Genomic DNA, 144179 nt, shown 5'->3' on the forward strand with positions numbered 1-144179 from the left:
TCCTCCAGACATCCACCAAACATCCTCCAGACACCCTCCAGACATCCACCAGACATCCACCAGACATCCACCAAAAACTCTCCAGACATCTTCCAAACATCCTCCAGACACCCTCCAGACATCCACCAAACACCCTCCAGACACCCTCCAGACATCCACCAGACATCCACCAAACATCCTCCAGACATCCTCCAGACATCCACCAAACACCCTCCAGACATCCACCAGACATCCACCAAAAACTCTCCAGACATCTTCCAAACATCCTCCAGACACCCTCCAGACATCCTCCACACATCCTCCAGACACCCTCCAAACTCTCCCCTCTAACTCCAGAGTAAGAATGATGAAATGAGAGATCGAGTTTTCAACAGTTTTTAGACTCTACATCAAATCTTTGGTCGTGTCCACACTCTCATTCATCCTGTCTGTCATAAAAGTTGACCAAACAAGAACATTCTGTCAAACCTGTATAACTTTCATGAAACAAAAGGAGATGTTCTTCTCATTCACCATTAGTACTGCACAATTAATCAGAACAATAATCAATGTTATAATTATGGATTCACTATTTGTGAAAAGTGTCATTTACAGATTTACATGCATCAAAACTTTCTATTAATATGTTTGTTTGCAGTAGTTGAGTTTATAATCAATCAGATGTCTGTTGAGGAATTTAAAGGTGTGCTGAAACATCACCTGACATGAAAGAGAGTTTTAGAGTCAGAGCGAATAGTACCAGCAGTATTTCAATGATTTTGGATTCTGTCTCACCGCGTGTCCCATTAATGCTCACAGTGTAGAACAAAACTAACAGTGATGCAACACTTGATTTACAGTAAGAGACCGCTTCAGTGATGTTCTAGCATGTTCTTCATGGAACTGGATGGGATGAACAGATATTGAAATGTTATTTTCTGCATTTTTGTGCAAGATGAGAATAGAAGATGTGTTCATGTTAAATGTTGTGTTATATTGGTATTTTATAAGAGTGTCTGTTGTGCTGGAGGTTTAGGGGTTAATATTGTGGGGAATAATGGCACTTGTTAAGGATTGACTTTTAAACTTATGTTTGATTTGAGTTTAGCTCAATAAGCAGCTGCTGGTAAATTGACAGTGCGACAGATTAACTGTATTTACACGTGTGTGACAAACTAATGATTAATAAATCAAAGATGTACCAACATGAGAAAATTTATTAAAACCTTAATAAACTGAGTTTGACAAACCTCATGAAGCGGATAAAACTACCAAAGTACATTAATTTATAATAATGCAACTAAATTATGCTAAATTTTGTGTTAAAAACTTTCTCTAATTCAATTAAGGAAGTGTAATGACTTCATTTTCTGAGTGGAATGAGGGTGAACAAATACTTAAACTATCCCTTTAATTTTCACCAAAAAAATAATCATTTTGATTATTTTTGATGATATTGCACAATTAATCGTTTGTTCTATTCTATTATAATCTATTAAAGGAATACTTAACCTAAAAATAAAAAAATTCTCTCATCATTTACTCATCCTCATGTCATCCCAGACATGTTTGACTTTCTTTCTTCTGCTGTGCACAAATTAAGATTTTTAGAAGAATATTTCAGCTCTGTTGGTCCATATAATGCAAGTGAATGGTTGCCAGAACGTTGAAGCTTAAAAAAAAATCACATAAAGGAAGTATAAAAGTAATCCATAAGACCAGTGGTTTAATCCATGTCTTCTGAAGAGATATGATAGGTGTGGGTAAGAAAAGGATAAATATGTATGTTTGTTTAACTATAATTCTCGTCCATGCCCAGTATATGTAAAAAAAAATTAAAATCACCAAAAACAAAAGAAGAATGTAAAAGTGTAAGTGGAGTAAAAAGGACATGAATATTGATCAGTTTCTCACCTACACCAAACATATCGCTTCTGAAAATCTGGATTAACCACTGGAGTTTTATGGATTACTTATTAGAGATTAATGGTGTCTTTGTTTGCTTTTGACGTTTCATTTTTGGGCAATTAACATGCATTACATGCTCTAACAAATGTTTATGCCCCAGGAAAACTCATGTAACTCCATGTAAAGAATCAGACAAGTCGGGCAGATCCATTTGCAACAATGTTTTTAATGGGCAGACTTCAAGGAAACGTAACTTCTCATCAATGAGCAAACACAGGGGAAAGGTCCAGTCTGATGCCCGGGGAAGGGTTAAACTCAGGCGAAGGAGTCCGGCTGGATCCGAGATCGGCAGTCGGCGACAGAGAGGCGTGAAACAGGCTTGGTTCGGGGCAGGCGGCGAGATATCAGAGTCCGGTAGCAGGCACGGGTCGTTAGGCAGGCTGCAGACAGGCAGAAAGGTTAGTAACAGGCTGGGATCGGAACAATAGAATCACTCAGAAAACACTCAGACATGCAACATGGGGTGAAACAATACTTCGCACTGGAGCTGAGTTAACGAGGCAGATATAGTCTCAGGGCGAGAGTTTAATGCGGGACAGCTGGGCAGCAATCAAAGCTTAATGATCAATACTGTGCTGAAGCATGAGGCACTTAGTATTCAGGGGAGAGAGCGTGAGAGTGCGTGGAGTTGGCAGAGCTGGGTGCCGTAACAGAGCCCCCCTCCTGCGAGCGTCTCCTGGTGCGAGGGAACTGATGACGGCGAGGTCTGCCTCGAGGTCGAGGAGCCGGTCTATCAGGGTGATTGCGGTGAAAGTCTTGAGTGAGGGACGGGTCTAGTATATCCCTGGCGTGGACCCAGGAACGTTCCTCTGGCCCAAAGCCCTCCCAATCAACGAGGTATTGAAGATGCCCGCCGCGACGTCTAGAGTCCAGCAGACGATGCACTTGGTAGGTCTCTTCGCCCTCTACCTGGATAGGTCGGGTAGCCGTCTCCTCTGAGTCCTCTCTGCGCCCTACAGATTGGGCGGGCTGGTTTGAGCAGGGAGACGTGGAACGTGGGTGAGACGCGCATGTGTCTGGGCAGGTCAAGACGAAACGACACAGGAGTGATTTCACGGACGATCTTGAATGGACCCAAGAATCTCGGACTTAGCTTTTTGCAGGGCAGCCGGAGGCGTAGGTCTCGTGTGGATAGCCACACCCATTTGCCGGGTTGGTAAACAGGTCCTGCCCTGCGGTGCCTGTCTGCCCTCTCCTTGCCGCGTCTTATCGCACGCTGGAGGTGAGTGTGGGCCAAGTTCCAGGTCCTCTCACTCCGCCGGAGCCAATCATCCACGGCAGGGACGCTGGTGGGCTCAACTGACCAGGGGAACAGTGGGGGCTGGAACCCGAGGACGCACTGAAAAGGGGTCATCCCGGTAGAGTGCTTGCGGATGGAGTTCTGGGCATATTCGGCCCACATCAAGAAACGATGCCTATCCCCCTGCTGACGATGGCAGTAGGAGCGGAGGAAGCGGGAAATCTCCTGGTTGAGGCGCTCCACTTGTCCGTTGGCCTGGGGGTGGTACCCCGATGTGAGACTCACGTTGATCTGTAGTCTCCCACAGAAGGCATTCCAGACGCGGGAAGTGAACTGGGGTCCCCTGTCAGACACAATGTCCTCTGGTAACCCGTGAGAACCGAAAGACATAGTTACACAGATGTTCCGCCGTCTGCAGAGCGGTGGGTAGCCTGGGGAGCCGGGATGAGTCGGCATGCCTTAGAGAAGCGGTCGATGGCGGTGAGAATGGTTGTGTAGCCCTCGGAGGGAGGCAGATCCGTGATGAAGTCCACCGCGATGTGGGACCAAGGCCGTTGGGGAACAGGCAGGGGTTGAAGGAGGCCCGCGGGTAGCAGCCGAGAGGACTTCTGGGTGTTACAGACTCTACAGAGGCGAATGGATTCGCTTCGGCGTCTCGAGTGAGCGTGGGCCACCAGTACCGGTTCTGAAGGAGCTGGGTCGTGGCCGTGATTCCGGGTGCCCGGAACAGGGAAGAGCGTGCACGTGGCTCATCACTTTGTCGCGGAGGGTTTCTGGTACAAAGATCCTCCCAGTGGGGCAGTCCGAGGGAATTTCGAGGTCAGCGTTGGCCTGAGCGCACTTTCGGTCTCGAGGTCCCATTGAACTGGTCGGAGGACGAGAGCTGGGTTGATAATGGGTTCTGGGGTCAGGACCTCCGTTTCGGAGTCGAACAGGCGAGACAGAGAATCAGCCTTGGTGTTCTTCGAACGGGACGGTAACTCACTGTGAAGTGGAACCGGAAAAGAAAAGAGACCACCGGGCTTGGCGTGCGTTCAGTCTCTTGGCTGTACGCAGGTACTCCAGATTCTTGTGATCTGTATACACGGAGAATGAGTGAGTCGCTCCCTCAAGCCAATGGCGCCACTCCTCGAACGCTGACTTCATCGCTAACAACTCGCGGTCCCCAACGTCATAGTTCCTCTCTGCTGAACTCAACTTCCTGGAGTAGAAGGCGCAGGGATACAGCTTGGGAGGGTGTCTGGCTGTGCGAAGAAGCTCTAGAGCGGCCGGTACCAGCGGTAGTGGGTAACGAAACTTAACGGTACATTCGTTCAGGGCTCTGTAGTCGATGCAGGGTCGCAGTCCTCCATCTTTTTTCTTGACGAAGAAGAACCCGGCTGACAGAGGGAAGTGGAGGGACGGATGAACCCCTTTGCGAGCTCCTCCTCCACGTATTTCCGCATGGCCTCGGTCTCAGGTTGGGACAGTGAGAAGATGCGGCCTCTGGGTGGTGTGTTATTGGGTACGAGGTCTATGGCGCAGTCGTATTCCCGATGGGGCGGTAGCTTGGTGGCTTTGATCTTGCTGAAGACCTCGGCTAGATCGTGGTATCACGGTGGGTAGGCGAGATAGCACGGCGTCGTCTCGGGGTTCGGTAATGCCTTGGACCTTTAAGGGTTTGACGACAGACAGACACCTCGAAAAGCATCTCTCTCCCCAGCTGATTATCTGCCCGGTAGTCCACTCCAACTGAGGGTTGTGCTTCCTTAGCCAGGGTAAGCCCAGGATGACCGGCGTGTGGGGAGCTTGGAGAACGTAGAACTGGACCTCCTCATGATGGAGCTGGCCGGTACGCATGCGAAGCGCCTGGGTCATGTGCGTGATGCGCCCTGTGCCGAGTGGACGTCCGTCGACAGCCTCTACTGACAGCGGAGGTGTGCAAGGAATGAGGGCTACATCGTGAACCTGGGCAAAAACTTTAGACATGAAATTACCGGCTGCCCCGGAGTCAACTATGGCGACGGCATTGACAGGTTGCCCCTTTATAGTGAATTCAGAGGCACTGACACACAGGTGAGAGGATTTAAACAGTCAAGGGTTAGACTCACCGTGGTTCTGTCCTTGTGTGCAGGTCACAGAGGGCAGTGTAGACGGAAATGACCGGAACCCCCGCAGTACAGACACAGGTTCAGGGACCGGCGGCGCTCCCTCTCCTCCTCGGAGATGTGTGAGGCGTTGATCTGCATAGGCTCGTAGGTCTCAGCAGACAAGTTAGAAGCACGTGGTGCGGGGCTGACGCGCATGGCACTCGTGGGACGGAGACTGGGACGTCGTGAGCGCATCAGGTTGTCCAGCTGGATGGTGAGGTGAACAAACTGATCCAAATTCTTTCCTTCGTCGCGACAGGCCAGCTCCGCTTGCAAATCGTGTCGGAGACCCCTTCGGAAGACCACCTTGAGAGCGTTCTCCGTCCAATTGGTTTGGGCTGCTAGCGTCCGAAATTTGAGGGCGTACTCTGAGGCGGGCGATCTCCCCTGTGAGAGTTCCAAGAGAAGATCCTCGGCTCCCTTTCCCTCCTTGGCATGCTCGAACACAGCTTGGAAACGTTCCAGAAATTCTCCGTAGGAAGAGAAGGCGGACCCATCTGGTTTCCAAACCGCGGTGATCCACTCCAACGCGCGACCGGTGAGTAGCATGCACACGAAGGCGATTTTGCTGGCATCAGTGGCGTGCAGGGCCGTCTGCTGGGCGAGATACAAAGAGCATTGAAGAATAAAGCCTCTGCATTTACCTGGGTCACCCTCATACCTCTCAGGGCGCGCGAGGTGCGGGTTGGAGCTCGCCGTGTGCGGCTGGTCTAGTGAGAGAGGCGGCGCGGTGAATGTTGGAGCGGCCGTGGGTGCCGCGATGGATTTCTGCAGGGCTCGTACCGCTGAGACCAATTCCTCTGTGAGTGTGGTCAGGCGGGATAACTGGTGATGATGGGCGGCCAGCTGAGAGGCTTGGTTGGTGACAGCGGCCGACAGAGCAGTCATTGTCGCTGGATCCTCGTTCGGCGAAGTATTCTGTAAAGAATCAGACAAGTCGGGCAGATCCATTTGCAACAATGTTTTTAATGGGCAGACTTCAAGGAAACGTAACTTCTCATCAATGAGCAAACACAGGGGAAAGGTCCAGTCTGATGCCCGGGGAAGGGTTAAACTCAGGCGAAGGAGTCCGGCTGGATCCGAGATCGGCAGTCGGCGACAGAGAGGCGTGAAACAGGCTTGGTTCAGGGCAGGCGGCGAGATATCAGAGTCCGGTAGCAGGCACGGGTCGTTAGGCAGGCTGCAGACAGGCAGAAAGGTTAGTAACAGGCTGGGATCGGAACAATAGAATCACTCAGAAAACGCTCAGACATGCAACATGGGGTGAAACAATACTTCGCACTGGAGCTGAGTTAACGAGGCAGATATAGTCTCAGGGCGAGAGTTTAATGCGGGACAGCTGGGCAGCAATCAAAGCTTAATGATCAATACTGTGCTGAAGCATGAGGCACTTAGTATTCAGGGGAGAGAGCGCGAGAGTGCGTGGAGTTGGCAGAGCTGGGCGCCGTAACACTCCACTCCCCTTTGCACTGATTACATACTGTTGATCCATTATATCACAAAAAATGATTTTGAGTAAATAATTTAGTTGATTATTAATGTCACGTTTATGTGTTTTGTTCATGTCTTTTATTTTCTAGTTTAGTTCCTGTTTCATGCCATGTGTTCCCTGGTCATGTGGTTCCTGTTTCCCTCCATGTTCATGTGTCTTGTTTTCATTGGTTCATTGTCTGATTACTTTGTTATTACAAATAACAAAGGTTGGCTTTAATGAGGTCACCCTCAAAGACTGTTTCCATTTCGGATTGAGTGAGCCAATCTCATCTTGATGCCTGGCGGTCACAGTCCCTTCAATCTGGCTCAATATATCGACCTCGCCTCGCAGATCATTGATTCCACTTTCACTGTGGGGGAGGCGTATGCCGAGCTAGAGTTCCATGATATGCGAGCCAGAGTTCCACGTCATGGCCGCCAAGCCAGAGTTCCAAGTCATGGCCACCGAGCCCGCGTCCCTCGTCATGGCCGCCGATCCAGAGTTCCACGACATGCGAGCCACGTCATGGTTGACGAGCCAGCGTCCCACATCATGGCCGACGAGCCAACACCCACGCCTGCCACGGCCAATGAGGCAATGCCCGCACTTGCCACGGCCAACACGTTCACGACCACTGAGGTCTTTTCCCAGTCATCCAGGACCCTTAGTATCGAGCCTCCCACAGCTCCACCTTCCACGACTTTGGTGTGGCGGGGCTGAGTGATGCTTGGCAGAGTGAGGATGGGAGACAGGTGTAGAGAACAGGTGGAACTCATTCTCCAATCATTTCCCCCCGCCTCACTCTGCCCAGAGTCGCTCAGCCCCGCACCTATCGCCACAAATTTAAATTTAATTTTACTTGTTATTATGTTTACTGTTTCATGGTCATTGAATATATATATAGTTGCACTAAGCTGGACTTTCATGTCATTATAAAAATCTGAACCTGTCTTATGTTTATTACTGTCATCTACTGTATGTTTTTGTCTTGTTGTTTTTCTTCATTTTTTGTTTTGTCTCATTCTTTTATCTCTCAACATCAGGCGTGACACCCAAAATATCACCTGTGATAGGAATCATTAAGTGATCAGACATTCAGACTTCACAGCAAAGGGGTTGAGCTATCTGAAGTCTTTAGATTCAGTGTTGTAGTTGAGACCAGCTCATCTTATCAGCAGGTAGTCCCTACCTATTTAATGCTGGTACATGCCACCAGGGTAAGCGTCACTGCTAGTACCGCCCTGTTGCGTATTGCCCCTTTCCGTCTAAATCCGGGTTAGTGCCAAATCTGATCGGTTTTGCTGCTCTTTGCAGGCTGTTTATTCCCCCCAGTTCATCTCGTACCACACACATATTTGCGATTTATGCTGCTGTGATTATGCTTTGAGCAACCGTATGTCCTATGGGTTCCCCATAGATTGGTTGGCTTTTCCTGAGGTTGTTCTCTCTATTTGGGCTGTGGGGTTGAGCACTTATCAGAAGACGCTATTTTTACTACGGCGATATGTTTGTTTTCTTTGTTTTTCCTTTTTTTCTTCTCACCAATGCTGGTGTTAAATGTGCTATATGTATATTTTTTACTGTACTTAATCATAAAATGACCATAATATGTCATTACAGAATTAGGAAACATGTTAAGTTGAAATACTGGCTTCTCCGATAACAATGCTACAGCCAGTATTTTCTACTTTGAAGTTTCCATTCTGGGCCGGAATTTCTGTTTATGTTTTGGCCTGTTTGTTCCCGCCCACTCACCAATAGTATTTAGACATTGCCGGGTTGCCAGATTTTAACAAGTTTTCAGGGAAACAACACTGCGGCTGCAGCCATGGAAGCCAGCAAATTAACTGGATGAGAGATAACGGATTCCACCTGACCTAAAAAGCCTCACATTCGTCTAAAAGTCACCATGACCAGAGGCGTAGTAAAACATGTATATATAATGGAGATGCCTTTGGAAGATGGCGACATCTTAAAACCCAGAAATCCTTTAAAACGGATGCTGAGTTGGCTAATTTGCATGTCAACATTCTGGCAACCCACATGATCTTAGAGTCTGAAGCTTGGTTCTATGTGTGGTTAATTGTGTATCCAGTGGCTAACTGTTTGTTTCTTTTCAGGAGCTGAATGCTCCCGGGGTAGGGAGGCTAGCTGACCCCATCCTCTGGTGGTGGTGTTTCCTTTCACTGAGAGCCATGTTGTGCTGCCTGCATCCATTTTCTTACTTGGTGTGTGGAGTGGGAGCATGCATTTCGGTGAGTGGTGTGGTTTCAGGGGATTAATTAAGCTTCAAATGCCTGCCCCACTACTTGTAAGCCTCAGCCCTGGGATGTTTATTCTTTATTTTTTTGTGTGTGATTTTGTTATTGTAGATTGTAAGCTTTTGCTTTGCTCGTCTGAGTAACATCTGACCAACCATTCAACCAAAAGTTTTTAAATCGATTTATTACTTGGCTATTTCAATAAAAATACGTTTTGTAATGGTACCCATGTCTCTTTGTCTTCTTTGATAACAAACTTGTATGCCATTTCTTTTGTGTTACTATTTCCCTGAGGAAGTTCCAGGGTGGTGTAGCTGGTTGATTCTCCAATTTTACTGCTTCTTAACTCTTTGTCTCCTCTGCAATTTGCCACATTATAACACACTCTCAAAGGGTTGTCGTAAGGATTCATAAGACTTTTCTAAATTTGTCTAATTCGTATGACTGCACTGAATTAGTTTGACCTCCACTACAGCCAATTACATCGCTGGACATTGTTTTCATCTAATAGGTGACAATTACTTACTTCTGTCACACATAACAGTTTCCTGTCATGTTTACACACTCTACTGATTGGTTAGGTGTAGATAAGGTGTTTGAGTAAGGGCATAATATTAATAAGCATGTTCTTGACACCTCACACACGGAACTCGCACTTACTAATTACACATACAGGCATTTGCTTGTGAGGAAATCATATTTATTTATTTTTTTTTTATTTATAAACATATCTTTATTACGAGGATTAACCCCTTGAGATGAAGCATCTCGTTTTCGAGGGGGTCCTCCAATACATCAAAGCAAAAAAAGAACCAAAACAGCAGAGCAAATATCACGGTCAAAAACCGCACAACAAAACACAACAACACACACACACCAGCTCACAATGCTCAACCCCACCCTACCCAACACGATCCCTATAGATAACATGATAGAGAAACAACCACATGACTAGCATTGCACAAGGTCAAGGACTAAGAGTAATACAAAAATAAAAAAAAAAATAAATAAATAAATTGAGGATAAAAATAACAATTATAATAAATAAATGAATAAAAATGAAGACATAAAAATTAGAATTAATAAACACATGACCAATGAAGCCCATGGTCAAACAAACAAAACTAGAAACAAAGACAAATATTCCGAAGATATTCCCCGAGAGCCCTTCGAAACGCTGTAAGTGAAGTTAAAGAACGGATAAAAAGAGGAAGATTGTTCCAATCATATGAATTCAAACAAAATCGTACAAAGTCATATGAAATAACCAACTCGTAAAATATGTAAAATATTTTGTGAGATCGAATTGCACTAGTATTTCTAAAAAACAAATTTCAAAGTTACCTCTCAAAAAAAAAGTAGGCCTAGTCTTGTTTCAAATCATTTTAGGTAAATCCACTTCACCCAATGAGTATCTGTTTTGTAAAATATCCCATTGGGGTTTTACTGAGTGAGATTAGCCAGTTAGACAGCAGCTTGAACGAATCGTACTGAATAGCGAAGTGATTCAGAACTTTTAACCCATTTTGCTAAAAAGACTTAATAGAATGATTTATTCGTGAACTGGGTTTCACTAGTTCTGATTCTATGCAGCTGACATCATAATCACTGATATTCAGTCAGTCAGAGAAATGTTTGTCAGGGAAGTCAAAGATTTTACAGTACTTTTTTAAAAAGGGACTCGACTCGACCATACAGCAATGCTGAGATATTGTGAAATAATTATTAAGAAATCATGCAGTATTCAATTGATTAGATACATTGTATTTATAGAAAACCAACATCTAATATTTCCAAGCTTCTGTGTACAAATGTTCAAGAAAATAACAGCTGGAAATCCCACAAACTCATCCCACAGACATCGGATCTTCCCCAAATTTGTGTCAGATCATCCTGAGACACTGTTGGCCAAATGTAATCAAAAGCTTTTTGAGAGACCAATCCATATTTTTACAAAGCATCAATAATTTCAGCAGCGAGGATGCTAAACAGGATGTGAGGCCAAATTTTGGCCACGCTTTGTCCTACTGAAACAAAATGTTGTATTCTTCCTTAAGATCTGATCTGAAGGTCAATAAATGTCAAAAATGTCTATTTTTGTGCCGACAAAAACTTTTGAACCGTTTGTCCTAAAATCATGAGGTTGATGTTGACTTCAATGACACTACTTTTTTTTTTTCATTTTTGCCTCTCTGCCATTTTTTATTTTAATATAAAGTGATGTATCTTTTGAATGCTTTGTAATATTGGAAAAAAAAAAATGTGTATAGTATGCAAAATCATGTCCTCAGGGTAGCAGTTTGGAGATGGTGCCACATAGTGGTAAAACATTTTAATAAAAAAAAAAAAAAATTTGAAATGAGGTTCATTTGTTCGTGCAACATTTAAAATGCTTCCAAGTAGTGGCAGCAAATTACAACAACTGTAAATTATGTGCAGTTTGTGGGTGAAGAGTTTCCTCTTTTCCTCTCCTGCTTATATGAACCTGAAGTATCACACTTCGAATAATAAATTTTTTTTAAATAAAAATAAAATAACAGGAACAAAAAACATGAAAACTATAAGTTGGTGATTTTCCAAATTTTCAAAAGTTTCACAAAGCTTAAAAAATACTAGCCTTTTTTATTTATTTATTTAGTTAGTTAGTTACTTTTGATACTTCACAAGGGAGCAGTATCCAAAATAACCAAATCTATTAATAAAACAAAAGCCCTTTTTTTTGCCAATGTGTGAAGAGCTTGTTACGCAACTTAAAAAATGAGCCCTTCCCGGACTTCCAAGGTTGCCTATTAAAGTCTGTAGACTGATTTTCATGTGAAAGGAGCGGGTCACTTTTGCCGAAATCCAAATCCAAAGGATGTGACGTTTATGCTCCCCGGTACTTCTCTTCCACTATTCAACAGCGACAACAAACTGCAACACTAGGTAATGTTTTCTTAGAGATGAATCCAGTAAACGTCCGGCTCCCAGCACAACAGCGACTCTTACACAACTCTGAGTAAGCTAAGAAAAAAAACATTTATCTACTGAATCCCATCTGGTTAAGCAGGAACGTGATTGTGTTTGAGTGAAAACTAGAGTGAACATCGGCAGGGCATTTGATTCCTGGATGGACCTTCGTTGGGTTTTGGGGATCAAAACCCTGAATTGGCATTTTTCTTATTGGACAGGTAAACTTGCCATAAGGATTGATCTGTGTCATTTTAGCTAACTTGATCATGCCTGCTAACACTGATGAATTGCAAGCAACCTTGATGTGTAACTTTCAAATAATCTAAACAATCTTCCCTTTATGCAAAAATTCAGGTTAATGTCAATGTTAATCAGTAATTATTCAGCAAGGTAAACTACAATAACACATGAAATGAATGCTAGACAATGTTCAAGATAATGCAAAAAGCTCCATTCATTAGTGTAACGTAACTTGATTATACAGGAAATATATAAATTCTATTATTATAAAAACAAAAGCGCATCGATATATAAAAATGAATCACATCAATATTGAACTGTGTCAACATATTTATAATGTACAATCTATTTTATAAACAGCTACTGTCATCATCCACCAGATTTAGCTAACAGCTATTGATAAAGCTGGCTAGCTAGCTAACGCTAACATAGGCTATCGTATAAATGCAGTCAATGTGTCATACTGTCACATATTCCCTGTTGTCTTTTGTTTTTGTGCTTTTATGTTGAAGTTTAGTTTAGTTCCTGTTTCCTGTTAGGTTTTTGTAGTCCTTTGTAGTTTCATTTTATGATTGGTTCTCCCCTGATTATTTCTCATTCCCTTGTTGTTTACCCAGGTGTTCCTCATTCCCTTGTTTGTTCCCTTGTGTATTTAAGCCCTTAGTTTCCCTGTTTCTTGCATGTTTTGTTATGCTCTGTGCTAGGTTTCCTGTGTTTTTCTTGTTTTAATAAAGCTGCACTTAGATCCTCATTCTTTGCCTACCTTGTCACACATACAAAGAAAAGTATAAATATTAGGACAAAAATCATATTCTTGTTTTCCTGTAAAAAAATATCTAAAAATAGAATAGATTAAAGACTAATTAGATTAATATTGTTTTAGAAACAATTATTACATTTTACAGCATGCATTCTGTAATCTGTAGTGGAATACATTTCAAAAGTCAAGTCAAGTGGTTTTTATTGTTGTTTCAACCATATACAGTTACTACAGTACACAGCGAAACTAGACAGCGTTCCTCTAGGATAATGGTGCTATATAAAAACAACATAGGACAAACACAGAACCACATGAGACTACACAACTAAATAAAATACCTATATAAAATACCTATATACCTATACCTATATAAAGTGCACGTGCAAACATGTGCAAAAAGTACGGGACAATACAAGAAATTTCTGACAATGAACAGGACAATAGGCACAGTGAGAGACAGTGCAGCGCCGACCAGTACACAGTAGTGCAAAAAGATGACAGTTTCTAAAAACGAAAACATAACATACTATAAGATAGTGTTCTATGCACATAGCAGTTATTGAGGTAGCAGACAGTTATAAAGTGACAGTAATTAAAGTGCAACTCAGGACGTGTGTGTGTGTGTGTGTGTGTGTGTGTGTGTGTGTGTGTGTGTGTGTGTGTGTGTGTGAAACCAGTCTCTGAGTATTGAGGAGTCTGATGGCTTGGGGGAAGCAGCTGTTACACAGTCTGGCCATGAGGGCCCGAATGCTTCGGTACCTCTTGCCAGACGGGAGGAGGGTAAAGAGTTTGTGTGAGGGGTGTGTGGGGTCATCCACAATGCTGGTTGCTTTGCGGATGCAGTGTTTTTTGTAAATGTCTTTGATGGAGGGAAGAGAGACCCCGATGATCTTTTCAGCTGTCCTCTCTATCCTCTGCATGGCTTTGCGGTCCGATACGGTGCAAGTCCCAAACCAGACAGTGATGCAGCTGCTCAGGATGCTCTCAATAGTCCCTCTATAGAATGTAGTGAGGATGGGGGATGGGAGATGTGCTTTTCTCAGCCTTCGAAGAAAGTAGAGACGCTGCTGGGCTTTCTTGGTGATAGAGCTGGTGTTGAGGGACCAGGTGAGGTTCTCCACCAGGTGAACACCAAGGAATTTGGTGCTCTTGACGATCTCCACAGAGAAGCTGTCGATGTTCAGCGGAGAGTGTTCACCTTGTGTTCTCCTAAAGTGAACAACCATCTCTTTTGTTTTGTCGACATTCAGGGACAGGTTGTTGGCTCTACACCAGTCCGTTAGCCGCTGCACCTCCTCTCTGTATGCTGACTCGTCGTTCTTGCTGATGAGACCCTCCACGGTCATGTCGTCGGCGAACTTGACGATGTGGTTCAAGCTGTGCATTGCTGCACAGTCGTGAGTCAGCAGAGTGAACAGCAGTGGACTGAGCACACAGCCCTGATGCTGTTCCCGATCCGGACTGACTGAGGTCTCCCAGTCAGGAAGTCCAGGATCCAGTTGCAGAGGGAGGTGTCCAGGCCCAGCAGGTTCAGCTTTCCAATCAGGTGCTTAGGAATTATCGTGTTGAATGCTGGGTTGTCTATGTTTAGGTGGGTGAGGGCCAGATGGAGGGTTGTGGCGATGGCGTCGTCCGTTGAACGGTTTGGACGATACGCAAACTGCAGTGGGTCTAGTGAGGGGGCAGCTGGGTCTTAATGTGCCTCATGACGAGCCTCTCAAAGCACTTCATGATGATTGGTGTGAGTGCGACGGGACGGTAGTCATTGAGGCAGGACACTGAAGACTTCTTTGGCATGGGGATGATGGTGGTGGCCTTGAAGCACGTTGGAACGACGGCGCTGCTCAAAGAGATGTTGAAGATGTCGGTAAGAACATCTGCTAGCTGGTCTGCACATCCTCTGGGCACTCTGCCAGTAATGTTGTCTGGTCCAGCAGCCTTCCGTGGGTTGACTGTACGTATAGTTTTCCTCTCATCCGCCGTGGTAAGACAGAGCACCTGGTCATTGGGAGGAGGTGTGGTCTTCCTCGCCACCACGTCGTTCTGCACTTCAAACCGAGCGTAGAAGTCATTCAGTGCATCTGGAAGGGAGGCATCTTTGTCACAGGCAACTGATGTTGTCCTGTAGTTGGTGATGGCCTGGATGCCCTGCCACATGCGCTGCGTGTCACCGCTGTCCTGGAAGTGACTGTGGATTCTCTGTGCGTGTTCGCACTTTGCCTCTCTGATCGCCAGGGACAGTTTGGCCCTAGCTGTTCTTAGGGCTGCCTTATCGCCTGCTGTGAAGGCGGAGTCTCGGGTCCTCAGCAGTGTACGCACCTCTGCAGTCATCCACGACTTCTGGTTGGAGCTGTGGTGATGGTCTTGGAGAAAGGGATGAGAAGCTGATGTAGCTGGTCACTGATGCTGTGTATTCCTCCAAGTTGGTAGAATCGCCATCTGTTGCAGCCTCCCTGAACATGTGCCAGTGTAAGCCCGTTTATCGGTCCAATGGCGGTCTCCAATAATACGGGTGAAAGTCTCTGCGCGTTACTGTCTTTCCTTGTACGCAACACAACAAGATTAAATGAAATACATTTTCTCTTATGTATTATCTCGTTATTTCATCTGACTCCAATAATGAAAAAGGTTTTTAATGATATCTGAGCATCATTAAAAGCGAACGAATGTTTGATTATTCTTTTAACTCCTTTAATTATATTTTACCCGTTTAGATTAAGAAACTATGTCACTTTGAGGTCCTCGCGTGTTTTCCTCTACACCGCGGGTCTCACGATCACAAGCGGCCAGTATTGGATCATCAAACATAGGTAATTGCTATATACCTGAGATCGGTCACGTTCAAGTTCACACAATCAAAGATACTTCAGTATAGCCCCATGGAATTGCATACACTTGAATGTAACTTAACGTTTTCTTCAGTAGAGGTCACGGCCACTATTACAGATGTAAGTTGACCAACATAACTTCTCTTATAATAGCTTTGGATTGGCCATGCGTGGTTTCCCACATACACTTATCTGGAGACACATCAAATTAAAACACCCGAATTTAGATTGGTCAAGCAGCGTTTGCTGTTCTAAACGGAAATTTCCTTTTTGTCTTTGCAAACCAAGTACACTTGAATTGATGCCAAATATTAGTCGTCACTAATCTGACGCAGACTTGCGATAACATACGAATCGTTTAATCTGTTTGGGAAACACAATGTCAGAATCAGTCAGAATAAAATCAAATGTTGACAATTTATTGATCAGGTAACATAATCAATTCATCAATTCCAATTAGACAGTGATAAGTCAAAGTTAGACATTTTATAAAAACATAAGAAATTCGAATTGCAATCACCTGATATAAATTACACACAGTAAACTGTGCGGGATTGTCTGATTACAGAGAACCATGAGCAATGTGTCACATCTCCTTAAATACCCAGATAATTCAATATGCCTACCGAATGGTGGTGTCTGTCATTATAATTAGATTTTGGTCCCCTGTTGAGGGGGTTCCTGTAGATTTACATACAGGAGGTATGGAGGATCTGGGGGAGGGCACACCTTTAAGGGGCACACCACAGTTCTCATATTTTATTACTTCTTTTTGCTTTTCATTATGACTGAGAGGATGAGAGCAGTTTACCAGGCGCACTGAGAGATTTGAAATGATACCAAACATGTTATAGTTACTTTTTTGTACACACTTCACATTGCATAGGTTTTTAGTGAGCTTTAAGTGAGGAGGAGAAGTGAGATGAAGAGACTTTAGAAGGGAGGTGTTAGCTGCACAGTTTGTTGCATCTCGGATGTTGCTGTTACATATGCAAGAGAGAGTTCAGAAGTTAATTCTCATGAGAGCCTTTTGTTTTCTCGAGGAGTAGCCCAGACTCACTGGCACCCGCCTTACACCAGTCAGTACACTCAAAACAGTCCTGAAGAGCAGAGATGGCTCTTGCTGGCCAGGTTTTCACCTGCTTCTGAAGTGGTTTTGTGCGTCTAACGTGCGGTCTGTATGCTGGAATTAACATAACAGAGATGTGGTCTGAGTAGCCGAGGTGGGGGCGGGGCTCCGCCCGGTACGCGCCTGGGATGTTTGTGTAAACAAGATCAAGCGCGTTCGCAGACTCTGACCTCCGAGCGAGCCTTCCATGACTCTGCCCTCTGAGAGAGCCTTCCATTGCCCACTCTCCCAGAGGCTCCTTCTTCAGCGGATACGACCGCTTCTTTATTCCCTAAACCTCCTGTGGCTCCGCCCACTCCACCTCTGGCTCCTTCTCCAGAAACACAAATCCCTGCTCTGCCTGCTCCATCTCCAGCTCCTCCTCCTTAGTCTCAAGTCCCTACTCCTAATGTGGCCCCACCTGCTCCACATTCAGTTCTGCCTCCAGAGACGCAACTCCCCACCCCAACTGTGGCTCCACCCGCTGTGGCTCTGCCCCTGACCTCCTGCCAGTTCCATCCTGGTGTCCTGATCCTCCACCAGTTCCTAGAGCCACCTCCAAACTGCTGGACCCCTCTACCTTCCTGGAGCCACCTCCCAAACCACCACTCCCTTCTGGGAGGCTCCTCCCTGGTATCCTGACTGTCCAACAACTCCTCCTTGGCCTCATAATCATCCTCCAGATCCTTCCTGGTCTGCTTGGCCCTGCCCTCCTTTCCATCCATCATTCGGCACCAGAAGTCACCCTTTAAGGGGTGGGGGGGTGGGGGGGTTCTGTCACGCTCTCCCCAGTCTCTGTCTGTCACTCCCACCACAAAACTACATTACCCAGAAGCATCTCCCCGGACTTCTAATCACCAGCACCTGCACACAGTTACCACAGTAATCAAGGACAGCTCAAAAACCTGCCACAGCCACACAATCATAGTCTAGTCTCCCTTAGGAACACACAGACCTCAATGCTCTTAAACATCAGTATCATCCTTCTTCGTGCTCTCATCATTAGTGTTACTCTGAACCAGCCATGTCCATTTATCATTTCTCTTAACTATAATTTAAATAATGTTCCCACATCTGGGTTCACCATCCATCTGTGTTGTCTTCCTAACACTGATAGGCTAATTGGAGTCAAATGGAGGTGTACCTGTGGATGTATTTTAAGGCCTACCTTCAAACTTAATGCCTCTTTGCTTTACATTGTGGGAAAATTTGTGGACCTCCACAAGTCTTGTTCATCCTTGGGAGGGATTTCCAAATGCCTAAAGGTTAAGGTAAGGACCACACAGCCATCATACAGCTCAGGAATGAGACACATTCTGTCTCAAAGAGATGAATGTAGTTCTGCAAATCAATCTCAGAACAACAGCAAAGTACCTTCTGAAGATGTTGAAGGAAACAGGTAGACACGTATCTATATCCACAGTAAAACAAGTCCTATATTGTCATAACCTGAAAGGCTACTCAGCAAGGAAAAAGCCAATGCTCAAAAAACAACCATAAAAAGCCAAACTACAGAATACAAGTGCACATAAGGACAAAGATCTTTCTTTTTGGTGAAATTTCCTCTGGTCTGATGAAACAAAAATGTAACTTTTTGGCCATAATGACCATCATAATGTTTGGAGGAAAAAGGGTGAGGCTTGCAAGCCAAAGAACACCATCCCAACCGTTAAGCATGGGGGTGGCAGCATCATGTTGTGTGGGTGCTTTGCTGCAGGAGGCACTTCATAAAATTGATTGCATCTCGAGAAAGGAAATTTATGTAGATATAGTGAAGCAACATCTCAAGACATTAGCCACATGTCATGGGATTATTCAGCACCAGTTTGTTTTGTGTGTATTCCCTCATGTCGTTATGGGTGTGGCGTTATTTAAACAGCAGCGTTGCTCAGCAATGATTATTTCCAGCCGCTGCCTGATTAATGCGACATCTGCACGCTATCTCCTTTCCCCTTTATAAGCAGCCCTTTGTGTGAGTTGTGTTTGTTGGATCGTTCTCGTGTGTTGTGCTTTGTCTCTCTCATGCTCACGCTCTTTTCTTGTTTTTAGTTGGATTTACCTTTACCTGTTTTTCCTGTGCTCCAGTCATATAGCTCTCTCAGAACCCTCTAAATTTGGTCATCTTTGCCTTTATCATCCCACCTCACTGCAGACATTGCCTGCAAAACTTCATCGTCATCTTCATCATCATTGCAATTTGGATTACTCTTGCTGCTGGATTGTCTGCTGTGTTTAACCACTCTATATTCCATTAAATATAATTTGAACTGTTACCTACATCTGGGTCCTCTATTTATCATAACATAACGATCCGACCAACATCACGGACCCAGCAGGACTCGCCAAGGTCCAGCAGTTCCTCTCTCGTCAGGATTCCCATCTCACTCAGCAAATCAAATCAAATCACTTTATTGTCACACTACCATGTACACAAGTGCAACAGTAGGTGAAATTCTTGTGTGCAGTTCCGAGCAACATAGCAGTCATGACAGTGACGAGACATATACCAATTACAGTAAACAACATACATACACAACATAATTTACATATCAAATGTACACATACTTACACAACACAATAATTATATACAATGTACAGTAAACAATACACACAATATAGAATACACAATCTACAATACAATAAGTAAAGAGTATATATATATATATATATATATATATATATATATACACAGTCAGGTCCATAAATATTGGGACATCGACACAATTCTAATCTTTTTGGCTCTATACACCACCACAATGGATTTGAAATTAAACGAACAAGATGTGCTTTAACTGCAGACTTTCAGCTTTAATTTGAGGGTATTTACATCCAAATCAGGTGAACGGTGTAGGAATTACAACAGTTTGTATATGTGCCTCCCACTTTTTAAGGGACCAAAAGTAATGGGACAATTGGCTGCTCAGCTGTTCCATGGCCAGGTGTGTGTTATTTCCTCATTATCCCATTTACAAGGAGCAGATAAAAGGTCCAGACAAAAGGTTCATTTCAAGTGTGCTATTTGCATTTGGAATCTGTTGCTGTCAACTCTCAATATGAGATCCAAAGAGCTGTCACTATCAGTGAAGCAAGCCATCATTAGGCTGAAAAATCAAAACAAACCCATCAGAGAGATAGCAAAAACATTAGGTGTGGCCAAATCAACTGTTTGGAACATTCTTAAAAAGAAAGAATGCAACGGTGAGCTCAGCAACACCAAAAGACCTGGAAGACCACAGAAAACAACTGTGGTGGATGATGGAAGAATTCTTTCTCTGGTGAAGAAAACACCCTTCACAACAGTTGGCCAGATCAAGAACACTCTCCAGGAGGTAGGTGTATGTGTGTCAAAGTCAACAATCAAGAGAAGACTTCACCAGAGTGAATACAGAGGGTTCACCAAAAGATGTAAACCATTGGTGAGCCTCAAAAACAGGAAGGCCAGATTAGAGTTTGCCAAACAACATCTAAAAAAGCCTTCACAGTTCTGGAACAACATCCTATGGACAGATGAGACAAAGATCAACTTGTACCAGAGTGATGGGAAGAGAAGAGTATTGAGAAGGAAAGGAACTGCTCATGATCCAAAGCATACCACCTCATCAGTGAAGCATGGTGGTGGTAGTGTCATGGCGTGGGCATGTATGGCTGCCAATGGAACTGGTTCTCTTGTATTTATTGATAATGTGACTGCTGACAAAAGCAGCAGGATGAATTCTGAAGTGTTTCGGGCAATATTATCTGCTCATATTCAGCCAAATGCTTCAGAAATCATTGGACGGGGCTTCACGGTACATATGGACAATGACCCGAAGCATACTGCGAAAGCAACCAAAGAGTTTTTTAAGGGAAAGAAGTGGCATGTTATGCAATGGCCAAGTCAATAACCGATTGAGCATGCATTTCACTTGCTGAAGACAAAACTGAAGAGAAAATGCCCCAAGAACAAGCAGGAACTGAAGACAGTTGCAGTAGATGCCTGGCAGAGCATCACCAGGGATGAAATCCGCGTCTGGTGATGTCTATGCGTTCCAGACTTCAGGCTGTAATTGACTGCAAAGGATTTGCAGCCAAGTATTAAAAAGTGAAAGTTTGATTTATGATTGTTAATCTGTCCCATTACTTTTGGTCCCTTAAAAAGTGGGAGGCACATATACAAACTGTTGTAATTCCTACACCGTTCACCTGATTTGGATGTAAATACCCTCAAATTAAAGCTGAAAGTCTGCAGTTAAAGCACATCTCACACATGTGTGTATAGGGAATACAGGAGTGGGCTGAGAACACAGCCCTGCAGAGCTCCAGTGTTGAGGGTTAGTGATGAGGAGATGTTGCTGCCCATTCTAACTACCTGACGTCTGCCTGACAGGAAATCCAGGATCCAGCTGCACAGCGAGCTGTTTAAGCCCAGAGCCCGGAGTTTCTCATCAAGCTTGGAGGGCACTATGGTGTTGAATGTTGAGCTGTAGTCTACAAACAGCATTCTCACATATGTGTTCCTTTTTTCCAGATGGGAGAGAGCAGTGTGTAGTGTAGATGCAATGGCATCATCAGTGGAGCAGTTGTTGCGGTAGACAAACTGCAATGGGTCCAAAGAGGGGGGCAGCACAGAGCAGATGTAATCTCTGATTAACTTCTCAAAGCATTTGCTGATGATGGGGGTCAGAGCAACAGGACGCCAGTCATTTAAGTAAGTGATTATGGCTTGCTTCAGTACAGGCACAATGGTTGATGTTTTGAAGCATGTGGGGACTACAGACAGGGAGAGGGACAGATTGAAAATGTCTGTAAAAACACCAGCAAGTTGATTCGCGCACGCTATGATGACGCGGCCCGGAATGCCGCCTGGACCCGCGGCTTTACGGATGTTCAACCGTCGGAAGGATCGGGTTACATCCACAACAGACACGGAGAGTGAACCAACCTCTGTAGCGTCAGCCGCGAATACTCTCTCCGCGAGGGCGGTGTTATTGTCCTCAAAACGAGCATAAAATGTATTAAGTTCGTCCGGGAGAGATGCAGCAGTGTTCATGGTGGAGTCTTTATTCCGTTTGTAGTCTGTGATGGTGTTAATTCCCTGCCACATATTTCTAGAGTCAGTGGTGTTGAACTGACCTTCAAGTTTGTGCCTGTACTGGCATTTGGCTGCACTGATAGTGTTACAGAGGGCATAACTGGCTTGTTTACACTCCTCCATGTTAGAAGAATTAAAAGTGGTGGTCCCACTTTGAATGCCGCGCGAACATCGCCGTTAACCCATGGTTTCTGGTTGGGGTATATCCGTATTGTTTTGGTCGGAACAACATCCTCTACGCACTTCCTGATGAAACACGTTACGCTGTCAGCGTAAACCTCGATGTCGTCATCAGAGGCGGACCGGAACATCTCCAAGTCCGCATGATCAAAACAGTCTTGTAGCGCAGAGTCTGATTGGTCCGACCAGCACTGGATTGTTCTGAGGGTGGGTGCTTCGAAGAGTGGTCCGATTTGCCAAATGGGGGGCGGGGGAGGGATTTTGTAGCCATCCCGGGACAGTAACAATGATCTAAAACCCGGTCCCCTCGTGTGTTGAAGTTTATGTGTTGGTGGTATTTTTGAGCGATTGTTTTAAAATTGGCTTTGTTAAAGTCCCCGGTAACAATGAACGCGGCCTCAGGTTGCGCGGTTTCCTGCTCACTTATGCTCCCATACAGTTCCATGAGTGCCCAGTCTGTGTCGGCTTGTGGGGGGATGTACACAGCTGTGATGATAACCACTGTGAATTCCCTCGGTAGCCAGAATGGTCGACACAGAAGCATGAGATATTCCAGATCAGGAGAGCAGAAAGACTTGATGAAATGTATGTTCCTCTGATCACACCATGATTTGTTGATCATAACACATACACCACCACCTCTGCCTTTACCTGAGAGGTCTTTCGCTCTGTCCGCTCCGTGCGCGGAGAAGCCTGTGATTTCAATGGCCGAGTCTGGAATCTACGCAGACATCCAGGTTTCTGTAAGACAGATAGTACAGCAATCTCTCGTCTCTCGTTGGAAAGAGATCTCTCAGCTCGCAGAGCTTGTTGTCCAGAGACTGAACATTTGCCAGTAGTATACTGGGTAGCGGGGGTCGATTTGCACGACGTCTAACTCTGATGAGAACGCCGGCTCCTTTTCCCCTTTTCCTTCTGCGTTTCCGCGGCCGAGCAGCCCAGACAAAGGGCTCCGCCGGCGTGTTTGTAAACAGCGGGTCGGCATTGAGGAATTTGAAGTCCGGTTTTCAAAGGTGTGATTGTTGAACCAATGTCCAAAAGTGTTTGTCTGTCGTAAAAAATAAGGCAGACAACATCCAAGACAAAAAAACAAAGAACTGTAAACAAAACAAACAATAAACCGCAGTGTCGTATCGGAGCTCGCAACGCAGCAGCCACACTCGGCACCATCTTGAGTCCTTCCGCAAGAGAAGTTCATGAGATCCACCAGGTGAGCCATCAAAGTTTTTCACCAAAGTCTGTCATCTCAAGATAAGTCCCCTGCACCCACACCGCCACTGCCACCACCGCTGAAGTCAGCACCACCCACTGCTTCACAATCTGAGCCTCGGATCAACCCTTCAGCATTCTATTTGGGTAAGCCTAACTATTGCAGAGCTTTTTTTTATCCCAGTGCTCTCTGTTTTTTTCCTTACAGCCGTCTGCATTTCCCACCGAGCAATCAAAGGTGGCTTATGTTATTTCATAGCTGACTGGTCGGGCATGTCTGTGGGAGACAGCAGTGTGGGAACAGAAACATCCATGTGGCTCCTCGTTCCAGTCCTTCACTGAGGAACTCCAGAAGGTCTTCGACCATGCAGAGCATTAGCAGAGAGGCAGCACGTGCTCTAGCCAAGTATTCCATCAAGTTTCAAACACTAGCTGCTAGTTGTAACTGGAACGAGGAGGCACAGTGGGACTTATTCCTGCATGGGTTGGCTGACAGCATCAAGGATGAGATCTATGCTCTAGATCTACCAAAGACTCTTGATTGACTGGTTGATCTTGCTATTCGAGTGGACAAACGTCAATCCCTCTTCTTGGAGTCAGCAACTTACGTGGGTGGAGTACGCACACAACTCTTTGCCAGTTTCATCCATGGGCCCATCTCCGTTTTAGACTAGTTTAGGTTACCAGCCACCTCTATTTCCAGCACTGGAACCCGAAGTTATGGTCCCCTCTGCCCATGCATTTTTACAGTCTTTTACGGTTAGTCAAGTCAAGTCAAGTCAATTTTATTTGTATAGCGCCTTTCACAACACACATCGTTTCAAAGCAGCTTTACAGAATATCAGCATTAACAGATGATAAAACTGTAATGTCTATAAAGTCGATTAATCATCATTGTGTAATTTCGATAAAATACGATTTTTAATAGTGTTTAAAAATAATTAAATGATAATTGTATTAATAACCCCAGTGAGCAAGCTGTAGGCGACTGTGGCAAGGAACACAAAACTCCATAAAATGTTGATTAATGGAGAAAAATAACCTTGGGAGAAACCAGACTCACTGTGGGGGCCAGTTCCCCTCTGGCTAACATTATGAATGTAATGTAAATATTATGTATAGGTAAAATCATGGTTTAAAATTATTAAACTAAGTGTTAAGGGTCAGTGATTAAACATCGATTGTGTTTGAACTGTAAGATTAATGACCAAAGTCTTTGAAGTCCATCTTGATTAATTGCAGAAGTTCACATAGATGCAATTGTCCTTGTTAATTGGCTGATGAAGGCTTTTGTTGGCAATAGTTAGTCTAAGCATTTCATTTCAAGATCGTAGTCCATAAATAGACCGAGGTGATGCAGGTTGGAGTTGGCATCATTTCATCCTCTGAAGTCCGTCATAATAGATTGAAGTGATGTTTGGCTGGCACCGGCTGCATTTAGTCATCATCATTCTGCGACATGTAGCAGTGGAGTCCAACACGAAGCAGGAATGGAGCTGGATCAGCCGGTTCTGGTGACCTCAGGATAGGAGTCCCGAGGTTGAGACAGGGAAACAGATAAAAAGATGTAAGCGTAGATGCCATTTAATTTATTGCAGAGTAAGAGATCATGCTCAATGTTTCTGGTTTCTGGTTCCGGCAGACCCAACTAAAGCAGCCTAATTGTGGGTTGGAGGATAAATTAGGTGTATGCCTGGCTAAATAGATGAGTCTTTAGTCTAGTCTTAAACTGAGAGAGTGTGTCTGCATCTCGAACAGTGTTTGGGAGACTATTACATAGTTTAGGAGCCAAATATGAAAAGGATCTTCCTCATTTAGTGGATTTTGATATTCTAGGAACTATTAATAGGCCAGAATTTTGCGATCTTAATGAACGTGTTGGAATATAGCGTGGTAGAAGATCACTTAAGTACTGCGGAGCTAGACCATTCAAAGCTTTGTACGTAGTTAACAGAATTTTAAAATCAATACGGAATTTAACAGGTAGCCAATGTAACGATGATAAAATGGGGCTAATATGATCATATTTCTTGGTTCTCGTCAGCATTCTGGCTGCTGCATTTTGAACCAATTGAAGTTTATTTATTGATCTTGCTGGACATCCTCCCAGTAATGCATTACAATAATCTAGTCTTGAGGTCATGAACGCATGAATTAGTTTTTCGGCATCAGCAACCGAGAGCATATGCCTTAATTTAGCAATATTTCTTAGGTGGAAGAACGCTGTTCTACAAACAAAGGACAGATTGGTATCAAATATAACACCTAAGTTCTTCGCTGTTGAAGATGATGTAACAGTACATCCATCTAGAGTCAAATTATATTTTAGTGGCTTATTTTTAGAGTTTGTTGGTCCAATAATTAGAACCTCTGTTTTGTCAGAATTGAGTAGAAGGAAATTTCTGGCCATCCAATCTTTTATTTCATTAATACACTCTGTTAATTTTGAGAATTGTGAAATCTCATCAGGTTTTGAAGAAATATAAAGTTGTGTATCGTCAGCATAGCAGTGGAAACTTATTCCACGATTCCTGATAATATCTCCCAGGGAAGCATATACATGGAGAAAAGCAGAGGCCCTAAAACTGATCCCTGTGGCACTCCATATTTTACTTTTGTTTGGTTTGACAATTCCTCATTTACATAGACAAAGTGGTAGCGGTCTGCTAAATATGACCTAAACCATGCTAATGCCACTCCACAAATTCCAACATAATTCTCTAGCCTATTCAAGAGAATGTCGTGATCTATCGTGTCGAATGCAGCACTAAGATCTAAAAGCACTAGAAGAGAAATGCAGCCGCGATCAGATGATAAGAGCAAGTCATTTGTAACTCTGATAAGTGCAGTCTCTGTACTGTGATGAGGCCTAAATCCTGATTGAAATTCTTCATATATACTATTTCTCTGTAGAAATGAACATATTTGGGAGGATACTACCTTTTCTAGTATTTTTGACATAAACGGGAGATTTGAAATCGGTCTATAATTAGCAAGTTCTCGAGGATTAAGTTGTGGCTTCTTAATTAGCGGTTTGATAATTGCCATTTTAAAGTTTCTTGGGACATGTCCTAAGCATAGCGAGGAGTTAATGATATTAAGAAGAGGTTCTGATATAACAGGAGATACCTCTTTTAAGAGCTTAGTTGGTATAGGATCTAACAAACAAGTTGTGGCTTTTGATGTTTCGATAAGTTTTGTTAGCTCTTCATGACCTATGATAGCGAAGGATTGAAGTTGCACATGAGGGAAATTATTCGACACTGTTTTCTGAGGTGCTATGACAGATGATTGCATAATTCCAATTTTATTTCTGATTATTTCAATTTTATCTGTGAAGAAATTCATGAAGTCATTACTCATGAGCTGTGACATAATATCTGGTTCGGTTGAGGCTTTATTCCTAACCAATTTAGCCACAGTACTGAATAAACATCTAGGATTGTTGTGGTTATTTTCTATGAGTTTACTAAAATATGCTGACCTGGCAGCTTTGAGTGCGTGTTTGTAGCTACAGACACTATCCTTCCATGCACCCTGAAATACTTCTAATTTTGTATTTTTCCACATGCGCTCCATTTTCCGAGCTGCTCTCTTGAGAGCATGAGTGTGATCATTGTACCATGGTGCAGGGCTTATTTCTTTAATTTTCTTTAATCGAAGTGGGGCGACAACATCAAGGGTGCTAGAGAAGACTGCATTTAAATGTTTTGTTATTTCATCAAGTTCTTCTGGGCTTTGGGGTTTATTGAGTATATGAGATAGATCTGGAAGAGTATTAGTGAAGCTATCTTTAGTGGTCGAAAGAATAGTTCTACCTGAACGATAGCGTGGTGTAGATTGAGTAACATTAGCTGATTGCAGCATGCAAGAGAGGAGGTAATGATCCGAGATGTCATCGCTCTGCTGCAGAATTTCTATATTATCAACATCAACTCCATATGAAAGAATTAAATCTAGCATATGATTATGGCGATTAGTTGGTCCTGTTACATTTTGTCTGACTCCAAGAGAGTTGAGAATATCGATAAATGCTAATCCCAATGTATCATTTTCATTATCTATGTGAATGTTGAAGTCACCAACAATTAAGGCTCTATCTACAGTAACTACAAGATCTGATAAAAAATTTGCAAATTCACTAAGGAAATCTGAATAAGGCCGGGTGATCTATACACTGTAGCAAGGGTAAAGGACGACAGAGAATTTTTATTTATATTTGTATTTGACGGTGTCACCTTAAGCATTATTAGTTCAAAAGACTTACATTTATATCCTGTCCTCTGAGTAACACCAAAAACTTCACTGTAAATTGTAGCAACACCTCCTCCTCGACCCTTCAGACGAGGCTCATGTTTATAACAATAACCTGGGGGAGTAGATTCATTTAAACTTATATATTCATCCGGTTTAAGCCAGGTTTCAGTCAAACAGAGCGCATCCAATCTATGATCTGTAATCATTTCATTGACAATTAGTGCTTTTGTAGAAAGAGATCTAATGTTTAGTAGCCCTATTTTTATATGATGTACATTTTTAATTTGTTTGTTTTGTTCAAGTTTGACCTTAATCAAATTTTTTCTAAATGATTTAGTGAGGGTATTGTGTTTGGTAGTTCGGGGAACAGACACAGTCTCTATGAGATATCTAGGTGATACAGTCTCTACGTATGTGTTGTAGTTTATGTGACCTGTGTGACGTCTCAAGGCAGCTAGCAGACGTTCGGATTAACCAGTTTGTCTGCTTCCTGACCTGGGCCCCATTTAGTCAATTAATATCATTATTAAGTCTATGAGCCAAATTACTAGAGAGGAGAGCGGCACCTTCCCTGGAGGGATGGAGTCCGTCTCTCTTTAGCAGGTCAGGTCTACCCCAAAAACTTTTCCAATTGTCTATAAATCCTATTTTATTCTGCAGACACCACTTAGACATCCAGCCATTCAGTGACACTAATCTACTATAAACCTCGTCACCACGACGAGCAGGGAGGGGACCAGAGCATATTACAGTGTCTGACATCGTTTTTGCAAATTTGCACACCTCTTTAACATTATCTTTAGTGATCTCCGACTGGCGAAGCCGGACATCGTTAGTGCCGACATGGATAACAATTTTAGAAAATCTACGTTTAGCATTAGCCAGCACTTGTAAATTTGATTTGATGTCAGACGCTCTGGCCCCCGAAATGCAATTAACAATAGTGGCTGGAGTCTCTATTTCCACGTTCCTTACAATAGAATCACCGATAACAAGGGCTCTTTCAATATGATTCTCAGTGGGTGTATCACTGAGTGGGGAGAATTTATTGGAAACCCTAACAGGAGCGGGAGAGTGGTGTCTCTTTGCTGAACGAGTATGCCGCCGAGACGTCACCCAAATGCCCTGCTGCGGGGGTTCTAGAGCCGGAACAAAAGTGTGTGTGTTGCTCTCTGTACTGCCCGCATCCGAAACAGTATCTAACGGCTTCTCTTTCTCACTGACCTCTACTAGCGTTCGGATGCGAGTCTCTAACTCATTAACCTTCTCCGTCAGCCTGACTAATTCCTTACATTTATCACAAGTGAATCCCTCACTGCTGACGGAGGAGGCTATTTTAAACATGTGACATGCAATGCATGAACAAATAACATGAGCCGATGCCATGACTTACCGCAAATTGTTCGTTGTTCCTGAGCGGTGAGGGTTTTGAGATTGATTTGAATCCCTCACAAAATGGTTTGTTGTTGGTGGTGGTTGTTCTGATAAGCGGTGCTTTGAGATCGATGCAATTATCTGTGTACCGCAGAGAAGAAAAAACGGGTGCGCGCTGAAAAAATGCACGCAGTTTAACCGCGATAAAAATAGAACGCGGATACAGGTGGAATATGCGCGCAGTTGAATCCCGATAAGAGAATAATACGGGAAGACCCGATGCGTGCTTAAAAATGGCAGATGTTTAAGGATTAAAGGCTACAAACACAGACTCTAGCTAGGTGTCAGCAGCAACCGATAAAATACACGCAGATGAAACGGGAGAAAAAGCGGAAGAATCTGAAACGCGGAAAAATGACAAAGGATATAACTATGAACGACGCGGTAAAATGACAAAGGATATAACTATGAACGACGCGGTAAAATGACAAAGGATATAACTATGAACGATGCGGTAAAATGACAAAGGATATAACTATGAACGATGACTATAACGTTGAACGTATGAGAATAAGCAGTGCTAAGCAGGCCACAAACAAACTCTCGTGCAGCGTGCGTGCGTGCTGTGCCGTCAGAAACAGGAAGTCCAATGACGTCCTAGATGGTTAGAATTACAGATTTTTTTACAGTCTGGTTTAATTACTTTTTATAATCTACACTGTTAATATTTAAATCCTGTCATTACAAAGATTTAACAATATCTTCCAAACGTTGATCAGACAATTTTTGATCTCAGTGGCTCTCAAATTAAATGGTGGAAGAGCAAGATATCAGCAAATTCAGACATTTGATTGATCTGATGGAGGAAAGCCATGAATGAAATTAAATTCAAAATAGTTCAATGAAAAAGTTTTATGGAGATAATATAGGCTTTTCATAATATCACATGATCCAAATGTGCCCAACTAGGGAAACACATTTCTACAATAATATATAGTACTTTAGACTACTATCTGGGTAGCTTACATGTTTATTGGCCATAAAGTTAATTTAAAGTGTGTTGTAAAGTACAATTCTGAATTTAAGTGAAGACAGTAGTCTGTAGCATAATTTCTTAAATTGATCATTTTATAAAACATGTCTGTGTGGGAAACCAGAAATCAGACAGACAAGTTTAACTCTCTCTCTTCACAGAGACTCACACGTTCACCAGAGGAGCTCATTCACACTCACTGCAGTTTCACTTCAAGTCTTTTCTACAGACCAGCGTTTCAAAAAACAGCCAGAACCCGATTAATGAAATATTTCTGTCGTAGTCATTGTACAATTGTGATGTTTTATGAGCTGTTTATCTGAAACTGTGAAGAAAATGTTGGCCGTGACTTTCTGTTTGTGCTTTTGGAGTCTGTTTGGTAAGTTATAAATCTGTTTTTATGTCTTTTAGTACAGCGTGATAAACTACAACTAATGACAGCATTTACTTGTCTTTAACATGATCAATCAGTCAATACTACTGTCTATGATTTGAGACAGTTTCAGTTGATTTCAAGTGTTCAGTGAGGTTCAGGTCTGGACTTTGTGCTGTTTACTGGAATTACTGGAATAGATAAAGCTGTAAATTACAAGAGGGTGTTCACATACTTTTGATCATATAGTGCATTTACTGAAATCATGAATGACACAGACAGAACACCAAATACCTTCATCAAACTCATTGTGTGAAAATGTCTCATTATACATTCAAATGAAAGAGTTGTGTTGCATGGATGAATTGTTCAATGATATGAAATGATTTCCAGTGTCTCTCTTAGTAACTGTCTCTGTTTGTTCTGCAGGTGTGTTTGGTGTTGAGACAGATGTTTCAGTGTCAGTGATGGAGGGAGATTCGGTCACTCTAAAGAATGATGATACTCAAATACTGAGAGATGATCTGATCATGTGGAAGTTTGGACAAATCCTCATTGCTGAAATCAACAGAAATAATAAGATCAAGTTATTTGAGAAGGCTGCTGATGGGAGATACAGAGGCAGAATACAGCTGGATAATCAGACTGGATCTCTCATCATCACAAACATCAGAACTACAGACTCTGGACAATATAAATTAACCACCACCAGCAAAGAGACCCGACTGAAAATATTCACTCTTACTGTCTATGGTGAGTAGAGAAAACTTGCCCTGTTTGATATACATGCATCTTTTCACACATTAATCACCGTCATAATTATTGAGAATATTATGAAATGGTATGATTTGAACTTTGTGATCTGTAATCCACTATTAATGACATTTGTTTCTCAACATTTTAATTACAGTTTAAAACTATTGAACTCATATAAAACAACCCTCATATCGTCTGTATATTTTCCAGCTCTTCTGCCGGTTCCTGTCATCACTTCGGACTTTTCACTGAATTCTTCATCATCTGAAAGTTCATCTAAATGTGTGTTGGTGTGTTCAGTGGTGAATGTGACACAGGCGACTCTCTCCTGGTACAAAGGAAACAGTTTATTGTCCTCCATCAGTGTGTCTGATCTCAACAGAAGTCTCTCTCTACATCTGGAGTGTGTCGATGATTCTTACAGCTGTGTGATCAACAATCCCATCAGAAATCAGACTAAACATCTCAACATTAATGAAGTCTGTCAGCCGTGTTCAGGTACATCAGCGCTAATATTAATGTTTATATACTGAGCTGATATCTGTTGGTCATAATTATGTACTATATGTCTGTAGTGATATTAAAGCACATTTGACAATTAAATTTTCTTTATCCCCTCGATATTCTTTTATTTATATATACATTATATATATATATATATATATATATATATATATATATATATATATCCAAACAGATAAGTGAAGATAATTTAAGGCCAATAATTGGTTACCATTCCATTAATAAATTTTTCTATCTTTTTTTTTGTATTTTGTTTGACATGAAATTTATGTAATTATATAATGTAGTCTCTCAATTAATTTGAGCCTATAAAAATGTATGCATGTTAATTATTGAACAAATAAAAAAGACATGTCATATGAAGTACCCGTAAACTGAACTGATCTCGCGGTCTCTGTTCATCTAATACAGATAAAGATGTATCTCTGATAGTGCTGATTTCTGTGGCTGCTGGAACTCTGTTGTTTGTCATTGCAGTCGTGATCTTCTGCATCTGCAGGAAATGTAGAAAAACAGATCAAGAGGGCAAGTGTAACATACTGCTAATATATCTGTAAAGGAACAGCTTTATTCTTTTAATACTGTATTTATGACATATATTTGATCATATGTTTTAATGTCATTACAGTCCAGACTCGTGAAGAAGAGATAAATTATGCTGATCCAGCGTTCTATAAAAGAAAAGCACAGAAATCAGTAAGATCTTTACAGCAGTGTGTGTGTGTGTGTGTGTGTGTGTGTGTGTATGTGTGTGTGTGTGTGTGAGCGTGTATTTATCACTTTGTGGGGACCAAATGTCCCCATAAGGATAGTAAAACCCGAAATTTTTGACCTTGTGGGGACATTTTGTCGGTCCCCATGAGGAAAACAGCTTATAAATCATACTAAATTATGTTTTTTGAAAATGTAAAAATGCAGAAAGTTTTCTGTGAGGGTTAGGTTTAGGGGTAGGGTTAGGTTTAGGGGATAGAATATAAAGTTTGTACAGTATAAAAACCATTATGTCTATGGAAAGTCCCCATAAAACATGGAAACACAACAAGAGTGAGTGAGTGAGTGAGTGTGTGTGTGTGTGTGTGTGTGTGTGTGTGTGTGTCTGTGTGTGTGGGCTTGTTTATGTGGTTTATGAGAACATTTTTTTAGGTTACAAATTAGTAATTACAAGGGTATTATGCTATAAATGTGGTTTATGAGGACATTTCTATTGTCCCCATAATTCAAATCGCTTAAAAATCATACTAAACAATGTTTTATTGAAAATGTAAAAATGCAGAAAGTTTTTTGTGAGGGTTAGGTTTAGGGGTAGGGTTAGGGTATAGAATCTATAGTTTGTACAGAATAAAAATCATTATGTCTATGGAGAGTCCTCATAAAGATAGCTGCACCAACATGTGTGTGTGTGTGTGTGTGTGTGTGTGTGTGTGTGTGTGTGTGTGTGTGTGTGTGTGTGTGTGTGTGTGTGTGTGTGCAGATGTTTAATATTCTATAATGAACTTATAATTCTCATGACTGTGACTCAAATATATGATGAAAGATCAACAGCATAAATAATCTACACAAGCACATTTAAGCACAAGGAACAATTATAATTATATCACTTACAGTAACACAAAAGAGCCGCTCGACTCGTGGTTCACTGTTGTTTTATATCAGCATTTGATGTCTTCATCTGAAAATCAGAGAGAACATTTGAAATATACAGTGTGTCATACATACAGTATCAAAACTACAAACCGTTCCATTACAGATGAAATAGTTGTGTGTTACAGCAAATAAATGTTTATAATGTATTTGGCTCTTAAATGCACCTTGATATCATTAGAGATACTGTAGAATAAATGATCTGGAATCAGTCTGAATGAAACATGATTATGGAAACAGTTATTACAAAAAACTCAAAAATATATATTATGGTTCAGTGTTCTTCTGCTATAATAAACACTGTTCACAGAAAATGAAGCATTTAGGAACTGAAAGTGACAAAAATACTGCAGATATTTCTGTTGATTTCAGGTTGTGAGAGAGAACATGTGAGGAACAACCGAAACAGACCAGTCGATTAGAAATGTATCTTTAAAATTGCACAATGACAGTCAAACCTGCTTATATGACTTGAGACAATATCCCATTATATGTGAATGTCCCATTATATGTGTTTGTCCCATTATATGTGTATGTCCCATTATATGTGTATGTCCCATTTGTTAGGGGTATAACAGTTATAACCCGGATCAGATATGAAGAAAGAAAACCAGGAGTCAGAAGTTCAATCAAAGAATCCAAAATTTACTGAAGAATAGTTTGCAGTGAAATTGGTACAGCCAGCGGCAAAGTCTCACGAGGAGATCGAAAGCTAACTCATACCTTACACAAAATTTTACATCAATTATACCATTTGCAAGGACGTATATTCTATTATTTAACTCCTGATTGGCTAACAGAGCATAAAGTCACAACATATAGATTGCTATAGCACATCAACATTAATCAGCGCAATTGTCGTCCTGGGGCCCGAGATTTACGTCTGAAGTGACCTCGCAGATGATCGCGGGCGTCTTCGAGTCGGCCTGGTGTGCCTCCCTAGGTTCAAAACCTGGGTAGAAGGTCAATACGCACACACAAAACACTGACGAACGACAGCTCTTCTCTGGGCACAAGTCAGCCAGAGCACACATTATCAGGCCATTTGAACCAAAACAAGAGAGATAAAATTTTCACTCCTCAGGCAGAGGAGAGGGTGAAAAATAACATACATTGCTTCCCTAAAGAAATAATAATAGAAAATCACACTTCTACTATTCAGGTAGTATTGCATAGGACTTTAAACCATATACTTAATCATAGAAAAGTAACAATCAAACGCAGACCATATGTTTAACATTCTCCCTGCCCCCTCTCATCACAGCTAAGCTTATCCCCAAAGGACCTTCAGACTACGGGCAGGACAGAGAGAGAGACTCTCTGGAATGTTCCTTAAAAGACACTAGTTAACATTCCAACACACATATGATTCAAAGTATATTTCAGTTATGCATAAGAAAATAGAATTGATTATGTGATCATGCATATAGTTAATTCATCACTTTATTAAAGAAGTTAAGCAACAGAATACAGATAGATATTGATATAAAAGGATATATATATGTATTGATATATCTGAAGAGACAAGGGATTTCAACCCTCACCCTTCACATTATATGTGTATGTCTTATTATATGTATTTGTCCCATTATATGTGTACGTCCCATTATATATGTATGTCCCATTATATGTGTATGTCTCATTATATGTGTGTGTCCCATTATATGTGTGTGTCCCATTATATGTGTATGTCCCATTATATGTGTATGTCCCATTATATGTGAATGTCCCATTATATGTGTATGTCCTATTATATGTATTTGTCCCATTATATGTGTATGTCCCATTATATATGTATGTCCCATTATATGTGTATGTCCCATTATATGTGTGTGTCCCATTATATGTGAATGTCCCATTATATGTGAATGTCCCATTATATGTGTATGTCCCATTACATGTGTATATCCCATTACATGTGTATATCCCATTATATGTGTATGTCCCATTATATGTGTGTATCTCATTATATGTGTGTGTCCCATTATATGTGTATGTCCCATTATATGTGTGTATCTCATTATATGTGTGTGTCCCATTATATGTGTATGTCCTATTATATGCGTATGTCCCATTATATGTGTATATGTCATTATATGTGTGTGTCCCATTATATGTGTATATCCCATTATATGTGTATGTCCTATTATATGTGTATGTCCCATTATATGTGTATATCTCATTATATGTGTATGTTCCATTATATATGTATGTCCTATTATATGTGTATGTCCCATTATATGTGTATGTCCCATTATATGCGTATGTCCCATTATATGCGTATGTCCCATTATATGTCTATGTCCCATTATATGTCTATGTCCCATTATATGTATATGTCCCATTATATGCGTATGTCCTATTATATGCGTGTGTCCCATTATATGCGTATGTCCTATTATATGCGTGTGTCCCATTATATGCGTATGTACTATTATATGCGTATGTCCCATTATATGTGTATGTCCTATTATATATGTATGTCCCATTATATGTATATGTCCCATTATATGTGTACGTCCCATTATATGTGTACATCCCATTATATGTGTATGTCCCATTATATATATGTCCCATTATATGTGTATGTCCTATTATATGTATTTGTCCCATTATATGTGTATGTCCCATTATATATGTATGTCCCATTATATGTGTATGTCCCATTATATGTGAATGTCCCATTATATGTGTATATCCCATTATATGTGTACATCCCATTATATGTGTATATCTCATTATATGTGTGTGTCCCTTTATATGTGTATGTCCCATTATATGTGTTTATCTCATTATATGTGTGTGTCCCATTATATGTGCATGTCCCATTATATGTGTATATCCCATTATATGTGTATGTCCCATTATATGTGTGTGTCCCATTATATGTGTATGTCCCATTATATGTGAACGTCCCATTATATGTGTATATCCCATTATATGTGTACATCCCATTATATGTGTATATCTCATTATATGTGTGTGTCCCTTTATATGTGTATGTCCCATTATATGTGTTTATCTCATTATACAGTGAGGAAAATAAGTATTTGAACACCCTGCTATTTTGCAAGTTCTCCCACTTGGAAATCATGGAGGGGTCTGAAATTGTCATCGTAGGTGCATGTCCACTGTGAGAGACATAATCTAAAAAACAAAATCCAGAAATCACAATGTATGATTTTTTAACTATTTATTTGTATGATACAGCTGCAAATAAGTATTTGAACACCTGTCTATCAGCTAGAATTCTGACCCTCAAAGACCTGTTAGTCTGCCTTTAAAATGTCCACCTCCACTCCATTTATTATCCTAAATTAGATGCACCTGTTTGAGGTCGTTAGCTGCATAAAGACACCTGTCCACCCCATACAATCAGTAAGAATCCAACTACTAACATGGCCAAGACCAAAGAGCTGTCCAAAGACACTAGAGACAAAATTGTACACCTCCACAAGGCTGGAAAGGGCTACAGGGAAATTGCCAAGCAGCTTGGTGAAAAAAGGTCCACTGTTGGAGCAATCATTAGAAAATGGAAGAAGCTAAACATGACTGTCAATCTCCCTCGGACTGGGGCTCCATGCAAGATCTCACCTCGTGGGGTCTCAATGATCCTAAGAAAGGTGAGAAATCAGCCCAGAACTACACGGGAGGAGCTGGTCAATGACCTGAAAAGAGCTGGGACCACCGTTTCCAAGGTTACTGTTGGTAATACACTAAGACGTCATGGTTTGAAATCATGCATGGCACGGAAGGTTCCCCTGCTTAAACCAGCACATGTCAAGGCCCGTCTTAAGTTTGCCAATGACCATTTGGATGATCCAGAGGAGTCATGGGAGAAAGTCATGTGGTCAGATGAGACCAAAATAGAACTTTTTGGTCATAATTCCACTAACCGTGTTTGGAGGAAGAAGAATGATGAGTACCATCCCAAGAACACCATCCCTACTGTGAAGCATGGGGGTGGTAGCATCATGCTTTGGGGGTGTTTTTCTGCACATGGGACAGGGCTGACTGCACTGTATTAAGGAGAGGATGACCGGGGCCATGTATTGCGAGATTTTGGGGAACAACCTCCTTCCCTCAGTTAGAGCATTGAAGATGGGTCGAGGCTGGGTCTTCCAACATGACAATGACCCGAAGCACACAGCCAGGATAACCAAGGAGTGGCTCTGTAAGAGGCAAATCAAGGTTCTGGCGTGGCCTAGCCAGTCTCCAGACCTAAACCCAATAGAGAATCTTTGGAGGGAGCTCAAACTCTGTGTTTCTCAGCGACAGCCCAGAAACCTGACTGATCTAGAGAAGATCTGTGTGGAGGAGTGGGCCAAAATCCCTCCTGCAGTGTGTGCAAACGTTTGACCTCTGTAATTGCAAACAAAGGCTAATGTACCAAATATTAACATTGATTTTCTCAGGTGTTCAAATACTTATTTGCAGCTGTATCATACAAATAAATAGTTAAAAAATCATACGTTGTGATTTCTGGATTTTGTTTTTAGATTATGTGTCTCACAGTGGACATGCACCTACGATGACAATTTCAGACCCCTCCATGATTTCTAAGTGGGAGAACTTGCAAAATAGCAGGGTGTTCAAATACTTATTTTCCTCACTGTATGTGTGTGTCCCATTATATGTGCATGTCCCATTATATGTGTATATCCCATTATATGTGTATGTCCCATTATATGTGTGTGTCCCATTATATGTGAATGTCCCATTATATGTGAATGTCCCATTATATGTGTATGTCCCATTACATGTGTATATCCCATTACATGTGTATATCCCATTATATGTGTATGTCCCATTATATGTGTGTATCTCATTATATGTGTGTGTCCCATTATATGTGTATGTCCCATTATATGTGTGTATCTCATTATATGTGTGTCCCATTATATGTGTATGTCCCATTATATGTGTATGTCCTATTATATGCGTATGTCCCATTATATGTGTATATGTCATTATATGTGTGTGTCCCATTATATGTGTATGTCCCATTATATGTGTATGTCCTATTATATGTATTTGTCCCATTATATGTGTATGTCCCATTATATATGTATGTCCCATTATATGTATATGTCCCATTATATGTGTACGTCCCATTATATGTGTACATCCCATTATATGTGTATGTCCCATTATATATATGTCCCATTATATGTGTATGTCCTATTATATGTATTTGTCCCATTATATGTGTATGTCCCATTATATGTGAATGTCCCATTATATGTGTATATCCCATTATATGTGTACATCCCATTATATGTGTATATCTCATTATATGTGTGTGTCCCTTTATATGTGTATGTCCCATTATATGTGTTTATCTCATTATATGTGTGTGTCCCATTATATGTGCATGTCCCATTATATGTGTATATCCCATTATATGTGTATGTCCCATTATATGTGTGTGTCCCATTATATGTGTGTGTCCCATTATATGTGTATGTCCCATTATATGTGAATGTCCCATTATATGTGTATATCCCATTATATGTGTACATCCCATTATATGTGTATATCTCATTATATGTGTGTGTCCCTTTATATGTGTATGTCCCATTATATGTGTTTATCTCATTATATGTGTGTGTCCCATTATATGTGCATGTCCCATTATATGTGTATATCCCATTATATGTGTATGTCCCATTATATGTGTGTGTCCCATTATATGTGAATGTCCCATTATATGTGAATGTCCCATTATATGTGTATGTCCCATTACATGTGTATATCCCATTACATGTGTATATCCCATTATATGTGTATGTCCCATTATATGTGTGTATCTCATTATATGTGTGTGTCCCATTATATGTGTATGTCCCATTATATGTGTGTATCTCATTATATGTGTGTGTCCCATTATATGTGTATGTCCCATTATATGTGTATGTCCTATTATATGCGTATGTCCCATTATATGTGTATATGTCATTATATGTGTGTGTCCCATTATATGTGTATATCCCATTATATGTGTATGTCCTATTATATGTGTATGTCCCATTATATGTGTATATCTCATTATATGTGTATGTTCCATTATATATGTATGTCCTATTATATGTGTATGTCCCATTATATGTGTATGTCCCATTATATACGTATGTCCCATTATATGCGTATGTCCCATTATATGTCTATGTCCCATTATATGTCTATGTCCCATTATATGTATATGTCCCATTATATGCGTATGTCCTATTATATGCGTGTGTCCCATTATATGCGTATGTACTATTATATGCGTATGTCCCATTATATGTGTATGTCCCATTATATGTGTATGTCCTATTATATGTATTTGTCCCATTATATGTGTATGTCCCATTATATATGTATGTCCCATTATATGTATATGTCCCATTATATGTGTACGTCCCATTATATGTGTACATCCCATTATATGTGTATGTCCCATTATATATATGTCCCATTATATGTGTATGTCCTATTATATGTATTTGTCCCATTATATGTGTATGTCCCATTATATATGTATGTCCCATTATATGTATATATCCCATTATATGTGTACATCCCATTATATGTGTATATCTCATTATATGTGTGTGTCCCTTTATATGTGTATGTCCCATTATATGTGTTTATCTCATTATATGTGTGTGTCCCATTATATGTGCATGTCCCATTATATGTGAATGTCCCTTTATATGTATGTGTCCCATTATATGTGTGTGTCCCATTATATGTGTATATCCCATTATATGGTCCCATTATATGTGTGGGTCCCATTATATGTGTATATCCCATTATATGTGTGTGTCCCATTATATGTGTATGTCCCATTCAATACTATATAGAAGATTTCAAAGTGTATTTGCCTCGCAGTAGGACAAGATCAGTGATTAGTTTATGGTAAATCTGTTCTTGAAATGAAATCTTCCACATCTGTGTTTGTTTTCTTTCAGAAAGTGAAAGAGGAGGATGATGTGGTGTACGCAGGTGTCGCCGTGAGACGTTGATCAAACTCTCTGAGGTTCAGTTTCTTCATAAATGATGATCTAAACACAGTAACTATCCCTGCTGAAAACACCAGACTATGATGTGTTTAGAACAATAAACTTCTGTTATCATGTACTCATCCTCATGTTGTTCCAAATCTAAATGACTTTCTTCAGTGGAACATAAAAGGAGAATGCTGCAAATATAGAATATCAGCCTCAGTCACCATTCACTTCCATTAAATGAGAAAAAGATGCATTGAAAGTGAATGGTGACTGAGTAAATAATGACAGAAGTTTTATTTTTGGGTGAAATAACCCTTAAATACAATACATTCAAATTACCTTCATATCAAACCAGCACTGTACAGTATAAACCAGCTTAGACCAGTATGGGAATTCATGCTGGTCTATGCTGAACTTTTAAACATGGATGAATCTGTTCAGTTGTTTTTGTGTGTTTTGTGCCACATCGAGGCTGTTTACAAATGTTATTAAGATTCATTTTCAGTGATCTGATCACATGATTAGCCGAGACGCATTCCTGTTTCAACCTTGTATAAACGTGTCTCAAATGTGTCTCCTGTGATCACTTGTGATTGTATTTGTAGGGGAGGGTCTGATTTAATGACATGCATCAATCACTGTCAGCGTGTTACAGCATGACATTAAAGTACTTTAAGTAGTTTAAAAATTGTATACTTTTACTTGAGTACATTTTAATGGCTGTAACTGTTTCAATTAAACAAAAATTGTTTGCTAGTTTCCTGTCCTGATTTTATTTTTACCTCTCAATGTGATTAGCTATGAGAGGCTCGTGACTCCCTTCAAATCAAATCACGTGTAAAAAACTTGAACCGCAGCTGTAGATCTGGCACCAGCTGCTATTAATCATGGATGTGGAGGATGCTTGAAGCCGGGACCATAGCATAGTTTTTCTCTATTGTTGTGGGCCCCCCCTGGACCTGTTGGCCCCTTGAATTGTTAAACATTTCACCCCTCTAGTAACGACCCTGCTTCAAGCAGCAGTACAACACCTGATCATCCATAACCGCACCTAAAAGACCTTTTCGCAGTGAGTAAGCCCAGCTGATGATCGTGTCATGCGAGTTTAACTTGCTCAAGTCAGATATCAGCATTAATTCTACCTCTAATTTGAAGAAACTAGGTACATTTCCTATTTCTGATTAATATTCTCTGTATCTATAATATACCCCTGTAAATATTGTACTATTGTGAATGTAGTAATGGAAAGGAGGCGAGAACTGGCTTGACAACATAAAAAAAATAGTTTAATGAAGAACTGAAACAAAAAGACAAACACACACATGACGGCCAGCTGCCAGTAAACGATCTCTCTCTCTCGCACCACCATCCGCAGTCGGCCTTTATCCCTCTCGGAGGCTTGATTAGCCTGATAAGGGGCCGGTTGTGTAGAATCAGGACCCGGCCAGCCCTTCGCCCTGTCATATTTATCTATCACGGAGATTATTGGGCTGCTGTGAGAGATTTATACAATGATAATTAGGTTATAGGGCTGGGAGATAAAGATCTTGATATTTATCTGGGGATAAAATCCTCCATATTGATGATAAATGTATTCTTATATAATAATTATAATAGAGTAATTTTCTATATTTAGCCTATCTTCTACATCTAGACCACGAGTGCTCATTACGTTAATTGTGATGGCAATAACTTTAGTAGCTTTAAAATATAAATGTAATGTAATAAAACTTTTTACATTTTGTATTAATACCGACCCCTAATGTAGAGAGTGTGTTCATTTTTATAATAAATTACCACTGAAGTAGAGATGATAATATAATTTATATTAATGCTCAGCCTTTATCAATTTTTTCTAATGCCTGATAGAAACTTATCAACATTATAGAGCCATATTTCAGGCAGAATATTTCCATCATCAGCCACAAACACACTTAAGAAAATTGTGCATCATGCATTAGAATGAGAACATTACTATTTCTGGGCTTAAAAGATACAAGAATTAATCAATGTGGAACAATATATCTCAAAAGTAATCCAATCTGGCCCCATGTACTACTTAAAGCCCGATGTGGCCCCTGTTGTCATGGTTAGGGTTTGGGGAAGGAAAAAGGACATAAAAGCAGATGAATAGCTTTTAATTACAAAGAATGTGGAGTAACTTATTGGCGTTTCCAATGCCGGCCGGAGACGGCTGATCTGACAAACCGCTGGAAGGAATTGGTGTGTTTGTGTGCATTGTGGAAGTCTGGAGCACTCCGAAGAGAGTCAGTTAAAGCTGGTGTGGTGCGAAGCCCAGACAAATCTCCCAAGACACGGGCAGATGTCGAGGAAACCTCCTCTAATGTACTGGGCACCAATTGGTGAGAGTGACCACAAGCAGGCAGGTAACTGCACCTCTATAGACAGGCAATCAACAGACAAACCAGCATGCTCCAACTACAAAAGAGAAACGATAGACATGACAGCAAACAGTGAACATATCAGTGAACAATAAACTGGAAAAGAAAGAAGGGAAACACAAGGAATAAATAGGGAGTGCAATTAAAGGAGAGCAGGTGGAACGGGCATGTAATTCATCACCATGATCAATGTCTCCCCGGGACTGATCAGCGTTCCCATGGAAAAGGAACCGGAACCAGAACCGTGACACCTGTACCAATCAACTTTGACCAGGGGTGGGGTTTATGCTCTACACCCCCTCTATTGTGCGGGACGTGACATGCCAACTGCCAAGTGACTGTCTTTTTCTGCTTTTTAGTTGTTTTTGCATTGTTTTAAACAATATTTTATGCATAACAATAACTTGCTCTGTCAGCATTAAGGGAAATTTAGACCCTACACATAAATTGATTTTAATGTAATTGTTTCATACATTACGATTTAAAATGGTGATCAGTGTATTGAAAATAACTTTCATCTTTTCATCTCTGTAATCACATCGGCCTTTTATTTTTTAGAATCAGATTCAGGTTTTTTTTCTTAGATAAGTGAAGTATTTTAAAAGTTGTCAGTCAAAAATAAAATTGTTGGAGGATACATATATTTTTCATTATTTCTTGCATACAGAAAAGGGAATGTAAATTATGATATGTGTCATGTCTAGATTATGGCCATGTGTTATGAGCGTGTGGAATGCAGGAGAAGGCAGACGGGTGGTTTGGATCCAAATGCGGTTTTATTAAATGACAATAGAAAGAACACAAACACTGGAACAAATAAAAGGTCCACGATGGGAAAAGTAAACGCAATCACAAAATAACACACGGGTGAACACAAGTTAACAAACATCCGGTCGAGGCTACAGGCGCTGGCTCAGGGACGGTCGAGGCTACAGGCGCTGGCTCAGGGACGGTCGAGGCTACAGGCGCTGGCTCACTGACCGTGGTAGGCGTAGACGCTGGCTCGCTGACCGTGGCAGGCGTAGGCGCTGGCTCGCTGACCGTGGCAGGCGTAGGCTCCGGCTCGCTGACCGTGGCAGGCGTAGGCTCCGGCTCGCTGACCGTGGCAGGCGTAGGCTCCGGCTCGCAGACCGGGGCAGGCGTAGGCTCCGGCTCGCAGACCGGGGCAGGCGTGGGCTCTGGCTCGCAGACCGGGGCAGGCGTGGGCTCTGGCTCACAGACCGGGGCAGGCGTGGGCTCTGGCTCACAGACCGGGGCAGGTGTGGGCTCTGGCTCGCAGACCGCGGCTGGCGTGGGCCGGGAGGCGGAAGCCCGTCTTCTCCTCCTCCTCCGGGCAGACGAAGTTGACCGCGCTGGCTCATGGAAAGCGACTGGTATGGGGGTGAGCTCGCTGACAGATGGGGCTGGCGTGACAGGAAGCGCCATGGGCGACTGGAGAGTGACCACTGTGGGAGGAGAGGTAGGGTCCTCCTCAGCGACGCCCACCGTGAGTGGTGAGCCGCACACCAGTAAAGTCTCCTCCAGGATTTCCTGTAGAGTCCAGCTGCGCATCGACGGTGGCAAACACTCTCTCAGCGATGCGTTCAAATTGTCCACGAAAAAGACCACCAGGGCTGAGTCTGGGAAGTCCGAGACGTGCGCCAGCTCAAGGAAGTCCTGGATGTGGTCTTCAACCGGTCGGTCCCCTTGCTTCAAGCAAAGCAGCTGGTAGTTGGCCTGTTGGACCGCTGGATCCATTTGGGTCGGATGCAGGAGAAGGCAGACGGGTGGTTTGGATCCAAATGCGGTTTTATTAAATGACAATAGAAAGAACACAAACACTGGAACAAATAAAAGGTCCACGATGGGAAAAGTAAGCTCAAACACAAACTAACACCCGGGTGAAAAGAACACAAACACTGGAACAAATAAAAGGTCCACGATGGGAAAAGTAAACGCAAACACAAAATAACACACGGGTGAACACAAGTTGACAAACATCCACAAAGGGCAAGGAAACCTCGGACGAATACGAATAAACATCAGGAGCATGAACAGCAAACATGAAACGATAACGATCGACAACGGAGAGGGGAAACAACAGGGTTTAAATAGACAGACACGAAGATGACAAAATAACAAACAGGTGCGGACAATAACACAGTGCAGGCAGTGATGAGGGCCGGGAAACATGGGAAGTGTAGTTTCTACAAGGACAGTGAAACACGGGGCGGACAACAAGGAAAATGTGACATGGAACGTGATCAGTGACGAGTGAAACAGAAAACACGGGGCAGACAACAAGGGATCGTAACACTATGTTTGTTTTCTGGTCTTTTATTTTGAAAAGATTTGTTCCCGTTTCCTGGTCATGTGATGTCCTGTTTTCCCTCCATGTTTATGTGCCTTGTTTTCATTGGTTCTTTGTCTTGTTATTGGTTCTTTCATGTAATTGGTTTATGGTTTATGCTTATTGTCTTGTTAGCTTGTTTAGAGGTTCTGTTTGTTCATTGGCTTATGTTTCCCCATGTCCATGTATTTAATCCCTCATGTTGCCATTGTCCAGTATTGTTTATTGTAACCGAGTTCAAGTCAGGTTTATAGTCAAGTCAAGTCAAGTCAAATTTCAAGTTTATATTTAGTTCAGTTTATGGTTTAGGTTCATGGTCTAGTTTCAAATTTACATCTAGTTTAGTTTATGTATCATGTTTATGTTCACATGTATAGTTAGGGTTTTTGGTTTTGCATGTGTTCAAATAAAACTGCACTTGGGGTCATCACACTTCGTCTTCGTCTGCTCCTGTGTCCTGCCAGTAACAATACGATACAGAATACTCAACCAACAACAATGAACCCAGCAGTTCAGCTCCTCAGCCTACAGCAGGGGTATCGTCCATGGAGGATTTCTGCAATCTGGCCAGCAAGGTGGGCTTTAATGAGGTCGCCCTCAAGAAACATTTTCGGGTAGGACTCAATGAGCCCATCTCTGGCCCAATATATTCTATTCAATTCAATTCAATTTTACTTGTATAGCGCTTTTCACAACACCCATCGTTTCAAAGCAGCTTTACAGAAGATCGGGCATTACCAGACGATAAAACTATGTCTATAATGTCGATGAATCTTCATTGTGTAATCAGCTAAAATACGATTGTTAGTCGTGTTTAAAAATAAGTAATTAAATAATAATTGTATTAATAACCCCAGTGATCAGCTGAAAGTGACTGTGGCAAGGAACACAAAACTCCATAAGATGTTGATAAATGGAGAAAATTACCTTGGGAGAAACCAGACAGGTCTTTTCCCAGTCATCCAGGACTCCTAGTTTCGAGCCTCCCATGGCTCAGCCTTCCATGACTTTGCCCCAGGCCATGCCACAGCCATGCCATAGCCACGCCAGAGTCAGCCCCAGGCCATGTCACAGCCACGCCAGAGTCAGCCCCAGGCCATGTCACAGCCACGCCAGAGTCAGCCCCAGGCCATGCCAGAGTCAGCCCCAGGCCATGTCACAGCCACGCCAGAGTCAGCCCCAGGCCATGCCATGCCAGAGTCAGCCCCAGGCCATGCCACGTCTCAGACTGCTCCACGCTATGTCACAAGCAAGCCTCCGCTCACCGGTCCAGGCCCGCCTCCGCTCACCTCTGCTCCATGGTCCAGCACTCATGCCTGTTACGTCAAGTTGCCACAGCCCAACCCCCCACCCCCCCGCCCTCCTGTTCCCTCTTGAACATTGTGTTTAGAGGGGAGATATGTCATGTCTAGATGTGTTTTTGGTCATATTTAAAAAAAATATATATTTGTAAAAGATATGTTCCTGTTTCCTGGTGAAGTCCTGTTTTCCCTCCATGTTTATGTGTCTTGTTATTGGTTCTTTCATGTAATTGGTTTATGCTTATTGTCTTGTTATCTTGTTTAGAGTTCTGTTTGTTCATTGGCTTATGTTTCCCCATGTCCATGTATTTAAGCCCTCATGTTGCCATTGAGTATTGTTTATTGTAACTGAGTTCAAGTCATGTCATGTCAGGTTTATAGTCAAGTTTCAAGTTTATGTGTAGTATATGTTTCAATTTCATAGACTAGTTTTAAGTTAACGTTTACTTTATGTGTCAAGCTCATGTTTATATTCACATATATATTTAGGGTTTTTGGTTTTGCACGTCTTCAAATAAAACTGCAACGAATTACTGCTCCTACATTCTGGCCCCATGATTATTACAAAAATATAAATACAAAAACATTTAATAATCATCAAAACTTTACATTATCTTAACATCAATGATAAAATACATACATTATGCTACTCATTTGTACAATATTACATTTTTTTTTTTTTTTTTTTTTTTTTACAGAATTATAACAAATTTGTACGTGTGTATGCAAGCATGGGTATTGAAATGTCAGTGTATGTAAAAAATGTCTATGTATCCTTAAAACTAAATCCAACTAATCTGTTCATAGGTCGGTCATTAATTCCATGTCAATATGTCATTGTGTCTGTATGTCACTGAGTGCTCTCAAAAGTCAACAATCAATTCTCTTTGGCTTTGTTACGGAAAAATTCAGTATTATTATATTTATTTGTTTCCAAACTGTTAATTTCATTTAATCATGTGTTTCTGTGAGGGCGTCCAGCAGCTGAAGCAGGACAGGAAAGAACAAACGTAATAAAACCAGATGGGCCAGGAAGATAGACACCTACAGCCCGAGAAGTGACCTTTTCAGGAGAATACAGGGGGTCGTTTAATAATAAAATGAAGTCCCATGCCCCCCTCCTGAGAGAAGCAGGAGATAATTTAGGTCGTAAATGAAGGCCTTTTTGGCTTCTCAGGGAAAAGAACAGTTTGACCTGCCCTGGGGGGGTAGAAACCATCCCAAACCAGTTAAAGTAATGGGATATCTAGAAACTGGGTGGGAGGGGTTACAATGTCGGAGAACTGTATAAAATATCTATGTTATGTTGAGTCTAACAGGCATTCTGTTTCGAAACTGGGTAGCTGCGGTTTGTGAAAAGAATCCTCAGAAGAATAAACCTTTTCTCTTTATTACAATTTGCCTCCTGAAAGTTTTCTTACACTTTTGATGCTGTTTTTATTAACCTCTGAAAATTGCTATTACAATTGGTGTCAGAAGTGTCGGATCCCGTGCGGAATCTTCTTCTCCTGGTCCTGAGAACGGATTTGACGGAAGTGCACAACCCCGGTGGCACCAGGCGGCCGGTCTCATACCTCGACAGTTTGAGATAGATCTCAACAGGTTAAGGGAGAGAGAGCCAATACCCGCATTCAGGACCAAGGGAAGAACTCCCACCAGGATCAAAAAGAATCCACGGCAATTACAGAAAAGCATCTCTGGGTAAGAAACGGCAAATTGTTTCATTGATGTTAAGTGTAATTTGATAATTGTGAGTGAACGTGAACCATATTGGCTGAATTTGTCTTTTTGGTACGAGCAGAGAAAGTTTTGAATAAAACTAACTCTTAGGTGGGCGGAAGTACCACAGTCGCTCGTTAAGCGGACGGAAGAGCCGCAGTGGACGGAAGCGCCACACAGTGAACGGAAGAGTCACACAGTGAACGGAAGAGTCACGACTGATTAATTGGTTTATTCAAAATCTTTAACTGTAACCTGAGAAAGTCTCGTTAAAATGGACGGAAGAGCCTTTAACCTGATTAATTAGGTGAACCAGAATCAAATGAAAAAATTAAAAGTTGAACAAATATCAATCGAGCACTGGAAAGCGCTCACGGAAAATGTTTTGAGTAAACCATAATTAACAGAGCATATTTGCTAAAACCCGGCCGATTTTGGGTAAAGAAAGTCGGATCTGTCGAAGACGTTTGACAGATTAGTAGGACGCGCGTCAAAAGTAAAAATCCAAGAAAGGAGATTCAGCCAAGATGGGGTCACCTAACAGTAAATTAGACCATTTTTACACACCTATTTTCTGTCAAATGAGAAATAATTATGGGGGTAAATGTATGGTTGACATAAAAAAAACTGATCAAATATCACGGTTTCCCCGAGGCGGGAACCTTGAGTAAGATAAGACTTAATGTCGTAAAAGAATCAATAGAAAAGAACGAGGAAATACAGAATGGTTGCTGCGTGTATGTTAAAGATGTATGCAAGGGATGTGAACAAACTATAGATTGTTGGATTGAGGAAGCCGACAGAAGAGAACGAAAGCAAACGATGAATGAATTGTGCAAAGGAATGAATGAGGATGTGTGTATAAAAAAACAAATGGCTCCACCAGAGCATCATGCTACTAATAAACCGTGTGTTTGTGTTTTTCCAAAATGTAACCGAGATTGTCTCGGCGCCGCCGGCATAAAACCATCACTACCCTGTGGCGGAGCTGAAAGCCCTGAAACTGGACCACGATCTCGACTGCTCTCCGATCCAAAGACCAGCACAAGTAGCAGCACGATATGCACAAGCGCAAGAATTCCCACGAGCACCATCACCGCCAGTACAACAGGTGGCGGTAGAATCCTCAGCGCCCGCTGCCATAGGCAGCGAAGAAGAACAGGAAGTTTTCGGGGACACGTTTGAAATGGTTCCCAGCACAACTGATTCAGAAAGACCAAGCACCAGCGGGCCGAGAGTGACAAGATCAAAGACGATTAAAAGTGGAAAGATCAGCGTCACAACTTTGAAAGTTACCGCTCCGAAAGACACAGTTTTCGAACATAACAGCCCCATTGGTCGAAGTTGCGGGACCGGAAGGGCCAATGCTGGTCTTTAGAGCTTGGACAGTGGCTGATATGAAAGCATCTGCCGGACCCACAGAACGCGGGCGACAGATTTGCGAAAGAACTGTTTTTTTACTGTGCCAAGAGTTCAGCCCGACTTCACAAGAACTGAGACGGACGCTGGGTGTGAAAATGGGTCCAGCAAACTGGCATAAGGAGAGTAGGACAGAGAGAGAGGGTCTGGTTCGGGGCGATCAGTGGCTGACCACAATACAGGGAAGTGACTATTTATTACTAACACGCAAACACAACACAAACACATACACTGATTTACTTTCTGCTATCTGCAATGAAGAATCTGCTTGCAAATCTTTGTGTGTTTTGAGCAATGTTGTGAATGATGAAATTTTGAGCAGTGTTTCCGATGAATGTTTGAAAATGTACAAAAGCACAGGGTTTTTCTCAAATGCCAAAATACCCAATGATAGTCGAGGGAGTAATAATTAACTTTCTGGTCGATTCAGGAGCTTCAATTAGCACTTTACGACCATGTGACTTGCCATGTGTGCCGAAAATGACAGGAAAAGTGTATGAAAGCACTTCGGCTTCGGGCCATATGATCTCTGAACAATTCACCGAGCCCTTAGAGTGTGAGACGGAGGGAGGTCGAACACTGAAACACGAGTTTCTCTGGTCGGCCAATTGTCCCGCGCCTCTAATGGCCAGAGATTTATATATGTTATAAATTATATATGTTATTAATTATATATTATATATGTTCTAAATTTGAGCCACAGTGGGCTTACGAATGGCAGATAAAAGATGTTGATTGGGCAGAGATGATTTTGAAATTGGCTAAAGATCGAATAACACCAGTCAACACAGAGTTTATGACTCCTGATAGAATGCATTGTACGTCACATGTCGTAAACGAGCGTGATAAACAACATGAAGAAACCTGGTTTAGTGGAGTGAAGAATGAAAGTGTGAAATTTGACAAGATTTTCTGGACAGAAAATGTGTGTGCGTTGTATGCGTGTTTGAATGAAAAACAATTGCAGTGTTATTTAATGGCAGGACACAGTGTTCCTCATTTATCTGTGCCCAAGAGCACGAATAAGCAGTGGGCAGAATTGGGGTTCTTTTTGTGAATGACTGTTTGCAGGCTACAGACTGGGTTAAAATTGACAGACATAGCACAGAGCAAAAGTGTTGGAGCATTTAAATCAAACTGTGATTTTAATGTGCAGGTTTTGAGAACTGTAACCGCTATTGTGAACAATGGTGTGACAGCACAGGGGGATATTTCTGCTTCAGAAATTGATATTTCTTTGGCACAAATATCACCGAAATTGTGGGCAAAAAACAAATATGATGTGGGGCTTATAAAAGGATGTGAGCCAGTGGTAATCATATTAATTTGTGCCAAAGATAAAATTACCTGCATTTCTGACACTGTGACTCTCCTGAAGCATTTGGAGCAGGAGGGGCACAGAGTCAGTCTTTCAAAGCTGCAGTTTGTGAAACAGGAAGTGACATTCCTGGGGCATGTTATCAAACCTAATAGCAAAGCACTGTCTGAGAAACGGGTGCGGGCCATAAAAGAGGTGCCAAAACCAGTTACAAAGAAACAAATGCTGTCATTCTTGGGGATGTGCGCTTACTGCCGTACGTTCATTCCTAATTATGCCATTTTTGAACAGCCCTTGCGAGCCCTAACGACAGGGAAAGGGCTGAGGTCATGTGACAGACTTGTTTGGACAAGTGAGGCTGAGAAAGCGTTTGATAACATGAAAGTGCAATTGGCTATGGCTCCAACGTTAGGCCTTCCTGTCATAAACCGCCCGTTTGTACAGATGGTCGATGAAAAGAATAATTTTATGACTTCTGTTCTCTTGCAGACTCATGGTGACAGACTGCGACCTGTGGGTTATTTCTCAACAAAACTTGATCCGGTAGCTGCAGGACTTCTGCATTGCCTCAGGGCAGCGGCAGCAGCTGAGCTGGCTGTGATGGCCTCCAGAGAATTTGTAGGATATTCTGATTTAAATTTAATGGTACCACATGCAGTCTCCATGATTCTGCAAGAACAGAGAACATCACATTTGTCTACAGCCCGATGGCTGAGGTATCATACAATTTTGTTGGACATGCCAAACATAACTGTGAAAAGATGCACAACTTTGAAGCCTGCCACCCTCCTGCCCACACAGGAGGACGGCGAGGAACATCATTGTTGTCTATCAGCGCTCGAACAGGTGTGCACACCACGTCCAGACCTTCTAGACGTACCGTTAGATAATTGTGACAATGTCTTGTTTGTTGATGGATCTGCGTCAAAAGATCAACAAACGGGACAGAATAACGTAGGCTATGCTGTAACGACTGAATTTGAAACTATGAAATCTGCCAAATTACCATGTCATTACTCCGCACAGGCAGCTGAATTAGTCGCTTTGACTGAAGCATGTAAACTGATGACTGATAAGTGTGTGACGATTTACACAGACTCGCGTTATGCTTTTGGAGTCACGCATGACTTTGGTGCTTTGTGGAAGCACAGACCATTTTTAAAGTCAGACGGACGACCAATACTGAACGCTTCATTGGTATCTGACCTTTTAGAGGCCATTTTGCTACCAGGCAAGATTGCAATTTGTAAATGCGCAGCGCATACTAATGATAAAAGTTCCATATCAACAGGCAATGCCAGAGCTGATATGGCTGCGAAAGCAGCGGCAGCAAAGCAGACTGAAGCTCATAACAGTGGCGCCACTTGCGCACAAGTTGACATTAACCTTAACAATGACATTTCTCCTTGTTTACAGAGCATGCAGTCTTTTTCCACAGGAGCTGAGAAAAACAAATGGAAGGCGTCAGGCTGCAGCCTTGTTGATGGTGTATGGAGATCTGTCGATGGAAAGCCATGTTTGCCTAGCCATTTTTTCCCGCATTATGCTAAATTAATGCACGGGCTGGACCATGCATCAAAAGGAGGAATGATTATGCACATGAGAGAATTGTGGTTTACCAAAGGTTTCACAATATACGCTGAGAATTTTTGCAAAAGATGTGTGATTTGCACCACATATAACATTGCACGAGACATTAAAACACCACTGGCAAGTCAGCCAGCCCCAGAGGGGCCATTTGAATATTTAATGATCGATTTCATTGAATTAACCCCGTGCGGGAAGCAAAAATATTGTTTGGTAATGGTAGACATGTGGTCGAAATGGGTCGAGGTCTTCCCAACCTCGAACAAGACGCGGCAGCAGTAGCCAAAGCTCTGCTAACCGAGATTGTTCCGAGATGGGGAATTCCAAGAAAAATCAGTTATGACAACGGAACACACTTTGTCAATGAGACAATCAAACAGGTGGGTCAGTTCTTAGGAATTGATATGAGAACACATTGTGCATACCACGCTGACAGCGGGGCGCTATTGAGCGTGAAAACCAGACAGTAAAGAACAAATTGGCAAAATGCTGTGAGGAAACTGGACTTTCGTGGGTAAAAGCACTCCCCACCGTGTTGATGTACATGAGAATGAGAAAAGAGTCAAAACAAATTTGAGCCCATTTGAAATTCTCTTTGGTAGACCACCATTTATGGGTATACAAGGGGAAAAAGGAGGCTTCCATCGACAGATGTGTGTGAAAATGAAATGTTGAATTATTGCAAAGAAATGTCGTGTCTGTTATCCAACATTTCTGTACAGGTCAAAGCTGCACAGGGAAGGTTGCTGAGACATTCCTGCATAAGATCAGGCCTGGTGATTACGCGGTGATCCGTGACATCAGGAGAAAGAACTGGAGGGCTGAAACGGTGGCTAGGACCGCTCCAAGTCTTGTTGATCACGCATACGGCGGTGAAGGTCGGAGAACGAGCCACGTGGGTGCATGCCAATCACTGCAGGAGAGTTCCACCCATATCGGAAGAGCAACAGGAGGAGGAGCCCCAAGGACGACGACAAGCTCAACAATAAGCCTGAAAAAAAAAAGCCAGAACGCCAAGTGCAGGTGCAAAGTCACTCAGGGGGAGTGGTGAGACCAGTGTGCAGACAGCAGCGACGAGCGGAGTAAAAATACGAGCTGCAGAGAGGAAGCTGGGAAAAGAAGACAGTTCAGATTGCACGATCAGTGTCAGGCTATACACTGTATATCAACAAAGACTGACAAGACTCTGAGCGTTTCAAAAAAAAAAGGTATTCTCTGGCACAACACAGTTGCAGTATTGTACAAGATGGATCATTCAAAGCCATGGCATCTATCCAGACTGTCAGAAATGTGTGAACTTTGTAAGACTACATCCATTTTAACCTTGATATCAGTGACTATTTGTTTGATAAATTTGTGCTCCACTGAGGGCTTGAAAGTGTGGCCCGCAAAAAACCACACCAACCGGACTGAAACATCTGTGCTGAACAGCACCATCAGACAACGTGATAAAAGAGACACATTCACGGAAGTGGAGCCGGTGAGAGGACTGCACGGAAGCATCATCACGATAGAGGAAGGATCAAGTGTGACTTTTAAGTGCAACCCATTCCAAAAGAACTGTCTCGGGTGCAATGGACATACTGGAGAACACGCACATTTCTATTTCTGCGAAAGCCCATGTAAGTGGACCGACGTAAAAGCATACGCTTATCACCACAAGACGGAATACGATGAAAGATTTCAGGTGCAAGCTGAAGATGAAATGAGTAACAACAGATACGGGATGAGAGTAAAATTGCATGTATTATGAAGTGCATTTCCAGCTCAGTACAGAGACTGATCAGGGCGGGGACAGTTAGAAGAATAACGTCAGTTCCAAGCAGTGAAACTGACCAGGTACCCAGCAACTGGTGAAGAGCAGTGTGATGATTATGACAGCGATGACATATACACAGAGATGTGATAAACTCTCTCTTTGCCTTTCTGAGGAACATGAAAGGGATTTTCTAAACTTTGTTTGATTGTTTACATTTTGATAGTATTGATTTACTGTTTTTATTTACTGTTTCTTTTATTTGTTTATTTTTATTTTTTTTAGGTTGTTGAATCAACCGTGGGGTGATGAATTGATATGTTTTTTCCTACTAATTTGATCTATAAAAATGTATTTGCTTGCTAAGTAATTAAGGGCCTATCCTTACGAAAACAGCCTAAGTTTTTCCTTCTAAATTTTTCAATAAAGTCCAAGTAAAATGATCAGCTATAAGAAAATCAGACATGAAGGGTATAACTGTGATGTAAAGACTTGAATTAATTCTATTCTTAAGATTTAACAGTACAATGGGTTTGACTAAAATTAGGAAAACAAGGCTGAATTTTTATATATATAGTTTATCAAGTGAAATGATAAAGAGGAGGAAACTGTTACGGAAAAATTCAGTATTATTATATTTATTTGTTTCCAAACTGTTAATTTCATTTAATCATGTGTTTCTGTGAGGGCGTCCAGCAGCTGAAGCAGGACAGGAAAGAACAAACGTAATAAAACCAGATGGGCCAGGAAGATAGACACCTAAAGCCCGAGAAGTGACCTTTTCAGGAGAATACAGGGGGTCGTTTAATAATAAAATGAAGTCCCATGCCCCCCTCCTGAGAGAAGCAGGAGGTAATTTAGGTCGTAAATGAAGGCCTTTTTGGCTTCTCAGGGAAAAGAACAGTTTGACCTGCCCTGGGGGGGTAGAAACCATCCCAAACCAGTTAAAGTAATGGGATATCTAGAAACTGGGTGGGAGGGGTTACAATGTCGGAGAACTGTATAAAATATCTATGTTATGTTGAGTCTAACAGGCATTCTGTTTCGAAACTGGGTAGCTGCGGTTTGTAAAAAGAATCCTCAGAAGAATAAACCTTTTCTCTTTATTACAATTTGCCTCCTGAGTTTTCTTACACTTTTGATGCTGTTTTTATTAACCTCTGAAAATTGCTATTACAGCTTCAAGTAGACAATCCTTGGTAATTGATTTGTACAAGCAACTGTACTTCATTTTAATTCTTACTTGACAAATGAATCCCCTTTTATCTGGTACAGTATGAATGATTTTACCTGTAATCTATGAATTTCTTTGGACAGTATAATTAACTACAAGCACAATATCTCCAACTCCAAAAAGTGTATTTTCTTTACAAGCCATTTCTGCTGTACCTTTAAATGAGGCAGATTTTCCCATATTCATCCCCTCCAAAACAGGTTGGCCATATATTGTACTTGTCGCCACCTGTAACGCACATCTAAGTCTTCCCTTTGAAACAGACAAGGGGCTAAGGGCAGTTGATTTTTTAAAAGGAGCAGATGATTGGGTGTAAGAGCCTCTAAATCATTGGAATCCTTGGATGACTTAGTTATAGGACAAACATTGATAATTGACACAAAAGCGTGTGAAGCCCCTCTCATCTAAACCTTGCCCTCTCAATATGGAATTCATAATCTTCACTGATCTGATCATTCTCTCCCAAATATCTCTGTAATGGGATCCAGAAGGAGGATTAAAAATCTGTAGGGCCTTGCCAATCAAAATGGCAGCGGAGACCGCATGGCCCTTTGTTCTATGATCAAAGGTGAGACATTGAACTCAGTTTCCCACTCATGGACCCAATCTCAAACGCCATAGGTCAAAAAGCGGCCTATGACCGTTGACATCATCTTGTCAACAAAACTAGCAGACAGATTTGATTTTGGTATCTCTGCACCCTGCTTCTCAGCTAGCGGTTTAAAAGAGACGCATATCTACACATATGAAGGAGTTTTCCCTTCTTCTGGACAAAGGACAAAGAGAGACCACGTTTTTCTAAACTCACCATTTGGCCAATTTACCTTTGTTCCAGTCTAGTAGTACACTTATTACAACCGGTTCATTCATTTTCACTGCAAGGCAACAGTGAATTTATTTAGAAACGGAAAGGCGATCAGCTTCCCTTCTCCCTCGTTCCCTGTCTGTTGCTCACTTCGACATTGTGTCGAAGAAGTGAAACTAGGGGTCTCTCTTGGGCGCCTTTTGCATCTCTGATCTATGAGAAAAGGCCAATGAGAAATTGACAGACAGAATTTGCATGTGCAACCCCCGGACAAACGGGTATAAAGGAGGCTTTCTCCCTTCTCTGCACGGCAGTGTAGTTTGTAGTGCAGTTTGTTTCCATTAAAAGAGTGATTTTCTCTAAAAGAGTATTTTCCTCTGAAAGAGCAATACACAGCTGGCGTTGAACGTCCTTTTCAGGATGCGTCTTTGTAAAGATGACCTTCCGCCACTGTGTAGTTCCTGGATGCGGTAGAGTGCTCTCCGTCTCGTGTGTCTGGGCTGCGATCACACAGCGCTTGTGGATGGTTCATGTTCTCACTGCGAGAACATGACCATGGCAATGTTGCGGTCGCGGCTTTCCTTCAACAGAAGGAATGCCACTCCAGCCACCCCCCGCGTCGCTCCTTCTTCTGATCTGGGGATGACAGCGGGCTCGGTTCTGCCGAGTACGCCCCCGCGAACTACACGCCCCCCGCCACGCTTGTTTGACTTCCGTCCAGGCTCGAGGCAACAGCGGCTTGCCTCACAGCCAGCCTGCCTATCCTCTGGAGCTCCCAGAGCTGGATAAGCTTGCCGCTGCATTGGAGAGTGCTCCGGCATCTGACATGGATGACTCGTCTGGGCTGCCGCCTTCGGGCCCGCTCACGCCACCAGCGTGGGGCTGGACTGGAACCCTCCATCCTCCCCACAGCCTTCGGGGCTGGATGATTGGTTCCTCGGCCCCCCCAGTTGCCCCGCAGGAAGTGCACCCCCCCGTCTCACGGACCCCTTCGAGGACCCGGAAGGCTCCCAGGCGTTCCTGAGACAGACGACCTAGACCCCTTGCACAAACTCCCGTTCAAAATGCTCATGGAAAAACACATCTTAACTTGCGTCCAGCATCTAGATTGGTTCGCAGCGGTAGACCTGAAGGATGCGTACTTCCACGTCTCAATATTGCCTCGACATCAACTCTTCCTATGGTTCGCGTTCAACGGCCAGGCGTATCAGTACAAGGTCCTCCCCTTCGACATGTCCCTGTCCCCTCGCGTCTTTACGAAGCTCGCAGAGGCAGCCCTTGCCCCGTTCCAGGAAGCAGGCATCCGCATACTCAACTACCTCAACGACTGGCTCATTCTGGCTCACTCCCGAGAATTATTATGCGCCCACAGGGACCAGGTGCTCAGGCACCTCAACCGTTTAGGCCTTTAGGTCAACTGGGAAAAGAGCAAGCTCACCCCGGTTCAGACCATCTCTTTTCTCGGCATGGCCTCACCAACGAGCGCACGCAGTCAGTGCTAAAATGCCTCCCCACCTTCAGGCCGGCCACAGTGGTCCCTTTAAAACTTTTCCAGAAGCTCCTGGGGCATATGGCATCCTCCGCGGCAGTTGCGCCGCTGGGGTTGATGCATATGAGACCGCTTCAGCACTGGCTCCAGACTTGAGTCCTGAGACGAGCATGGCGACGCGGCACACACCGTGTGATGGTCACCCCCACCTGCCGCCAAACGTTCAAACCCTGGACAGACCTCTGCTTTCTGCGGACAGGAGTCCCCTTGCAGCAGGTGTCCCGACGCATCCTGGTCACTACCAACGCCTCCAAATTGGGTTGGGGTGCTGTGTGTGCTGGCCGTTGGAAAGGGGCCCCGCTGCGTTGGCACATCAACTGCCTAGAGTTGTTGACTGTACTCTTTGCCCTGCGGAGATTTCTCCCATTAGTTCAGGGCAAACATGTCTTGATCAGATCAGACACCACCACTACGGTAGCATACATAAATCGACAAGGCGGCGTACGCTCCCGCCACATGTCACAACTTGCCCGTCGTCTCCTCCTTTGGAGCAGACTCAAGTCGCTGCACACCACTCACATCCCAGGCAACCTCAATGTGGTGGCGGACGCACTATCACGACAACGCTTGCCCAGTGGAGAGTGAAGGCTTCACCCCCAGTCGGTCCAGCTGATTTGGGAATGGTTCGACAAGGCTCAGTTAGACCTGTTCGGCTCCCGAAAGACCTCCCACTGCCCGCTCTGGTATGCCCGAACGGAGGCTCCCCTCGGGGCAGACGCGCTGGCACACAGCTGGCCCATGGGGCTGCGGAAGTACGCAATTCCCCCAGTGAGCCTTCTTGCACAGGTGCTGTGCAAGGTCAGGGAGGATGAGGACCAAGTCACTCTAGTGGCCCCCTATTGGCCCACTCGGACTTGGTTCTCGGATCTCGTACTCCTCACAACAGCCCCTCCCTGGCGAATTCCCCTGAGGAAAGACCTTCTTTCTCAGGGATGGGGCACACTCTGGCATCCGCAACCAGACCTCTGGAACCTCCACATCTGGTCCCTGGATGGAATGCAGAAGATGTAGCTGATCTACCACATGCCATTGTAGACATGATCAACCAAGCCAGAGCCCCTTCTACCAGGCAACTTTATGCCCTGAAGTGGCGCTTGTTCGTGAATTGGTGTTCCTCCTGGGCTGAAGACCCACAGAGGTGTGCAGTTAGGTCAGTGCTTTCATTCCTGCAGGAGAGGTTGGAGGGGAGGCTGTCCCCCTCCACCTTGAAAGTTCGTACCACTCCCTTAAGAGACCAGGTAGTGAACCTGCAAGCGCTGCCCAGGGAGTAGGCAGACCCAGCCCCTTCATCGATTTTGTCCGATACGTGCTTTGCGTATCTACTTGGACCGCACGTAGAGATTTAGACGTTCTGAGCAGCTCTTTGTCTGCTTTGGTGGACAGCGGAAAGGGAATGCTGTCTCCAAACAGAGGCTTTCCCACTTGGTAGTGGATGCCATTACACTGGCCTATCACACCCAGGCTGTGCCCCCCCTTGTGGGTCCGAGCACACTCAACAAGAAGTGTTGCATCCTCATGGGCACTGGCCAGAGGCACCTCTCTAGCAGACTTTAGCAGAATTTACAATCTCAGGGTATAGTCAGTTTCGCCCCGTGTTTTCTCAAGTCCGAGCCGGTAGAACTCGGCAACACGCTGACAGACTGACAGGGTGGATCGCTTGCACCTAGCGCCCTTTCCCTCTGCTGAGGTAAAACCGTGCGCTTTTTTCTCCCAGGAGATCCCACTTACTCAGCTCCCTGCATGACTCCACCCTAGCCTTCTGGGTCCGCAAATTCAGCAGAGGAATTCACCAACCAAATCCAATGCGGGTACTCAAATCTAACTTGTACTGGAATTGGTGCCCCACAGGTCAGGGCTCCTACGTGGACTCCCCTTTTGTGTGTATTTTCCACAGTACGGTCCCCTTACGAGCTGACCCGCGTCTCCCTTGGGCAGTTCCCACTGCCCCCTGGTCGCCGTGTTTGTAGCAACTCCTCCCTCCCAATGAGGCAGGATCTACCACCGCACCACTTTCCACATGTGGCCTAAAAGCTCATGTGATGTATTTCACCACTCTTACCTCCCCCAATCTGGGCAGGTGTGGTCTCCGCAGGGTCTTTTCCCCCTGAAAGAATAGGAAACTGGGTAAGACTGCCTTCCGCGAGTGCGTATGAGTGCCCCAGCAGCTTTAACTCTATGCGAGAAACGTAGAGAGAGAAAAGGCACGGCTGGCTCTGCCTTTTCCCATGCTTGGCAACATCGCCTTGTTCCCCCCTGTCGAGGGTAAAAGAACCAGAAGGCTTTGACGATTCTATGGGGCGTTGGGGAAGGGTACGTGCAGCCTGACACTGCCGGTCACTTTGGCACATGAAATACCTGCCCACTCCTGTGTCAGCAGTACATGTACACGGCTTAGTGCATGCCGTGATTTAAATTGGACCCCTAGTGTCGCTTCTTCGACACAACATAGAAGTGAGCGACAGACGGGGAAAATCTATGTTATGGATGTAACCTCCATTCCCTGATGGAGGGAATGAGATGTTGTGTCCTCCCGGCCACGTCGCTGACCTGAGCTACTGTTGCGGCCAAACCATTATCGGCTCCTCAGAAAAATCCTGAATGAAACAGATGCATTTCCCCGCCTTTATACCCGTATGTCCGGGGGTTGGAAATGCCAAATCTGTCTGCCAATTTCTCATTGGCCTTTTCTCATAGATCAGAGATGCAAAAGGCACTCAAGAGTGACCCCTAGTGTCGCTTCTTCGACACAACGTCTCGTTCTCTCCATCAGGGAACGGAGGTTATGTTCCATCAACATTGACCATCGCCTGCATTTCTCTCCGTCACCTGACCCCAGGAACAAAGCAGAGATGCATCTTTTCGCTGACGAGTGCAAGACAAAGGACCGATTCCAGATTGTTTATCCTGACCGCTCAATGCAGCAGGAATTCAAATGGACAACCCTGCTAAAATCACACAGGATTTACCAAGTAAGGCTTGATATCTGGGCAGATTTAGTTTAGAAACTGTGACTTTGCTTGTAATACTAAATCAGATATTTGATGCTGAATGTATGATGTTTTGAGTATAATCTTGTATGTTTAACTCTGATCGCTGTTTTTGCTGTTTTGATTTGTGAGATCATCAATTTTGGGTGAAATGTTGTTTATAGAGTGATCTGAACTAGTGATTCAGTCCCACTGTTACCAGTGTTTATCCTCAGTTTAATTGCATGCACCCCTGTTTGTTCGCTCTCTCTCTCTCTCTCACTGAAATTCACGTAGTGAGCAGCACCGCGGTTTAAGTCTGATGTTTTCAAATTCTCTCGCCTGTTTTGTCAGTTCCTTTGTGTGCCTGCTCATTTCCACCCCCACGTGATATTAGCTCTATCACCTGGATCTGATCCAGCCATCTTTCTTTCCCTCCACATTAAAATAATTGTTGGCTCCGCCCTTTATGATCTAATACTCCATTTAGTTTCAAATTGAATCTTGTTCGCCACTCTTTAGTTTGGATTTCCCTGTTATGTTTTTGTGTTATATTCATGTAGTATTGGCGGTGTTCATTGCTGTTTGATTATATTAAATCTTGTTATATTATAATAAGAAGTACTCCTTGTTGTTTGTTTGAATATTGTGTTGAAGCCAGCCTCTGCCACGTCAAGAACTCCCCTATTACTTCAGTGTATTGTTATTTTGTTGTTGTTAGAAGCCAACTGTAACCAGATTACTGTTGGATTCTTATGGCAATAATTTGACTAGTTTCTCCCCTTCTTGATTATTTTGATTATTAATGACAGACTGACAGATACAATCTACTCCAGCTTGAGTGAATGGTGGTTCATCTGGTGTAACTCTACTTAAAATGTAAATTTGCCATCTGCTGGTATCCTGCTGTTCCTTGCAAGCATCTGCAGATCTCACATCTGGATAAAATTTGACTTGCACTATACATAAGTAATATTGGCGTTATATTCATGATGTTAGTCAGAGGGGAACTGGCCCCCACAGTGAGTCACAAGGTTATTTTTCTCCATTAATCAACATCTTATGGAGTTTTGTGTTCCTTGCCACAGTCATCTTCGGCTTGCTCACTGGGGTTATAAATACAATTATTATTTAATTATTTATTTTTTAACACAATTCAAAATCGTATTTTATCTAATTACACAATGATGACTCATCGACATTATAGACATTACAGTTTTATCTTCTGTTAATGCCTGATTTTCTGTAAAGCTGCTTTGAAAATATGTGTGTTGTGAAAGGCGCTATACAAATAAAATTGACTTGACTTGACTTAAAATTATCTGTATGGCAGAACTGGATCCTGTAATCCAATATCTTTAATATTTTGTCAGCATGTAATTTTGTCTGCTGTGTCCAACTTTGTCCTGAATATGTTATAAAAGCAGATCAAAAATATGCAGATCCTTTGCCAATACTACCGGGTGCTTGGATTCTTTAGGCATGACTGCATTATCAAGACATCCATGCATTCTTATAACACCTGACTGAAGTATTGGACTGAGACTATACAGAGAACTACTCTGCTTAACTTCTTCGCCTCGTTGTAAAGTTGCCAATTCTGCTGGGAAGCTCATTCTTTGAGAAAAGCATATGATTTCCAGTTCACTTTCCCTCCTGAATTTGAACCTGTAATGCATTAACCTAGACACTTTCCTTAATTTCTGTGTCGTTGGTATGAAATCTTCTCCAAATCAGTTGGGCTGTTAGCCACTCCTCCTGTGATCTAATAAGAAAGGGAGGGTTGGATGCCCACATCTGATCCTTTTTTTATCCCCCCTTTCTCCCCAATTTGGAATGCCCAATTCCCACTACTTAGTAGGTCCTCATAGTGGCACGGTTAATTACCTCAATCCGGGTGGTGGAGGACAAGTCTCAGTTGCCTCCGCTTCTGAGACAGTCAATCCGTGCATCTTATCATGTGACTCATTGTGCATGACTCCATGGAGATTCCCAGCATGTGGAGGCTCATGCTACTCTCTGCGATCCATGCACAACTTACCACGTGCCCCTTTGAGAGCGAGATCCACTAATACCAACCATGAGGAGGTTAACCCATGTGACTATGCTCCCTAGCAACCGGGCCATTTTGGTTGCTTAGGAGACCTGGCTGGAGTCACTCAGCACACCTTGGATTCAAACTTGTGACTCCAGGGATGGTAGTCAGCTCCAATACCCGCTGATCTACCAAGCCATCAAGCATCTTTTTGTCTTCTCCACTGAGCATACCTGATGGGTATAATGGTATCCCATCCAATCCCTTCCCTGCATGGGTCTTGAATTACTTTCTTTGCAGAAAGAACTACTGGAAACAGAAATCCAAGAGGATCACAGATGGCAATGATTACAGAAATGATCCCTCTTTGGATAAAATGTCTTTAACCACTACCTTGATCTTAAAGGTGTCTGATTCAGCACTCCACTGTACACCTAATGCTCTTTCCACCAGAAGTATATCATGGTTCATTTCTAGGTCCTATAGCTCTTTCATTCTGTGTTCTTCTGGTGAAACTTGTCACTCCACGACTGTTGCTCATACATTTGGTGAAATGGAATCCAACATTAGCACACATTGCAAGGAGTTCTTTATATAATTGTAAAGCATCTGATTCTGTGGGCACTGAAGTAAGGCTCATCTACATCGAAGTGATTCAGGATGACCTCCGCAGTCCTAGAATTAAACAGATCTCTGTGATCCTCTGCACATTTCCCAAGTAATGTAATATAATTAGAGCAACTAGGATATGAGGATACTCCAAACAGGTGTACAACCATTTTGAATTCTTCCAAGATCTTACTGGTGTTGCCCTTTGGCCACCACAGAAACCTTAAAATGTCAGTGTCTTCTGCAGGTACCTTTAGTTGGTAGAACATGGATTCGATGTCATCAATTAAAGCAACAGATTCCATTCTGAATCCTGTAAGAATACGTATTAATGTGCTTGTTAGGTCAGGTCCTGGTAGAAGTTGTCCATTCAATGATACTCCCTGAAATGAGGAACTACAGTCAAAAACAACACTGACCACCTTTTTTTTTTTGGATGATAAACCCCATGATAAGATATATACCACAAGCGTCCATCATACCTCTCATGTTCTCCTGCCAGTATCTTTTGTTGGGCCTCATGTGCTTATATAGGAGACAAAGGCAGGCCTACACACAGTCATAAAGCCTGACTGAGGCCTGTAGGAACACTCAAAGCCTGATAACACAAAATGGAGCCAAAGTCAAACAAACGTAAACAGACTACAGATCCCATCAAGCCTTGCTCACTTAATATCTAGGTGTGAAGTTCTGAAGGATCTCTCAACTCCTATTGGATGAAATGCATGACAGAACATGTCCCTCAACCATAATGTCATCAAGAGTATAACACCCCGGAGATTCCTCCTAAGCCTTGCTTCCAGTGACAGTATTCGCCACATATATTTGCAGACCTGCTGCTCCCAGGTGTAGTCTCACTGCCCAAGGAAGTAATGTACGTACCTGAACTTTGGCCAAATAATCTCCATCTTGATGGATGAGCCGAAATTCTCCATGTTCCACCGAGCACGCTAATGGATCCGAAGGATAATGTTGTGTGTTACAATCTTAATCAGTATATATGTGTGTGACCAATCTTAAACAATATATGCCTGCTAACAAAGGATGAATGATGTGTGTAACTAACTAGAAAATATATGTTAAAACCAAAAACGCTAAAAGGATAAGTGTATGTGTGATAAACTGCAGTTGCATTTCTGACACAGGAGATGAGGGGAACCTAGAAACAGTTTCTACATTGGAAATTCTTTAGGCAGGGGAACCTAGAAACAGTTTTCTACATTGGAAATTCTTTAGGCAAGGAACTGATAAGAACGAATCAATGGGAGGCAAAACCAGTAATCCAACGGAATGATTGGAACTTATCTCTTAGAATATTGGAGATGCCCCTGCGGCAAAAATAAGCCAATCAAAAGAGTAAAAAACTGAGAACAAAGGAACACACCCTGTGTCAGAAATGTAGAAAAGAATGAGCTTACGGGTGAAGCAGACAAAATCCCCAGCTGGGCAAATTATTTTTGTACTTATTCTTTCTTGTTAATAAATAAAATGTTTACCTTTAAACCTTGACTTTGTCTCCTCAAAAACGAACACGACAATAATTCTGAGCAATCTGCGTCTCATCCTGTTGCCTGCAGAAGTGAAGAAAGAAGATTTCTCTTCCTTCTTCAACCGAGTCGACTTTGCTGATTTCTCTGCCAACCCACTGAGATTCAGCCACTGTACCGCCCTCCGACATAGTGAGGAAACGGCCTCCCGACATCACCCCAGCTTCGAGGAACTGAGTGGAAGTCAAACAATGGATGAACACACATTCTAACCACGTCCTCACGTGACTCAGTAAGAGGTTTATGTCTGGGCAGAGATCTATGATTATTGTGTAAGATTTGCTGTGTTGTCATCCAACCATGTTGGGCTGTTTGTGCATTTCCGCCACCGCGGTTGAGACCAGCACTCTGAGTTTATCCATTAAAGAACCAACGACCGCGGCAGACAAATTACGATCTGTTTGCCGCGTCTCTGAGTGATAAAACTAACGGTTGCCAGTCTCTCCCACGATCGCTAATCCAGCTTCGGTGCCGTCACCCTGTTCTTTCTCTTTCATACTTATCCCACACACACACATGACACCTCACAAACATACCCACACACAAATGTTGCAAACAGATTGGCGATAGAGCTCAGCTTTTGTCCTTAGTTCCAGTTATCGCACCAGCAGAGACACACGTTAAATGGGCAGACGCAATTAACCAGTCTCTCCGCCCACATTTGCGGCCACATTCTCAGGCCGGAAAGCTCACGTGATACATTCTCCACAAGAGCCCCACCCGCTATGTTGTGCACTCCTTCTCTCATTACAAACACATACAGAAGTATTTTGTTATTGTTCTGCATGTACCTGTGCCAAGGGCTGGCAGGGGATGTCAGTACTCGGATTCAAGCCTTCATTGTTCCCTTTTTGAATGTCGATTTTCTACCGAATTTCCTAAGAGAACAATCCTGTATTGAGACTGTTATACTGTCGGTCATTAGTCCCTTATTCCAGGGTGGTTCCCCGGCAATATTAATTGTTATGAATATTCTATTGATTTTGATAATTGAAGCTTATCTTTGATAATTATGAATTATTGCTAATAACCAAACCCGCTCCAGATTGAAGCCCCAACACTTTTCAGCATATTCTATAGAAATCATATCTTCCATAAAAGCAGTGTAATCTACCTGAAATGAAGCGTCTCTTATAAATTTAATTTGTATGTTCAGAGCCCACTGTTCTGCAACTGTTATTTGGCAGGACCACATCTTTACCCCTGAGCGGCAAGCAATTCTTTTTTTCTCCCCATTTGGAATGCCCAATTCCCAATGTGCTCTAAGTCCTTGTGGTAGCGTAGTGACACGCCTCAATCCGGGAGGCGGAGGATGAATCTCAGTTGCCTCCGCATCTGAGACTGTGAACTTGCGAATGTTATCACGTGGCTTGTTGAGCGCATTACCGTGGAGACATAGTGCGTGTGGAGGCTTTACACCATTCTCTGCGGCATCCACGTATAACTCACCACGCGCCCTACCGAGCGTGAACCACATTATAGTGACCACGAGGAGGTTACCCCATGTAACTCTACCTGCCCTGCATGCCCTGGATTTGAACTCATGACTCCAGGGGTGGTAGTCAGCGTCAATACTCGCTGAGCTAAACAGGCCACCGAGTGGCAAGCAATAATGACCATCTACCAGTTTTACAGACTGAGACACAAGATCCATTATCTGGTTATCTTTTTTAGACATTCCTACCAGTTCATCTAGAGCATTCTCAGGAAAATCGGTGTTAAACTGCTGTTTCCAAAGCTCATCCAATTTCAGAACCGAGAACTTGTTTACAGCCATGTGAGGTTGGTCATTACCGAGAGTTTCACTCCTTTCCATTCCTTTGAGTCCAAGCAAGGTTCTTGCCGCATAAGGTCCATTTTTCTGTCTGCAAATAATTTTCCATGGCTCCAGAGCCTCTTGCACATTGGCTCCAATTAAGAGCTCAACTCCTGCATCAATCGAGGGCAAGTGTATAAGATTTCAATAAGGCCATTGAACAAGATCGCTGTGCACAAAAATATTAGATTTAGATACTAGCATACTTTTCTTTTTCAGGAAGTGTGCAATAATGAGTCTGATCCAATCCAGCAAATTCTAAATCCTTCAGAACATTGCTGCAAGACTTATCTTGATTCATAGTTTTAAGGAGGATATAAAAAAGGTTGCCCACCAGATTAAGCTTATTCATGAGGCTTTCAGTACAGAAAGATTAGCTGCCAGGATCCAAAAAGTCTCAAGCTCCACAATCTTATTTACATTCTTAGATTTAACACATACTGGAATAATGGACAAGGCAAAAGCATCTTCATCAGCCCCATTAAAGCTACCAGACTGGATGGAGACTAATGCATTACCCACTATTTGCTTTGGATCCTCTAGCCTTTCTATTTTTTTCCCATTGGGTGCTTAAAGCCACACACTTTACAACCATAACAGATTCCTTTCTACTTCAAAAAAATAAAAATTTTCTTAGAAAGTATGGTACAAGAATCCAAATTATATACTTCACCAAGACAGGTTGTGTTTATTTCAATATTAGTTTTCAATACATCTTCTATACCACGTGCCACAGTGATGATGGGGGCGAAACTACTTCCCCTAGTCTTAGAATGAATCTTATTAATTGTGCTTCGACCTCCACTAAGAGGTGTTTCTTGGATGTTTCCAAACACAGGATCTGTAGCCATTTTCAATAAAATCCAATAAAATCTCAATAAAATTCATAATATCTTTAAATAATGCTTGATCGTTACATTTTTCATTTACATGTTTCTGACAAGCTCTTTAGGTTGACCTTGGGTATATTGCTCAACAAAATAAAATACTGCAAATGATCTCCATCAGAGGATGGAATTTCTCTATGAGGAAGTGATGAGGAACTACGTTTTCATTTTTTTTTCCATAAGATGCAGTATGTTTTTGTGTTCCCTATTAGTTGAGGATTGTCTTGAAACATGTACATTTTCACTGCTGCAGTTGCCAGGTGGCTGTACATTTTATGGTGCAGTAGACTGTAATGATGTTATTATTGAAATCATTGGTTGTAGTACAGAGTGAAGCAGATAATTACTTATGATCCTTTCATTCCTTCTCTCCGCTTGTGTTGAATGGTTAACAGGCAGAGGCGGTTACACAGCATATGTGTCATCTTGAACTAAAGCCACATGAAACGTATATTCTTAGTTTTATCTCCTCCACAAGATACTCAAAATTCACCATATTACATTCCTCTTTGGATTTGGAGCATTCTGTGAATTTGCACAAGCAGAGGTTTCATCAACAGATAATGAATCATTAGAGAGAAAAAGCCAAGGTTGAACAGACATGTTCATTGTCTGTGTTCCATCAATCGCAGGAAGAGAAGGCAGAAGATGTTCATTACTTTGTGCAAAATCTGCTGGTGTAGATTGAGGCAGTGATGTTCTCTTTGATATTCTAAATTCAGACAGCCATTGCTCTACATCTTCCACACAACCTTTATTGTACCGGGAAACTGAGTCAAACCATTAATTTTGCTTCAGTTGTTCTTCAACAGGAAGTAAAGGCATTACACTCTCATGCAACACCGTGACATCATCTTTCAAAAGCTTCAGTGTTTCCAACAGTGAATAAAACTTGGATGAATTTTCATCATTCTTCATGAGTTCTTTCATGGATGAAATCACATTTTTCATTTTTAATCACTTTGAATTTACGTTCCTTTTGCAGCGATTCAACTTTTGCCTCTCAAGCCTTTACAGTGAGCTTTCCATAACCTCAGCAGCCTCATCTTTCTCCATTTTGCCTCATAAAATGAAATTCAACATCACATACAGCTTCCAACAGTAATTCATCTAATCAGATGCACGACACATTGTGCAAATCACAGCGCTGCATGTCACAGCACACCTCATAAACTCAGAATTTCCAGTCCACGGGAGGGTCATGTGACCTGTGAGCATGATGGCAGCATAGTGTTGTGACTCTGCCAGCCCTACTCAATTTTCATTTATATACTTAAGCTTTTTCGCTAGTTGCTCGACATTTTGTTTTTTGTTTGAATATTGGGCATCGACAGCATGTCTTCTCGCCAAGGAAAATCATCCAGCAAGCAACCGCAGCGTGATCAAACGCACGAGGCGGATAAGATAGAGGACTCTCTCGCCGCCATGATTGCTTCTGCTATGGAGAAACAGCAGCAGTTTATTGAAGCACAGTTTAAAACTTTGCAAGATAGACTAGATACGATTCAGTCTGAGCTTTCTAGCTGCTCTAATGGGGTGAGAGAACTGCATGATCGATATTCCAGTCTGAACAGCCGGGTCGGCAAAGTGGAGAAAAATCACGACAAATCTGCCACCAGATTGACGAGCTTTGAGGAAAAGATTGCTGATTTGGAAGACCGGAGCCGTAGGGATAATGTTCGTGTCATGAATCTTCCGGAAGGCGTGGAAGCCACGAACCTCAAGGCATACATGTCTGGAGCTTTACCTGTATGGTTCCCTTCGTTGGCTGATGCTAAATCGGAGATAATGAGAGTGCATCGCATCGGCCCGCCCAACAACTCTGGCAGGCCTCGCACGGTCATGATGAAGATGCTACGCTATACAGATCGTGATTTAATTCTCCGAACTTCCAGAAAATCTCCAATCAAGGTGAATGGGAAAGATATCCGATTTGCTGCAGACTATAGCGCTTTCACTATTAACCGGCGGCGTTCCTTTTTGGAGGCTACTAATAAATCTCAGAAAATGGGCTTTCAGACCTTTTTGATGCACAGCTAAAGATAACGCGAGGTTCGACTCAGCACATTTTCAAGTCTCCTTTGGAGGTTGAAGATTTTCTCAATGGTTTGGTTACACAGGAGAATGAGGAAGGAATAACTGACATTAATTATATGTCCTAGAGGTTTTTCTCCCTTTCTTCATTAGTTCATTCTTATATATTAATTGTATAGCGCAAACGAATTGTCACAATTTACATTTGAGTGTAAACTTCTCTGTTCATTTTGTTCATTGCTAAGTTTGGTCATTAACATATTAATAATGAGTGGGGAGCGGTAACATTTTGTCTGCCGCCCTTCTCGGGGTCACGTTTTCCATAAGGTGGTTAATGGTTCACCCGATTGCTTTTTTGTTTCTTTTGTTATATTTAATTTTTTTATTATTTTCCTTTGTTAGCGGATGCCTTGTTAGAGACTTTTTTTTTGTGGGTAATTGGGTGTTCTCTTGGGTTGTGGCGACCAGGGTGGGTGGGTATTTCTCCCATTGTTGAGTGTATATTTTTTTGGTGCATTCTGTTTATTGTTTTATGCCCATTTCATTGTTTTCCTGATCTTTTTATGCTATTCTATAGCTAATTCATGGCTACAGAAATGCTGCATATAGTTAGCTGGAATACAAATGGGCTGAATGGTCCCATTAAACGTACAGCCTGTCTGGATTACTTACATAGGCAACAGGTTGATTTGGCATTTATCCAAGAATCACATTTAAGAAAATCGGATGTTCAAAGGTTTTCTAACAAGTTTTATTATGTAGCAGCCTCATCCTCAATAGATAGTAAATCAAGGGGTACTTTGGTCATGTTAAAACGAAAGCTTTCGTTTAACATTTTAGAAAGATATAGTTGTGTGGAAGGCAGAGTATCATACATTAAAACGGTTATTGCGGGTAAGAATTTAGCATTTATTTCAATTTATGCCCCTTCTCATTTTGATCCAAATTTTCTTCCTACTCTCACTACAACTTTATTGCACATACAAGATTGTTTTCTTATCATTGGTGCAGATATGAATGCGGTAGTTGATGTTTCTTTTGATCGTTCTTGCATGCAAAATTATCCAACGCAATCTTTATTATCTACTGAATTACGTAAGTTTATGTCTGATCTTAGTCTAATTGATGTATATCGCATTTTTCATCCTACAAAGAGACAGTACACCTTCTACTCTAGGTTGGATTATATACTTATATCTCATGCTGCATACTCAGAATTACACCGTGTTGATATAAAGTCTTGTCCTTTATCTGATCATAGTGTGGTCTCCGCTAAAATCTCTCTTGTGTCTGCACCTTCTAGAGCGTCACGTTGGCGTTTTAATACCACACTGTTACAAAATAAAGATTTCTGTGCAATGCTCAAAAAAGAATTGAGTTGGTTTATAGAGATAAATGCTGGTTCGGTGGACGATCCCCGCTTTCTCTGGGATGCTATTAAGGGTTGCATACGGTCTTCTTCCATTTCTTTTGCATCACAATTAAGTAAGTCTAGATTGAAGGAAATAAGCACTCTTGAGACAAAATTAAACAGGCTGGAGAATTGTCAGCAAATTTGTCACTCTGAAGATGTTCAGAAAGAAATAAATGTGATGCGTACAGAACGTAATTCATTATTACGACATAGAGCTGAGGTTTTAATGCACAAAGTTAGAAGAACTTATTACTTCAATGGTTCTAAAGCAAGTCACCTTTTAGCACTTAGATTAAGGAATGGTGAAAAGAATTAAAATATTATGGCAATTCAATCTCCTAATAGCTTGATAAGTGAACCTAAAATAGAGTGTTTAAAGATTTGTATCAGAATTTATATAGGCCGGATTTAGTTTTCAGTAAAACTTTATGCGACAAATTTTTTCAAGATTTGACTCTTACATGTCTCTCGGAAGCAGAGGGTACATCTTTAAATGTTCCTATTTCATTAGACGAGTTAAGAGATGCTCTTGTACGTATGAAGAGGGGTAGGTCTCCGAAAGGTATAGTTCCACCTGAACTATACCTTTCTTTCTGGGATGAGTTGGGACAGCCTCTGTTGAATATGATTCATTATTCTATTCGGGTGGGTGTTTTTAATAATAGTGCTAATATGGCCATTATTACTCTTCTACCTAAGCCTAATAAAGACTTGACCCAGTGCGGCAATTATAGACCATTATCTCTGTTAAACAGTGATGTGAAACTGTTCGCCAAAGTTTTAGCCTCCCGTTTAGATGCATTTATGATTAAATTGGTGCATAACGATCAGACTGGTTTCATTAAATCTCATCTTGCGGCCGATAATGTTCGCCTGTTATTGCACATCATACACGTGACTAGTGGAATGGACATACCGTGTGCAACTCTGTCTTTAGATGCTGAGAAAGCCTTTGACTGGCTTGAATGGCATTACCTTTGGTCAGTATTGGAACATCTTGGTTTAGGCAGAGATTATATTAATATGGTAAAGGTATTATACGCCAATCCCTCTGCTGTGGTCATGACAGGGGGCATCACCTCTTCAAAATTTCTATATTACGTGGGACTCGTCAGGGATGCCCTCTCTCACCACTCTTGTTTGCACTCTCTCTTGAGCCTCTTGCACAGAAAATTCGTCAACATTCTTTGGTTAGTCCTATCACATTTAATAACACTTCTCATAGAATCTCGTTATATGCAGATGACATTCTTTTATATGTTAGTAATACTGCTGTGTCTATTCATCATATTTTGTCAGTATTTAACTCTTTTAGCCAATTCTCTGGGTACAAGATTAATTGGAACAAATCCTCATTAATGCACTTAAATACTTCATCCTCTAAGTCGGTTTTACCAACTTTTATACCGATAGTAGCCAGCTTTAGATATTTGGGTGTGGATATATTTCCGTCTCTACACACAATAGCTCTGAAACATTTCCAGGGTATATATAATCGTGTAGAGATGGACTTGACTCGCTGGTCAACACTACCTTTTTCTTTACAAGCTTGGATTTCTGTCATCAAAATGGATATTTTACCTCGTGTTAATTTTTTCTCTGCTATGATACCTCTGTCTCCACCTTTAGATTTCTGGTCTAAATTGCAAAAATTGGTTTCCAAGTTCATATTGAATGGCAAGTCCCCTCGTATAAAGTATTCAACATTAAATCATTGCAAGGATGCTGGTGGACTTGCTCTTCCAGACTTTAGGCTTTATCATTGGGCTTTTACATTACGACCTCTCACGGTATGGTTAAAGCCTGGCTCTGCTGTATCTTGGCAACCAATTGAATTTAATATGGTTTTACCTTATAGATTACAGGATTTCATTTATTGTAATACTCCGTTGAAGAGCATAAAACAGCATTTTGGCCCAATAATAGCATATCACCTTTCTACCTGGCAGGCGGCTTCAAAGTATTCCCATGATGACTATAAATGGCATTCTCATTCTCCATTATTCCGTAATCATGGTCTTCTTTTAGATAATAAGCCTTTTGTTTTCTCAGACTGGAGTGATAGAGGGATTCATGTTTTGGCTGATGTTTGGGGGAACAATGGTTTACGAATGTTTAATGATTTACGTGCTGAATATAATTTACCAGGCACTTCATTTTTCTTTTATCTGCGCCTGAGATCTGCCATGCGTGCATATGGGGTTCCTTGGGGTTCTAATATTCCCTGTCTGACTTTGCATACGTTGCTTACTTCATGTGGAAATACAAGGGGTATAGTTTCATCCCTGTACATGTTGTTTCTGGAGGCTTCTTATAAAAAGTTACCAGTTGTAGATGTTTGGAGCAGAGATATTTATGGGATTGGCTCAGATGAAAGTAATGACATATGTTGGGACTCAATATGGGCTAACCTCAAACATGTCTCTAAAAACCCTAATCATCAATTGATCCATTTCAAGATGATTCATAGGATGTATCTCACAACCAGGAAGCGTCATTTAATGAAGCTTTCCACTTCTCCTGCATGTAACTTTTGCTCAAGTGGGTGTATAGGCACATACATGCACATGTTTTGGGACTGCCCTGAAGTCAACGAGTTTTGGAGACAGGTTTGACGTTGAAGGACATTTTGGAGTTTGAGGTACCATGCTGTCCGAGACTTTTGCTTCTAAGTGATGATTCCTCTTACACTCTCTCTTTAATGCAGAAAAAGTTGTTTTTCTGGGGACTTACTGCTGCTAAGAAAATGCTTGCCTTACGTTGGAAACCTCCACACTCTCTAGCGTGGACTCACTGGATGCATTCTTTCTTGGACATTGCGAACATGGAGCTCTCAGTGGCAAGGTTACATGGTGCCTCTCAGAGGACTATCTCAGCATGGCTAGATGCAATTTCAGAAATTAAGGAGCGGTTGTAAGATATATGTCTCATCTTTCTACATTTATATCTTTATTTATTGTATTTAGTATTTGATTTACACTCATCTAAGACTATTTATTCATGCTTTGTATGTACTTCTGGGAGATGGGGGGGTGGGGTCAGAACTATGTTTATTTTATTTTTACTTTTGATCTTTGTATATTAACATTCTGTAACCTAATAAAAATTTGATCACAAAAAAAGATTTTCCAGTCCACCGCAATTCATCCAAAAATCATCAGATTAACGGGAGACCTACGTCACTGCAAATTATAGCATCTCCAGTAGACAAGCAGAAAAACAGATACAAATAATAATCTGATTCACATTCCATTTCTAATGCTGTGCATCTTGTGTCCAATTTTCCTCTCTCAATCCACAACTATGCTTCAGTGAGGTGCATGAATGGAATTAATTTGAAGGTGAAGCAATTTTCTGTTGACTAATTTTAACGGCATCCAGTAGCCGTTGAGAGGCTAGGTATTGGGAGAATTTCCTTGACTCGTTTGCGACTACTCTTCCTTCTCAACGAAATTTCTTGAGTTATGTTTTATTGTGATGAGCCATAGGAAACATCCAATGCAAATACATAACATGGTCAAATATGGCCAACTGAAAGTTAGCTTTCCCACTATTCACTCCCTCCCTCCATACCAAACAACCAACAAATATGTCATAATAAAGGAATCGGAAGTGTTCACCTGTGCCCACATGACAGTAAATAACCAATGAAAAATAACAATGAATTACTGCTCCTTTGTAGCAGGAACGGCCCTGAATGTGAATGTGCGATTCCTCGTTAGACTAAAATAAAGCAAGCTGACCAAGCAAGTCTTGCTGCATGGTTAAGATGGAATCATGGTGGGGACACCAGCACAACAGCTTTCCATACTGTGGACCAGCATGCAAACACATTTATATTGACATTTCTGAATGCCTTAACAACCACAAAACAATGCCTTTTCAACCAACCAGAACACCATAGCAACCATATAACAACACACTAAAATCAAATCTGTACACCATAGAAACCACATACAGAATGCATTTAGCAGACTTTTTTATCCAAAGCTACTTAAAATAGACATGAGGAAGTCAGCAAAAGAAAATCAGCAGTGTTGGTCTTTTCGTCAGGGTTTATTTGTCATGATCAAGGACGGATTAAGAACTGAGAGAGACACCATGGAGGCCCCCCATGACGTGTCACTTAATTACTATCAACTTTATATGCTACAGGACGCTTGCCAGATTTTGAAATTGTCAGAAGAAAATTTTGGAGCAATGACATACAGGCCTATGAAATGTACTTTTTAATTATGAACCGATACAAAATCATGCGTTATTAATAGGGATGTGCATGGTATTCAAATACCAAAATCATTATTCTGTTATTCTGCATGGGTTAAGAGGTCTTCAACCTGATCTGAGTCTGATGGTACCCAACAAACCTACAGGTTTGGGTCAGTTTTTCAAGTAGGCAATAGAGTGAATTACGGGCTGTTCACAACTGCGTCTGTGCTGTTTTTAAATAGTTTTTCACCTTTTGTTTTGGTGTGCAGACAATAATTACACAAGTTAAATGCTGAATCATTTAAGAAACCAAAGCATCCTGAAGAAGTCTTATAATCTGTAGCGTTCATTGCCTCATGGAAAGTGAACCTGCCCGGGCAGAATTATGCATTTTCCATTGATTAAGAATAGGCCTACTATGTTACAAGCAGTGACAGAGATTATTTTGTTCGACTTTAATGTGATTTTATCATTTGAAGATCTATATATTGTGCTATTTAGGCTCGTAGCTCACTGTGCACTTTATTCCCTGATACCTGAGATGGTTGATCATGGATGGTTTTATGCATCCATGACAATAAACGTTCTTTATTTCCGAGTCCCGACAAATAACATTTACATTTTACATTTGCCAGATGCTTTTATCCAAAGCGAATTACAGTGCCCTTATTACAGGGACAATCCCCCCGGAGCAACCTGGAGTTAAGTGCCATGCTCAAGGACACAATGGTGGTGGCTGTGGGGATTGAACCAGCAACCTTCTGATTACCAGTTATGTGCTTTAGCCAACTACCTTTCTCTTTACCATTAAACATTAAATTCATGCTGGACTTAAGTATTTTAAAGTCTTCCATTCTGTTGCACGAATTCTATCACTTATATGAATTTAAACCATCAGCTTTATGCACAGGCAGGGTAAACTGCACCTTATCTTTGTGTTTGGAAGCGTTTTGTAAATCAGATGCTGTTCTCTGTAGTCCTTCAAATTAACGTGCTACACCTGTGAGACGCAGATTCATTGAGCATGCACTCAAGTCATTTAGAACGCATTCGGCTGACCAAATGATATTTCACATAAAGCTGACATTTACATGGATTTATAATAGAAATATCAAAATAAATATATAATTTATTCAGCACTTGGGGCAGTTTGGGTTTAGAGGCCCCTGGGCAATGGACCAGCCGACCCGGTGGTTAATCCATCCGTGGTCATGTTCCTGCCTCTTCTGTCTTGTTTTTTTCTTGTGTTGGCAGGATTGTGACATTTTCCTCCTCCCATCTCACAGGTTGTCCCATGTGCTTTTGTTTCTCTCTCTGCCTCAATTCTCACAGGTACTGCTCATGATTAGTGGCAGCACCTGTATCCTATCTCCCTTTCCTCTATTTTGTTGTGTTGAGAAGCATACAATACTTGATGTTCAATTCATAGTAATTGCTAACTATAACGCATTAATGTGGAACTCCACCACTAGGGACTCTAGTGAGAAATTGTGTTGAGTAATGTGAAGAAGAAGAATAAGTTTGATGTGTACACCGCATAGAGTGTGTTCTGTTTAAGGGTTAAAACACCACAAATTGGCGACGAGGATGAGCACTTCAGTGCCGAGCCCATCCCCGTTTCTTCCTGTTAGTGGGGAGCCACTAATTCCATTTGAAACATGGCAGAAAATCGTCCATAATTACATGATAGTCATCCAGGCAACCGGAGATGCATGGCCGGAGGGACGCAGACGAGCAGTCTTGCTGCATTGCTTGGGGACGGAAGTCCAGCGCCTGTTTTATACTCTGCCAGACCAAGGTACTAATTTTGATGAAGCAATGGCTGCACTTCAGAAACACTTTGTGCCTAAAGTTAACGTAGTCGCATGCTGACACACGTTTAGACAACGAGTGCAAAGAGCGGATGAGACTTCAAGAGCATTAGCAGCACCATGTGCATTCGGGCAAATGGAGAGTGAAATGCTCCGTGATCAGTTGATCGCAAATGCGTCGTTGACTGCAGTAAAGGACAAATTACTGTTGGAGGACGACCTCACTCTAGAGAAAGTGATTACAATCGCCTGTCAAATGGAAGCTGCTGTTAAAATTCGTCGTTACACTGTAATTCCACTGCTACTGTCATGAAGTCGGTACAAGCCATTAGTATGGATACTAAGTATGGCAGAGGGGGAAAGGGTGCATGTTCAACTAAGCAGTCAAAAGCTGCTCAGAGACGATCGGAGGATCGAAAACAAACAACGACCGGTCAGCAATGTCGACAATGCTTCAGATGTGGATCGAACAAACATCTGGCAAATGATTAAAAACTGCCCTGCTGCTAAAGCAACATGCAGACAGTGTTGGAAAAAAGGACACTTTGCTAGAGTGTGTAAAGCAGCAGTGAGTGAAGTAAGAGAGGTGGTAGTTCCAGACGTGACCGTGCTCTGTGTGGATAATGTAAAACAAGCTGTTACAGCCAATGATAAGATCACCTGTGAAGTGAATATTGAAGCACCAGGAGGTCAGAAACAAAAGTTACAACTGGTTGTAGATACGGGCGCATCAGTTTCCATACTTCCAGAAGATGTGTATAAGAAACACTTCTCACAATGCACCCTGAGTAAGCCCAAAATTAAACTTGTCACTTATGCAAAAGAGAACCTACCAGTTATTGGCTGATTAACCGCATTAGTGGGTGTACCAACAAATGACAATGTAGTTCCAGCTACTTTTTATGTAGTGACAGCAGGATCTCCCTTGCTAGGATTAGATTTAATAAGACTGCTGAACCTGGATATTGTAAGCGGAAAAGTAAGGTACATAGACAATGAATGTGGAATCTCACCTGCACCTCTTCATATGACTCAGCATTCCACAAGCCCTGTGTACACAGTATCACCTGTATCTGCTACTCACCTTGGATGTGTGAAAGGATTCATCCACATAGTGCAAGTTAATTCAACAGTGACACCAGTGCGTAAAAAAATTGAGAAGCTTACCTCTCAGCATCCATAAGGAGGTGTCCACTGAGCTTAATCGTCTCCTTAGAGCGGGCATAATTGAACCAGTTGATGCTTCAAAATGGGTTAGTCCGTTGGTGGTGGTACGCAAGCGTGATGGACACATTAGACTTTGTGTAGATCTCTGTGAACCCAAAGAGAGTGTGATTATGGATTGCTACCCATTACCTCACATGGATGATTTGTTTACAGAAATTGCAGGTGCTTCACATTACAGTCAAATTGATCTGAGCTCTGCTTACCACCAGCTGCTTCTCCATCCTGACAGTGGTAACCTGACTGCGTTCATAACACATGAAGGCCTTTTCCGATTCACTCGGGTTTCGTTTGGACTAGCTTCAGCGCTGTCAGCCTTCCTAAAAATGATGCAAACGGTCCTAAAGGGGCTGGAAGGGGTAAATAATTACTTAGATGACATTATAGTGTATGGTAATTGTAATTAGGCCCATGATAAGCACCTCCAAGATGTTCATCAAAGGCTAGACGAGGCTGGCTTGCAGATTAACTTTGATAAAAGCTCCTTCAACCAAGCAAGCATTCCGTTTCTGGGTCATGTAATTTCTAAAGAAGGATTACATCCCAGCCCAGACCACCTTACTGCCATTTCAGAAGCACCTCGACCTACAGATATGGTAGCTTTACGTTTGTTCCTAGGGCTCACTTCATGGTTCAACAAATTTCTCCCAGGCTACGCTACTGTGGTTGAGCCGCTGAGGCAGATGCTAAGAGCTGATGCAAAAACGCCACTACAGTGGAGTAAAGAGACAGTTGATAGCTTTAATACGCTTAAGAGAATGCTGCTGGAGAGCCCTGTTCTTTCTATTTATGATCCTTCCCTTCCCACATTCATTACTACAGATGCCCCAGATTACGGCCTTGGGGCTGTTCTGAACACAGCTACATCCTGATGGTGTCGAACATGTGGTAGCCTTTGCATCCAGGACGCTATCAACGTCTGAGAGGAAATACTCTACTGTGGAGGAGGAGGCGCTTGCGTGTGTTTGGACGGTGGAAAAGTGGAGAACGTATGTGTGGGGACATCGTTTCAATCTAAGAACTGATCATCAGGCCCTTACTACTCTTCTCTCCACAAAGGGCATGAATAGAGCAGGCATGAGGGTAGCTCATTGGTCTGCTAGGCTCCTGTGTTCCAGTATGATGTACAGTACCATCCAGGTAGTAAAAACTGTGTAGCGGATTGTCTCTCCCATATGCTATTGAGCCACACAGACACCACTGTATCCATTGAACAGGATTTGATTTCTGAAATCGCAGAAATTCAGACCTTCCTGACTGCGTTGCCACTAGTGTACCTTAAAGCTGAATGCGAGGACTGTCCAGAGCTGTCTCAGTTATGTCAGACAATTCAGACAGGTAGGCCCAAACTGCAAAAGTCTGTCTCCAGTGACTTATGTCCATACTTCCCGATTAGACATGAGCTGGCTGTTGAATCTCAGTTGATTTTCAGAAGGAATCGGTTGATTGTTCCTATTGCACTGCGGGAACGCCTCATCCACCTGGCACACGAGGGACATCAAGGCCTGGTGCGAACCAAACAGCGTCTGAGAGAACTGTATTGGTGGCCGCGAATGGACGATCTTGTTCACACAATCCTATCCGCATGTGTGACCTGCCAGGCCAGTGATAAATCGGCCAAAACATTTACAGCTCCATTGCAGCCAGTGGAGTTCCCAAAAGGCCCATTTCAACATGTTGCTATTGATATAGTAGGACCGTTCGAAAAGGGAGCTACTGACTGTATGTTTGCAATAACATTGATTGACTATTTCAGAAAATGGCCAGAAGTTGGTTTTGCTTCATCAGTAACAACAGAGACTGTTCTGAAATTTCTGACCACTATCTTTGCTTGAGAAGGAAACCCCTGCACCATCACGACAGACAATGGGCCGCAGTTCACTTCATCTGAATTTGCTGCTTTTGTGAAAACACAGGGAATAAAGCACATAAAGACCAGTGTTTATCACCCTCAAGCTAATGGGGCCATTGAACGGTTCAACAGGGTGCTTAAAGAGTGCCTTCAAGCAGCTGAAGTGGCTCGTAAGCCCTGGAAATCTGCAGTCCTGACCATGCTGAAGAGCTATCGAGCGACACCCCATGCTACAACGGGTGAGACCCCTTTTCTGCTCTTGAGAGGCTGACCTATGAGGACGAAGCTGAATGTTCTTCTGCCTGAGGATAGCCCTGATCAATTTACTCCGGTCAGAGCTCGTGTGACACAAAGACAGAACAAAAGTAAACAATACACCGATCGTAAAAGAGGATCTAAATTTCTTCAAATTGCGGTTGGAGATAAGGTGAGAGTGAGAAAGCCTTTTCACGTGAAAAAAGGAAATAGGACTGAGTACTTTCATCTTAAGTGATGGGAAAAGATGGAATTCAGTACGTCTTTCATTATGCCCAGAAAGAGAGGAAATCTCTGCACAGGATGAAATACCTGAAGGAGGCTGTACAATCGAGAACACTGCTGTGAGTTTGAATAGGGATTTAAGACAGAGACGACCACCTTTGTGGACTCAAGACTATGTGTTGGAGTAATGTGTCTGAAGAGAAAGAAATTAGTCAGACCAAGAGGATATGTAAAGGGTGTAAGCGGATCGCTGCCCTATCTAAAAAAAAAAAAAAACATTGAATGTACACTGAATCCTGAAATGTTTGATGAATGTTATTCTGTTATGTTAAAAGTATAAAAGTGTACTAGAAGCTTTCATTATGCTCCTTTGAAATGCCTATTCGAAATTGACTGTTGTTTGAATGCATAAGAGGTCATGTGAATATGCTTCTTTGAGATAAGTTATTGTTTGAGTAAATAAGATTTGAATAAGGTAACGATCTTAAAAGAGTAGAAATTATGTTTGAGTAACGGGGGAGATGTTGTGTTGAGAAGCATACAATACTTGATGTTCAATTCATAGTAATTGCTAACTATAACACATTAATGTGGAACTCCACCACTAGGGACTCTTGTGAGAAAATGTGTTGAGTAATGTGAAGAAAAAGAATAAAGTTTGATGTGTACACCGCATGGAGTGTGTTCTGTTAAAGGGTAAAAACACCACATATTTATTCTCTCCTTTGTCTTGTCTTCCCTGCTAGATTTTTGTGTATACTCTCCAGTTTTGTCCATGTGAGTTTCTGTTTGTTCCTGTTCTTAGTTAGTTTGTTAATTATCTTTCTTACCTTGTCTTTTCTGTTTTTTCTTGCCCCGTGAGTTTTTTTTTTTTTTGCATTTTAGTTTTGTTAGTTTTCTGTTATTTTTCATGTGCTTACATTCTTGAATTTGTTTCCCTCCATTGTGAGGTTTTGTATGTATTCTGTTTTTATTTTTATTAAAGCCCAGTTCTTTGCCTTCCTGCAATTTGGGTCTTTCCTCAAATTCAGTGACTTTTAATAACCAAAACTTGTTTATTAGAGCGAATCTACATGCTGCAAGTATCTGTGTAATTTGAAAAGTACATCAAAGTGATAAATATTTTTTTGACAGTTGAAGGAAAAGTCTAAAGTTCAGACACTAAATCCAAAGGAGAACATATGAATATCTGTAGATCCACATGTCAGGTCAAACATCATTACAGAGCTGATCTTGAGTTACACACATTGATATCATTTTTGTGGGACATTGTAGATTTTTAGCACTCTGATGCTAAAATAAATAATCTATATGCATCTATCTATCTTTAGATTTTAGTTCCCCTTCTGTCACTCACTCGACGTTGTGTCGATGTAGTGACACTAGGGGTCTCTATTGAGAGTCTCGGTTACCTCTTATCTTTGAGAAAAGGCCAATGAGAATTGGCGAACATAATTTGCATGACCCTCCCCCGGACATATGGGTATAAAAGGAGGAAAACATGCGTCAGTTCAGGCAGATTTTTTCTTCGGAGCAGAACGGTTGTGTTTCAGCGAGCTGAGTAAAACCCACTGCTGTTCCACACACCTCTAAAGAGCATATGCTGTTGGAAATACGGCGCATTTCAGCTGCTTTTCTCTTCTTCTGCACGCCTGAGCGCTTTGACTCTAAAAGTGTATATATTTCTCTAAAATAGTAAACACATTGATGTTGAACGTCTTTTTAAAGATGCGTCTTTTTCAAAGTCCTGGTCCTGGTCCTGATGTGCTGCAGGAACTGCACTTGGTGACCGACCTCGCCCTCCGGGCCACGAAGGTCACAGCTCATGCACTGGCCATCCTCGTGGTCCAGGAACGCCATCTGTGGCTGAATTTGGTCGAGATGCGGGACCCCAACAAGGCTCAGGGAGAGAGAGACGTCTGCCATGGAGCTGGTATCCAGATGACTCCATTCTCTGGTGGAGGGCTGGCTAGATAATCTTTTGTTTTCTTTGCTTGTCGCAACCCCAATGGGCTGCGGTACCCATGTTGTCGCAAAGCAGTTTCCTCACTTCCTGGGTCACTTAGCCAGTGCTCACAACTGCCGTTCTCACGGCGATCAGATACCGAGCACTTACAGTCGGGCCCCCATGAACGTGGACCCTCCACCTTCACGTGCCCAACCTCCTCCTCAATCGCCTACCTGCCCCAGGCTGGGTACGCGGAGCAAGGTTAGTGCTTCAAGCTTCTCCTCACCACAACCACCTCGGAACGAGGCAACGCTCCCCGACGCAGCTCCCGCCCACCGCGAGGCCCCACCTCCAGGTATGTCACATGTGATCATCCCCTTAGTGCCCCTCACCCAGAGCTTGGACGCGTGGCTTACGCTTTCCAACCCATCACGGTGACTGGCCAGGACCATCCGACTCGGCTAAACCATTCAGTTCGTCAGGCACCCACCCCGTTTCAGCAACGTCTGCATTACCTTGGTGCAGAATGAAAACGCCTCCACCCTGCGTGCGAAGATCACAACTCTTCTGTGCAAGGACCCAACAGAGCCTGTCCCTCCAGCTGAGATGGAAAAGGGTTTCTATGGCCCTTACTCCATCGTACCCAAGAAAGGCGGAGGGTTGTGGACAATCTTGGACCTGCGAGTTCTGAACCGGGCCTTGCACAGACTCCCGTTCAAGATTCTGATGCAGAAAGTATTCTGACATACATCCGGCATCAAGATTGTTTCGCGGCGGTAGACCTGAAGGATCCGTACTTTCACGTCTCAATTTTGCCCCTGTTAAGGGAAGTGGGCATTCGCATACTCAACTACCTCAACAACTGGCTAATCTTAGCGCACTCTCGACCGTTGTTCTGAGCGCACAGAGACCTGGTGCTCACGCACCTCAGCCGTTTAGGGCTTCGGGTCAACTGGGAAAAGAGCAAGCGCTCCCCGGATCAGAGCATCTCTTTTCTCAGCATGGAGTTAGACTCAGTCTCAATGACAGCGCGCCTCACGAGCGAGCACGCGCAGTTAGTGCTGAACTGCCTAAGTTCGTTCAGACCGGGCACAGTGGTTCCACTGAAACAATTTCAGAGGCTCCTGCCATATGGCATCCTCAGCGATGGTCAGGCCACTCGGGTTGATGCATATAACACCGCTTCAGCACTGGCCTCAGACTCGAGTTCCGAGATGGGCATGGCGCCACGGCACATACCGTGTGACCCTCACCTCTTCCTGACTTCACTTATTCAGCCCTTGGACAGACCTCTGTTTTGTATAGAATGGAGTCCCCCAACAGCAGGTGTTCAGACTCATCGTAGTTACTACGGATGCCAGTTGGGCTGGGGTGCCATGTGTCTTGTGCAAGGTAAGGGAGGTCGAGGAATAAGTCATCCTCGTAGCCCCCCACTGGCCCACTTGGATTTGGCTTTCAGATTTCACACTCCTCACGACAGCACCTCCCTGACAAATTCCCCTGAGGAAGGTCCTTCATTCTCAGGGACGGGGAACCTTCATGTCTGGCCCCTGGATGGGATGCAGAAGATCTAAATGGTCTACCACCAGCCATCGTAGACACGATCACTCATGCCAGAGCTCACTCTACCAGGCCGCTTTATGCCCTAAAGTGGTGCTTATTCGCAAATTGGTGTTCTTCTCGATCTGAAGACCCACAGAGCTGCGCAGTCGGGTCAGTGCTCTCATTCCTGCAGGAGAGGCTGGAGGGGCTGTCCCCCTCCACCTTGAGGGTTTTTGTTGCCACCATAGCAGCTCACCACAATGCAGTGGACGGTTGTGACAGGGCGGAGGGTGGGGCCGGGCCGGGCCCTTATCAGGCTAATCAAGCCTCTGAGAGAGATAAAGGCCCACTGTGGACAGCAGTGCGACAGAGAGAGAACATTTACTGGCAGCTGTCTGTCCTTTGTGTGTGTTTGTGACTTTTGGTTTATTTCTTCATTAAGCTATTATTTATATTGTCAAGCCGGTTATCGCCTCCTCCTTTCCATTGTTCCCTTTACACCGGTGCCATGACAACAAATCTACATGTGACTTGGATAGAACTATTGGATAAAATTAATTCAGAACAAAATGAAGCAAATATAAACCTGTAATATTATTATTTTTAAGAGTATTTTCAGTTAAAGTATTTATTATGAAAATTAAACTGTCTTTTCAAAAGTCAAGTGGGGTGGAAAATAACACGTTGAGAATAAAAAGAGAGGCCAGAGAAACTGTTAAGATAAAGTGACCTCATCCACACTCTCAGAAATAAATGTGTGAACTTTAGATACATCAGTTCTTCATTTTACTCTATATCCAGATCTCCGTTTGATCTTTATCTCTCTCATGCAATATTTTTTTAAAACACGTGGATCTGACAGATATATTCTCATGTTTGGCCTTTTATCAGATTTCTAATCTTCATCCTACAGCGGTCAAAACTAGATTCAGAACCGTGTCTTTAGTTCACAGCAGTTCATGGCTCTTTGTTTCCTACAAACCACAATCAAACATGCCAGTTTAACCACAGCTGCTTTCAGTCAACTGACTCAACACATGAGAAGATCCATCAAGACAACCACTGATGAGTTCAACACAACCATCTTAATGGTTCACATGCATAAAACTGTTTTAAATGCACAAATGTATCAAGTAATCTATTGTTTTAACACTGTTTAAACTGTAGAATATCAAATCTTGACCAGCCTTGTGGATATGTTTTGAACAGGGCTGGATTGTGAGGCCCCCTGTGAGGCCCCTGGACATATGTCTTTCAAGGCTCCCCACCATTGCCTGTTGTTGCAGATCCCTCTTGCTATAGTTACCTACAAGCATGATTTCCTTAAACCTACTAATGGGCCCAACTGCACCATCCACAATCCAGCTCTGGTGAAGAATAAAGGGCACTATAGTTCAATGTAGTTATTCGATTCTAAGAATTACCAGAGAGAAAGAGCTGACCAGAGAGAACTGTTAAAACTCATTAACTGTAAACACACTGTGGTTCAATGTGTTAAAATAAACACTGTTAAATGCAATAGATATATCTGCTGATTTGCATGTGTACACGTGTGAGAGAGATAAAGTGTAACATGAGACAAATAAAGCAACAACAGACCAGTCCATTAGAAAATGTGCTTTTTAAATCGCAAGATGATTCTCAAACCTGCTTTATATCACTTCTGTTTTTACTCCATTATATTAATTTACAACCACTAAACGTTATAGACCATTTAGAAGAAAATGTTCATGGCAATAGGAGGAAGAGCAGATTTTTGTTACTATGTTACAAACACAATGTTCATGAATAAGGTTTGGCAAGGCCTTTTTATCTAGTGAAGATACATCTTAATGCTACAGCAAATTCAGCTAATTCTTTTTCTGTTCCAGTATTATAAAACCCTTGTGTACACAGCGATGAATGAGAACAACAATGTCAATAGTTTTAAAATTAAATGCTGAAAAAGCACAAATGTGTGTAAGTGCTTGAGTTTCCACAAACTTTTTAACCATATAAAAGTGTTTTAGCATCACATATTAGTCCGTTGTGATCAACTGATATCATGCACACAATTTAGAACATTTCCTGCAATGAAAGAAGTGCTTCCCCCACAATCACAAACAAGTGCTACTAGTACAATAATCTAAATAAAGATACAATGGTTAATAATATTGTATATGATGCTGTGTGTATAGTGATATTATTATTGAATTGCAAATGCAGTTATCAATATTAATACTGCATAATCGGTATGGGTTAGGGTTTCCCGGCCCACAGGGAAAATTCCCAGTGCACCAGATGGCCAGTCCACATGGGCACAAGGAAAATCTAGGAGGGCAATGCCCCCAAGAGCACCCCTCCCCCCTAAGATACAGCCATGATATTTCAGCAGCACAAGTTATGTTTTTGAGGCAGGACCACATCCAAGTATTCTACAGTAACTTAATCTATATGAATTCCTTGGTCAACCAGCCAGATTAAACATCATTACATACAGAGAGATCATCATGGGACTTAAAAAGGAATTTCATCAGGTGTTTGTGACAAATGTAAGTGTCACCTTTCAATTTACATGCCAAAATCTACATATTTTCTTTCCATCTTTGTTTTTATTACTTTATTTTCTGTAATGCCGTCAGTGCTGCTGGTGTAATGACATACAGACTGAAAGACTCTTCTAATGCTGATCTCAGTGCTGTAACTCCTCCTAGTGACTGAAGATGTCAATTTATTCACATTTCAAAGATTTCAAACTTTTGTTCCTTTAATATATATACAGTGCATCCAGAAAGTATACACAGTGCCTCACTTTTCCCACATTTTGTTATGTTACAGCCTTATTCCAAAATGGATTAAATTCATTATTTTCCTCAAAATTCTACAAACAATACCCCATAGTCGATAACATTTATTAAAAATAAAAAAACGAAAAAAATCACATTTACATAAGTATTCACAGCCTTTGCCATGTCACTCAAAATTGAGCTCAGGTGCATCCTGTTTCCACTGATCATCCTTGAGATGTTTCTACAACTTGACTGGAGTCTACCTGTGCTAAATTCAGTTGATTGGACATGATTTGGAAAGGCACACACCTGTCTATATAAGGTCCCACAGTTAACAGTGCATGTCAGAGCACAAACCAAGCCATGAAGTCCAAGGAATTGTCTGTAGACCTCAGAGACAGGATTGTATCGAGGCACAGATCTGGGGAAGGGTACAGAAGAAATTCTGCAGCATTGAAGGTCCCAATGAGCACAGTGGCCTTCATCATCCGTAAATGGAAGAAGTTTGTAACCACCAGGACTCTTCCTAGAGCTGGCCACTTGGCCAAACTTAGCAATCGGGGGAGAAGGGCCTTAGTCAGGGAGGTGACCAAGACCCCGATGGTCACTCTGACAGAGCTCCAGCAGATCCAGAACAACCATCTCTGCAGAACGCCACCAATCAGGCCTGTATGGTACATTTACATTTACATTACATTTATGCATTTGGCAGACGCTTTTATCCAAAGTGACTTACAGTGCACCTATTACAGGGACTATGGCCAACCGGTTGTGACGAGTCTTGAGGACGACCCGAGCGGTCCTTCTCCTCAGTTGCTAACCTGCCCTATGCCGGATACGTAGAGCAAGGTAAGTGCTTCGAGGTTCCCCACAGCGCAGCCACCTCGGGACGAAGCAACACTCCTCGATGTGGCATCATCTGCTCCAAAGCCCCACCTCCAGGTACGTCAGATGCGATCATCCCTTTAGTGCCCCTCGCCCAAAGCTTGGCACATGGCTGGCTGAATAGAGCCTGTCCCTCCAGCCGAGATGGGGAAGGGTTCTACAGCCCTTATATCATCATACCAAAGAAAGGCAGTGGGTTGCGGCCAATCCTAGACCTGCAAGTTCTGAACCGGGCCTTGCACAGACTGCCGTTCAAGATGCTAATGCAGAAACACATCCGGTCCGCTTCCGGCATCAAGATTGGTTCACGGCAGAGTTGCTGTGCACGCATGTCGCAACTCGACCGCCATCTCCTTCTTTGGAATCAGCAGTGGCTGAGGTGACCCTTGAAGGTATTTGTAGCCTCTATAGCAGCTCACCATGTCGCAGTGGATGGTAAATCCCTAGGGAAGCATGACCTGATCATCAGTTTCCTCAGAGGCACCCGGAGGCTGAATGCTTCAAGGCCATGCCTCTTTCCCTCATGGGATCTCGCCACAGTCCTCCTATGCCTTTGGGGAGCCTCCTTTGAGCAGCTAGAGTCAGTCGAGTTGAAAGCCCTCTACTTGAAGACGGCCCTCCTACATTCACAGACCCTGTGCAAGGTCAGAGAGGACGAGGAACAAGTCACCCTCGTGGCCCCATATTGGCCCACCCAGAAATGGTTCTCGGACTTCACGCTTCTCATAACAACACCTCACTGGCAGGAAGGACCTTCTTTTTCAGGGATGGGGCACCATCTGTCACCCGTGCCCACTGCCTCTGGAACCTCCACGTCCCTCTACGAGGCAGCTTTATGCCCTGAAGTGGTGCTTGTTTGCAAATTGGTGTTCTTCCCGAGTGGAAGACCCCCAGAGATGCGCAGTCGGGTCAGTGCTTTCCTTCCATCTCTCCATGGTCCTCCTAGGCCTTCAGGGAGCCTCCTTTGAGCCGCTAGAGTCAGTCAAATTAAAAGCCCTCTCCTTGAAGATGGCCCTCCTGATTGCGCTCACCTCCAAGTGATTTCTGTCAGCAACACTTGCCAGGAGTTCAGTCCGGCAGATTCTCTCATGATCCGGAGACCCTGGCCAGGCTATGTGCCCGAGGTTCCCACGATCCCCTTCATGGATCAGCCTGCAAGCGCTGCCTCAGGAGGAGGCAGACCCAACCATGTCCTTGCAGTGTCCGTTTCGTGATTTGCGCACCTACTTGGATCACATGCAGAGCTTTAAACGCTCTGAGCAGCTCTTTGTCTGCTTCAGCGGACAGTGGAAAGGGAACACTGTCTCCAAACAGAGGCTTGCCCACTGGATTGTGGATGCCATCACTCTGGCATACCAGGCCAAGGCCGTGCCTGCCCCTTTAGGAATACGAGCGCACTCTACTAGGAGTGTGGCATCCTCGTGGGCACTGGCCCATGGCACCTCTCTAGCAGACATCTTCAGAGCAGCAGGCTGGGCTACACCCAATACCTTTGTGAGATTTTATCATTTCTGGGTTAAGCCGGTTTCGTCCCGTGTTTTGTCAGGTACGAACATGTAGAGTTTGGTAATACGGAACAACTGGCCAGGTGTATCACTTGCGTATAGCTCCCTTCCCCTCCCCTGAGGTGAAAGCTTTCTCTTTTACCCCCAGTCGAGTTCACAAAGTCGTGGAACCTGGATGTCTTTCCTCCCTAGCCCTGTGGCTTGTAAATTTGGTGGAGGAGTTCGCAGCTAGACCCACTATGGGTACTAATATGCCCTGTATTGGGATAGGTGCTCCACAGTTGTCAATTACTCAGATAACACCGTGATGTATTTTCCATAGTACGGTTTCCCTGTCGGCAGACCTGGATCTCCCTTGGGCAGAGCTCTCTCTGTCCCCGCCCACTGTGTTTGAAGAGCTCCTCACCGTCAAGGCAGGACCTACCACCGCGCCCCTTCCATTTGTGGCTGGTGTGCCCACGGGTCGTATTGCCACATGTTGACCTCAGCTTTTGGGCAGGATGTGGTCTCCGCAGGGTCTTTTCCCCTGATAGAATAGGAACAGAAAAGAACACCTTCCCCGATGTGTATAATAGCGTTAGATGGCCCCAGCCGGATCTAATACTCTGTGGAGAGAAAACATTGAGAGAAAAGGCTGTGGCTGGCACAGCCTACTCCCATACTAGTTATGTTGCTTACCTGCCCTCAGGGATGTGGGGAACTACATGATGTCTTTTTGGGGCATTCGGGGAGGTTACATGCAGACTGATGCACCTGCTATTATGCACAAAGCAGCTTGCTTGCACCTGAATCAGCAGTTAATGTAACATGTTCAGCTGTTGTGGCGTTTTCTACAGGGACCCCTAGTGTCACTACATCGACACAACGTCGAGTGAGTGACAGAAGGGGAATGTCTTGGTTACTGTTGTATCCTCCGTTCCCCGATTGAGGGAACAAGACATTTTGTCTCTCTTGCCACAACGCTGTACTAGCCGCTGAAATGGCTGGACCTCCTCAGAACAAAACCAGAATGAGAGTGGGCATTCCTTCTCCTTTTATACCCGGCTCCAGAAAGAAAGCATACTATCATAGAATTCATGATTTTATGCTTTAATGGCACTGGGATCAAACTTTACAGTTTTAATGGGTTTCAATGGGGACATTTTTGTCCTGAAGGTCCAGAGTGTAACTATTTTGAGTACACAGTGTATTATAGATGGGAATATTATAGGAGCTGAGGTAGAAATATCAAAGTTCCCCCAAAAACACACACCTTTGGCAAACTTTATGCCGTTGGCATTAACAAATGATCGAAAAAAAAACAAAAATTGAAAAGCCAAAAATGTCCCGAAGGTCGAACAAGGGTTAAATCCCCTCATGTGTCATGTCCGACATTGGATCGTTCAGTGTGGTTAATGTTTGTGATAGTTCTATTTTCCTTAATGTTAGTCTTGCCTATGCTGATTGTTTGACCTGTCAAGTGTTAACCTTGCTCTCTTGTCTAGTTGTAGATCTCTTGTGTGTCTATTGGTTTCCTGCCTCTGCCCGCATATCGGGTAGTGTGGTTACCTTCCAGTTCGCCTTATGCCTTCACCACACACGAATCACCGGAGGAGGATTCCTCGTCTCTGCTCTGGGAAATGCCAGCCCTCCTTTGCCTGGGCTTTGTTCTGCACCACACCAGCTTAACGGACACTTCCTCACTTCCACAACGAACAAATGCCTCACTCTAGGCGTTGACATCTACACTCATCATAGACTCCTCTCACCACAGCAGCTGGTGCCGGGTTCACCTGTCTTTACCTTTTTATTGACGTTGCTATTGTGAATAAATTCTTGAATTGTTTTCTTCTGTGTTTGGGTCCCTTTTCCCGCCTCTCACCTCTGACAGTCATGGCATGAAGAAAATAACTCTTTTTTTTTTTCAGGAAACAGACACTGCCAGTCAGGAAGAGATAAGCTCAAGAGGTATGAAATGACCATGAAAGACTAATAAAGAAGAAGTAGATTTATGCAGTTATATTTTAACCCTTGTGCGACCTTCGGGACATTTTTGTCTTTTTAATTTTCGTTTTTTTCGATCATTTGGCTGTGTTAATGCCAATGGCATAAATTTTTCCAAAGGTGTGTATTTTTGGGGGAATTTTGATATTTCAACCTCAGTTCCTAAAATACCTCTATAATACACTGTGTACACAAAATAGATACTTTCAGGACACAAACGCAGAGGAAAACGGTCAATGAGTTTATTAACAACTAAGGCTTTTGCAAATAATGACACTTATATAATAACACACTGAAACACATTATACTGTATGCTCTTCACATCATTTCAGAATTCAGGCTTTGCCTCGTGTTAATCAAGGCTGATTTCATTTTACATGTTAATTCTGTTAAATCCACAAACAGCTTCTGCATTTTCATGTTTGCTGCATGACTGAACAAATATAAACCAAAAACTGATCAAAATTATTTCAGTACTTGGCATCTGGAGACCCAACAAGACAAATTACTGCATTGAGAATTGCAATCTTAGGTCCCATAACACAAAGCTGGTCATCAGAAGCAATGAACTGACAATAGCATCCACCCTTTGTCGTTGTGTAAAACAAATAACTTTGTCTTGCTTTGGTCACATACAGATCTTTAGATTGTACACGAACACTATCAGAGATACTGTACAATAAAATGATCTAGAACCTGGTTTGAGATTTTCATGTAATATGTATTAATTTACCAAATGCTTATCCACAAAATACAAGAGATCTAATTAGGCCTTTAAATAACAAAAAATGCAGGAGTGCATAACACCACCAACAACAAGCAAATATAAACATGTATTATTATTTTTTAGGAGTAAATTTCATTTACATATAAACATTAAACTGTCTTTTAAAAGTTGAGGCCCAGTGCGGTGGAAAATAACATGTTGAGAATGAAATGAGACGATAAAGTGACCTCAGTCACACTCGCTGTCTCAGAAATAAATGTGTGAACTTTAGACACGTCAGTTCTTCATTTAACTCCATATACAGATCTTCGTTTGATCTTTATCTCTCTCAAGAACTACTGCAGCTCATTTTTGGCCTTTTATCAGATTTTTAATCTGCCATCCTACAGCGGTCAAAACTAGATTCAGAACCGTGTCTTCAGTTCACAGCAGTTCATGGCTCTTTGTTTCTTACAAACCACAATCAAACATGCCAGTTTAACCACAGCTGCTTTCATTCAACTGACTCAACACATGAGAAGATCCATCAAGACAACCACTGATGAGTTCAACAGAACCATCTTAATGGTTCACATGCATAAAACTGTTTTAAATGCACAAATGTATCAAGTAATCTATTGTTTTAACACTGTTTAAACTGTAGAGTATAAAATCTTGACCAGTCTTGTGGATATGTTTTGAACAGAGCTGGATTGTGGGGCTCCCCGTGAGGCCCCTAGACACACGTCTTTCAAGGCTCCCCACCATTGCCTGTTGTTACAGACCCCTCTTACTATAGTTATACAAGCATGATTTCCTTAAACATACTAATGGGCCCAACTGCACCCATCCACAATCCAGCTCTGGTGAAGAATAAAGGGCACTATAGTTCAATGTAGTTATTCGATTCTAAGAATTACCAGAGAGAACTGTTAAAACTCATGAACTGTAAACACACTGTGGTTCAATGTGTTAAAATAAACACTGTTAAATGCAATAGATATATCTGCTGATTTGCATGTGTACGCGTGCGAGAGAGATAAAGTGTGACATGAGACAAATAAAGCAACAACAGACCAGTCCATGAGAAAATGTGCTTTTAAAACTGCAAGATGATTCTCAAACCTGCTTTATATCACTTCTGTTTTTACTCCAATATATTAATTTACAACCACTAAATGTTATAGACCATTTCAAAGAAACATTTCATGGCAATATGAGGAAGATAAAATTTGTGTTACTAAGTGACAAACTCAAAGTTCATGAATAAGGTTTGGCTAGGCCTTTTTCTTCCCAGTGAAGATACATCTTAATGCTGCAGCAAATTCAGCAAATTCTTTTTCTGTTCCAGTTTGATAAAAGTCAAGTCAATTTGATTTGTATAGTGCCTTTCACAACACACATCGTTTCAAAGCAGCTTTACAGAAGATCAGGCATTAACAGAAGATTAAACTGAAATGTCTATAATGTTGATGAGTCATCATTGTGTAATTAGATAGAATACGATTTTGAATCGTGTTTAAAAATAAGTAATTATATAATAATTGTTTTAATAACCCCAGTGAGCAAGCTGAAGGCGACTGTGGCAAGGAACACAAAACTCCATAAGATGTAGATTAATGGAGAAAAATAACCTTGGGAGAAACCAGACTCACTGTGGGGGCCAGTTCCCCTCTGACTAACATCATGAATATAATGCCAATATTACTTATGTATAGATAAAGTCATGGTTTAAATTATTAAACTAAGTAAGTGTTAAGGGTCAGTGTTTAAGCATAGATTTTGTATTAACTGTAAGATTAATGACCAATGTCTTTGAAGTCCATCCTGGATTAACTGCAGAAGTTCACATAGGTGCAATTGTCCTTGTTAATTGGCTGGTGAAGGCTTTTGTTGGCAATTGTTAGTCTATGCATTCCGTTTCAAGATCGTAGTCCATCAATAGACCGAGGTGATGCAGGCAGAGATCAGGGATGTAGAACGCAGTAATTTCGGTGAGGCTCGGTGTGGTCCATCCTAAATCCAAGGTTCAGACAATGACATATGAAGTATCCCATGCTTTATGGTTAGAGTTGGCATCAGTTAATCCTCTGAAGCCCATCATAATAGACTGAAGTGATATATGGCTGGCACTGGCTGCATTTAGTCATCATCATTCAGTGACACGTAGCAGTGGAGTCCAACACGAAGCAGGAATGGAGCTGGATCCAGCCGTTCTGGTGACCTCAGGATAGGAGTCCCAAGGTTGAGACAGGGAAAAAAATAAAATAATATAAGCATAGATGGCATTCAATTTATTGCAGAGATATAAATCATGATCAATGTTTCTGGTTTCTGGTTCCGGCAGACTAAACTAAAGCAGCCTAATTGTGGGTTGGAGGATAAATTAGGTGTATGCCTGGCTAAATAGATGAGTCTTTAGTCTAGACTTAAACTGAGAGAGTGTGTCTGCATCTCAAACAGTGTTTGGGAGACTATTCCATAGTTTAGGAGACAAATATGAAAAGGATCTTCCTCCTTTATTGGATTTTGATATTCTAGGAACTATTAACAGGCCAGAATTTTGCGATCGTAATGAACGTGATGGAATATAGCATGGTAGAAGGTCACTTAAGTACTGCGGAGCTAGACCATTCAAAGCTTTGTATGTAGTTAACAGAATTTTTTAATTAATACAAAATTTAACAGGTAACCAATGTAACGATGATAAAATGGAGCTAATATGATCATATTTCTTGGTTCTCGTTACCACTGTGGCTGCTGCATTTTGAACCAATTGAAATGTATTTATTGATTTTGCTGGACATCCTCCCAGCAAATGCATTACAATAATCTAGTCTTGAGGTCATGAACGCATGAATTAGTTTTTCGGCATCAGCAACAGAGAGTATGTGCCATAATTTAACTATATTTCAAGGTGGAAGAATGCTGTTCTACAAACATTTTTAATTTGATTTTCAAAGGACAGATTTGTATCAAATATAACACCTAAGTTCTTCGCTGTTGAAGACGACATAACAAGGTACATCTATCGAGAGTCAAATTATATATTAGCGACTTATTTTTAGAGTTTTTTGGTCCAATAATTAGTACCTCTGTTTTGTCAGAATTGAGTAGAAGGAAATTTTGGGACATCCAATCTTTTATTTCATTGATACACTCTGCTAATTTTGAGAATTGTGAAATCTCATCAGGTTTTGAAGAAATATAAAGTTGTGCATCGTCAGCATAGCAGTGGAAACTTATTCCACGATTCCTGATAATATCTCCCAGGGGAAGCATATACAAGGAGAAAGCAAAGGCCCTAAAACTGATCCCTGTGGCACTCCATAATTTACTTCTGTTTGGTTTGACAATTCCTCATTTGCATAGAAAAAGTGGAAGCGGTATGCTAAATAGGACCTAAACTATGCTAATGCAACTCCACAAATACCAACAAAATTCTCCAGCCTATTCAAGAGAATGGCATGATGTAGCGTGTCGAATGCAGCACTAAGATCTAAAAGCACTAGAAGTGAAATGCAGCCACAGTTAGATGATAAGCTCAAGTCATTTGTAACTCTGATAAGTAAATGGTAAATGGTCTACACTTATATAGTGCTTTTTTTAACCTTAGAGGTTACCAAAGCGCTTTACACTGTGTCCCAATCACCCATCCACACTCACATTCACACACCAATGGCGACAGAGCTGCCATGCAAGGCGCTAGCCTGCCATTGGGAGCAATTTGGGGTTCAGTGTCTCGCCCAAGGACACTTCGGCATGTGGAATCGTGTGGGCCGGGAATTTAACCACCAACCCTGTGATTGGTAGCCGATCCGCTCTACCACCTGAGCCACAGCCGCCCCAGTCTAAGTGCAGTCTCTGTACTATGATGAGGCCTAAATCCTGACTGAAATTCTTCGTATATACTATTTCTCTGTAAACATTTACATATTTGGGAGGATATTACCTTTTCTAGTATTTTCAACATAAACGGGATATTTGAAATCGGTCTATATTTAGCCAGTTCTCCAGGATCAAGTTGTGGCTTCTTAATAAGCGATTTGATAACTGCCATTTTAAAGTTTCTTGGGACATGACCTAAGGATAATGAGAAGTTAATAATATTAAGAAGAGGTTCTGAGATTACAGGGAATACCTCTTTTATGAACTTAGTTGGTATTGGATCGAACAAACATGTTGTGGCTTTTGATGTTTTTATAAGTTTTGTTAGCTCTTCATGACCTATGACAGTGAAGAATTGAAGTTGCATGTGAGGACAATTATTAGACACTGTTTTCTGAGGTGCTATGACAAATGATTGCATAATTCCAATTTTATCTCAATTGTATCAGTAAAGAAATTCATTAAGTCATTAAGTCTTATGCAGCGACGTAATATCTGGTTCTATTGAGGATTTATTCTGAACCAATTTAGCCACAGTACTGAATAAACACTTAAGATTGTTGTGGTTATTTTCTATGAGTTTGCTAAAATTTGAGGTTTGATGAGTTTGAGGATTCAGTCAAACAGAGCACATCAAATTTATAATCTGTAATCCTTCCAATAACAATTAGTGCTTTGGTAGAAAGAGATCTAATGTTTAGTAGCCCTATTTTTACAAGATTTTTATCTTTTATTTGTTTGTTTTGTGCAAGTTTGACCTTAATAAACATTTTCGAAATGCTTTAGTGAGGGTTTTGTGGTTGGTAGTTTGGGGAACAGACACGGTCTCTATGAGATATCTAGGTGATACTGTCTCTATGTGTTGTAGTTTATGTGACCTGTGTGATGTCTCAAGGCAGCTAGCAGATGTTCGGATTAACCAGTTTGTCTGCTTCCTGCCCTGGGCCCCAGTTAGTAAAATACTATCATTATTAAGACTATGAGCAAAATTACTAGAGAGGAGAGCTGCACCCTCCCTGGAGGGATGGAGTCTGTCTCTTTTTACCAGGTCAGGTCTACCCCAAAAACTCTTCCGATTGTCTATATATCCTATTCTATTCTCCAGACACCACTCAGACATCCAGCCATTCAGTGACATTAATCTACTATAAACCTTATCACCACAACGAGCAGGGAGGGGACCAGAGCAGTGTCTGACATTGTTTTTGCAAATTCACACACCTCTTTATCATTATCTTATGTGATCTCCGACTGGCTAAGCTGGACATTGTTAGTGCCGACATGAATAACAATTTTAGAAAATCTTGTTTAGCATTAGCCAGCACTTTTAGCCTGCAATTAGCAATAGTGAGTGGAGTCTCTATTTCCACGTTCCTTACAATAGAATCATCAATAACAAGTGCTCTTTCAACATGATTCTCAGTGGGTGTATCACTGAGTGGGAAGAATCGATTCGAAACCCTAACAGGAACGGGAGAGTGGTGTCTCTTTGCTGAGCGAGTATGCCTCCAAGACGTCACCCAAATGCCCTGCTGTGGGAGTTCTAGATCCGGAACAAAAGTGTGTGTGTTGCTCTCTGTACTACTCGCATCCAAAACAGTATCTACTGGCTTCTCTTTCTCACTGACCCTCCACTAGAGTTTGGATGCGTGTCTCTAACTCATTAACATTAAAAATGTGACATGCAATGCAGGAAGAAATAACATGAATGGATGCCATGACTTACCGCAAATTGTTTGTTGGTTGTTCCTGAACGGTGAGGGTTTGAGATTGATGTGAATCCCCCACGCAACTGTTTGTTGTTGTTGGTTGTTCTTGATAAGTGGTGCTTTGAGATAGATGCCATAATCTGTGTAACACAGAGGAAAACGTGCACTCTGAAAACTGCACACAGTTTAATCGCGATAAAAATAGAAAGCGGATCCAGGTGGAATATCCATGCAATTGAATCGCGATAAGAGAATAATGCGAGGGAAAAACCGATGCGTGCTTAAAAATGGCAGATGTTAAGGATTAAAGGCTGAAAACAGATATATAATTGATGCTATAAAACTCGCAGGCTACAAACACAGACTCGAACTAGGCGCCAGCAGCAACAGGTAAAATTCACACAGATGAAACAGTAGAAAATTAGAAAAATCTGAAACGCGGTAAAATGAAAAAGGATAAAACTATGAATGTATGAGAATAAGAATAAGCAATGCTAAGCAGGCTACAAACACAAACACTCGTGCAGCGTGCCGTCAGCAACAGTAAGTCCAGACCAGTATGTGTATATGTTTGCATGTGCCAGTGTATGTTCTTGTGTACACAACAAGATCCCTATGAACATGATTTACTGAGTCTAATGTGGAACAACTTGACTGTCCTGAATCACTTCTGAACACCTTTGAGATTAATGAGAATAACAAGTTCAATAGTTTAAAATTAAATGCTCAACTACCACAAATGTGTGTAGTGCTTCAGTTTCCCAAAACGTTTTGCTTTATGTATTAACAAAAGTGTTTTAGCATCACATATTAGTCCGTTGTGATCAACTGATGTCATGCACACAATTTAGAATATTTCCTGCAATTAATTTTCTGTAATGTCGTCAGTGCTGCTGGTGTAATGACATACAGACTCAATGACTCTTCTAATGCTGATCTCACTGCTGTAACTCCTTCTAGTGACTGAAGATGGAAACACATCCGGTTTCTAACAGCTCTCTCACAGTGACTCTGTTTCACAGTGTGAATTTGAGATGTCATTTTATTCACATTTCAACCTTTTGTTCCTTTGATTATTTTAATATATATATTAATTGTCAGGGAGCACACCTGTCATGTATAGGGTTATGGTATTGTTCTCTCAGTATCATGTTTTATTGACCCTTGTCACTGCTGGTGATGAGATAACAGCATTATGACCCCCTCTGCAGGTAACATCAAGTAAGTGTTTGTTAACAGCACCAGAACTCAGTAGAAGAGCTCAGACAGGAACTGCAAGCAGGAAGTTGTACAAGTAAATCTGCTGGACACCCAATATTGAGTGTGATACACAGCAGGGGTGTTGGGACAGATAAGGGGATCAGACCCCGGAGGAGAGAAACAGGAAGTGTTCAACAGATGGATATAAATGTGAAAGCTTTAAAACACAGCCAGCACTCATTGTTTTTCATTAAGAACAGACAGACACAGACGTTTCACTCCATGAATAAAATATGTTTTATGACTTTGTCTTTGTTCACCAAGTAGTCCGTCTGTCACCTTGTCAGGTTGGGTTTCTGCCTGACGGAACCGTGGCAGTATCACCCTGTCTCGTGTTTTGTGTACCTTCTTTGTGTGAGTGCACGGATCCGATTGTTAGTGACCACCATGTGCAAGTTATCGTTGTGTGCCCTCCAAGGATATCATGGTCCTGTCACCTTGCTAGGTTGAGTTTTTGTCTGACGAGGATCATGCCATAATCGTTCCCTGTCTGTTTTGGTCAAAGCGTGTTTACATTTTGCCTTTATGTGTTTCAGGTGCCGCTGGCATGCGGAATCAGTATTTCCATGGGAACCCTGATTGTTTCCATGGGAACGCTGATCGTGACAAACGTCTCGGTTACCTACGTAACCTCGGTACTCTCTAGATGAGGGAACGAGTATTGCGTAAGCTAGCTTACGCTACGGGAAAGATTCATCTTTTCTGAGATATTGAAGCCAAAAAATGATCCTTAATTTTGTATCATTTGTCAACGCAGTGCAGCAACTGCAGACCTTGAGCGGGCTAGCTAGCGAGCTCATTGGTTGCTCTGCGGCAACTGCTGCAGCCTATAGACGAACTTGGGCGAACTCGCGTCCAATGAGAGGCGTCCGCGTGCTTACTGCATCAAAGCCCGCCAAAATGGGCGTGACTAGAGTGCATATAAGCGTCGTTCGTAGGCTGGAACCCTGGTTTTCATTGAATGAAGCGAAAGTCGCTCGTGGCGCGAGCACGGCCGGCTACGCAATACTCTTCCCTCATCTAGAGAGAACCGAGGTTACGTAGGTAACCGAGACGTTCTCTTACGAAAGATTCTCTCGTATTGCGTAAGCTAGCTTATGCTACGGGAACCCATTGTCAACGCCGTGCGCGCCAAGCATCCACTGCATGAGCCCCAGGGGTGTGGACCCGGGGGAGCCCTTGTGAGTGGGGAAATAATATTTGGCCGGCAAGAGTGCGGGCCAGTGTGTGTGTGATACATAAGCACATAGTGGGAAGGGAACGACAGAGCGGCGGTGCTGGTCTGTGTGGAATGAGTCCCATCACTGCAGCTCACCAGGGGAGCTGTAGCGTATTAAACCGCTAGTAGTTTTGCCTGCAGGGCGGGCACTTCCAGATTGTAAAATCTGACAAAGGTGGAGGGGGAAGCCCAGCCCGCTGCCACACATATGTCGTGAATGGAAATCCCGCTGGACCATGCCCACGAGGAGGCCATGCCTCTAGTGGAGTGAGCCCTAATGCCCAACGGGCATGGCAGGTCTTTTGACGCGTATGCGGCAGCAATAGCGTCCACTATCCATCTAGACAGTGTCTGTTTCGAGGCGGCGAGACCTTTGGTGCGCCCTCCGAACGAAACGAAAAGCTGCTCAGAGCGTCTGAAAGAGGCGGAGCGCGCAGTATACAATCTCAGTGCTCTGACTGGGCAAAAGAGATTGGCGTCGCGTTCACTATCGGATGCTGGCAGCGCCGATAGGGAAATGACCTGTGCTCTGAAAGGAGTACCGATCACCTTGGGTACATAGCCGTGTCTAGGCTTTAAAATGACCCTGAAGTCACTTGGTCCAAACTCAAGACACGCAGCGCTGACAGACAGCGTGTGAAGGTCTCCCACACATTTGACTGATGACAGGGCAGTCAGAAAAACGGTTTTGAGTGAAAGGTATTTCAAATCCACGGATTGAAAACGGTTCGAAAGGGGGGGCTTTCATAGTTTCGAGAACTATAGAAAGATCCCAGATAGGAACCGATGGGGGGCGCGGGGGGTTCATCCTTCTAGCTCCCCTGAGGAAGCGGATGACCAGCTCGTTTTTTGCCAGTGACTGGCCATGCAGGGGTTCAGCGAACGCCGCGACGGCCGCCACGTACACTTTGAGCGTGGATGGGGATCTGCCCTTATCCAGCAGCTCTTGTAAGAACACGAGCAGCGGCGACACCCCACATGTCCGTGGGTCCAGGTCTCTGTCGGTGCACCATTTTGAAAACACAGACCATTTTGATGCATAGAGTCTTCTCGTGGAAGGGGCTCTAGCGTGTATGATGGTGTTTATTACTCCTTCTGGCAAAGCGACGGGTAGTCGTTGATCACCCACGTGTGTAGCGCCCACGCTCTGGGTGGGGATGCCAGATCGTGCCGCGAGCTTGCGAGAGGAGATCTGCTCTCACTGGGATGGGCCACGGGGCTGTCAGTGACAGCTGCGTAAGCTCCGGGAACCATGTTTGATTCTCCCAGCGCGGGCTATGAGGAGCACCGAGTGGCGCTGTTCCCTGATCCTCTGCATTACCTGTGGCAATAGCGAGGCGGGAGGGAAGGCGTAAAGCGGGCGGTTGGGCCAGTCCTGGGCCAGCGCGTCCTCGCTTTTCGAGAAAAATATTGGGCAGTGAGAGTTCTCTTCTGAGGCAAAGAGGTCTATCTCTGCTCTGCCGAATATGTGCCATAATGTCTGGACTGTTTGAGTGTAAAGGGACCATTCCCCTGGGGGAATATCGTCTCTGGACAGTCTGTCTGGGCCGTCGTTCAGGTGGCCTGGCACGTGCGTCGCCCCCAGCGACCGCAGGTGACGCTGGGACCAACTCAGTATGCGTTTCGTCAGATGGAAGAGGTTCCTGGATCTGACACCGCCCTGACGGTTTAGATAGGATACTACAGACCTGTTGTCTGAACGGACCAGGACGTGGTGACCCTGAATGACCGGGAGGAAGCGCACGAGCGCGTACTCGACTGCTATCATTTCCAGACAATTTATGTGAAGGAGCTTTTCCTGAACTGACCATAGGCCAAAGACCGGAGAGCCCTCGCAGACCGCGCCCCAACCCGTGTTGGACGCGTCTGTCGAGATGACTTTTCGGCGAGATACAGCTCCCATCGTCACTCCCCGCTGATACCACTCGGCCACTGTCCAGGGCTGCAGAGCTGAAATACAGGTCTGAGTCACTCTGATTGGCTGGCGGCCTGTGGCCCAAACCCGGCGAGACGCGCGGGTGTTTAGGCAATGCTGAAGCGGGCGCATGCACAGTAAACACAGCTGAAGTACTGCTGCAGCTGAGGCCATGTAACCTAGCACTCTCTGAAATTTCTTCAGAGGTGTGAGGCTGTTCATCTGAAAAAACGCGGCTAGTCGCTGAACACGGCGCGTGCGCTATGTAGATAAGCGAGCCGTCATTGCCACGGAGTCTAGTTCTATTCCAAGGAAGGAAATTGCCTGACTGGGCTGTAGTGAGCTCTTGGTCCAACTGACTGCAAGACCCAAACTGTTCAGATGACTGAGGAGAACTGTCCTGTGAGACAGAGGCTCCGTATGTGATTGTGCCAAAAACAGCCAATCGTCCACATAGTTCAGAATTCGCAAACCCTGACTCACGAGGGGTGCGAGCGCCGCGATCCATGCACTTCGTGAAAGTACGGGTGCTAAGGACAGGCCGAACGGAAGGACGGTGTATTGATTAACCTGGCCGTCGAAGACGAATCTCAAGAATGGCCTGTGACGGGATTTATCTGAATCTGAAAGTAGGCATCTTTCAGATCGAGAGAAATAAACCAGTCCCCTGGCGCATCATGCTGAGGAGTTTCCTGATTGTAAGCATTTTGAGCGGTCTTTTGCAAGCGCTTTGTTCAAAACCCTGAGATTTAATATTGGTCTGAGGCCGCGTCTTTCTTGGGGACAAGAAAATAGCGGCTGTAAATACCTCGACTTCGCTCAGAGGAGGTGGCACTCTCTCTATGGCCCTTTTGCACAGAAGGTTTGCTTTTTCTGAACGAAGCATGCTGGCTGCTTCCGTGTTCACAGTAGTTTCGAGCCGCGCTCTGAAGCGGGGAGGGCGGCGATCGAACTGTAGCAAATAGCCCTGTTTTATTGTGCTTAACACCCATTCGGATATCCCTGGGATATCTTCCCACGCTTTGAAGCGTAATGCTAGAGGGTGAATGGCCAAATCGCCCTGATTGCCCCACACAGCGCGCTGAACAGAATGTGTGAGCGCGCTTACTGTGTTTATGCATGACTAGGGAAAGAGTCACATCTGATAAGTGATGCGCGAGCATAGTCACGGGCACGGGACTTACATGCGGAGAGGTGTTTGCTGGCCGTGTGACAGAGCGGGCAGAAGAGGGCGCATGACGGGCTCGTGGGCGCGTTATTAACTCTAACACTCGAGCCGGTCGTAACCGCTTTATGTGAGTGTGCTCTGATAGGGACACGGGACGTGTAATGCTTGTGTGTAGGGTGAACACTGGATTGTGGGCACATTTTCTACACATAAGGCTTTATTTTGAGTCGCCGTGGAAACGGCGTTTGAGTGCAGGCAAGCGGGTAATATCACCGGCTTGTTGGCTGCTGAATCCACCACTGCAGTAGCCTGAGAGAAGGGGACTGACAGGGGCGTACTGGGACTTACATACAGCTGGCCGTGTGACAGAGCGGGCAGAGGAGGGCATGCGCGACGGGCTCGTGGGCGTTATTAACTCTAACACTCGAGCGGGTGGTAACCGCTTTATGTGAGTGTGCTCTGATAGGGACACGGGATGTGTAATGCTTGTGTGTAGGGGTGAGCACTGGATTGTGGGCACATTTTCTACACATAAGGCATGTTTACTCTTTACAAGATTTCTTTGGGTTGCCGTGAAAACGGCGTTTGAGTGCAGGCAAACAGGTAGTATCACCGGCTTGTTGGCTGCTGAATCCACCACTGCAGTAGCCTGAGAGAAGGGGACTGACAGGGGGCGAAGCTTTGACGGTGGTCCGGCCGTGGCGGGACTGAGCCGTCTTATTCTCAACAATGCTAGGAGGACTTCGGTTGCTCAGGTTTCAGCACAATTTTAGGCCGAGGCCCGCATCTGCGGCGGCTGTCTGAGCGTGATCGAGGGCGGCCGCCCTGTCGACGCTGAGAAGTCTGGCTTGTTGAGCTGGGTGCTGTGAAGAGGCTCGTGCAGGAGGCTGGTCATGTGGGTGGCCTGCAGAGGAGCTAGTGCGACGAGGTGGCTTGGGTGGCTTCGAGAAACGGTCAACAATGCCACTCACCGCGGAACCGAAGAGACCGGACAGAGAGAGCGGCGCGTAGTGCGTTCAGCTTCTCCCATGTTGGCTAGTCAGATCTGAAACAGCCTCTGTCTGTAAGATGGCCATGGAATGCAGAGCAGATGCGGCTTGGCCGGCGGCGGTATAGGCGCGGCCAACACAGGCGGAAGTAGTTCTGCAGGCCTTAGACGGGAGCACCAGCTTAGACCGCCATCTCGCGGAGGGCGGGCAAAGGTGCGGCGTGGAGTCTGTTGGGAGCCTGCTCAGGGGGCGGTAACCACTCGAGCCCGAGGCGGTTGACGGCCTGTGTGAGGAGGCGCTAGTTCCCCTCGACTCGGCGCGGGTCCTGCTGGATTCCTGGGCCGAGGAGGAGGCGTGTGAGCCTGACCACTCCTCGCTGTCCGAAGCCATGATGGAAGAGCCCATATCCTCCGCTTCTTCGTCCGAGATGGCAGCAGAGCAGCCGCCGGGCGGCAACTGCGCGATCCCGGTGGGCGGGAGGGTGAAGGCGATGCTCGAGGGAGGGGCTCCGGCGAGGCAATCGCTTCTACCACTGGTTCCGGCAGCCTTTGAGAGCGGCGCTTTTTTCTGCGCGGCTGAATGGAAGGCGGCGCGGCGGCTTCGGTCCTGAGCGCTTCGAGTCGAGCCCGCAGGGTCGACATCGGCAGCTCCTCGCAGAGATCGCATCCGCCTTCAGCGAGGGTGAGCTCTGCATTCCCCACTCCCAGGCAGAGAGCGCAGATGACGTGGCGGTCTCCGGTGCTGAGAGGGGCGCGGGATGAGGCGCAAGTGGAGCGAGGCATCTTTAAAAAGACGCTCGTACTCTTTTGTGAAGTTCGTAAGAACTAGCTTGCTTTAAAAAGGATAAGTCGCCGGATGGCGTAGCTCGCAGGACGGCTGAAGGTGGCGAAGACGGCCGGCATCTTCGCACGCTGTCCACGCTTGCTTGATGCCCCTCGAACGGCAATGCGGCTTCCAGTTCAGAGATGCGAAGAGCTTCGCTGAAGAGATGAAAATCAGGGTTCCAGCCTACGAACTACGCTTATATGCACTCTAGTCACGCCCATTTTGGCGGGCTTTGATGCAGTAGCGCAGGACGCCTCTCATTGGACGCGAGTTCGCCCAAGTTCGTCTATAGGCTGCAGCAGTTGCCGCACAGCAACCAATGAGCTCGCTAGCTAGCCCGCTCAAGGTCTGCAGTTGCTGCACTGCGTTGACAAATGATACAAAATTAAGGATAATTTTTTGGCTTCAATATCTCAGAAAAGATGAATCTTTCCCGTAGCGTAAGCTAGCTTACGCAATACAAGAGAACCTCTCGTAAGAGAACTTCAGCTGCAAGCGGCACCTGCCCCTTGTTTGTTCCCTGCTTATTTAACCCTTACTTAAAGGTCCTTAGAGGACAAAAATGTCTGTGTCAAATAACTGCCATAATAATATTAGATATTACATTCATTTTCCAATTTAAATTAATTACTTTTTTTAAGAAACATCAGTCATGATCATATCTACCAAACATTCATTCATTTTCAGGATTTTAACCCTTTAAATGCACATTTGTTTAAATAATGCCACTGTTGTTTTTTCTGAAATAAAACCCCATAAAAAAATATTATTTTCCATATACTGAATGCAAGGGTGAATTTTTTTGATTATCGCAGTCTCGGATGTCAATGATTAGCAACAATATAAATTTTGATGCATTGTTATTTTTTGTGCAGTGTCAGATAAAAAAAAAACTCAGGGAGTAGCGTGGCGCCATACGGGGGTTGGACGTGTGAATGGTGAGCTCTACACACTTTGCTAGTTTTTTATTCTTTTTGTGTCTTAAACCAGTGAGATTTGATACACCCTGCTACATAACTGTTCTATGAAGTCAACATGTCAAAGAATTCAAAATCCTCAGGCTCTGGATATATTAAAAGACACTTACGTGCTCAAGCTGATTCCCCAGACAGGGCCGCAGACCGGGGACTCAATTTGGCCGGTGCGGCAGGAGAAATTCAGCGTCAACTATCCAATGTGTCTGTAATGCAGATGAACATCACGGTGGACTTGGAGGATCTTGCTGTAATACGTTGATCGATTACTGCAATGGAGATGAAATTAGTTGAGTTGGTTACAAGAATCAGAGATGTCAAGTGTTGTCCAGGCATCTAAACGGTTCGATAATCATCTAGTCATCGGAGAGGGAATTAACTGCTAATCTGCTTTTGTTAAAAGTTTAAATAGAATCATTATAGAATGGAAAGCTTTCGCCAACCATGACACAAGCCCAGATCAGTCTGATCCTTAAAAAGGAAAAAGATCCAAGCGAGTGTAAGAGTTAATGTCCAATTTTCCTGCTCCAGCTAGACGTAAAAATATTGTCAAAAATTCTGGCTAAGCGATTAAGTAAAGTTATGACATCTCTTATACATATAGACCTGGTGGTGTTTATTTGGGGCAGCAGCTCTTCTGATAACATTAGGCATTTCACCAATATCATGTGGTCAGTGGCGAATGATTAGACTCCGGTCACGGCCATCTCACTTGATGCTGAGAAGGTGTTTGACATGGTAGAATGGGATTATTTTTTAAAGATTTTGGAATATTTTTATTGGGTGGATTAAGTTACTTTATAGACAACTGGTAGTGGCGGTACAAATAAATTGATTAATTTCAAATTATTTTACTCTTGCCCTAAAACCATTAGCAGTCGTGATAAGAAGGGAAGATGATTTTCCAGTGGTGGTGGCGGGAGGTATGGCACATACATTTTTGCATTATGCAGATAAAATTGTATTATTCGTCTCTGACCCTATGAGATCTATGCCTTGCCTCCACTGAATTATTCATTATTTTTCTAAGTTCTCGGGATACAGTCAGTAGGTCTATATACGAAGCTTTGGCTCTGACAGGGTACTGCCCATAATGGCTTTCCTGCCAGGTGCCATCCAGTGGCCTAAACAGGACATCAAGTATTTGGGCATTTTATTCATAGCAAATATGTGTGATTTAGTTAGAGTTAATTTTGACCCCTAAATAAAACGGTTTTCGAGTGATTTGAGTAGGTAGGCTTCATTACATTTATCTATGATTGGGAAGGTTAATGTTATTAAAACTCAACTACCTGTTACAATGTAGATGTCCCCCTCTCTTATTTCAAGCAATTTGATAGCATAGCGAAGTCCTTTATTAGGAATGATAAGCATCCCAGATTACATTTCAATATGTTACTTAGGCCGATTGACCAAGTAGGCCTACCTAAGATATTGTTTTATTATTATACATTCGGTCTCAGACATTTGGCCCATTGGTCGCTTCCACTCGAAAGAGCCCGTCCCTGGTTTATATTGACCCTTGCCCCTATTTTGCCATTGCAAAGCCTATCAAACTAATCTGAGAAGTTGCACCCCGTTATCTCGCATTTGCACTCGGTATGGACAAAAGTGTCCAGAGAGTTTAATTCAGACATTTATTTAAATATAGCCTTAAGCAAATGGCTGAACCCTAAATGATGTATTAATAAGTCCCCTTTAGTGACTTATTTGACTTTTGTGAGAGGGGTTACTACACTCAGTGACCTATATTAGCGTGGAGTGTTGAGATCTTTTGAAAATTTGGTTCAACATTTTGGGATTCCCAGATCTCAGTTTTATAGATATTTATAGCTGCACCACCTGCTCTTTATTGTTTTTGGGAGTAGCACACACCCCCCTAAAGCGGAAGATACCCTGGGAGGGGTGATTACTGCTTTTGGAAAAGGTCATGAGGCATCAGTTTATTACTTCCTGCTCATTCAGAGTCTGGGGGGCGGAGCTTCAAATTCTCTCAAGAGATTATGGGAGAAAGATTTAAACTTGGTATTGGAGGAGGGAGTGTGGACTAGGATTCTAAAAAGACGGCAAGTCTGCATCTAGATATGCAAGGGTTCACCTTATGCAATTCAAGATTTTACATAGATTTTATTGGACCCCCTCTAGATTGTATTCCATGTCTTTTATTTTGAAAAGTTTAGTTCCTGTTTTCCTAGTCATGTGATGCCCTGTTTTACCTCCCTGTTCATGTGTCTTGTTTTCATTGGTTTATTGTTTAATTATCTTGTTTAGAGTTCTGTTTGTTCATTGGTTTGTTCCCCCATGACTAGTATTTAAACCCTCTTGTTTTCCATTGTCCATGGTCAAGTTGTGCGTGTGCGCATCTGTAAGGATAGTAAAACCCAAAATGTTTGAATTTGAGATGTCATTTTATTCACATTTCAAAGATTTCAAACTTTTGTTCCTTTGATTATATTAATATATATATTAATTGTCAGGGAGCACACCTGTCATGTATAGGGTTATGGTATTGTTCTCTCTGTATCATGTTTTATTGACCCTTGTCACTGCTGGTGATGAGATAACAGCATTATGACCCCCTCTGCAGGTAACATCAAGTAAGTGTTTGTTAACGGCAGCAGAACTCAGCGGAAGAGCTCAGACAGGAACTGCAAGCAGGAAGTTCTACAAGTAAATCTACTGGACACCCAATATTGAGTGTGATACACAGCAGGGGTGTTGGGACAGATAAGGGGATCAGACCCCAGAGGAGAAAAACAGGAAGTGTTCAACAGATGGCTATAAATGTGAGGGCTTTAAAACACAGCCAGAACTCATTGTTTTTCATTATGGACAGACGGACACACACGTTTCACTCCATGAATAAAATATGTTTTATGACTTTGTCTTTGTTCACCAAGTAGTCCGTCTGTCACCTTGTCAGGTTGGGCTGCGCAAGATATCGTCGTGTGCCCTCCAAGGATATCATGGTCCTGTCACCTTGCCAGGTTGAGTTTTTGTCTGACGAGGACTGTGCCATAATCATTCCCTCTCCTTTATGTGTTTCAGGTGCCGCTGGCATGCGGAATCAGTGTTTCCACGGGAACCCTGATTGTTTCCATGGGAACGCTGATCATGACGTGTGAATAGCGAGCTCTACACACTTTGCTAGTTTTTAATTCTTTTTGTGTCTTAAACCAGTGAGATTTGATACACCCTGCTACATAACTGTTCTATGAAGTCAACATGTCAAAGAATTAAAAATCCTCAGACTCTGGATATATTAAAAGACACTTACGTGCTCAAGCTGATTCCCCAGACAGGGCCGCAGACCGGGGACTCAATTTGGCCGGTGCAGCAGGAGGAATTCAGCGTCAACTATCCAATGTGTCTGTAATGCAGACAAACGTCATGGTGGACTTGGAGGACCTTGCTGTAATACGTTGATCGATTACTGCAATGGAGATAAAATTAGTTGAGTTGGTTACAAGAATCAGGGATGTCAAGTGTTGTCCAGCCATCTAAACGGTTTGATAATCATCTAGTCATCGGAGAGGGAATTAACTGCTAATCTGCTTTTGTTAAAAGTTTAAATAGAATCATTATAGAATGGAAAGCTTTCGCCAACCATGACACAAGCCCGGATCAGTCTGATCCTTAAAAAGGAAAAAGATCCAAGCGAGTGTAAGAGTTACTGTCCAATTTTTCTGATCCAGCTAGATGTAAAAAATATTGTTAAAAATTCTGGCTAACTGATTAAGTAAAGTTATGACATCTCTTATACATCTAGATCAGGTGGGGTTTATTTGGGGCAGCAGCTCTTCTGATAACATTAGGCATTTCATCAATATCATGTGGTCAGTGGCGAATGATCAGACTCCGGTCACGGCCATCTCACTTGATGCTGAGAAGGTGTTTGACATGGTAGAATGGGATTATTTTTTAAAGATTTTGGAATACTTTTATTGGGTGGATTAAGTTACTTTATAGACAACTGGTAGCGGTGGTACAAACAAATGGATTAATTTCAAATTATTTTACTCTTGCCCTAAAACCATTAGCAGTCGTGATAAGAAGGGAAGATGATTATCCAGTGGTGGTGGCGGGAGGTATGGCACATACATTTTTGCATTATGCAGATAAAATTGTATTATTCGTCTCTGACCCTATGAGATCTATGCCTTGCCTCCACAGAATTACTCATTATTTTTCTAAGTTCTCGGGATACAGTCAGTAGGTCTAAATCCGAAGCTTTGGCTCTGACAGGGTACTGCCCATTAATGGCTTTCCTGCCAGGTGCCTTCCAGTGGCCTAAACAGGACATCAAGTATTTGGGCATTTTATTCCCAGCAAATATGTGTGATTTAGTTAGAGTTCATTTTGACCCCTTAATAAAACGGTTTTCGAGTGATTTGAGTAGGTAGGCTTCATTACATTTATCTATGATTGGGAAGGTTAATGTTATTAAAACTCAACTACCTGTTACAATGTAGATGTCCCCCTCTCTTATTTCAATTTTCAATTTGATAGCATAGCGAAGTCCTTTATTAGGAATGATAAGCGTCCCAGATTACATTTCAATATGTTACTTAGGCCGATTGACCAAGTTGGACTAGGCCTACCTAAGATATTGTTTTATTATTATACATTCGGTCTCAGACATTTGGCCCATTGGTCGCTTACACTCGAAAGAGCCCGTCCCTGGTTTATATTGACCCTTGCCCCTATTTTGCCATTGCAAAGCCTATCAAACTAATCTGAGAAGTTGCACCCCGTTATCTCGCATTTGCACTCGGTATGGACAAAAGTGTCCAGAGAGTTTAATTCAGACATTTATTTAAATATAGCCTTAAGCAAATGGCTGAACCCTAAATGATGTATTAATAAGTCCCCTTTAGTGACTTATTTGACTTTTGTGAGAGGGGTTACTACACTCGGTGACCTATATTAGCGTGGAGTGTTGAGATCTTTTGAAAATTTGGTTCAACATTTTGGGATTCCCAGATCTCAGTTTTATAGATATTTATAGCTGTGCCACATGCTCTTTATTGTTTTTGGGAGTAGCACCCCCTAAAGCGGAAGATACCCTGGGAGGGGTGATTACTGCTTTTGGAAAAGGTCATTAGGCATCAGTTTATTACTTCCTGCTCATTCAGAGTCTGGGGGACGGAGCTTCAAATTCTCTCAAGAGATTATGGGAGAAAGATTTAAACTTGGTATTGGAGGAGGGAGTGTGGACTAGGATTCTAAAAAGACGGCAAGTCTGCATCTAGATATGCAAGGGTTCACCTTATGCAGTTCAAGATTTTACATAGATTTTATTGGACCCCCTCTAGATTGTATTCCATGTCTTTTATTTTGAAAAGTTTAGTTCCTGTTTTCCTAGTCATGTGATGCCCTGTTTTACCTCCCTGTTCATGTGTCTTGTTTTCATTGGTTTATTGTTTAATTATCTCGTTTAGAGTTCTGTTTGTTCATTGGTTTGTTCCCCCATGTATTTAAACCCTCTTGTTTTCCATTGTCCATGGTCAAGTTGTGCGTGTGCGCATCCGTAAGAATAGTAAAACCCAAAATGTTTGACCTTGTGGGGACATTTCATTGGTTCCCAAGAGGAAAACAGCTTATAAATCATACAAAATTATGTTTTTTGAAAATGTAAAAATGAAGAAAGTTTTCTGTGAGAGTTGGGTTTAGGGGTTGTGTTGGGTTTAGGGGTTTGTGTTGTGTTGGGTTTAGGGGATGTGTTGGGTTTAGGGGTTGTGTTGGGTTTAGGGGTTGTTATGTTTAGGGTAAGGGTTAGTTGTTGTGTTAGGGTTGGGTGTTGTGTTAGGTGTTGGGTTGGGTTTAGGGGTTGAGTTGGAGGATGCGTTGGGTTTAGGGGTCACGTTGGGTTTAGGGGTTGTGTTAGGGTTTAGGGGTTGTGTTGGGTTTAGGGGTTGTGTTATGTTTAGGGTAAGGGTTAGTTGTTGGGTTAGGTGTTGTGTTAGGTGTTGTGTTTGGTTTAGGGGTTGTGTTGGGTTGGGTTTAGTGGTCATGTTAGGTTTAGGGGTTGTGTTGGGTTTAGGGGTTGTGTTGGATTTAGGGGTGGTATTGGGTTTAGGAGTTGTGTTATGTTTAGGGTAAGGGTTAGGTGTTGTGTTAGGTGTTGTGTTGGGTTTAGGGGTTGTGTTGGGTTTAGGGGTCGCATTGGGTTTAGGGGTCACGTTGGGTTTAGGGGTCGTGTTGGGTTTAGGGGTGGTATTGGGTTTAGGGGTTGTGTTGGGTTTAGGGGTGGTATTGGGTTTAGGGGTGGTATTGGGTTTAGGGGTCACGTTGGGTTTAGGGGTTGTGTTGGGTTTAGGGGTGGTATTGGGTTTAGGGGTCACGTTGGGTTTAGGGGTTGTGTTGGGTTTAGGGGTGGTATTGGGTTTAGGGGGTGTGTTGGGTTTAGGGGGTGTGTTGGGTTTAGGGGTTGTGTTGGGTTTAGGGGATGGGTTGGGTTTAGGGGTTGTGTTGGGTTTAGAGGTTGTGTTGGGTTTAGGGGTTGTGTTGGGTTTAGAGGTTGTGTTGGGTTTAGGGGTTGTGTTGGGTTTAGAGGTTGTGTTGGGTTTAGGGGTTGTGTTGGGTTTAGGGGTTGTGTTGGGTTTAGAGGTTGTGTTGGGTTTAGGGGTTGTGTTGGGTTTAGAGGTTGTGTTGGGTTTAGGGGTTGTGTTAGGTTTAGGGGTCATGTTGGGTTTAGGGGTTGTGTTGGGTTGGGTTAGGGCCTAAAATCAAAATGTCACTTTTATTTTAATTTAATTGTCCATCATTTAATATCCTCAAAACAGTCACAGAGCACCTCAAAAGAACAACTACTGTTGGTTTTAAACAGTAGATAAAATTGTGTGTCATCAGCGTAGCAATAGTAAGAAATTGTATTTCTGAAAATAGCAACCAGGGGGAGCATTTATAACGAAAAGAGAATAGGGCCCAAAATGGACCCTTGAGGCACACCACACATCAAGGGAGCCGAAGAAGAGGAATACTTCCCAATGCTCACCGAAAAAGTTCTGTCTTTGAGGTAAGAGGCAAACCACTGCAGGGCGACACCCCGAATGCCCACCACACTATCCAAACAATGTAACAGAATGTTATAATCAATTGTATTGAATGCAGTGCTGAGATCCAACAAGACAAGCACAACATGCAATCCAGTATCGAGTGCTTGTAACAGGTCATTCAGCAGTGCAGTTTCAATACTGTGCAAAGATCTGAAAACAGACTGAAATGTATCTAAAATATTAAATGAGATAAGAGATAAGAATTCAACTGACAATACACAACTCTCTCCAAGCCAACCACTAAACATTACAGACCATTTCAGAGCAGATTTTTGTTACTAAGTGACAAACACAATGTTCATGAATAAGGTTTGGCTAGGCCTTTTTATTCTAGTGAAGATACATCTTAATGCTACAGCAAATTCACCAAATTCATTTTCTGTTCCAGTATGATAAAACCCTCGTGTACACAGTGATGTCCATATAAACATGTTTTACGGAGTCTGATGTGGAACAACTTGACTGTCCTGAACCCCTTCTGAACACCTTTGAGATGAATGAGAACAACAATGTCAATAGTTTTAAAATTAAATGCTCAACAATCATAAATGTGTGTAAGTGCTTCAGTTTCCACAAACTTTTTACCATATAAAAGTGTTTTAGCATCACATATTAGTCCGTTGTGATCAACTGATATCATGCACACAATTTAGAATATTTCCTGCAATGAATTTCCTGTAATGTTGTCAGTGCTGCTGGTGTAATGACATACAGACTGAATGACTCTTCTAATGCTGATCTCACTGCTGTAACTCCTCCTAGTGACTGAAGATGGAAACACATCCGGTTTCTAACAGCTCTCTCACAGTGACTCTGTTTCACAGTGTGAATTTGAGATGTCATTTTATTCACATTTCAAACTTTCGTTCCTTTGATTATTTTAATATATTAATTGTCAGGGAGCACACATGTCATGTATGGGGTTATCTTATTGTTCTCTCAGTATCATGTTTTATTGACCCTTGTCACTGCTGGTGATGAGATAACAGCATTATGACCCCCTCTGCAGGTAACATCAAGTAAGTGTTTGTTAACGGCAGCAGAACTCAGCGGAAGAGCTCAGACAGGAACTGCAAGCAGGAAGTTCTACAAGTAAATCTACTGGACACCCAATATTGAGTGTGAATTAAAATGTTTGAAGATATTCAGAGATTTATTAAATCTGCATCAGTGAATGTCATTAAATAGTGCACATAAATGTAACCTAAACATACACAACAGGGGTGTTGGGACAGATAAGGGGATCAGACCCCGGAGGAGAGAAACAGGAAGTGTTCAACAGATGGCTATAAATGTGAGGGCTTTAAAACACAGCCAGCACTCATTGCTTTTCATTACAGACAGACACCACAAATAAAATATGTTTTATGATTTTGTCTTTGATCACCCAGTAGTCCATCTGTCACCTTGTCAGGTTGGGTTTTAAAAATGTCCCGAGGTTCGCACAAGAGTTCAATCTCCTCGTGTGTCATGTGCGACGCTGAATCGTTCAGTGTGATTAATGTTTGTGATAGTTCTATGTTGTTTAATGTTAGTCTTGCCTATGCTGATTGTTTGACCTGTCAAGTGTTAATCGTGCTCTCTTGTCTAGTTGGAGATCTCTCATGTGTCTGTTGGTCTCTACCCGCGTATCGGGAAGTGTGGTTACCTTCAGGTTCGCCTTACGCCTCTCTTCACCGCCCACGAATCGAAGGAAGAGGATTCCTCGTCTCTGCCCCGTGTTGGGAAACACTAGTCCTCCTTCGCCTGCTCTTTGTTCCGCATCACACCAGCTTCAACAGACACTTCCTCACTTCAACAACAAACACACTCCTCCCTCTGGGCGGAATCTGAGATTCAACAAGACAATCACAACATGTGATCCAGTATCGAGTGTTTGTAACAGGTCATTATTGATCTTCAGCAGTGCAGTTTCAGTCCTGTGCAAACATCTGAAGCCAGAAATATCTTAATTATTAAATGCATTTAGATCATAATTCAACTGGCGATACACAACTCTCTCCAACAGCTTTGAGATAAAAAGCAGTTTGGAAATAGGTCTAAAATGAGTAAAGGACAGATGGGTCAAGATGAGGTTTCTTAAGCAGAGGGGAACAACAGCATTTACATTTACATTTATGCATTTGGCAGATGCTTTTATCCAAAGCGACTTACAGTGCAATTATTACAGGGACAATCCCCCCGGAGCAACCTGGAGTTAAGTGCCTTACTCAAGGACACAATGGTGGTGGACCCCACTCCCAGACAAGCTACAGTCTGTCCCCGGTCGAGCAGGGATGTGCAGGATACCGCTAAAAATAAAGGGGCATACATACCAGCGACCTTCTGATTAACAGCCCTGTGCTTTAGCCACTACGCCACCACCTCTCCACACCAGTACATCCAAACACATGTTTAAAACTGGCAGGTACAACTCCATTTACTAGAGAGCTGTTAATAATGCAATAAAACACTTCCTTAACAAGACGAGCTGGAATAACATCTGACTCACAGCTGGAACATGAAGCCTTAGAAACAAGATCACTGGATGAAAACATGTTAACAAACCAGTTGATGAACATATCATGGGGGGAATAACATTCTGATGGCTTAATAAAGACTCGATCGCCAAGATTTTAGTTTTCCAGAGAAAGAACAGGACAAGCAACTGAGAGGGGATTTAACTCCGACACAATTGTCTTAAAGAATCCTCTAGACCTGTTTGCATTATCAGTGATGAGTTTGGAGAGTAAATTTGACTTGACCTCTTTCACTGAACTTTGATTACTGGTTAAACGTGCAATTAGTGATTCATATGAGACCTGGAGTTTATCGTTTATCCACTTTCACTCAACCATACGGCACTCTTGTATGAGAGAACGGGTATAAGCATGAGCAGGAGCTTTCAGTGCACAACAATACAAAAAACAGCAGCAAGACATAGATAATAATAAAAAAAGAAATTATACGTACAAACATACACATACGTAGTGCAAATCTAATACAAATCCGTTATATACAGTACACAAATACAGTATGTTATGTACTGTTTTTTTTCTTTGTATGTAATGCAGAAGAGGATGTGTTGGATAATATAAATAGACTAAACTGTGTATTGCACATCATTATTGTTCAATGGGGCGGCTTTAACTGTTCATGAGATGGATAGGGGGAAAAACGGTTCCGGTGGTCAGTGCTCTGTAGGTCTGGCCAGAAGGCAATGGTTCAGAGAGGTAATGGGCTGGGTGAGTGGGGTACACAGTGATTTTTACAGCCTTTTTCCTCCCTCTGGAAGTGTACAGTTCTTGAAGGGATGCAGACTCATCGTCATCTCGGATGAGGCCGATGACAGTGGTGTCATCTGCAAACTTGGTTGACAAAACCAATGTCATTTGTAAGTTGTGTAAGATACTTGAGAACACACATGCAGTCTTCTCATCTCGAAGAGTTTTCACAAGAATGTCTTGAGAGGGGCCATTATTAAAACAGTCCAGGGAATTACTGGCACATCGGTCAGAGTTGAGCGTGTTTTCATCAGCTGGAAACATTGTCAACAAAAAACGCGCCGCACTTGCTGCAGATCAAGTTGACCGTCTGGTGTTTTTGACAAACAATATGTAGATGTACGAGTGAGTGGATAGTTTCAGAATGACAGTTTGCCATTTTGTGTTTACATAACACATTACGCCGTTGAAGCGTGTTTTCTCATATTACTGATGCACTTCTACTTATATGCAACTTTTGTTACCTCAATTTCCTTGCGTGCACATTTAGGAAATTATATTTGATTTATGAATGATTGTTTAAAACGTTATGCACTTTAAACAAAGTCATGTTATTTCATTTCAATTAAAAATGAATGCTTGATTTGGTTCATATTTGCTTATTGCGCCCTCTTGTGGGCTTAGGAGACAATGCAGTACCTTTTTCCTCTTACATAAAGTAACATCTTTAGAATTCTAATATAATTCGAATATTATTATTATTTCAGTTAGAAATTCGAATTTAGTTTTTCAGCCATTTTGACAGTCCTACTGCAAGACCACAGTGGTACGAGCACAGCATCTCAGGGGCGAGCTTTTTGGGGAACGCGCGCTTCCCCAAAAACTAGAGGGGTCATTTCAGGAGTACCTCAATGTAAGCATGGATGACATCAAAGGAAGTTTGGATGGTGGCACCGTTATTTCTGCTAGAAGATTGCAGATGTGGAGAGACAATATAATGTGTGACTGCATGTGCGTGTTGATCCAATTTGAAGGAAAAACCCAACGAACAAAAGTGAAGCTAGGATTTATAAGCTTTCAGTAGGAGAGTAAATACCCCCTCCTTTGAGATGTTTTAAATGCCAACGCATGGGACACACTGTAAATACACTGTGCAAAATGTGGAGGAGAACATGAGTATGGCAAGTGTGAGGAGGGAACAGAGATTAAATGTTGTAACTGTGGGGGAGACCGTAATGCTGCCTATGCAGGACGTCCCATACAACAAGAAGAGTGCAAAATATAACATATGCAGCAGATGCTACCCGTAAGATAAAAGGCAAAGCAGAAACAAATATAAAAATAGTCATGCAGAATACATACATATAGAAATAATGGGAATGAATGAAGGAATCAGAATTATAAATCTGTGTAAGCCATGTAAAGAAATAAGTAATACTTTTCTAAAAAGAGGTGATGGGTGAGACACAGGGCATTGTGTCTCAAAAAAGTGACTTACAGAGCACTTATTACAGGGACAGTCCCCCCGGAGCAACCTGGAGTTAAGTGTCTTACTCAAGGACACAATGGTGGTGACTGTGGGGATCGAACCAGCAACCTTCTGCTTACCAGTTCAGTGCTTTAGCCCACTACACCACCACCACTCTAATAAGAGATAATGGAAAGAAAAAGAAAAGAAAAGTGTACCATGGTGGTCAGAAGATTGCACAGTGCGAATTAGAGAAAGAAAATAAGACATTTTGAATTTTAAGAAGATTAATAACTCAAGATACAATCGAAGAGTATCAGAAGAGAAGGGCAATCGTAAAAAGGGTGGCAAGAGTTCTGCAGTACAGTTGGGAGAGAGTTTGGAGAATGATTAGGAAAATGAAAGGTATTAATAACTATGAGCAGATCCCTGTAATAGAAGAGAAAGGGAAGATGGCCATTACAAATAAGGAAAAAGCAGAAGTGTTATATTTTGTTGGGTTCCGGCACACATTGGGATAGTGGGGAATGAAATGGCTGATAAATTAGCAAAAAAAAGCATCAAAGAAAAACTTGGTGGGTATTAAAGTACCCCTGGGGAGAAGTGAGGTAAAATCAGAGATTCAAAAGAAACTACATTTATGGCAACATAGGTGGGAAAATAGAAGCACAGGGAGATAAAATTAGCTAAATTAGTAGGAAAATAACTAGAAGAAAGGAAGATGTAATGAGTTCTAGATTAAGACTGGGACACACAGGATTGAATTCAACACTTGTAATAATGGAGAAGCATGAAAATGGTGTGTGTGATGAATGTGATGTTAAGAAACTGTAGAGCATGTGTTTTTATAAATATAATGTATTTATAAATATAATGTTCAACGCAGGAGTCTTTTTAATAACATAAAGGATAGACCAGTAAATGTCACAGACCTCTTGAGTAAGGGTTGGAGAGATTCTCAGACATATAGGGCTGTTTTAACCACTAGAGCACAGGATATAATGTATGGGGGATCGTGATGCTTCTGCCCATCCTGGAGATTGAGGAGCTGAAGCGGGATCTGATCCTCTGGGGTGGGCGGGGCATTACATCCTCATATATATATATATATATATGTGCATATGTAGGTGTAGTGTGTGTGTGTGTGTGTGTGTGTGTGTGTGTGTGGTGTGTGTATATAAAAATAAATAAATAATAATACAAATATTATTAATAAAAAAATACAGATGTATCCCACATGTAAGCTATACAGTAGGTGGCTGTAATACTCTTAAGGAGTGAGCGGCCATTAACAAGAAGAAGAAGAAGATACAAATAGAGTAATAACAAGGGATGCAATGTTTACAATTTTCACTGATGGATCTATAGATCCTGAAACAGGCCGAGCATCAGCAGCTGTATCTGTCCCACACTTACAAGTTAAAAATTGTTAAAGAGTATCTGACCAAGTAGGAGTTTATTCAACAGAGATTGAAGCGATATTATTTATCGAGGCACAAATCTGCAAAAATAATAAATAAATAAATGTAATAATAAAAAAATTAATGTCTTGATAAAAAAATATATAATTAGTTTTAATTAAAATTATTCCTGAATTTATTTTTGTATGACTTTTTTTCCTTTATTTATTATTTTCTGTTTTTATTTTTATTCTTTTAAACTTTTTTTATTCTTTCATTTATTTATTTTTGTATTTATTATTTATGAGTTCATTTATTTTTATATTTATTTATTCCCACATGTATTTATTTCCATATTTAAATATTCCCACATTTATTTATTTTTATATTTATTCTTACATTTCTAATATAATACATTTGATAATGATGTGGGCGGGTCCTGCTTACCATCGGTTTATCGCGTGCTCGATTACTCTTGACTTGTTTTGTTGTGACGTCAGGTCATAGCCAAATCTCGTGTAAACTATAGCTGACGCTGTTTTTAAGGATTTTTGTATTTATTTTGTAATTAGAGATATGTTTTTGAGTTTAATACCCTGTATATAGTTCTTAATTGTGTTGTTTTGTTGTTAATCTTTTTTATTTATTTGTAATATTTTGTATTATTATTGTATTTTTATTTTTTTACTGATTTTATTTCAATTATTGTTATTGTCATTCTGTAATGGATTACTTTGTGATTTTGATACCAAATTAAAAAAATATATATATATAATAATAAATAAAAAAAAACGATAACTGACGCTTCACATATATCTAGAGAGTTGCGCATCTTAGTGAATGAGGTCGATAATCGCGCATCAGATGACTGTTTCATTTAGAGTAGAGGTGCTGATTGATGTTTTAGGAGAGCTGTAAACAGGTGTTGTGCCTAATTCCGACTGCCCGGCTGAAGTCTTCCCCCCTTAGCGTGCACGCGCACAGTACCGCTGTGCTTCCACTAGATGGCAGTAAAATGCGAGAATTTCGTCTTCATTCAAGCCATCCGAAAGTTCAGTTAGGATGATGTTTTACATTTTCCAGTAGATGACAGACTCTGACATGTAATTCAAAGGATTTCAAATGCCATTCCCCTACATCCTTATGATCCTTATTGAAACAGTGTTTCTACACAACAAGTCGATTCTGGTCTCTTTTGTCTGCTATTTGAAAGTGATTTAAGCCTACTGGTAGATTTGATAATGTTATGGGTATTATATCTAAACACTTGTTATTGTACATGTATGTAGTAAAGTTCTGTAATTTGGTCTTGGTGGAAATAAATAATATATCTTTATTTCTACTGCACCTTTCAGATTTTAAGCAAAAAGTTTTTAACAAATGAATAAGAGAAACCTACATAAATGAATGAATGTAAACAACACAAACACACATGAATATCATATAAATATATATATATTCTGTGTACTGACACACGCAGCACTGTTTGTCCAATAACACATTATATTTACTTAAACAGTTTTTCTTCTTGTTGTTTTGTAAATGTTTTAGCGTACAGTAAGTGCACACACACACACACACACACACACACACACACACACACACACACACACACACTCACACACACACACACTCACACACACACACACACTCACACACACACACACACACACACACACACACGTTGGTGCAGCTATCCTTATGAGGACTCTCCATAGACATAATGACTTTTATACTGTACAAACTATAGATTCTATCCTCTAAACCTAACACAACCCCTAAACCTAACCCTCACAGAAAACCTTCTGCATTTTTACATTTTCAATAAAACATTGTTTAGTATGATTTATAAGCGATTTGAATTATGGGGACAATAGAAATGTCCTCATAAATCACATTTATAGCATAATACCCTTGTAATTACTAATTTGTAACCTAAAAAAATGTTCTCATAAACTACATAAACAAGCCCACACACACACACACACACACACACACACACACATCTCACGTCAAACCACATAATAATGGCATTTATTTATATTATTTGAGCAGGCCAGACATAGAAACACAACACAAGGAAAAGAGCATTAAACATGCACAATTACAAAACAAACATGACAGTAAAAAAATAAAAGAATCATAAAATAAATTAAAGCCCGTGTGGATCCTCCCTCATTATTCTGCACGGATGCCCAAATAGTCATAACAATAGGTACAGTGCATTGACTCAAGCAGCACTGTATGTCCCATAACACACGGGATTATATTCACTTAAACACTTATTTTATGCCCAAACATTTAATATATCCCACTTTCAGGAGAAACAGAATACTTATCAACATGTAGAATTCTTTTATTAACAACAGCATTCAGTGTTTGAAGGAAATAACATAATAAATATTAACAATATACAAATAAATAATAAACAAATTTCACAGATAAATATATTGAAGAGAGAGAGATAGAGAGTGAGAGAGATAGAGAGTGAGAGACATATTAGGACATATTATAGTATAAGAAAATCATTATTTAAATGATAATGATCCCCCCCCATTAAACTGTGGCTGAAAGTCTTCGACAGCATCATCAAACCAATACTCCTATATGGCTGTGAAATCTGGGGCCTCAAATCTAAATTAAATTATGAATCTTGGGACAAAAGCCCTGTTGAAATTTTCCACCTAGAATTCTGCAAAAACATCCTGGGAATTCACAGAAGTGCCCCGAGTCCTGAACTGGGCTGGATAAAAAGGAAAAAAGTTACAGTCATGAAACTAGAGTCCCTAAATTGTTTAATATGATTACGTTCATGGGATTCTTCGATGTACCGAATATCACCTCTTTTGCCCACGTCATCGCACCTGATTGGCTGAGTTCTGATTGGCCGAGTCCTGATTGGCCGAGTTCTGATTGGCCGAGTCCTGATTGGCCGAGTTCTGATTGGCCGATTACTCCATCGGCACGGACATGAGGCTTCCGCAGATTAAACGATTGTTTTGTTGTGGGCTAGTTGTTGATAAATATGCTGACATTATTTATCTTTCAAGTCTTATTGAAATAAAAGTGTCGTATGCAGATGCATCATCCAACAGATAATTATGAGAAATACTCATTAATGTAGCTATTATTGGAACAAATACAAAGATTGTATCAAATGTGATATCACTACCCATGTATTTATTATGTATCTCTACATAATACATTTATGTAGACTCATTATATAATTTCACAATGAAGAGTAATAATTGAATATCTTAATTAAAATACAAAATAAACATCAAATCTCAGCCAAAAGAATAGTAATTTTAAACGTAACTAAACTGTGTAATAAAAGCTCATAAACGCGTTTAAATTATTAGAGGGATGATAAAAAAATAAATATACAGATTCAATTATAAAATTAAATTAACGTAGGTTTTCATGAACAGTGTACATACATTAGATGCATAGAAACACACACACACAAAACCAGTTTTTATTCATTGTGTGATCAAATCTACACCACATCTTATATCCTTGTATCAATTATTAATTCATTTAGGATCAAATGTTCGTATCCCCAGGTTTGGCGGCCGCTATGAAGGGTACTCAAAACTCGGTTCCAGATGAATTTGATCATGTGCTTGTCCACAGCATGCATTTCGTGTTTGCTCCAGGCTGTCCTCTTAATGTGACCTGGAGGGGAGAGTAAATCAAGCATTTATCTTAGCATTTCACCAGTGAGAAACACTTGCATTACAACGCATCAACCAGTGCTGTTAACTTGAAGCACTAGTTCTATTGCTACAGAACTGTACTCTAATTTTACATCGTTTACCCAAATGCAACTTTATTGTTCCTGCCATCTTGATTGCAGCTGAAGGATCATGAGACTTGACAATTTATAAGCACCCTGAATGTGTGCAGATTCAAACCGTGTTGTGCTTCTTTAATTTCTCCCATTTTCTCATTTCTTTATAGTAGTTTTACTTTATATATTTGGCGAAACTTATGTTTGTATTATCTTCACAATTTAGACACTTCGTTCAATTGAGTTCTCCATCTCAATGTTTTTCCAATGATGCATGCAAAGCATTGACTGCAAGCCCAAACTTCCACGCAACAGCAGTGAAACAAACACATGAGACTTTAGACCGTTTAAATCTTGCCATTTCATTGTAAAACATACATGTATATGGAGGACTAAACATGCATAAATAATAAATGAATAAATGTAATAATACAAAAATAAATAAAGGAATAAATGTCTTGATAAAACAAATATAATTAGTTTTAATTACATTTATTCCAGAATTTATTATTGTATGACTTTATTATTTTCTATATTTATTTTTAACTTTATTTTTATTCTTTTTAGCTTTTAATTATTTATTCATTTATTTTGCATATTTTTTTATTTATGTGTTAATTTATTTTTTATATTTATTTATTCCCACATATATTTGTTTCCATATTTATATATTCCCATATATATTTATTTATTTATACATGTATTTATTTGTACTTTTCTGTGTGCAGCATGTAAATGAGGGGGGCGGTCCTTGCGGAGCTCCAGTGCATCATTGGTCGAGAGCTCAATAGTACTTATAAGCAGATGGACGTCCCACCTCAGCACGCCCTGACTCGCACAGATTAAGAATATGCAGAGAAACGTTTTGCAGAGAGTTTAACAATCCAGGATGTGCTTCGACATTCATACCAGCATACAGCTCTCCTAAAACATCAATAAGCACCTCTAATCCAAATGAAACAATTATTTGATGCGCGATTATCGACTTCATTCTTATGTCGCGCAACTCTCTAGATATATGTGAAGCGTCAGCTGTAGATTTATATACACACATAAACGATCAGGGAAATGAAGCATGGTTGTATCTTTTACAATGAACAATCATAACAACAGAAAACAATATTATGGATTTGCAGACATCAAAATATGAAGTTATATACACAGAAACAAAAGAAAAGGACAAGGTTAAATCATATCATTTATGAAACTTGCTCATTTAGTGGTTTTGTTGAAGAAACAGCTCCCCATTTATTTTGTTATTGTAGTATAACCAATAAATCTTGAATTGACTTAAGCTCTTGTGTTTTTAGCCCCACAAATATCTATAGTTTACACGCGATATGGCTATGACCTGACGTCACATCAAAACAAGTCAAGAGTAATCGAGCACAAGCTTCAGTCAACAATAAGCCAATGGTAAACAGGCCCCGCCCACATCATTATCATACAAGAGACAGAAATGTAAGAATAAATACAAAAATAAATAAATGTGGGAATATTTAAATATAGAAATAAATACATGTGGGAATACATGTAAAAATAAATGAATGCATAAATAAATAATAAAAAACAAAAACAAATGAAAGAATATTTTTTTAATAAATTTTTTTGAATAAAAATAAAAAGAGAAAATAATAAATAAAAAGATAAAATAATAAATAAAGGGAAAAAAAATCATACAAAAATAAATTCAGGAATAACTTTAATTAAAAACGAATTATATTTGTTTTATCAAGACATTGATCCTTTATTTATTTTCTTATTATTACATTTAAATATTTATGTATTTATTTATTATTTTTGCATGTTTAGTCCTCCATACATGTATGGCTTTTGGTTAGAATTAGGGATGTCCCAATCAAGTATTTTGCGCCCCGAACAGCAAATAAACAACTTTTGAGTGATTAGTTAAAGAGCGCGCATCAAATATAATGTCACGGTACCAAAACTTCAGTATTCAGTACCGATACCAGTTACATTTCACGGTTCTCGATACCACAGCAAAAATATGCTAATATTATAATCAATGAATTCTTAATTTTAACAAGTGAACATAAAACTTTTCAACATGTATTCAACATTTTTTTTGCCGAACTTTTTAAATCAACAGATGTCTTGCTTGTGATACTTTAATTATTATTATTATTATTACAGAGAATAATTATTTTTACTATTAAGTTCAATTTCAGGCATCTAGATGTTATTCTTCCACAGTAAGATTGCAGCCTTTAGCGGTTTAATAAATCACACTAGTGCATGTCATGATTTTAATTTGATTAATTGGTCATTTCAGTGTACAAGAAGGAACCGAGCACGCATTCAAAATAAGCCTGTGAGCATTTTAAAGCAGTCGCGTGTCAGACATACTGTGCGCTGTACCGGATATAGTTGCTGTTTTGTACTAACGGTACTGCAGAAACACTGGTATCCTTACATCTTTTTTATTTTAGTATCGATTACTTTTGACAACACTAATCAAATATGGTACACAAAAAAGCTTTATTATGCATGTGACACGCTAGAAAGGACCTCATTGGTTATCATGCGTCACACACGTTTCAACTTCTTTTCCTTTTACTTTTAATGACGGTTGGCAAACCCACTTGAAGTTGCATTTTCTGCCACCTACTATATGACACCAGTGTGATGGCTTGTGTAAAAAAGGCTCAAGCTTAGGATAGCTTAGGCCGATCAGTAAAAAAATACTGATCCTTCAGCTCGGCACATTCCTAGCTAGAATATTCAATACTCAACCTTAAAAACCATGTTGTAAATAGAAACCTGAAACCGGAGAACGTTTTAGCCATCAGTCAGTCGTAATTAAAATAAACATACCTCTCGTTTTTTGGACACTTGGTCTGCTGGAAGTGTGCCGTCTTCACATACAGTGTGCTGTGGTGATTATACTGTAGTCCAATCTGAAAGTAAGAATTAAGCCAGTCTGAGCGTTAACAAATCTTAGCATTAAACTGACATAAATCAGTTTTTTTTATATATTAGTGCCATTTTAAGTGCAACCAAAATAACAGTCATCTCAAGAACACAAAGTGCAGTGCAGTGTTCCTGGAGACCCAGATGGGATATCAGTGTTCGGGCAGTAATTCGTTACTTGTACTGAGTTTACTTGCAATACTTTCCTTAGTAACTAGTAGTGCAACTAATTACTAATAAAATTTCAGTAATATTACTTTTTGTCACAATTGCTACCAATTTCAAAACCAACAGTCCAATCATCCCTACTCGTAATCGTTGTTGTGCATGCATGTGACGTCACTATTGCAGCAAGCTATCTTAGTCAGAATATGGAAAAGCCTACATCATTCAGCGGCCGAAAATATAGCCATTATTTTAGTCAGGAGAAAAGTTGACAAACACCACTGTCACATGTAAGTTGGGTAATGGTAATAATGCTGCATCCCTTTAGCTCGGAAATCGGATGTTGGACCTGGGAATGATGTCATACCCAAATTGACTGCGTTACAGTACACAACGGTACTAAAGTCGGACAACCAAGATGGACGTGTCAATGCAAATGGCCATACCAGTCGATAAACACATAAAAAGGTGGTATTTTGCACAGATAATGCCGAAGTATCATGCGGTATAGAGGTTGGATAGTACTGCGTTCATGAGTGAGTTTGAGACACAAACACACAGAAGTGCTAATAAACCATATATTCATACTGTTAATGCGCTAAGCAGCCATATTGTATTCTCAAGTCGGATCAAAGACCCTTAGAAGGAGTGAAAACAGAAGGGTTTTTTTTTGGTTGCGCAAACACAATTATAATAATAAACATGATAAAAAATAGCATGTCAATTAAGCATTACTTTTACCGTAGAACTAGGGATGCTAACGATTAATCGATCGATTAATGGTTGTAGCTTATCGTCCACTCAGAGTTGCTGAGAAAGCTAAAATGCCTCTACTTTGGGGTGTGTCAGTAGCAAGTGGGTATAAACTGTTTATTTCATTGCATGGCCAGTTTAAACATCATATAACACGCAATTATACTTACGGAAATGTAGTTGAGGCAGTATTGCCAACTTAGCGACTTTGTCACTATATTTAGTGCCTTTTCAGACCCCTTTAGTGACTTTATCCAAAAACAAAAACGACAAAACTAGCGACTTCTTGGACAAACCTCATCTAGTTTCCAAAACTCGCCGGTACTGCCACACAAGCATGAGGTCTTGCTTTCCCGACGCAAACACAATTCATCATTTAAAACACAAGGTAAAACATGTATGTGATTCCAAAGCATTCCCAAAAGCATTCCCAAAAACCCTATATTACAATTTGTGTAAACTATTACAGAATAATAAAAAAAAACTAAACTAATTTCTCTAAATTAATAAAGTTCAGACAAAGGAAAAAAACTAAAACTAACAGTGTATAGTACCTTCTGGATCAATGTTGATTTCATCAAGACCCCTTGAAATCTGCCAAGCGTCCTTTTTCGAGGGCCAGAAGAATTTTGCTCATTCTGGCCAGCTGAAGGGTGCCCTCAGGTAACCGGTAAAACTGACGATGTACTCTAATGTCATGGCCTAGGAAGTCAGCCAGCTGATCGAGCTCTGTGTTGCTCAGATTGAGAACTTCAGAGAGGGTACCAATCTGTTTCCTCAACTTTGTGGAAGTTAAAGTTTGAGGATTTTTAGCACTGTAAGCACCTGCAAATTCATGGATGCGGTCAGAGCCTCTGAAAAAGGTCATTGCAGCCGGACGTGCAAAGAGAAAAGGGTTCTCATTCAGTACTCCACACCTACTAGCAGGCTTTGAAGGAGACTCTTGCATTGAAGGAGTAACAAGTACTGGAACCTTTCTGCCTCTTTTGCATCTGATCTCTATGCGCTTGAAGTATTGACACAGTTTATTTTCCACAATGAGAGCCATGCTAAAATCCAGATGAGCGTCTGATTGGTTGCTGGAGGTGTATGCGGTCAAAGGCATTTGTGACACTTCCCCTTCTCGTCTACGATTAAAAAGCATAAGCTGAGTTAATGTAACCTTGGCCAGTTTTGACCAATGCTGAGATGATGGCTGTGTTGACAAGAGTTTGCGTAAGACTTACTCAAGTCAAGACCAAATATGATACAGACAAACAGATAGATGGATGGATAAGAGTGATAGATGGATAGACAGATGTATAGAGAGAGAGAGTGAGAGAGAGATAAACAGATGGATAGACAGACAGACATATTGATAGACATGTGGATAGTTAAAGAGAAAGATAGATAGTTATAGACAGATTGATTGATAGACAGACAGACATATATATATATATTAAATACACATACCTCAACTGTATGCCGTGTAATGCCTGAAGTAGTTACAGAACCCCCAGAGCAGTTCTTTATGGCTGTCATGCTGTCATCATCCTTGCACGAAGGCTATAATAAAGTTGTTTAAAAATCATCACTTATCAGACAAGGTCCCCACTACGCTAAACCTGAAGTGTGTGTATTTAACAAATAGGGGTTTATATAGCTTTCCTAACACACTACAGGTCCCCACAAAGTACGTTACACAAGAAACCGTGTGTAAGACTTACTCAAGTCAAGACTAGATAGATAAAGAGACAGACTGAAAGAGAGAGATAGACACTGATAGGCAGACAGTAGTATTTGATTGAAGACATTAATGTTAATGACACTAATCTTTTTCATTGTACAATTTGGGTTCACGTTGTCATCATTGACTAGCCGGCCAAGGGTGGTGTTCTCATGACTTGCATCAATGCTTAAAAAACAAAACATTAACTTTAACATTAACAAACCATAACAAGACACAAATTAGGACATGATCACAGAGAAAATAGATTTTTTTTTTACATGTAAATTTAAAAATTATTAAACGATTTTAAAAACCTACCACCACTCCTTGTTTGGCCAGATGAAGTCAAACATAAAGACAGTATTGTTATTGACCTCTCCTCTGCGTTCAATCATTTCCCCCCATTTTCAACAACAAAATCTCCTTTATTAAAAGGGGGCAATGCAAACACTCCATGACCTGAAATAAATAAATAGTTAATACAATCCCTTGTAGACATTTAACTAATACACTGATGGTTAGCCCACTATAAGGAACTTCTATAATGATGCTTTGTAATATGGAGGCCCAAACCTGCATAAATAATAAATAAATAAATAAAATAATAAAAAAATAAATAAAGGAATAAATATCTTGATAAAACAAATATAATTAGTTTTTAATTAAATTTATTCCTGAATTTATTATTGTATGACTTTATTCCTTTATTATTTTCTATATTTATTTTTAACTTTATTTTTATTCTTTTTAACTTTTAATTATTTATTCTGCATATTTTTTTATTTATGTATTCATTTATTTTTTATATTTATTTATTCCCACATATATTTATTTCCATATTTATATATTCCTATATATATTTATTTATTTATACATGTATTTATTTGTACTTTTCTGTGTGCAGCATGTAAATGAGGGGGCGGTCCTTGCGGAGCTCCAGTGCATCATTGGTTGAGAGCTCAATAGTATTATCAGAAGCAGATGGACGTCCCACCTCAGCACGCTCTGACTCGCACAGATTTAGAATATGCAGGGAAACGTTTTGCAGAGAGTTTAACAATCCAGGATGTGCTTCGACATTCATACCGGCATACAGCTCTCCTAAAACATCAATAAGCACCTCTAATCCAAATGAAACAGTTATTTGATGCGCGATTATCGACTTCATTCGCATGTCGCGCAACTCTCTAGATATATGTGAAGCGTCAGCTGTAGATTTATATACACACATAAACGATCAGGGAAATGAAGCATGGTTGTATCTTTTACAGTGAACAATCATAACAAGAGAAAACAATATTATGGATTTGCAGACATCAAAATATGAAGTTATATATGCAGAAAAAAAAAAGAAAAGCTTTTAGGTTAAATTATATCATTTCTGAAACTTGCTCATTTTGTGGTTTTGTTGAAGAAACAGCTCCACATTTATTTTGTGATTGTAGTATAACCAATAAATCTTGAATTGACTTAAGCTCTTGTGTTTTTAGCCCCACAGATATCTATAGTTTACACAATATATGACCTGACGTCACATCAAAACAAGTCAAGAGTAATCGAGCACAAGCTTCAGTCAACAATAAGCCAATGGTAAACAGGCCCCGCCCACATCATTATCATACAAGAGACAGAAATGTAAGAATAAATACAAAAATAAATAAATATGGGAATATTTAAATATAGAAATAAATACATGTGGGAATAAATAAATGTAAAAATAAATGAATGCATAAATAAATAATAAAAAAAAATGAAAGAATAAAAAATGTTTTAAAGAATAAAAATAAAAAGAGAAAATAATAAAGAAAAATTGAAAATAATAAATAAAGGAAAAAAAGTAATACAAAAATAAATTCAGGAATAACTTTCATTAAAAACTAATTATATTTGTTTTATCAAGATATTTATTCCTTTATTTATTTTTCTTATTATTACATTTATTTATTTATGTATTTATTTTGTATTTTTGCATGTTTTGTCCTCCATAAGCTCCGGTCTCTTAATCTCCCGCCACGCGCTGCCCAACGTTTAGCAAATTAGTACACACTACACCACGCGCAATAAACAAGTAAACACTTTAAATTATATACCGACATACAATTTAAGTTTATTTATAGTATATTTGACACATTCAAAGAACAACATTTTATAAAAATTCAAAACTCCATTAGGTCATGTAATTTAACAATCTTATGAATAATTCGAACATTTGATGTCTTTTTATCTTATTTTTTTATCGAATATAACATTAAAAAAAGAGACTAATTACCTGTAAGAATTGATTAATCCCGTTGATTGACACCGAGAAACGTTGGTTTTCGTCATGTGATTTAGCGATTTGCGCATGAGCAGTTGGTGAAATGTGTGTCATTGTGTGTTACGTCACAAGTGTGCTTACGGGTGCACTTCCGCGACCATACTATAGGGGCGCTAAATGACACACACTTACACACGGAAATCAGGTACATGCTCATTGTGGGGATTTAGAAAAAAAAAAAAACTGCACTAGGCATACCAGCAACGCCTCCTATGGCTATTAAAAGCAAAACATTGTGGGGACCGGGGATCTGGTCCCCACAATGTTTTTGGTCCCCACTTTGTGAGTGTGCTAACATGATGAGGACCCCACCATGTAATAAAAACAAACACACACACACACACACAAACAAACGTTGGTCATTAGACATAATGATTCTATCCCCTAAACCTCATAAGAAACTTTCTGCATTTTTATATTTTCAATAAAACATAGTTTAATATGTTTTTTTAAAGCTATTTAAATTATGGGGGCAATAGTAATGTCCTCATAAAGGGGGCTCCAGGCGGGCTTTAATTTTTTTATGATTCTTTTATTCATTTATTTTTTTACTGTCATGTTTGTTTTGTAATTGTGCATGTTTAATGCTCTTTTCCTTGTGTTGTGTTTCTATGTCTGGCCTGCTCAAATAATATAAATAAATGCCATTATTATGTGGTTTGACATGAGATGTGTGTGTGTGTGTGTGTGTGTGTGTGTGTGTGTGTGTGTGTGTGTGTGTGTGTGTGTGTGCACTTACTGTACGCTAAAACATTTACAAAACAACAAGAAGAAAAACTGTTTATGTAAATATAATGTGTTATTGGACAAACAGTGCTGCGTGTGTCAGTACACAGAATATATATATTTATATGATATTCATGTGTGTTTGTGTTGTTTACATTCATTCATTTATGTAGATTTCTCTTATTAATTTGTTAAAAACGTTTTACTTAAAATCTGAAAGGTGCAGTAGAAATAAAGATATATTATTTATTTCCACCTTTTAGCAGGACACTGCCAGTGGCGCCCCCAGAACATTTTAATAGGGGTGGCCAGTGGAGGCCACAGCAAAATCTTGGGGTGGCACCAAAAACAAACAAAAAATTCTGTGTAGTGTGTTATACTTGTTAACATCTGTTTCTGGTTAATGTAACAATATGACTTTAAAGCCGCAGTCCAGAACTTTTTTTGGTTCAAAATTTTCCAAAATCAATTTGTCGTGTGTGAAAATGCAGCCGGTGTCGAATCGTTTGTTGCCTCTTCTTACAGCAGCTGGAATGTAATTAAACTTCATTTTGATGGCGGTTTGTAATCCAGCAAGTTCAAAACAACTGTAATATAATAATAGCCCCTCTCCACAGTAATTATTAATAGCATTTGGAATTTAGGTTTGTAGACATTTCTATTTAGACTCTTCCAGCTCTACTACTAGTACTCATAATTCAATGTCAATAATACAACTTTAAAAAAAATATATATTTGTTGAAATGCCATTTTCTTTATGAATGAACGATATTAATACAGATACTGATGTCTATGAAATTGCTTTTTTAAAACATTAATGATAGACATTCAACATTACAGTATAATTGAAAGCTATATAAATTTCAACATGTATTAGGCTATGGAAAATAACAACTTTTAATTTAAGTGAACTGAAAACAATCTTCACATAACCCATTAGAATAAATGTTGTGTTTACCTGCGGCCTTCCTACCTGTCTAACAGATAGGGAATATACATAGAAATTGAATAAAGTTATCAAACATTCTGCCCTGCATAAATAAATTATATATAGATTAATTATTATTAAAGCTGTGTTGTGATTTAAATGTTTATTGCAGTAAGCTCCACTAGGAGGCGCTACTGGCTTTTGTATTCTTAAGCTCTGCTTGATTTTACGGCAGTTGAAAAGTTGTAATGTTGTTGACAAATACTTGATCGACACTGTTCTCTGTTCTTGACAAAATCCCGTTAATAAACCGTTGAAGACTACTTTCAGGAATCCGTGAATTCATGACAAAATCTACCTTTGTTCTTTTATTAACATTAATAACAGACATCACAGCAACTGGTTTATTAGGCTACTGTGACTTTAAGATCTGCCGCTATGTGGTGGTCCATAATGGTGTTATTAATATTGCAATGGAACGCCAGAAGTTTGATTGCAAATGGACAGGAATTTAAGAACTTTATATTAAAACAAAAAGATGCCCAGATATAATATGTGTTCAGGAGTCTTGGTTGAAACCATGTCTTAATTTTACATTACAAGGATATATTGCAATACGTAGAGACAGACCAGGTGGAAATGGAGGGGGGATAGTAACTTTCATAAAACAAGATACAGGATAGTTGAGATTAATCAGGAACATGAGGTAATGGTAGTTGAAATATGGGAAGGAACAGAAAGTATAAAAATAGTAAATCTTTATAATCCATGTAAGAAACTAAATATAGGAGATTTGGAAAAAATAGATGAGAATGGTAAACAAAAGATGGTATGTTGTGGAGATTTTAATTCTCATAATACATTGTGGGGGAGTGAAAATACAGATCATAATGGATTGATAGTGGAAGAAATGTTAGATTTAAGAGGATTAGTGTGTATAAATGATGGGTCAGGCACCAGAATTGATATAGGAAGTGGAAAGATGTCAGCTATCAATTTAACTTTGGTATCAGATAATTTAGCAAGGAAAAGTACTTGGAAAGTAATAACTCACAATAACATAGGAAGCGACCATTTTCCAATATTATGTAAAATAGGAATAGATATTCAAAAAGAAAAGGTAGAGAGAATACAAAGATGGGCATTTAAAAAGGTAAATTGGGAGCAATTTAAGGAGATTTGTGAAGAATATTTGGAGGGGTTTTTGGGTGTAATAGAGGATGTAGATGAGTTGAATAAAAATATCTGTAATGCAATACGGAGGGCAGCAGTAGAAGCAATAGGAAAAAAGAAATCAGGGAAAAGGTAGTTCCTTGGTGGAATGAGGAATGTAGTGAGGCAGTTTATATAAGAAATAAAGCACTCAGGAAAGTAAGAAGAAGTATTAATTTTAATGATTTAATAAACTATAAAAAGGCACAAGCAAAAGTGAGGCGTGTAATAAGAATAGCAAAGAGGAAATATTGGAGGGAATTTTGTGAAAGTATTGGTGAAGATGTTGAAATAAACGAAATATGGGGGATGATTAGAAAGATGAGTGGAATACAGAGATATAGTAGCATACCAGTTTTAACAGACAAAGAAAAATCAGCAGTTTCAGATAAAGAAAAAGTAGAAGTATTAGCAGAAACATTTATGAAGGTGCATAGTAATGATAATATTCCTGAGGAAATGAGAAAATATAGGAGACAACGCATTAGAGAAAACCCTAGAATTTTAGAAAAAAGAGGGCATTCGGGTAGTGTAATAGAGGCTGAGATTACAATGTATGAAATGAAGAGAGCACTCTCAGGGGTAAGAAAAACTTCTCCAGGAAAGGATGAAATTTGTGTAGAGTTGATAAAAAATGTATCAGAAACATCATTAAAGATAATTCTAGGATTGTTTAATAAAGTATGGGAAACAGGGAAACTTCCTTCTGAGTGGAAACATGGGGTCATAGTGCCAAACCTCAACCAAGCAGCTATAGGCCAATAGCATTGACATCAAACTTATGTAAGCTTATGGAGAGAATGGTAATGTCAAGGTTAGTATATTTTATTGAGAAAAAGGGCTTATTTTCACAATACCAGAGTGGTTTTAGGAAGGGGCGCAGTACTATGGATTCTGTAGTAAGTCTGGAAGCAACAATAAGGAAGGCTCAAGTAAATAAAGAGGTAAGTTGGAGTGTTCTTCGATATAGAGAAGGCTTACGATATGTTGTGGAAAGAGGGTTTATTAATGAAACTTGATAAAATGGGAATTACAGGAAAGATGTATGATTGGATCAAGGATTTCTTATTGAATAGGACAATACAAGTTAGAATTGGGACAACATATTCTCAAATATACTCTATAGAAAATAGAACTCCCCAAGGTAGCGTATGTAGTCCAATACTTTTTAACATTATGATTAATGATATTTACACACAAATTGACACAGGAATAGGGAGATCACTGTATGCAGATGATGGCGCAATATGGAAAAGGGGAAGAAATGAAATATTTGTAGTTAAAAGTCTGCAGGGGGCAGTAAATAAAGTAGAAAACTGGGCAAATGAGTGGGGTTTCCGGTTCTCAATTGCAAAAACGCAGGTAATTTGTTTCACAAAAAGGAGAAAAAACATTAAAGTAAGTATAAAAATGTATAGTCAGGAATTGGAACAAGTTAAAATGTTAAGATTTTTAGGTATGTGGATGGACTCTAAATTAACATTTGGTATTCACATACAAAAGCTTGTAGACAAATGTAAAAAAGGAATAAATGTAATGAGGTGCTTGGCTGGGGTTGAGTGGGGAGCAAGTAGACAGTCTTTAAGAAGAATATATAGCTCATTAATAAGACCAGCAATAGATTATGGTAGTTTGACATACTGTTCTGCATCAGAAACATGGCTCAAAAAGATCGAGGTAATTCAGACTCAAGCTTTAAGGATCAGCTGTGGAGCATTTAGAACATCTCCAGTACCATCAATCCAAGTAGAGATGGGAGAAATGCCACTAGAAGTCCGTAGGAGAAAGCTAAGAAAGAGATACTGGTTTAATATAAAAGGACATGATGAAAGACACCCAGTTAAAAAAGGTACTGGGAAACTGTTGGGAGTATGAGTATGGGAGAATAAATAGTTTTGGCTGGGTAGCAAATAAGGAGGCACAGGAAATGGGTATAACCGAGATAGAAGTTTCTCCTTCTGTTATAATTTCATCTATACCCCCTTGGATATATCCAATGCCAGAAATAGACTTATTCATACACAAGGAGATACACAAGAAAGAACATAATTTGCCATTAAAAGTAATCATTCAACAATATATATAAATCAAACATACAACAACATGACTCGGATATTCACAGATGGATCAAAAGATCCAAAAACAGGTAGAGCAGCTGCTGCAGTATATATTCCTCAGTACAATATTAAAATATCAAAAAGAGTAACCGATCATATATTTGTTTTTACAACAGAACTGATAGCCATATCATTAGCCTTACAATGGATAGAAGAAAAGCAGCCTAATAGTAGTGTGACATGTACAGACTCACAATCAGCTTTGTAAAGTTTAGAAAGTGGAACATCTTTAGCAAGACAAGATATTTTAAATGAAATATTACAGAAATGATATAGCATAAAGCACATGGGTGTAAGGGTGAGTTTTTTATGGGTACCAGCCCATGTCGGAGTAAAGGGGAATGAGGAAGTTGATAAATTGGCAAAGAAGTCATTGAAAGATCCTGAGATCAACATCAGAGTAAAGATGAGTAAAGTGGAAATTAAGGGGCTGATTGGGACTGAAGTAAAAAAGAGGTGGCAGAGGATATGGGACAATGAAACAAGAGGAAGACATATGTATAGTATACAAAGAAATGTGGGGGTGGAAAGAACAACTGTTAATAATAGGAAAAAGGATATGATAATGACAAGATTACGTATTGGACATACAACATTAAATCAAAGTTTACATAAAATAGGTAAACATGAAAGTGGTAATTGCGATAAATGTGGATATCCAGAAACAGTAAATCATATATTACTAGAATGTATAGCATACAATAGACAAAGACTTGAATTAATCCAGTCACTAAAGGATAGGGGTGTAAACAATTACTCACTTAAGGAAATATTAGGAGAAGGAACAGATTATATAATACATGAGAAAGTATTACAATTTTTAAATGATACTGATCTGGTAAAAAAATATATAATTCTTCTTCTTATTATTATTATTTTTATATATATATATAAACAAGTGTATTCTACCAATTAGTGCTCCATACTCCAATCCAGTGGCAGACAATGCACCTTTAAGTTGGTTTGCCAACCGCCATTTAAACAGAAGTAGAAGAAGAAAAAGAAGATCGAGTATGAATACAAAGAAATAGCAAGCTTTGGTTGGTTAGTAGGGAAGGAGGCAAACAGCTTGGGATTGAAAGATTATTTAATAGCCCCCTCTGTTCCAATACCAGCAATTCCTCCTTGGATGTATCCCATGCCATTAATTGACTTACAAATACATAAAGAAATAAATAAATCAATTAGCATATCAACTGAATTAGTAGTTAAACAGTATGTAAATCGAGAGTACTATTCAGTATTACAGGTATTTACAGATGGGTCAAAGGAACCAGAGTCTGGAAGAACTGCAGCAGCAGTATTCATTCCTACATTTAATTGAAAAATTACAAAAAGAATATCGGATCATGTATCGGTATTTACTACTGAATTAATTGCTATCATATTAGCACTACAGTGGATTGAAGAAGTTCAACCAGCTAGAACCGTGATATGTACGGATTCAATGGCTGCTCTTACTAGTCTTATGAGTGGAAAATCTGAATCTCGGCAAGATTTAATATTTGAAGTTTTGCAATGTTTATTTAGAGCAAGGCAGTTAGGGATACTGGTATTTTTTCTCTGGGTGCCTGCACATGTGGGTGTGGATGGTAATGAGGAGGTAGACCGGTTGGCAAAGAAAGCATTAAAACATGCACAAATAGAAATGAATGTATCACTAAGTAAATCAGAAATCAAGAGATTAATAGCAATTGAAATTAATAAAAGATGGCAAAAGATATGGAATAGTGACTCTAAAGGAAGATATCTTTATCAAATTCAAGAACAGGTTGGAAATGAGAGGAAAAGATATGGAAATAGGAAAAAAGATGTCATTATTACAAGGTTAAGAATTGGTCACACTGCATTGAATTATAGTCTTTATAAAATAGGGAAGTATGATACAGGAAACTGTGATAAGTGTGGGGATTTAGAAACAGTGCAGCATATTCTTTTAGAATGTGCTGCATACGAATGGGAGAGACAACAGTTAATTCAAGAGCTACAATGGATGGGAGTTGATACAATTTCAATAAGAGTATTGTTAGTAAATGGGTCAAGACAATCAAGAATTCACGAATTAATATTTAGATATTTAAATAAAACAGGAATAATAAATAGAATTTAAATTTTATTTTATTTTTTTTCTCTCTCCTCTCGTTTCTTCCAAAGCCAAGTATACTCCACACTCCAGATCAGTAGGTGGCGGGAATGCACCATTTATGTTGGTCTGCCAATCCGCCGTTAAATACCAGAAGAAGAAGAAGATTATCGGAGTCTTTTGTGTTTGGCTTCAAACGTGTATACATGATTATATGTAAATGTTCTGGTTGATCTTTGATAACATATAAACAGATGTATTATGGATCGGATTAATGAGTGATCACAGTCGGTTTAAAGTCGCTCTGTTGGGGTTTATTCGGGTTTTGTGTCAGTCGGGTGCAGGTGGGTGCGGTTCAGAAAAACATTCACTCGACAGAAGAGATTCAGACCTTTAATTGCGATTAAATGTCTTTTATCAAGTCCAAACTTCAAACTGCAATTAACAACAATATGAAGAACACGTTCAAAACCCTTCTGTTCATATCACTCTTGTGCGGTAAGTGTTCATTTATATTTATCAGTACTTTCACTTTCACTTCAATAATATTCACACTTACTGATATTCTCATATTTTATTATTATAAAATATGTTTCACTAAAGCATTTGTCTTAAGACGGCTATTTATATCTTCAGCTTTAGTGTGACAATAGGAAATATAAATGTTAGACTCCCAAAGATTACTTTTGCAAATAGAAAAGATTAGAAAAGAAGAACCAGGAGCCCTGCAACAGATGTCATGGTCCCAAAAGAGACCCCCACTGAACATTACATAAGTATGAGATTACATAAAGTAATCTTTCCCGGTCTCGACTCCTGCTCAGATTGGGTCTCTTCCACGACTGGTTAAAGTGGCTCTGACCGCACAGATAATGACAGTTTTGGAGTTTGTGCTTTTTTACATGTCACGCTTCCGTATTATATTAACTTTAATTTGACATACTCCAGACAGGAATTGGAAGCATTTTCACAAATGCGCAGTACAAATGTGGAAAATCGCAATATAAACCAAACTGTGAGATATTTGAAAGATTGGTCTGAATGACGGGTCTCTGATTTTTGTTTTCTAGGAGTGATTGGTGCTGAGACTGTTGAGTCGGTGACGGTGATGGAGGGAGATGTTGCTACTCTAAACACTGATGAAATACTGAACGAGGATTGGATAAATTGGTATTTTAAAGCTGATAAGAACATGCGCATCGCACAGTTCAGAAGAACAGAGATGATGGCACTGACATTTGACCTTGAAGATGGGAGATTCAGCGGGAGACTGCTGGTAAACACACATTCGGGATCCCTGACCATCAAGAACTCCAGGATAAAGCACTCTGGAATATATGAACTCCACATCAGCAGCAGAACAGACGTATACAAAACTTTCAATTTAACCGTCACCAGTGAGTATGAATCAAGTGCTCACACTGCCTGTTGCCTATTATATACACTGCTTGGAACATATTGTGAGGAAGAAAAATCTTTCACAGATAGATTGCATCAAGGTTAGACTTACGGGTTAAATAGGTTTGACCTTAGTTTTTCGGAGCATGCACATAACTCTGAGGCCTACAGCGGTCCGATTGTTGTGTATACATGCTGGATGGAACCGAGCTACAATTGCATTATCTAGGTCTTTTAGTTCGATTTCAGTCAGACTAACACATGTACGTGACATGTTAACATGTATTAACTAAGACAAATTATTGCTATAGTACGACTGAAATCAAAAAGTCAATGTAAAGTAGTAGGGCTGGGTATCGTTCAAAAAATTTTGATATCAATACCGATTCCTAAACTATACTTTTTTCGATGTTATTTTTATGTCATAAAAAAAAAACTTTGCAGGAAAAGACGGACACCGATATTTCCGCTGGTTGGACGTTAGGTGGTACTATGGGATAATTTTCGGTAAACGTGGTTAGGCTTAAGCTTACACAATAAAGCAAGACACCTTGAACTTTGAACTTTATTTTTTATTTATTTTAACTAAAAGTTCAAATGAAACTGGAAAAAAATAAGTGTATTTAAAATGTGTTGTTCAGTTTTTTGAAAGATGTCTTTACTACAGTTGTGAACATCTATCTGGCAAAGAAGCTTCATCCGTGCATTCTCTACCCGTCGGGTATTTCCTTATCTGGAAAAATATATCATGTGTATGAATAAATTAGTTTTGTTCCCTCCTTCATGATATATATATATATATATATATATATATATATATATATATATATATATATATATATATATATATATCACACACACACGTAACCACCTTTCCATTTACCGTCAGCCAAGTATCTGTCTAAATATGCAGGTGGAAAATTACACAAATGAAGACATAAAACAATTATAAATGTAAAAATAATAATTATAATGACGATAGTAATCACTGAAATATAAATAATGGTTCAATGTGAACTTTGTATTATTTTACAGGCTGCAGAGTTGCGTTCACAAAGAATTGCTCTGTGAAAAAAAGTTAACTGAACTCAAAGCACCTCCTGAACTGAGATATCTGAGGTCATTTGCAGCACTCATAAATAATAGAAAATAAAAATCGGAAGTCAGAAACAAAGAGTGAGATCCTTAGATGCACGTGTTCAACGAGACTGTACACCTCTGTATCAACACGTCATATACAGTGCATCTGGAAAGTATTCACAGCGCTTCTTTTGTTATGTTACGGCCTTATACCAATATTGATTAAATTCATTATTTTCCTCAAAAATCTACAATTCAACAATACCCCATAATGACAACGTCAAAGAAGTTTGTTTGAAATGTTTGCAAATTTATTACAAATAAAAAATGAAAAACAAATCATGTACATAAGTATTCACAGCCTTTGCCATGACACTCAAAATTGAGCTTAGGTGCTTCCTGTTTCCACCGATCATCCTTGAGATGTTTCTACAAATTGATTGGAGTCCACCTGTGGTAAACTCAGTTGATTGGACATGATTTGGAAAGTCACACACCTGTCTATATAAGGTCCCACAGTTAACAGTGCATGTCAGAGCACAAACCAAGCCATGAAATCCAAGGAATTGTCTGTAGACCTCCGAGACAGGATTGTTTCAAGGCACAGATCTGGGGAAGGGTACAGAAACAGTTCTGCTGCATTGAAGGTCCCAATGAGCACAGTGACCTCCATCATCCGTAAATGGAAGAAGTTTGGAACCACCAGGACTCTTCCTAGAGATGGCCGCCCTGCCAAACTGAGCGATTGGGGAGAAGGGCCTTAGTCAGGGAGGTGACCAAGAACCCGATGGTCACTCTGACAGAGCTCCAGCATTTCTCTGTGGAGAGAAGAAAACCTTCCAGAAGAACATCCATCTCTGCAGCACTCCACCAATCAGGCCTGTATGGTAGAGTGGCCAGACGGAAGCCACTACTCATTAAAATGCACATGACAGCCTGTCTGGTGTTTGCCAAAAGGCACCTGAAGGACTCTCAGAACATGAGAAACAAAATTCTCTGGTCTGATGAAACAAAGATTGAACTCTTTGTCTTTGTCCTGAATGGAAGCGTCATGTCTGGAGGAAACCAGGCACTGCTCATCACCTGGCCAATACCATCCCTACAGTGAAGCATGGTGGTGGCAGCATCATGCTGTGCTGATGTTTTTCAGTGGCAGGAACTTTGAGACAGGATTGAGGGAAAGATGAATGCAGCAATGTACAGAGACATCCTTGATGAAAACCTGCTCCAGAGCACTCTGGACCTCAGACTGGGGTGAAGGTTCATCTTCCAACAGGACAACGACCCTAAGCACACAACCAAGATAACAAAGGAGTGGCTACAGGACAACTCTGTGAATGTCCTTGAGTGGCCCAGCCAGAGGCCAGACTTGAACCCGATTGAACATCTCTGGAGAGATCTGAAAATGGCTGTGCACCGACGCTCCTCATCCAACCTGATGGAGCTTGAGAGGTCCTGCAAAGAAGAATGGGAGAAATTGCCCAAAAATAGGTGTGCCAAGCTTGGAGCATCATATTCAGAAAGACTTGAGGCTGTAATTGGTGCCAAAGGTGGTTCGTTTTTTTATTTTTAATAAATGTGCAAAGATTTCAAACAAACTTCTTTCACGTTGTCATTATGGGGTATTGTTTGTAGAATTTTGAGGATATAATGAATTTAATCCATTTTGGAATAAGGCTTAAACATAACAAAATGTGAAAAAGTGAAGCGGTGTGAATACTTTCCGGATGCACTGTAAATATATATATACACAGCTTTTCTGTCATATGTACTTAATAATATAATAAAGAGTGTTTCTTCAAATGCATGTCTTTGTGTCTACAGGCAAATTATTTGTTATAATAATAATAATAATAGTCTACTAATAATAATAATTTTTTAGATTAATGGGAAAATGAGCCAAATATTGTCATGACATCATCAAAGGCATCAGCTATTGGCGATCACTCTGACCATCATTGATCCCGAGATCATGATCTGTTTGCTCAACCCGATTGTGCATTTCTCTCTATAAATTATCAAAATGTTCACTCTTGTTCCATGTTCGCTCGCTTTGTGCGTGCGCTTGTAAAATGTATATTTTAAAGACACGTTATTATAGTTTAGTATTTCTCTGTAATGTAGAACAGTGTTGGTGATGTTACTGATATCTTTCTCAGCGCTGGAACTCAAACCATTTTCTGCAACTAGTGTTTTTCCTTGATGCCTAAACAGCCAAATCACCAGCACTTTTAGATTTGGCACATCTAGCATGCTACATGCCTATCACTGATGTTGACGAGATTAACCCCTTAGATATCGAAATTTGGTAAAACTCGATACCCAGCCCTATAAAGGAGAAATTCAAGACAGTCGAGGGACTCAAACAACTTAAAACAAAACTTTTAAAACTGGCTAAACTTCTCACAGATTCTGCAAAGGAAATGGAAAGTTATGAGCACAACTGTAAACATTTAATTTCTTAATCTTGACCCTGTTTGTTCTCCAGGTGTGTCTGAAGCAGAGAAAGATGAAATAAAGACATTGATTAAGACGGAGGGAGATTCTGTCACTCTACACACTGAAACTGCAATACAGACCGATGATCTGATACTGTGGAGGTTTGGAGATGAGGGCATCATCGTAGCTAAATTCGATAGAGATGGGGACAACAGGACCTCATCAAGTGTTGATGGACAAACTAAAATGGTCTCAACATATTATGTAGCTCATGAGAGACTGCAACTGGACAAAGAGACTGGATCTCTCACCATCACACACAGCAGAACCACAGACACTGGACTTTATAAAGTAAAAGTCAGCAGCAGCAGAGAGACCATATACAAGAAATTCAGTGTTTATGTCAGAGGTGAGTAACTCATGTCTTTCTGTATTTATAGAAATCAGAACTCTGAATGATTAAGAAAATTACAATTATTTTTCAAATGTGTGTTTTATAGATCACAGTGGCCAATTCGTTTACATACATGCTACAGCTAAAGATGCGGGTCTGTCTCCAGGTTCGGTTTCGGGAATTGTTGTTGGAGTTCTGGGTGTCGTGGCTGCTGTTATAACTATGATTTACAGTTACCGCAGGATCTCTGAACTAAAAAAACAACTGGATGAACTAAAACAAAATGGTAAGCATTACTTACAGATGATTTTGTCCTCTTTATTGTTAGTAAGCACATTTAATACAACATTTTGACTCGGGGCACAAGCTGAATAATTGGTTAAGAGCTAACGATTAATCGTTGAATAGTCGAATAATCGTTCTATAATCCTAAAACTAGTCGATTATCAAAATAATCGTTAGTTGCAGCCCTAATCTCCTTCATTTTCACTAACAGAAGATTCAATTATTAGAGCTATTAGCTTAAATATTGTTCTTAAGGATAATATAACAATGTATTGCAATTGTAAGTATTTTTAATATTAGGCAATGAATCATATTTAGTTTGGTACAGTGTTATTCTTAATGTGCACTTTTCCATGTGTATTTACACCACAGTACCTTGTGTTATATTATCTATGCATTAATACAGACATTATAAAAACACTAGTTGACTTTGGGAATAATAGTCAGTTTGGAATATACTCATAGTAAAATACATGTGCAAATATAAATGGGACGTATATTTATGCAACCGCTCTCTTTACTCGTCTCACTCGCAAAAAAACACAGTTTATATACTCAGAATGTATCAACACCATGGAAGGAACATAATGAAAAAAGTTATGCCAAATTAGGTAAATTTAATGTTTTAACAGCGTTAAATATATTCATCTCTAACAGCTGAAGGTGCGGGCATGAGACTGGTATAGATGTTTGCAAAACAGCAAAATTTTTTTGGAAGTTTGTCTCACAAAATGGAACAGGCCAAACATTTGTCTCTCGCAGGCAGAATGTGGCTGATGTATTC

General features: G+C 41.2%; 3 protein-coding genes and 1 long non-coding RNA gene across 12 annotated transcripts in view; 3 read left to right on the forward strand and 1 right to left on the reverse strand.

The window, feature by feature from the left end:
• The window catches only part of LOC127639469 (uncharacterized), an 808968-nt gene extending 799996 nt beyond the window's left edge, over positions 1-8972 (forward strand). Inside the window, exon 13 of the mRNA XM_052121520.1 lies at positions 8911-8972. Within this exon, the coding sequence (XP_051977480.1) occupies positions 8911-8917 (7 nt within the window). The 3' untranslated portion in view covers positions 8918-8972. The remainder of the gene's footprint in view (positions 1-8910) is intronic.
• A 21397-nt stretch (positions 8973-30369) lies between these two features.
• On the forward strand, positions 30370-31793 carry LOC127639749 (SLAM family member 5-like). The gene is made up of 3 exons (XM_052121958.1): positions 30370-30442; positions 30866-31189; positions 31403-31793. The coding sequence occupies exons 1-3, from the start codon at positions 30370-30372 to the stop codon at positions 31723-31725; spliced, it is 720 nt and encodes a 239-aa protein (XP_051977918.1). The 3' UTR covers positions 31726-31793.
• Positions 30435-114784, reverse strand: LOC127639751 (uncharacterized). Of its 8 annotated transcripts, none has more exons than XR_007970007.1 (8): positions 114644-114784; positions 109215-109370; positions 106051-106206; positions 78528-78671; positions 78265-78409; positions 32082-33383; positions 31377-31616; positions 30435-30994 (listed from the first exon to the last, which is right to left on the reverse strand). It is a non-coding gene; the product is annotated as an uncharacterized LOC127639751 (long non-coding RNA). The 8 variants fall into 8 exon arrangements; XR_007970013.1 differs by lacking the exon at positions 30435-30994 and having other exon boundaries at positions 31066-31616; positions 32082-32207; positions 33317-33383; XR_007970009.1 differs by lacking the exon at positions 31377-31616.
• A 23180-nt stretch (positions 114785-137964) lies between these two features.
• The window catches only part of LOC127639748 (uncharacterized), an 8528-nt gene continuing 2313 nt past the window's right edge, over positions 137965-144179 (forward strand). The window contains exons 1-4 of one of the 2 annotated variants that reach the window (XM_052121956.1): positions 137965-138297; positions 138870-139196; positions 142766-143125; positions 143217-143396. In XM_052121956.1, coding sequence (XP_051977916.1) covers positions 138207-138297; positions 138870-139196; positions 142766-143125; positions 143217-143396 — 958 coding nt within the window. In that variant the 5' untranslated portion in view covers positions 137965-138206. The remainder of the gene's footprint in view (positions 138298-138869; positions 139197-142765; positions 143126-143216; positions 143397-144179) is intronic. The other variant, XM_052121957.1, reaches the window with a different exon arrangement.

The sequence above is a fragment of the Xyrauchen texanus genome, chromosome 48, assembly GCF_025860055.1.
Source record: "Xyrauchen texanus isolate HMW12.3.18 chromosome 48, RBS_HiC_50CHRs, whole genome shotgun sequence".
Classification (NCBI taxonomy): Eukaryota; Metazoa; Chordata; class Actinopteri; order Cypriniformes; family Catostomidae; genus Xyrauchen; species Xyrauchen texanus.

Excerpts from the sequence above, each read along its gene's own strand:
- LOC127639749 (XM_052121958.1), top strand. The coding sequence starts at position 30,370 with ATGAGCTGTTTATCTGAAACTGTGAAGAAAATGTTGGCCGTGACTTTC. Across the intron at positions 30,443-30,865 it reads GTGCTTTTGGAGTCTGTTTG|GTGTGTTTGGTGTTGAGACA; the intron begins GTAAGTTATAAA and ends TTTGTTCTGCAG. Across the intron at positions 31,190-31,402 it reads ATTCACTCTTACTGTCTATG|CTCTTCTGCCGGTTCCTGTC; the intron begins GTGAGTAGAGAA and ends TATATTTTCCAG.